The 108,627-nt window shown below is 38.8% G+C and overlaps 2 protein-coding genes across 8 annotated transcripts; one reads left to right on the forward strand and one right to left on the reverse strand.

Annotated features, from left to right (window-relative positions):
- Positions 1-1,067: 1,067 nt before the first annotated feature.
- On the reverse strand, positions 1,068-7,688 carry LOC124304747 (procathepsin L). Its single transcript, XM_046763362.1, has 5 exons — positions 7,493-7,688; positions 4,967-5,143; positions 3,529-3,891; positions 1,707-1,867; positions 1,068-1,563 (listed from the first exon to the last, which is right to left on the reverse strand). The coding sequence occupies exons 1-5, from the start codon at positions 7,628-7,630 to the stop codon at positions 1,368-1,370; spliced, it is 1,035 nt and encodes a 344-aa protein (XP_046619318.1). The 5' UTR covers positions 7,631-7,688; the 3' UTR covers positions 1,068-1,367.
- A 2,425-nt stretch (positions 7,689-10,113) lies between these two features.
- LOC124304737 (microphthalmia-associated transcription factor) lies at positions 10,114-72,203 on the forward strand. Of its 7 annotated transcripts, none has more exons than XM_046763331.1 (8): positions 10,114-10,459; positions 10,763-11,070; positions 31,886-32,087; positions 38,563-38,946; positions 56,827-57,016; positions 60,331-60,406; positions 62,246-62,537; positions 66,932-72,203. In XM_046763331.1, exons 2-8 carry the CDS (start codon positions 10,907-10,909, stop codon positions 67,166-67,168), a joined length of 1,545 nt encoding a protein of 514 aa, XP_046619287.1. In that variant the 5' UTR covers positions 10,114-10,459; positions 10,763-10,906; the 3' UTR covers positions 67,169-72,203. The 7 variants fall into 7 exon arrangements, with proteins under 7 accessions (XP_046619287.1, XP_046619288.1, XP_046619286.1 ...); XM_046763332.1 differs by having other exon boundaries at positions 10,114-10,299; XM_046763329.1 differs by lacking the exons at positions 10,114-10,459; positions 10,763-11,070 and adding an exon at positions 18,751-19,196 and having other exon boundaries at positions 56,827-56,875; positions 56,960-57,016.
- Positions 72,204-108,627: the final 36,424 nt, after the last annotated feature.

The raw sequence follows: 108,627 nt of genomic DNA on the forward strand, positions 1-108,627 counted from the left end.
GTTTCCAATGTTAGATTTTCAAAATTGTTGGTGGTGGATCCATTACAGTGGTTGAAATTTAAAAAAAAAAAAACATATTTTCCTGTAACGTAATTATACCTGAAGGCTATCAAATCGTTAATCACGAATCTAAATTTGTAGTTCGAAATTAGAATTGGATATTATTATTATTCCTATTATTATTACTTTTTGTTAACTTTGAATTTGCAGTGTAAAAACGGAAAATTCGAAAGCTAGCTCATGGCCAGCCTATAAATAAAGGCACTTGTTTTTTTTTTCAAAGCTTCTCTGCAATTGTTGACAGTTTTTTAAAAATATTATCACCCAATTGCCCAAAATATGTTCATTTTTTCCCCAGTAGAAAGTTAATGATTGGCTTCTAGGCACGATTGTTGAAAAAAACGGAGTGCCTTACACATTCGGCAAATCAAGAAACTTTTCATCGAGAAAAAATTGTCAAACTCGATTTCTTCTAAACAAGATGATTTCAAGTAAAACCGACGAACCGATTGTCATGAAATTTGCCCACGGTACTGTTTTTACCCTGAAGATGCACGCGCGAGCTTTTCAACCCGATCCCACTTCCGGTTCAAAAACAGCGGAAACAGAGGTGAGTTTTTTTTTTTTTTTTTACTTTTTTTATTCAACTCTGTTTGTTTCGTTATTTTTGCGAAAGAAAAAGCGAAGCGACGTTTTACCCTCGATTTCAACGATCGTATTGAAGTTTGCCTAAGCTCGAAGCGTGGCAATTTAATGTCTCGTCATCGGAATTCGAGAGCTGAGATGAACTTAGTGCGATAAGTGTCGAGTTGACCCCGATGTCTTGATATATCAATTAATGTATTACGGAACTCGAGTGCAAACCAACACGCGTTTGTATTACACATAGTATATGCTTATTTTAGATACATTATAACGTATGCCGTTTCTTGAAATGCGTTCAAAGCAGCGCATCCGGAAGTACGCCCAACGTAATAAATTAAATGAATAACAATCTTGTAAACAAGTAATATATACACGCACACACGTGTATAAGATGACCGCAATGTAACGGTAATGAGGATATATATATTTATTTTCGCTACAGTTTACGACATTGGATGTACAAAGATAAATGTATAATCCGACAATTTCGAAAATCCGTTTCGACGTTAATTTTTCGCTTTTTAATCTATCGGAGACTGCAGGCTACCTTGGGAATTGTATATATATGTATATATATGCGTATAAAAATTGATTGGTGTATAAATAGTAAAAGTAGGCAGAAAAAAAAAAAAATAAAAAATACGAAAGCCGATGCGAATTTTTCGGTATTCGACGAATGAAACGTTTGTTTTTTTTTTTTCTTTTTTTTTTTTTACCAGCGATCACACTTTGGCGTAGGCAGCGTAGTTCGCTACTCCGCAACGATTTTTGTGCCTGGCAAGTTTCATGTATCCATTATCGCCCCAATTGTCACCCCACCAGTTTTTCAGTATCCAATAAGTGGGCGTGTAACCGACCAACAGCATCGCGTGGTTAACCACGTCCGAACTGCATCCCGGGTCGTCGTAAACTCCTCGGCTATTGGATTCGTTGGCGAGGGTTGAAAAAACAAAACGAACGTGAATAAAATTCCTGCAGTCATTGTTGGGGGGTTGCAAAAAAAAAAATGAAATGAAAAAAAAAACAAAAAAAAACAAAAAAAATTGAAATTCCTCACTCACTGGTAGAGCTGAAAGGTTTTCGGACTCGCGTTAATGGAAGCTGCTATCGGCCCGATAGTTGCCACAGCGTATTCCATCGCGTGCTCATCACGAGCCGGAAGTATCGCCCAGGCTGTGATGTTCACCACGCTGTCGTCTCTTACGAATTTGCAATATCCTTGCTGTAATTTGTCGTGTGATCAGTTATTAAGGGGACAACTCTGTAAGTTGGTTGTTACCGACCGAGTAAAACGTCGCTTGTTGCCGACCGGGTAAAACGTCACTTGTTACCGACCGAGCAATATGTCACTTGTTTCGTCGCGTTATTCAATCAAAAAATTGAATATCGCTGATAATTTCCATACAAATATCGAAAATTTCCCCCCCCCCCCCCCCGTCAGCCGAGAATAACGCCGGAAAATTGTTTTACTGCAATTAATGGTAATTCAAGACATTTTTCGACATTATACAAATATAAATATTCAGTGTTGCACGACTCAGTATCGCACTGGTTACGATACGAACGATGCGTAAAATCTGACGTTTTACTCGGTCGGTAAAAACTGCCCAAATGGAATATTAGACAAGTTATTTACGAATATTGACACAGTCTTGTAGTTGGTGACATTTTGTTACAGCTTCAGCGTACTTCGACCTTTATCCTAGACTAAGCGTTCAAATTTTGGACGTTTTTTTCACCGTGTCCTCATTTCTAATCATAGACGTGATACTCAATGTGAAACACGCGTTGCGCAATTTTCTACGAGTGATTGTTAACGATTGAAGTTTGGACACCGTGCCATTCGCGTTTTTCTATTTCTTTTATCTTTTACCAAAGTTACAGGGTTCCTCTCAGCGAAAGATAACCCGCAGTTTAACATTTAATTGTGCGCCACATTATACGCGAGCTATTGATACTGATAGCCTGTGACTTTACTACACTTATTAATGTTTACAAAAAGTTTTATGAAAACATTATAATACGAGGGAAATCGTCGTCGTCGTCGTCGTTGTTTATCTATCGAAAGTCAAGCAGGCTTCAAGGGCGTGATCACTGATTGTAATTTTACGGGATATGCTCTCATTTCTTTTCTTTTCTTTTTTCTTTTTTTAAATTGGTGTCTACAACAACTTGAATATGACCTTCTATTCAAACTTTTCGTAGGCATACTTTTACAAATCATAAAAATTACGTTCCAATCAATCGATCAACTCTCTTTCTCTCTCTCTCTAACTTCTACTATTCCCCAAAGTTGATCTCGATTTTACAGAAATCAGTTCCACAGGGCAAGTGTTCTAAAAAATGTGTTCTACAGACTCGTTTTAACAGAAAGAAACTCGTGATTCCCATCAAAAATAATCCCGCATCAATTATTCTTCAGGAAAGCTGTTCTTCGGAATATTTTCTCCATCGAAAATTTTTCTACACAAATTTTTTGATAGAATAGCTTTCTCGTTTCACACATCCAACAAAAAAACAAATTCAACAGAGACAAACTAAAATGTGCGAAATCGACAGTTAAACGTATGATTTTGACGATTCGATGATTGCTCCGAATTGTTCTGGTTGTGTCAAACAAAATCTTGAGGAAAATATTCTGTGGATAAATTTTCTGCAGAACAATTTTCCTGTAGAAAAATAATTCGTGCAGGATCATTCCTGAATTGAATCTCAATTTTCTTTGCGCAGAAAAATATCGTATGTTATTTTTTAAACTCCAGTTACAAGCGCCAGTCCTGCGAACGGGTAATTTTCATTACCTCTTCGAGTTTTCTACTCTGTAAAAAGTGATTTCCGTAGAACTCTCTGATATCTGCTATGTTATCGACGATCCAAACTCACCTGCGCGGTATAGGGATAGTTTTTCTCCGGCATGAGACCCTTGGCTTTCTCCAAGTACCTCATCGTGTTCCTCAGGGAACCGCCCGAGCAGCCAAGGTTCCCAACGGAAGTGCTGCAGTCTATAATCTGTTGTGTACTTAGGGGTATCAGCATTCCCGTTTCCTTGAATATTTGACCCTGGATGCTAGTCACAACGGAATACGCGTAGCAGCTTCCGCAGTCCTCTTGATTTTCCGCTGCCGTTTCGAATCCCTTTTCCCGCCAATCGAGACTCGGGGGAATTTGACGTCCGCTTTGCCTGATCGAATTCACCAGTTCGTCGTTTTCGGATAAACGGCGTCTTCTGCTACGAACAAGCTTGACCTGATCACGAAATACGCGGGCGTTAGTACTTTTTTTTTTTTTTTGTTTTTTGTTTTTTTTTGCGTTGCTTTTTCAATCGTCTTTAATCTCGTTACCGGATCACTTCATCCGGAATTAACTTGCAACACGCGAGTTCTTTTCCTCAAACGATAAAAAAAACTCAATCGGTCGGTCATACGGTTTGACGATGAAGTTTTTTTTTTTTTTTTTTTTTTTTTGTCCATGCAAAAATCTATTTCGGTAGTAGGATAATTTAAATGTTATCTATTTCAACGCGGGAACGTCATGCATCATTCGCGTGTTTGTTTTCCAGAATTTTCTTCCACACCTTTTGTCGCTCGGACGTTGGACTGAGAAAAATTTCATTCGTCGCAGTGACTAGAAAAATTGAGTAAAACAGTTATCGTTAAAAAAAAAAAAAAAACTGTTCGAATGTTGTCGGAATTGGAAAAAACGAGCTACGCCTAACCATTTTGCTTTATCGTCGATTCTTTTTTGGTAATTGTAAAGAAAAATCAGTTTCTGAGTGTTGGTCTAGTTTTTTAGTTAAACAAGGCTTTAACGTCAATTTATCGTTCCACAAGCGTTAAATTTTCGTAACAGTTGCAAGAAAATATATTAGCAGTGATCGTGATGAGAAAGAATAGCAACGGATACCAGACTTTCCGGTAACAGCTGGAAAACTAATTTTCATTTTCTGCCTGGAACTATATTTTTCGATTTTGGTAAGAAATGAAAATAGTTAAGGACCGAGCGGTAACCGGAACGTAAAAATTTCTCTAGGTGTACTTTTTCCAACCGAAGTTTGATCGGAAAATTTATCAATCGATGAAAACGTTTCGCAAATATTTACATGATCATTGGAGCGATGTATAACAGCTTTTGTACGAGAAAAATTGCGGCCCGTTCATTTTTTCAGTATATCGACGATACTCGCAGCAGTAACGAGCTTCGATTAATCGTCTGTTACCGGTTAAATTGAATTTTGAATTTGAAACGCACGAATTCGAATTTCTTTGAGGAGAAAAAGGTTAACTCGATATAGGACAGTTGAAGCAATAAATTTATGGTTTACCATTTTCAATATATACTCCGGTGTGCTGAGGTCGGCAAAGTGGTTGTCACGCAAGGTGTAACTGTGGTGACCAGCTGCTGCTAGGAGGTTATGTTCGTAGATTTTTATCAGATTCTCTTCCCAAGCGAGTCTTCGCATGGCTTCCTTGGTCGTTGAGTAATTCTTTTTGTAAGACAACTGCGGAGCGGATACATGAAAGAATCGAATTACGTTACACTGAGGACAAAATTTCAGTCGACACGGTTAGCGAAAGATTTTGGAAAAATGGTCGTCGTTAATGTTGTCACGGTTCAGTGTTGCCAACACTCTGAATTCTCCGTATTAAAAATTTTATTTCAATTCAGCGCGCGAATATTTGCCTAAAAATAATTATCTTATTTGTGTGTATTAAATGAACATCTGTAATAGAATTTGGATCTAATTATTACTTTATAATACGTGGTAATATAACATTGACATTGGACGTCAATATACAGCTAATAAAATCGAGTAAAAAAGAAAAAAACAGATAAACTTTACTGTTATTAGAACATGAATATCTATTACTGATATAAGTTGTAACAATAAATAATTTTTTTTTTTTTATTTACCATTAAGTAAAAACTTGGAATTAAAATCTTTGAATAGTAATTATTAAATCGCTTAGTAATATTTCAATATTTGACTAATTCAATACTTCAATAATTGACTATTTTAATACCTCAATATTTGACTAATTCAATATTTACTTCTCATGCTGTCATCTGACGATTAAGGAATTAAAATGTGTAAAAACTGATGACCAACGATACCACTGACAAAATCTACTAACTACTAAAAGTGAATTTTTACTACCGTCCCAGAATAAAAACAACCAGATTTAGTGGAAAAACTACCGAGTTGGCAACACTGTTACGGTTCAAGGGGGCGCCCTGGTCGATTTCGACGCTGACGTATATATCTCGAAATGTCAAAGACCGCGTATCTAAAACACGAAAATTACCCATTCTCTACACGATTCTGAACAAAAACATTGCGATACATTTTCATTTGACGCCGAAATAAAAAAATTACACGAATTTTACGAATTTACTATTTATACGATTTCGTAAAATTCGTGCCATTTCTTTATTTCTGCGTCAAATGAAAATTCATTTGAGTGTTTTTGTTCGGAATTGTGTACAGAATGGGGCTGTTGAGTCCTTTTTTGCTTATACATCAGTATCGAAATCGATCAGGGTACACATTTAAGTATCGTTAAAGTTACAACAAAAAAAAAAAAAAAACAAAAAAACAAAGTCGATTCGATCAAGTTATCGCAAAAGTTGTAAAAAAAAAGTACACGTATTAGACTTTTTCTGTTCGTAGGTATAAAATTCATTGTTATTTTTTAATAAGAACTATAACTTTCTTGGTTATGGTAACGAAGGAAAATGTCTTAAAGACCGTGTAGTGAGAACGACAACTGGAAAATTTCTATCGGTACGGTTTTTCTGAAAAAAAAACGAAAAAAAAAAAAAAACAGAAAAGCCATTGTTTCAAATGCCAGTTGAATAATGCTCAATCATTTTACACAGCAGTTGAAATTTAACGCTTCTGATCATTCGCCTATCGGGGTTCTTCGAATTTTGCGGAACTTCTCGTCGGAATTAACCGGTCACAACCAGTTTTCATAGATTGGGACCCCCTCGCGTCACGCAGGCTCAGCAAGGAACTATGCAAGAGCTGTCAAACGTGTAATAATATTTTTCGATGTCACCATCTTTCCCCTCTCTACGCAAAGCGATAAGGATTACTCTTATTCAGCGACGTATCATCCTCATCACGATCATCATCATCATCATCATCATCATCAACATCATCGTCGCCCGTCGACACGTGTCGCGCGTGCTAATTTTTGTTATCTTAAGGTTTTTTTTTTTTCTCTTCGTCTTCTCGGTCTTCTTTCTTTTTTCCTCGATTACCCCGAATAAGTGCTTATTGCGTGAGATTTTATACGTTCCGTTCGTTATACGCGACAAAAAAATTAAAAAAAAAAAAAACAGAGCTTGTCAAAGTAATTGATGTATAATTATTTTTCAAAATTGATTGAGTAAAACGTGGCTAGTTTGTGACATTTTTTATTTTTTTTTCAGTCCTATCCGATCCTACCCACCGGTAGAATCGCATAACGGTCACTGGATTGGCTTGAAATTTACCTCAATTGTGATTGTTTTACCTTAAGAACGAGTTCTGAAAATCTAAGAAAAAAAAAAAATTGAAAAAAGTATCTAGGTATTGTTTAAAGTTGACAGAAAAACCTGTCTCAGTTTACCTAACCAAAATTCATTGTGTAAACGTTTTGAAACACTGTCAAAGTTATAGAAAGTATCTAAAATGTTGGCCAAAAAGGTATTTGTTTTGTACGAAGAATGAAGCCACGATGATTACTTTCAGTATTTAAAGATTCTAGGCGAAGTTTGAACAATTTTATCGGGGTGAAATTCGCCAAGAATGATCGATTTGGGTTAAATCTATTCTTGACTATCAATATTTATACAAACTCACTTTGTATTTCTCCCAATAATCGTCGAGCTTTTCAGACACTTCTTTTGGCAAACCGGTTCCATTTCCGGTTTTCGCGATGCTGAAAACAATCGAGACGATAAAAAATAACCCACAATTTGATAACTTCATTATACGCATGGATGAATGTTCCGCTAATGTAAGTCGAGGTGGACTGATCGTGCTATATAACTGATACTTGTCACTCTCACTGTTCGTAGGTGAGTTTCATTTTACTCTTTTTTTTTTCTTTTCTTTTCTCTTCCATTTCACCTCTGTCAGCACATACCGCGATCGTTGTTGTAATACCTGTACACGTCGTTTGGTAGAATATATATATATATATTACATGCAAGGGGGTCAAGCATTTTGTTAATTTGTTAAAGCCTCCCCCTCCACTCGTACAAGTTGCGTCGATGATTAAAAATCTTTCGAAGCTTGACAAAGACGAATATATTAACCGTGATTTTGCCCAGATTATCGCAAAATACGAGATTTGTTTTGATTTTTCCGCAATATTGTAATCGGCGGTATTTTTGCAGGTTACTAAAAGTTGGGGGATTAAATGAAAAATAAAAATCTACGTCGATCTTAGTTTCGTCTATAACTGCGAACCCCAATGAAACAACATTCTTCTTATGTGATAAAAACGAATCTGTGGAAATTCGAATAAGATAAGCTAAGATCGCATAAATTTGGAAAAATATTTTACTTTTATTAGAATGTTGAATATGTTCAAACTCTTGTGATTTTAATCCGATTATAATGTTTGTAAGATTGGCTTGTCTCATCGTACAGAGATCTTGAGATATCGCTGGAAATGAATTGGGGTAAATCATGCGGTTACTATACGTTCCTAGATTAGTTTTTAGGTTTTTACCACAGGCGAAAAATGCAGTTACGCAATACTTACGAATAAAAGGAAAATTAATTTTTTTTAGCTGTAAACAGAAAATATAGTTTGCGTTACTACATTTTTTATTTTTTTTTTTGCAACCATTGCAATAATTTGACGCTGTCGCGTAAATAGTAAATCAATGTTATTTGGCTGAAAAAAAATGTGGCTGAAACTAAACTGATAGATTTTTATGTTGCAACTATAATATACGCTAAATAATCGATAGTACGAAATTTTATTGCAATCCAATAACCTTTGACCGAACGATGAGGCAACAATATACAAACGGGTTTATACAAACGATCATACATATTTTACTATAATTGTCTATTAGAGTGTCCCAAAAAAACCGACTATTTTTTTTTTTCAAAGAACATTGAAAAATCGTCAGAGTATCTCTAGAAAATGACCCTGTGAAAATATAAGCTCTTAATATTAATATTTAGAGGTGGCGATTTGTAATTTTCTATTTCCCATTTAAATAACATGGGAGAATTTTTTTTTGAACTTTGGAATTTTGTGATGGGATAACGAGCTACTTCATAAGTATGACAAAATCAGGTCTTATAGGAAATTTGATGCTCTACAAAAAAGGTCTGATTGACATTTTGCGTAAATCCAGCCGTTTCAAAAATATCGAGCCTCAAACTTCGGACTGTTTAAAATTATGCTTTTTTTTTTCGTAAATACAACAAAAATTAATTTATATGTATTATATGTAATTAATATTTTTATTAATAATTTCGGATCTGCATTCCGTCAAATATATGCATATATTTATTGTTCAGTTGATAATTCTGGGTTTATAATACATATAAATTAATTTTTGTTGTATTTACGAAAAAAAAAGCATAATTTTAAACAGTCCGAAGTTTGAGGCTCGATATTTTTGAAACGGCTGGATTTACGCAAAATGTCAATCAGACCTTTTTTGTAGAGCATCAAATTTCCTATAAGACCTGATTTTGTCATACTTATGAAGTAGCTCGTTATCCCATCACAAAATTCCAAAGTTCAAAAAAAAATTCTCCCATGTTATTTAAATGGGAAATAGAAAATTACAAATCGCCACCTCTAAATATTAATATTAAGAGCTTATATTTTCACAGGGTCATTTTCTAGAGATACTCTGACGATTTTTCAATGTTCTTTGAAAAAAAAAAAAATAGTCGGTTTTTTTGGGACACTCTATTGTCTATACTAACTCTACGAGATGAAAACTTTCCTCGAGTGATTTTTCAAAACGTATAAAAACAATTCTGTATTCTGAATGCAACAATCGTAAAACATTTTCTCAAGCCGACGACGATGATGATACGCTAGCCTTTTTCCTATTCAAATTATCTCGCATTTATTTCCATCACATAGCAGTAACGTGTCGTTGAATCTACGGCAATGAAAAAACATTGCCGTAGATTTTTCCACGACGATTATCACCTACTTTTTAAACTTTCGACTAATTCGTAACCCTCGAGTTTGTTCCCAAGCGTTGCGGTGCGCTGCGCCGTTTGAAACAATCCGCAAAGCAAGCTTCGTCATTGCTCCGTCCGATGGCGCCACGGATCCATTTGAAACAGAGAAGCCTCAATCCGCGGAGGCGTCAAATACTCTTTGACGTATGTTCGCCTATCCGGTAGCTATCGCCCTCCTCCTCCACCTCCACCTCCCTCCCCCCCCTCACCATTTTCAGTACCTCTCATCGGCGCTCGTTGAGTAGCGCCGAGAGTAGAGAACTAGTTGTGGAAAATCTTACTGGTGCAATGGCGCGCATCTCGCGGCGGCGTCTGGTCGCGTTTGTTACGTGCGCCGTGTTGCAGTAAGCTAAACGGATGTGTCGCGTGGCCCCTTTGCCGAAGGTGGTGGAGACGCGGTATCAACGTTAAAAACGAGATCAGGAGGGCACCGACAAACGGTCATCGAACGTTTACGAGAAAAAACAATTTAAAAAAAAAAATTTAAAAAAAGAAAAAAAAAAAAACACTCCGACCAACGCCGGGGGAACGAACATTATACAAGAACGCGATATATATTCGAACGGCTTTCTTTAGTCCAACGACAGAAAGTGTTTCAACGTTCGTTGTTGTTTCTTTTTTTTTTTTTTTTTTTTGTTTTCTTTTGTTTTGTATTTTCGCTCTTCCATTTCAAAGAAACTTTTTACACACGGAATTTGTTTCGGTTATTTTTATTTTCCCCTAGTTTTTTTTTAAGATTTATAGTTTTTTAACCCTGCCGTTATCGGTACATCGTTTCGTCGGCGAGAGAACTTGATTTCCAGTGTTCGGAATCGTTCGACATGTTATTCATACGTTATGTATATGTATGAAATATATGCCGCGACTGTAACGAAGATCAGTTGTGTGATTGTGAGATTACAGTGAGTGCTTGCAGAGATTTTTAAAGTTGGAACAGACCGGACATCTTTGGAACGATTTGGATACGCGTTCTTGTAACGTTCTTCTATTGTAAAATCGCGTGTATTCTTGATAACGAATTATCTAAATTAAGAAGTTTGAATCATCATGGATGAGTCGGGGATTGATATGGGATACGATCTGGCAGCTCTTGGTAACGAGGATTTCGAACTTGAGTACAACAATGATTTCGAACAAGCTTTGTCGATGCTCTCCTCGTCTCAGGATTTCATGTATTACGAACTCAAGAGTCGAGCACCGGACACTGGCAGGTGGGTTCTTTAACGTCCCAATCGTATCTCTTCGGTTATCCGAGGATCTCTTTAATCTTCTTTCTTCAATGCTTCGTTTTTACACGGTATCTATAGCGTGGTTATTGTCGACACTGATGTTTAACCGGTTCTTTATCCCGGGGCAAAACTGAACGCGCCACTTGCGATATTCATGATCTATGATATCGTTGATAGATCGATCGTTGATCCAAACTATTCCTTTTCCTGCTCCTTGTATTTGAATCAAGGTCGATGCAAATGGTTGTTGATTTTTTTTTTCACTACCTTCGTTACCCTCGTTGGCCAACCTCTGACCTCGCCGTTTCGCGAATTTGTTCTTGTGTTGTTCTAACGGAAGGAAGAGAGGGGGAAGCAGTGGAAAAAAAATTTATCGAAAGTCAACCTCGACCTGGGACAGTCTCTAACTGGACCGCTTGATATCGACGATCATTACATAGTGCTTTTTTATCGTTGTATTATTAACACTGCGAGCAACGATATTGTTTGGGATTTAAAGAAGGATCGTACAATAATTTAGAACGATCTAAATTTAATTGCTCCTAATTGTTTTCTAAATTTGGAGAAAGTCGGGAACGAATTTATGGACACGCAACATCGTTTTCATCTTCGTAGCAGTATAATTTCACGGAACGTTTAGTTATCGTTCAAGAGATAGATTGAAAAGAAAATAAGTAAATGGAAGATAAGTTTTTCAGCAATAAACAAAAGATGTTGAACGTAATCGTACAACGAAGTAAATTTCCGGTTTATACAGGTGTAATTAATAGTGAACTTTTCGTGAACAATCTTCAAGTAGACAGACAGACGGATGCACAAATCTGCTTCCACTTGTTGTTAGACAATCCTTCGGTAGGTATAAGAGATGGTATTTATCAATCCTTTTCGTTCCGTCGAGCATATCGCACAGGTTACTCAATTACTTGTTCAAGCGTGAAAACAGAGTTTACAGACATATTATTCTATATTGACGTCTGACGAGTGTTTTCAACGACCGCTGCAGTCCCGAGTCGAACACTTGTTCAAACATATTCCGTTTTATTCCTACACCTACGCCGTCTCTCTTCATCTCAATCTCCATCTGTATCTCTCACTCTCTCACTCTCTCTCTCTCACTCTCACTCTTGGGATTCGGTATATTATATACTCTCGGCACATGCACGTATGTATGTAATATTTTTTTACAACTGATTGCGAGTGATCAGACGGCGAATCAACCAACCAATTAAGTCTCATTGAACGATGATGATGATACACGCTATGTACACAGCGTGCGCTCGTTCGGTGTATTTAAAGCTTTCGCAAAGATGTAGCAAATTTTCAAAGCTCTGTTAGAATATTTTATCTCGTATTAGAATTGATCTGTAAAATAGGGAGAGAGGATATCATTTTTCACGCTTATCGGTCGTTTTTCTCGTCGCAAAGTCTACAGACATCGATCGTATGTAACGGTTGTCATTTGATGTTTGGAGAAGCCGAGTTATTAACACCTTCGTATGAATCTGTCAATTAACAACATCGCCTTGCCATTTTTATCGTTGGTTTCGTTGCTATACGTTTCAACAATTCAAAAGTCATACTTTCCCGCCCTTTTCTTTCCCTTTTCTCAATGGCCAGTTACAGACTACATGCAATGCTCTCCATTTGCCAGTCGAGGTTTTTAGACTGATTATTGACACAAATTTTATCGCTCGATACTCTTTGACCATTTACTACCAGTACTCTTGTCCTGTGATCCTAAACATGTTAAAGGATCGTCTAAAGCGAGTCTCGCTGGAATTGCGGAGACAGTTCCGAAATCAGTATTCATTGATAATAACTCTATCAGCGCAAAGTCGTGCTGGATTTTTGTTGGAATTCTCGAGTTCGCTCTTGGGAAGAGAACAATATCGCGCAACGCGTTTGCACGGACATGTTAGAGGTGAACTTTCTAATCGAGGCAACGTTGCCGAAACTCCGGTACCTACACACAATCGCTTTTCATCTTGTTGTGCATGTGGTACCCATCATAGTGAAACAGTTTGGATCTCGTCTTGTATGCATGGATCTTTGGTATATGGGTATAGTATATTAATTAAACTTGCTCAGTTCCATTACATGTGGATACTGTGATAACCCAGACGGTCGAACCGTTTCTCATCACTTATCGAACATAGCTACAAGACGTTGTAGTTTTTTCACATCGGTGTTCATCGATCGTCGAGATGAAAATTTGATGGTACATGTTTTTTTGTGTCAGAATTAAATCATCGACGGTGTTTTTCATTTTCTCCCAACTTGGGTTTAATGGATGTCAAAACTCTGTTACGGGGAATATTGGAAGTACGTTTCAGCCAACTGCAAAGTTTTTATTTCTATCAAATCGACGCAGAGTCGTCGTTTTTTCTTTGTTACAACGCCGAACAATCTGTGCTACCGTAACGAGGACAATTGATACACACTTGTTCTGACCGCAACATGATTTCTATTTATTGATAAACGTACAGTAACCGCACTTGGTTGGAATTTCGCATTACCAGTTCAATTGTGTAATAACGTTAGGTTACCGATCATTTTTTTTTTGTGTGTGAAAAGTTCATTGTCAATCTCTTCGATACCAAACGATGTAAAATATTACAAAATATCTTCATGGTAGTTTGAAATTACGAAAATGAACTGCAGTTTCGATCATTTCATTTTCTCGGACCATTGAACGACTGTTCCTTATTAGTCTAAAGTCGGTAACTTTACCGCGATGATTCAAGTTTCGTAAAAAATTCTACTTCCGCAATTTCATTCAACGTCTGAAATCGCGTTACATGACAATAAAGTAAAACATATTATTCATACTCTGAGAAACTTGACTACTTCAAAGTCACTGTATAATTACTAAGTAGTCCAATTTTTCATCGGAATTTTTCATTGCGTCAAAGCAACCGACAATTCAGCCTCGTTATTATTTAGTCGATGCAGTTTTCCTGCGCTCGGCTACGAACCCTTTTATAAAATGAAAATTGGATTACACGTGAAAATGGAAGCCACGCGGGGGGGGGGGGGGGGGGGGGATGGATGACGATGAAACAAATAAGTGGGAAAGTCGGTATTTCCTCAGCTCAATTTCTCAGACCAAACGTGGGGGTTTCATTCTCGGGATTCTTCTCCCTGCCGGTTTGTATCCGTCAAAGCCTGGTCCGTTTGGGGATTAAAACGTTCCTCCAATAAGCCAGTGAATATCGCTCCGGTTTCGCCGGCGAATGTCGTCACGCTTGCAAGCCTCCATCCTCTATCTCGGCACCTCGGGTTAAACTCTGCAGCCTCTCGGTATCTATCTTTATTACACGGATCTGTATATCTATACATGTGTGTTCGGCGCGTGTCGTCACATATACAGCCGAACATGCGGCGGTGTACGGAACGCGACCCAGTGGAATATTACCGTCCCTTGGTGTTTCTGACGTAACACCGGCTGTTTATACTAGCACGACGTGTATTTGTTCAACTCGTATTCCGCCCCGCGATATCCCGTTGTTACAGCAATTAACGACCGAATTACGTTAGCCAGTCGAGTCCTGTTGCGGTTTTTTTTTTTTTTTTTTTTTTTTTTTTTTTTTTTTTTTTTTTTTATCATCTTACCGAACCATCGATCTTTCCTCATAATCAATGTCTCCGAAGATCTTTTACTCAATTTTTCGGGTCACGTACCGCGGAAGGAAAAAACGTAACCCCCCCCCCTTGTAGGATCACTTTGTTATCCGTATCTCCGTCTGTGGAGATTTTTTTTTTTTTATTTTTTTCTTATCAGGAACGGGTAGATGTACCAAGTTGAAATTAATGACAAATACCGAGGTCTACGGTCCCTTGGCGGTGTATAAAATTTAAGCTTTTGAGTCGACGCAATCGAAAGATGCGGTCGTTTGTATCGCATATTTTTATACTCGAAAATTCACTCGTTATGAAATTTGGGGAGAAGCGAGGTTTCGCAGCGCAAGTAGGTAGAGAAAAAAAGTTCGAAAATAGTTGATTCGTAGTTGTATCACGTACAAAAAAAAAAAAAAAATAATCAAGTTTGAGCGGAATTCTCGTGCCACTTGTCCAATTTTTTTTTTTTTCTTTTAATTATACAACGTTGGCGTGTCTTACGCGTTTTTTCATGCGTGTCTTCCGTGCACAAAGTACTTGTTTCTGTGACGGTCGAGTTAGCCTGCAAATGCGCATGCGCGGAGTACCGAAAAGAGTACATTTAAGTCCTAGGTGTCGACGCGCATGCGCCGTAGCGAACAAATCCGACATTACGCAACTCTAACCGCGATTTCGTTGGTTGGTGAAAAAACTCGCAACGGATAATCTTGTTGTATAAAGAATCGCTTGCAACAAGGAGGCAACGATCTTATCGTCTCCCGGATTTGCAATATTCGTCTATCTACGACTGATAACTTGAAAACTTAGAAAATATTCCATCCAATTGTGTATTTCTTTTTTTTTTTCTTTTTTTTTGCACAAAATCGAGAACGATGTCAACTCGTGTCGGATTCACCTGCTTTTTTCTACGGCGGTTGTTCCAGTGTTATAATTAAACAACGGCGAAAGAAAGTCGCTCCCGAGATTGTTTATACGTAACGATTTTCCAACGTGTGTCATTCGCCGGCCGCGAAGGATAACCTAATCGCAAAGAGCAAAGTGCATGCAAACCGCGCATTGTTCAATATAGCCGGGTTCAATAAAGACTCAGCGAGTGATACACTCAGCGCTCTGGTTCGTTTTTATCTAAAAAGGAAACGACGGTTCTTCTTTTTATTTCTCCCTTTCTCACCCTCTCTCTCTCTCTCTCACTCACTCTCTCTCTCTCTCTCTTTCTCGCTCTTTCTCTCTCTTTCTATTCAAACCGCAATATAAATAGACGGAGTGTAATTTGTGCGAAAGCACGAGAGAACTCAGCGGCAGTTTGCCTGATTGCTTACGCAGAGAAAATCTTCGTTGTTATTGTTACGAGAGAAACGCGGTGGCGGAATAATGTCGCTTCGAATTTCAATTATCGGATGTATGTAATAATATATACGATCGATTCGATTTTTTTTTTTTCTTTCCTCAACGTCAAATTCATTCGATACCAAGATTTATCAGGTGAAATCTCAGGCGGAGACGAAGGATATTTCGTTAGGCCACACACGCGTGGATCTCTTATTATTATAGACATACGCTTAACGTCAACGTCTCAAATGTGGGTGGTGAAAAAAAGCTTTTAAGATATTGTTTGTTCTCGTGTCAGTTTTAAACGTCACGTTGAAGATGATTTGACCAATTTATCAAACGGAATGTATATGTAAATCTGTATTATTATAGCTACCAGATTATACCACTGGGAATTCCTTGACGTAGGATGTGAATATTTCAAATCTGACATATGGGAATTGAAACATTCATTAATTTTTTTACCGATCCAGTTTTCAAGATTTCAAACTTATCACGCTGTGAGGATTTTAAAAGATTTCATTAAAAATTTCAAGATACTTGTTTCGCAAATTTTTATTGGATTTTTTACTTGGTATATAGTTTGAAAAAAATTCCCGCGGTTTCAATGATTTCGTAGAATATTGCTCATTTCATAGTCCGATTCCGGAGGGTTTCTAACTGTTTTGATAAGATTTAAAATGGATTTGACAAGTTTCCTCAATAGATTTCAATTGTGTCTTCAAAAGATTTTTGCAAGTGCCGATTGAAATGATTTTTTTGAACTTTGTTTCGAAACACTTCATACGCGACTTGACGGAACGTGATTTGGGATTTGAAAATATTTTGAAGTTTTTAATGATTCTGGGACCAACCTCGATGACTTTCACGAAAGGTGGCCGACCTTTTTTATGAGATGAATTATTCGGTATTCGCGTTTATCAAACTAAATCGCTGATGATAATTTATGTGTATGCGTATAAACTAAATCGAGAATAGCAATTTTATAGCTGTGTTGCGCTTGAAGAATGAGGGTAATACGAGTGGTAGTGATATTTCTCTTTCCCGCAAATTTACGAAGCTATGATTATGCAACGAAGTTAGCTGTTTACCCATTTTGGGTATACGTACCTACATCATTTTTTTTTATGGGGTCGAAGCTTCCAACGTTAACGTAACGATGCACCGTCAAGGAAAATTGTTATTCCTGTAGAATTTTAGGGTGGTATGAAATCCGGTAAACCGTAATAAAGCGAAACGTGTATTATATATTTAAAAACTCAACACCTTCAAACCGATTGCGAATTTGTGAGTTGACGATTTTTTTCTTAGACGGTTCATTACGTCAACCTTACTAACTTTAATCTCATTCACTTTATCTTATCTCTGATTGACGCGAAATTTGGAAATGGACGGTTTTTGACGTCGCTGATTACGAATTTGAAATCAAATTTCAGAAATACAGCTTAGTCGACTTTTTCTTTTCGTTTCTTGTAATTTTTAAATTTTAAGTCCAAACACGTGATCAATGTTATGAAAAAAATCTTTAGGTATCAAGTTTCATCAGAATCGAGTAATTTCTTATGGTTTTTTTCAACCATCGTCTGAAACTCTGCAGACTTTTTAAGCTCAAATTCAAGATCAACGACTTCGAAAATCCCTGGATTACAAATATCGAGTCAATCGCAGGTAATAAAAATCCGTGCTTCGCCCCAAATGGAATACGTATAATCATCTTTGTTGCATGATATTAGCTTCGTCAATGTGCGCTACTACAGAGCAACATCACTTACACTCAACCACTTTAACCCTTCGAGAACACTTCTGTCAAATCCTGTTCTCAAATTTCGATTTCACCACTATTTTACCCAAATTTCTTTCAAATTTTTGCCCAATCAACGTAAAAATTGTTAAAACGTCAACTCTTGTCACGAAACTTCTTTCTTTCCGGAACTCTTTTCAATGATTTAATATTTCTGAAGCGGCGTTTAAACTACGGGGATCGATTCTACAATATTCGAGGAATATCTAAGAATTCTTTCAAGCTCATGGGAATAAAGTAGTTCTGAAATGCTAGACCGTGAAAAAAAGCACAGGACCTCACAGACCCAGAGCGTGTACTCGATGATCGAAAAAATAGTTGCGTACTTGAGAGGTTAATTTACAACTAGAACTCGGCGAGTTACGCTATCATCACCTTGTGTAGGTATATTGAATCCTGACCAACGGTTATCGACGTAAGATGATTTTGAAAATTTAAAGACGGCAGGTGCCGTTGTCGCGCCGACGGGAAGTAATAGCGGAAAGAGATAGACAGAGAGACAGAGAGACAGCGAGAGAGAGAGAGAGAAGGGGGGGGGGCGCAAGTCGAGAATAGAAAATTACGCTGTCAAGAATCGGAGATCGCTTTGAGTAGCGGCGCTGCCGGCGTGTTGGTTTTTCGGCACACACGTGGGCTTCGTTAAAGATTACGAGGCGTGTTCGAAGGTGTTTGCGGCGAGCGCGCAACGAATGTTGGCACAATATAGGTAGACGTTCGACGAGATGCGTCAGGCCTTTTCGTCGGACGTAGTAGCAACGGGGCTCGAGGAGACGTACGTCGCTCGTCTCGTGGTTTTTTTTGTTGTTTTTTTTTTTTTGTTTTTAATAGCCGTTTTTCCGCGTTTGTGGACCAAATTTCATACGGTACAGACGTGAAGAGGGGGATATTAGAGACGAAGGGGGGTAACGGAGGGGGAGAGATAAAAAAATAAATCACACCCCTATGCGGGACGGCGGTGGTGGTTCACCGTCGTCATTATGCAGATCGACGAGGCGTCGCGTCAGATCGGCGAATTTGAGGAGCTCGTTGCCAGACTCGATCGAATGAACGACTCGGCTCTATCCGGTCAGAAGCGAATCACTGCTCAGGTAACGGAGAATTCGTTCGGTGGCGCTGCGGTCGGCGGTTCGTGTCCGCCATTCGAAAATTGTCGACATCGGTATGCCGCGGAAAATTTCCGGGCAAGGAGTCAGGGGAACTACGAAGACGTCGGAAAAACTACGAGGGTCATGGTTCATCTCGGCATCGACGACGATCTTCGAATGATACTTGAAATGGATCCGTCTATCGTTGATCACCCTGCTTTACCGACCGATGGTAACGCCAACGCCATCTTGCGGGACACGACGCCGCACGGCTGGTAGTAACCTACATGCATATATCTACATACCGGACTACTATCGTCGTATTAACCAAATCCTATAATGTTCGTTAGTTTGTCAAATTTTTTTTTTTTTTCTGCATCGTTCTATTTTGTTTTTGACTGGGTGATGATTTTATTGAAAAACTTCGAGGTTTGCAACGTTGTTCGATTATTGACCCGTTGTAATCTCGGGCGCACAGTTTGAAAGTTGAAAACTTGACGAAACTAAGTGACGTTCCGAGGATTTGGCTCCCGTCAATCAAGTCGAATTTTATTTGAACGATCCTTTTTTTTTTCTGCATCGAACAAAATTACGCGATTTAAAAAACGCAGATTAGTTGATTTCGCCGATAAATGAATCGATGCCTGCTAATCGTAGCCAGGACATTCGTTTTTGTTACAAAAAAATGCTTCCTTCGTTTTAGAATTAGTAGTCAACGCTTTTGGCAACAAAATTGTATAACTAGTCTTTTTTTTTTCCTTCAACTTCCGGCTTATTACTAACTTTCAAGCTTCTCACCCATCCCCCATCTCATATTCAAATTATCCTCTTTAATTTGCCGAAAGGTAAAGATCTACAGTCAAGCATCCAGGTTACAGTAACGCTTGTTCGCCTCAAAGCGACGGTTTACATTATACGAGCTGCTTGCTCTCTTTCTTGTCCAACTGAAATATCAATCTATTTTCATTCTCCTAACGCGAATCGTTTATGAAGGAACGGGATTGCGAAACGTTCAGATATTTGGTGAAATCGAGTTAGAGGGAGACGGAAAAACGAGGGGGGGGGATTACTTTCATCAAAATTATGTCCGTGCCATTTACCCCCAACAAAAACGGATTGGCCGGATCGTATACTTTGCACTTTGTATATTTTTCTTGCAGCCGAACTGCGAGGCGATCAAACGTCTATTACGAATGCCTCGAGCTATCCGCACAGTTCTAAATGGACTCTGAAATATTGTACAGTCTTTATTGCTCGAATATCGTTTACTTGCAAATCTGTATTCTTCTTTGGTAAAATTTATTTATTTTTGGGCTGATTTCAATTTTCTGAAACAGTTGAACAGATTGTGCAAAACTTGTACTCAAATTTCTAGGATACATTCATTGGCCTGAAATTTGGAGCCTGTGAAATCTAGTTTCATCCAACATGCCTCTTTTCGTTCAGGTTATTGTCGATTGTATCGGCAGTTTGACGAATGATGAAATTCCGTGACAAATTAAACCTGTGGCGTATACATAGTTTTGAATATTAATTTTTATTGTTCTCTGATGAATTTTTAATGATAGGGTCTCATAGATTCGAACCTGAAGAGGTATATTATTGTAATTTAAATCAATGCTACTTGATCTACCGTAAACGAAGAACCGAGGAAGATCCATGTTGGATGAAACTATACATCAGGAGCTCCACAATTCGGGCCAAAAAGACCCTAGAAGTTTTAATTTCTTGTTAGAGTTGCTTCTCCGTTTTTAACGCGTCAGGCAGACATGTTTGTATTAATATTTTTTTATTTTTCATTTTCGCTCTTACAACGGTACTCGTTACGCGTCTGGTAGTCTGATGACCGATGTAACGTTTAATACAAGATATAAGAAGAAAAACAAAAGACCCGTAAAGAGATTTTTCAGTATCTACCCGCCGGACGTGTGTTTTGAAAATTTATATCGCCAATTACTGCACTAGAACGCGCATTATTCTTTGGCAGGCTTGCCGAAGCTTGCTTTCTTCTCTCGCCTCTCCTCAACCCGAACGCAGCACGTAGAGCTGTTATTAGAGGTTATGATTTACGACGAGGATGCCGTTAGTTGGGGTTACGAAGATTCTATTTTTGAATGAAAACACTCTTCCTGGGTGATTTTTATTCTTATCTATTTTTCTTTACATTATATTCTTTTCCTATTCACTAACCCCAACCCTTTTCAATAAGGTCAGATGTATTTTAGGTTATGATTCGGCTGCGCACGTGTCGTATCGTAGAATTTACCTATTGTCACAGATGCATGTATAAGTTTGCTCGACTCTGTATCCCGCAGTTTATGTTTCGATCATCGTATCATCGTTTTCGCAGTCGGATTGAGAGATACCTCTCAATATTTTATATGACGTCAGGGAATTGATCACTGGTAAAAACTGGTTAATACCGACCGCGAGTCGTTCACTTAATGCACATGAACGTACCTCGTTATACTGCATGTATATAGTTATTATTCGACCAAAGAGAATTCGGCGTGTTGTTAAATCGCAGTTCGATCGATTATCACGATAATATATTCATCGACTCTTCTCACTGTCAGCATTTCTGTCTGGAATCATTATAGATCTTTATCTAATTTTATCAGCCTATACGCGTCGGTAAGGATCTGAAATGTTTGCAAGCCAGTCGTTTCGTTCTGGGAAATGAGAACCGCTGTTACGCTTGTCCCCCATTGGCCAGTGTCGCATGACGTCATCGAACTATCTTTCACTGTTTTCACTTACAAACTGTATCCTCGATATTTGAATCAGGTATTTATTCCCATTGGAACGGTGTAAATTACGTACGAATTTGCTTCCCGCGGTTAAACCGATCGTGTTATGTAAAATAACAAGATTTACGCAAAGTTTATATTGTTGGCAAAATTGAAAAAGATTTTCTTATATTCGTTAATTTACAGGCCTTAACCTTGAAGGTTTCAATAGCGACGCGAAGTTCAATTAAATTAGAATATGGAGCCGTGCCAGATGAACGAATGTCTTCTAACCTAACCTAATCCAACCTAACCTAACCTAACCTGACCCAACGTTACCCGACCATAATCTGCGACGAATCGGTGCACGGAAATTAGTTTCGCTTCGGATTTCGTTTGAGTCATTTTTTGACAGCTGGCTAAAGTATAAGCGTTTAACCGCAGGCCAGCCGATCGCTTATAGATAGTACCGCGAAACTGCTACCTGACGAAAATAACCTGCGGTTTGCGGGTATTTTTATACTATAAACTCCACGACCAAAAACCACCGGACTATATATATATATATGTGTATATATAAATATAAATATATACAAGCAGCTGACTTGATAAAGACTTTGATTGTCATCAGTCTTGGGTGTAAAAAGGAAATATCTAATTATTGGTTTGAAATACTTTCGGATAAGTTATAGGTCAATTTTTTCCTACTTTTGAAAAGAATTTTTCACCCCATTTGTTTTTCACCGATAATTTTTGTACAAATCAAACCCGTCGATCAATTGTTCACAGTTCAGTAACAAATTGCTCGAGTTTCGTTGTAATTTTCCAACGGAAATGAACTATACGGTCAAGATGTATATATATATAAACGTTGAATCATTAAGTTGCGATTTTCATACTGCATGGAATTTCCGTCTATTTGAAATGGAAATGAAGACACTTCTCATCGGATGATTTATAACAGTCTTTCTCAGAACCGGTTGACTACAGTATATAACGTTACAATTTTCATCTGTCTTAACTGCGCGTTTCTGTTTCTTCTCATTTCAATGTAAAATGCATGCGGTTAGTCTCTGCAGGTTTTTTACCGAACGGCTTAAACGACCGGTGAAAATATCGATACGAGGAAGAATAGGCGTGCAAATAAATCCCGAGAATCTTATGTTGGAACTACTCGATTGGAACGTGCTTGAAATTTTATTGCAGCTTGATTTGACCTTTCTCTTTAAATTTTTATATTTTTTCCTGACAGAAAAAAAAAAAAAAAAAAAAAAAAAAACAAATAAATAAATAAACGAAGCAAATATCGAAACGAATTAGAACAAAGTTCTAAACCGCGCTGAAGTTTCACTGAAAAATTTTCAATCCCCGGTATTTGGATAGCTGTGTTGATTTGTCTTTCACATCTTGTCGATGCTGAAAGAATAATGTGGAAAAAAAGGCTTATTATCGAGTTGAAAATTCGAACACTTGGCTGACGGAAGGGTGGTGGTTGGGTTATATGTCTCGTCGTTTCGTTAATGAGATAGATGCGATTGTAAAAATAAACTAAACCCTGACATTTGACAATAAGCTCTGCGTGTTTTCCGCCTCCGTCCCGCGATTTTTTGCTGCTTCGTTACCTGCGAGAATAGTTTCATATATATATATATATATATATATATATATATTAGACTGGGCCAAAAAAATGGACTATTTTTTTTTTTGAAAAATATATTGAGAATATCATTCAGTATGGCAAAAAAAAAATTTCATGAAATTTTAAGCCCTTAATATTAACTTTAAGAATTAATCGAGAAATTATATCAATTTATTAAGCTTAATTACTCGGAAACGGCTTGTCTGACAAAAATCTATAATCTGACCTTTTTTGGTAAGGAATTTAAATTTATAAAGGCATAAGTGAACATAAATTTTTTCACTTCAATATTTCGACAGTTCTGACGTAAAACATCAAATTATTACTAAAAATCAAAAATAGCGATGATAGACTTCTTAAAGTTAATATTAAGGGGTTAGGTGGGTTTCAAAATTTCAAAAAATCGAATTTTTTTTTTTTTGCTTATCTTATAATTGAATATGTTGAGAATATTCCTTTAAAATTTTAAAACGATCCGAGTCATATTCTAAGAGATATAGCCTTTGGATGTTTTACCCATCAGGCTATAACCGAGCGTGACGCAGGTATATGGAGGCAGATATATCGAGGCAGCTGCTTAACTATTGTTTGTTTATTTTTGTGATGCGAATACTAGGCTTAGGACTTGCCGGATGTAAAAAATTCTGTGGTTTGATGGATATAAGTTCCTCATTCTTGAATGCATCAACGTACAATTTTTATGTTGATAAAATACATGAGTGCGTCATAACTGTTGCCGAATCAATTTTGTTGTCTGCTGCAAATCAAGAAAAAAAATTAACGTGTGATGAAAATAATGTTGAAGATACGACAGATGTTACCGTGTCAGGTGATGGCACGTGGAAAAACATGGATTTGCATCATTATACGGTGTAAGTACGATTATTTACATGTTTTTTGAATGTAAATCTTCAATCGCGTTTTTCTCGAAACTACATTTTTGAAATCGGTAGTCATGATTTCTCGAAAACTTATGAACCGATCTCTTTCAAATTTTGCACACTTCTTCAAAATAACATTATCTCGTACTTGAACGAAGGAATTTTTTTTTTTTTCTATTCCAAGTAATTTTTCAAGGCCATGAAGGGTGCAAATTTTACTCAAAATAAGGGTTTTTTGTTTTCAACGCCGCCAAAAATGTAATTTTTTTTTTTTTTTTTTTTCCTTCGTCCAAGTACGAGTTTTAAACATCTACTAACAGAAAATTTTTGGTTTTTGCATTTCAGATGAATCTGTCATGAGTTATCCTGACTACGCCGAGAGAACTTTTTTTTGAGGGGTCACAGCAGACGACGTGTCCACGCCTTAATTTTCAATATTTTTCAATGAAAATTTCACAAACTACTTATAAAATATGTATCTTTTATGTGTTAAGTTGATGGAATGAAATATTCTGTTGATTAAGTAAAAAAAAATTCATAAAAATGTACCTATTTTGAGCTTTTGAAACCCACCTAACCCCTTAAGGGATTAAATTTCATGAAATTTTTTTTTTTGTCATACCGAATGATATTCTCAATATATTTTTCAAAAAAAACAGTCAATTTTTTTTGGCCCAGTCTAATATATATATATGTATGTGTATATTGTATACACATATATTCATAGAATAATAACGGCTATGAATAATCTCCTTCCCTATTTTTCCTCATCTTCGCTTCGTTATTACCGATGCTTTATTTCGTATATATATATATATATATATGAGAACCACTGTTACGCTTGTCCTCCATTGGCCAGTGTCACATGACGTCATCGAACTATCTTTTATTGAAAATTCTAACAATTCTTCGGCATCTGTGACACGTTGAGGAAATAAAATCAAATTGTTCCCATTCGAATGTGGTCGACGGAAATAATAATAATAACAACAACAGTAACAACAACAATAATAATAATAATGGGGGAAAAAAAAAAAGACTCTCCCTCGTCGTTTTTTGGAAAATAATATTTCGCATTAAACTTGTTCTCCGAACACCCGGCGTGTCGTTGTTTCCGTTTATCGTCCATGCATACGTAAAATGCCACCTGGATTTTTTCGTTGAAATGACTGCGGGCAATTTGGAATACGCGCTGCATTCACGCTGCTGCAGCATGCTGCGAACGTCATTACGCGACGTTACACGCAGCATATATTATGCGTACGCGGTGTTATGAATAGAGCGAGTGGAAGAAATTTATTTATTTTTTTTTATATTATATATCTTCCAGCGGCATTTAAACGGGATAATTCGTTTCCCCCACCCTGAGAAAGACGCGATTGCCGATTTTTTCGGCAATTTAAAAAAAAATATTTTTCCGTCTCTTCTTCTCTTCACTTACCCACGTTTTTTATCTCATTTTTTCACCTCACAATTTATATAAGAGTATTATGTATATATATATATATATATCTATGTATATATAACGCCGAGTGTGTTATTGTTGAAATAAGTATTTCTATTTTTTACGTTTGAGAATTTTTGGAGAATCTCCAAACCTTGACGGCGCGCTTATCGAGAGATTGAAGATTTTTTTTTCTTTCATTCCTCCGTTTATATTCGGCGAGAAACGTGAAAACGTGAAAACGTTTCCACGTTTGATTATTGTTAAATAATCTGTACTTTCAGTGACAAGTGTCCGATACCGAATCATCTGTTCATTTTTGCTGTTATGGAATCCTGAAATTGGAAATTTGAAAGGGTTAGAGGAAAAAAAAAGAGTGAAGGCATTTTTTTTTTTCAAATCTCAATCAGGAAAGATGGTTTTTCTTTATTATTCATGTACGTACAAATTCGTGAAAATTGGATGGAAAAAAGAATGAAGTATTTAGAGTCGATTGGAATGTGTGAAAGAAATGTTGAAACATTTTTTCGAATATTCGCAACTGCTACGCATAATTTTATACATATATATATAAAATATATATATATATATATATATATATATTATAATTATTATCCGCAGTATCTACGTACGTGGCGAATTTAAGAAAGCGCTAAAATTATCGTTGAAAGAAAGAAAGAAAGAAAGAAAAGAATTCAACCTTGAATTATTTCGTTCGTTGCAATTCTTTGTGCATGACTGTAATAATTTTATGCTCTCATCGATTTGCAATGCAAATTTTCGCACGCCTCTCGTAGCTTTTTTTTTCCTTGTTCTTTTCACCAATACTTTGAGTCACTCTTTATCGAGCCAAGTCAACTTTTATAACAAAATAGTATTCTATGGTTTTTCGGGTCGCTGATTACGAGACTGAAATTAGATTTTGACAATTCAACGTGGTGGACGAAAATTCGAAATTTGATGGAAATTTCAAAACCTGATTTCAGATTCGTAATCAGCGGCATCAAACATTTACAATTCATGTAAAACGTGGTTGTATATGTGTAAATTGGAGATTTTCTCGGAAACGAATTATTCCTTTAATTTTCACAATTTTTTTTTTTTTTTTTTTTTTTCAGTCAATTTGTTTCCACCGATAATAATTTTCATCGTATCGCAATAATCACTCTCGGGTATCGAAAATCTGTTGGTAAATTATTGAAAATAGCCACAAAAAAAAAAAAAGAAAACGCCGCTAAAATAAATATGTTTAAAAATGTTAAGGAATACTTTTCCGGATCGCACAAATAGTTGAATCGAAATTCGTGATTTCCTCGAGGCGATTAAACAAAAATATCGAAATAAAAACGTGCGAAATGATTGAGAATAATTGCGAAAAACAAAAACGTACGTCAATTAATTTGCAAACGAGAATCAATTTGATTTTGGGAGAAAATTTACAATGAAGAACCCAAAAAAAAAAATAAAAAAAAAAAGGCATCACGTTTAGAATTTTTCGTGCATCCAAGATATTGAGTCGAAGAATATGTGATGCAATCGGTGATAATTACACACACAGTACGTTTGTTTATAAAAACATATATCGCCCGCGCTGCTATTGTATAATTTTTAATTGTTGAGAAGAAGAGAAGATTTGAAGAAAAATTAAAAAACGTCACAACCGCTCACCGCGTAATAATTTCTGCCTCTAATTTGTATGCAAATGCTTGAAATAGTTACACGCCTGTATATTTTTCTTGAAAGGGATACAACAAAGTTTTTTTTTCTTTTTTTTTCTTTTTTTCTTTTTTTTTTTTTATTCGCAAATTGCATTGCGCAAAGACTTCGAAACTGAAATACCTGACAATAGCGGTGCGTTAAAATTTTGCCGAACGATGAAAACGCATTACGGAGATAAAAGTGAAACATAGAACGAAGAATGTGTTACGCAGAGGTATCCAATTGTTTAATTAGGTATAGGTTTGATTCTTGGGAAAGACGACGAAAATTTTGTCTCTATCGTATCCTCCGTATCCATTTTTTTTTTTCTCGTTTAGAAACGTTCGAAAATTAACGGGAAACGGATGCAGCGATTTAATTGTACGCTCGTACTTTATTAATATCAACGAAAAGTTACCTTGCGTAAAATACATGCGGGTAGAAAATTAATGGAAATACCTGGCTGGATAGAAAAATATTCTTAATTAAAGTAACAACGACGAAAGGTTGATGATAATTTGAAAATACTAACGAGACGTAACTGATATATATATATATATATATATATATCATGCAGACTTTTATTTAATTGCTTGCCGCACATTAAAACTGTTCCTTATACACGCGGTAATAAATCTAATCTACGTTTTACACTTATCGTTGCACGATATTCGCATACACACATACACACACAGTCACACACACACACATATATATATATATATATATGTCTGTATCAATCTTTTTATTAGCATACAACACATATGTATATAATTATAAAACGGTTTGAAAGGAATGTCTGTCGAAGAAAATGAAAACACTTGGAGCAATCTGAGTTTTTAGAACTTTGTTATTTATAGCTTGAATAATATTTTAGAATCGTGCTACATTTTTGTGCGACGTGCCGCCATTTTTTTATTAATTTCAATGAAACGAAATTCTGATATATTCGGGAGATTATGTATAATAAAGCCCTAAGAATTGGGATGTTCCGAGTGTGTTCGTTTTCTTTGAAAAAGAAGAAAGAAGTAATAAAAAAACCTAAAAACAGGCATAATTTCAAACCGTTCAAGTTAAATTCGTCCAATGAAAGAAGAAAAGAAAAAAAGAAAGATGAAGAAAAATTTGCGGTGCGAACGTTTTTTCCGTTTTGGTTTTTTTTTTCTTTTCAGTTTTTTTTTTCAGTTTTTTTTTTCACCAAAGATCTTGCGGTTTTTCGTTTGTTTTTCTATTCCTGAATGATCCCTCGACTCGATGTGCCGTCGTGACGCGTCGTTGAGAGAGAGAGAAAGAGAGAGAGAGAGAGAGAGAGAAAAAACCCCTCCAAAAAAAAAAAAAAAAAACAACGACAGTACTTTCAATCAATCGGTCATTTTATAAAGGCGGTTATCTCACAATAAATGTATTATCTAAGAATCGCAAGTATTTTTCCGACACTCGCCGGTCTCGTTATTCGAGTGACGATAGTCGTAATAACAATAATAACAATAATAATAATAATTGTTATTATTACAACCGCTGAGTTTGGAACAGGTTTCGTTTGTGGCAGGGTTAAATAATTGCAAGAGCAACGGATAACGAGTTTTGTTCTTCTTTGTTGAAAATTTTTATCCGATGCTTTTACACACGAGATGGAAGAGGTTACCAACGGGAAAAAAAAATCATCAGTATGTGAAAATTTGGGTGAATCGAGTGTCGGTAATAATGTACGACAAAAAGGTCGACGAGATACTCTGTTTAATGTAGAGAGCGCGGTGTGTTTTAATTATACATTTCGACAATAACCATGCGATTTGAAAATTCATTTATTTTAAATCCGATTTTTTTTTTTTTTTTTTTTTTTTTTTATTATCTCACCCGCTAAATTTTGATGCAAAAAATTCATCCTCTTCCTATCAGCGTGTGTTATATTAAAAAAAAAAAAAGAAGAGGAAAGAAGAGAAATGAAAAAAATTAACAGTCTCGCCGTATTTGGTAATCGCGTCTCAGATTTAAGTCTTGGAATATAATTATGATGCAGATTGGTTGATTCATACTCTACGCACTGTTGCGGTTATACGTTTAATAATGTATAATATTATGACGTACCCGGCGACATGCAAGATAAGATATATAAAGTTGACGGTTGAGTCCCTGCAAACTGATATTCCGGCATCGTTTTTTTTTTTTTTAATACTTTATCGTTCCTTTTGTTTGACATCATCGTTAGATGCCCGTTGTTTTTATTGCAATTATTATTATTATCTTCAATATTATTTTCTCAATAACGTAAATTAACCAAATAATTTACAACGCGTGTATGTTATACGTTGAACATTATACAACGCGATTAGACAGCCGGCATCATGCTTTTATATTATAAACGTAGACGTTATCAGAAATTATAATACGCGTTCGGACGAGAGATTTGAAGATGCGAAGGAAAAAAAATGTTACGTTCGAAGAGTTGAAAATAGAGGTAACTTTTCTGTGTATACTTGAACATCCCATGTAAGGAAAATACGTCGGTTGAAATTTTCAAACATTTTACCATTTATTCCGATTTTTGTTTGTACAAATTTTTATATCTCTTTATATTATTCTTGTTTCCCTTTACTTTTTTTTTTAGTCATCATTTTTGTTTTTTTCTTCCGTCACCTTGTCGCTACGAAACTCGCAAGTTATTGCTACGCCCGTTTAGAATAAAATTCGTTTAAGCGCCGACACTTTTAATCCCGGTATTTGATCAATTTTCACTTATTAACGACGAAACGATTCGCGCATTATTTATCGTCGGCATTACGGTATTTTTACGTACCGTAAGTAAGTGACGCGAGGAAAAGACAATGATTTCCGATTTCGGCTCAAACGATCCGACGCATCGAGGCAATTTAACAATGCCTTGAAAATAATATTTCAACAATTACGGAGAACATTTTTCTCTTTATCTTTATAATCTCTCTCTCTCTCTCTCTCTCTCTCTCTCTCTCTCTCTCTCTCTCTCTCTCTCTCTCGAGATTTGTCTTTCGGCTTCTTCGACTTTTCGTCCTTGTTCTCCTTTTCTTTTTTTTCTTCTTCTGCTCCTTATCTGCTCGACGCGCGCGACTTTATTGTATTATGCTTGATGTACATATAATGCAGGTATGTATTGTATACCTCTGCAGTCGAGAATAGCTTGTTAATTGAAAGCAGAAATATTTATGTATGTAAAAGAAACGCGCGAATTCTCTGCACATTTTTTTACATGCATATGGGTATGTATAATTTATGTACCTGCAAGGATTCTCCGCGATATTGCGTGTTGCAGGCCGTAATCTATTTTTAGGAGAGAGACAGGTGGAGAGAGAGAGAGAGAGAGAGAGAGAGAGAGAGAGACATTTGTCTTGCTTTTCCGCTGTATTGAAATATTAACGTTTTATTTTAATACTGCATATTATCGTTTGTACATATAATCGATAGAAAAAAATGTAATTCCTTTCTTTTCTTATTTGTTTTTTTTTTTCAAATTCTTCTACTCCTTTCGATTCCATACTTGAACGGCCATTTTGAATTGAAACCGGCCGATGTTTGTTCGTTTTATTTAAGCCTCATCTTCCCCCTTCTCGTTAGCAGTTCAACACTGACCGGTACGGTGTATAGTATAGTAAATTTTTTTTTCTACCGCTTTTTTTTTTTTTTCATCAAGAATATTTTACTCGTTGCGCGAAATCGCGAAAGCAGTTCCCTCGGCCTCGAGAATCAATGTATAATTGATTATTTCAGGTCGTTGATATGTAATGATATATATATATATATATTGTCAATTGTTAAACGCTAGGAGAAATTTGCATTTTTTTTTTCGATTTCACTCTTTTCACGCGGTATTGAAAAATATAAGATCATACTTATTCAGAGGCTGAGTATCGCTGTCACAGATTTATCTCAGACTTATTCACCTGTTATGTGATCTGAAACGTTTCCATTACTTTTGCCCCGTGACTAGAAATACACTTGAATATACTCGGTCAAATATTACCGTGTGTGTCTGTATATATATACGATAAATTGTCGTCTTATCTGAATCTCCGACTCAACACTGGAATTTAACATTTATTATACCCTAAATCGACGGCCAATCTTCACATCTTGGATACAGTTCGCAATATTCCTAATACCGCTAATTGTTTTTACTTAGAGACAGTCGTTGAGCAGGTTTATTGAAAAAAAAAAAAAAAAAAAAAATTCAAGTTCGAGTTTGAATTTCCCGCCGAAAAATTTCAACCAATCTTCACATCTTGGATACAGTTCGCAATATTCCTAATACCGCTAATTGTTTTTACTTAGAGACAGTCGTTGAGTAGGTTTATTTAAAAAAAAAAAAAAAAAATTCAAGTTCGAGTTTGAATTTCCCGCCGAAAAATTTCAACCAATCTTCACATCTTGGATACAGTTCGCAATATTCCTAATACCGCTAATTGTTTTTACTTAGAGACAGTCGTTGAGTAGGTTTATTTAAAAAAAAAAAAAAAAAATTCAAGTTCGAGTTTGAATTTCCCGCCGAAAAATTTCAACCCTCTACTTAAACGCCATCTTTATTTCTCCCGTATCATTTCAGCCCTCCAACGTTTAAAACTGCCACACCAACTTCTCGGACACAACTCAGGTTACAGCTGATGAGGGAACAGCTGCAGGAACAAGAGAGACGGGAGGCGGAACATCAGCAAAGATTTTCCAGGCCGGTAGCAGCAGCTCCGAGACCCGTTCCGCCGACCCCGCTTTCAACCATCGGCGTTGACGTGCCTCCGCAAGTGTTGCAGGTAAAAAAAGATTATCGACGATTAGAAGGAGAAATTTAAAAATTTTTATTTTACTTTGACGAATTTTTCGCTCGGAAAACATTTTGCGAAGAGAATGTTTTGTTTTTATTAAATTTTACTCTTCGAATAACCTCGCGAAAGTATCGAAGCGATTGAATCTTAAATCCGATTAGTTCCGAGTTGATTGAGGTCAAAGTTATAAAATAAACCGTTGATCCGTTCTCGACATATTTTATATTTTGTTTTTAATTTCGTTATTCGAATAACTCAAACCACTGTACTGATGATTGAATTCGAAAAATAATCAGTATCAAGTTGAGAAAAACCGTGTCGATCGAGACAAAAATTTTAAACATCCGTTGATCCGTTCTCCAGATATCATTATTGAAATAATTTAAAAAAAATTTTATTATTCGGCGATAGAAATCACTAGACTGATCAGATCCAAAATCTAATCAGTCCCAAGTTAAGAAGAGCCGCGTCGATTGAGACAAAAATCATCGATATCCGTACGTTCAGTCCCGAGATATCTTCGACACAAGATCGATCACAGAGGTAAATGTCCATCTCGAAATGCTCGGTTGTGATTTTCTAATCTCTGTACATCGAAACGTTTAGATGTAGTAGTGAAAGTTGAACTATTTTCCTTTTCACTGTTATAATTCTTGTTCAGAAAGAACAGAAAAGCGGAGATTCGTTTTCAGTATTTAAATTCCATCTCGATTTTCCCGCCAATTTCGTAATCCGAATAAATCCGGCCGGGAAATTGAGATGCTGATAAAATCCGACCGTTAATCGTTCGTCTTCTAGTCCAACCAACTTCTCCAACTCGACGTTTTTCCACGGGATCTTTTTTACCATCGCAAAACGATTTCGCAAGTTGCGAAACGCGCGAACGTGTTGAAAAAAAAAAAAAATGAAAGCGAATCACGCGTTTGCCGCGCTTTTTGTCCCACCCTTACCGACCGGCCACATCCACGTGTCTTCATCTTATTTCTCCCGGTCGCCCAGAGATGGCGGAAGCATCTCGAACGTCGTTCAACTCGCGTCTCTCCCTCCGTTTCATCTTCTTGCATCGCGGTTATCGGCCGGATTCGTGATAATCCTCACCCGGTAACTCGAGTTTGTAGGCTTGGAACTTTTTCATGGAATACCGCCTCTCGCACACCGCGGCATTATTAACGGAACGCAGGTAATATTTGTGCACGGTAACACAAACCATTCGATTCCGTATATATACGGGAAATTACATGGGAAACCATTACGAATTTTGTTTCGTTACAAGTTCTTTTCTTTTCTTTTTTTTTTTTTATCGCATTGCTTGATTCGATATCATTAAAATAACGCTAAAAATGTTTTTAAAAAAAGTTTACAACTTCGTTCCAGCTTCTTCGTGGAATTTTTTTTCCCCGTCGTGAACTAATGTTTGGTACTCGTTCTAGCGAGAGAGAGAAAAAAAAACATTTTATCGTCCTAACGCGAAACAGTCTAATATACATACCTGTACATACATAAAATAAAAATATACATATATATATATATATATATATATATATATATATATATATATATATATATATATATATTCATGCGGTGGCCTTGTTTTTGTAATAAATGAAAAAATCGCGGTGAATCAGGCTGCAGTTGGAAATGCCACGGAATAACCGTTGTTTACCGAACAGCTACATAATGCGGGGTCGATTATTATTGTTTTTTCTTTTTTTTTTTTTTTTCCGTAATTATGTCATTTCGTTTAAAGAGACAAAAAGAGGCGAAACAAAGAACGCGCCTAGCTTCGGGGGCTATGTTCCATTTTTAGCGCACCGTTCGTTCGGTTCTCGTAAGAAAAAAAATCGTATACATTCAGTGCAATTTTACATTTCGGATGGAACGTGAGATGGATAATATGTTGATGATATTTAATCCGCATTGAGAAACTCTGAATTTCAACTCGAGTAATTCGTTTCGACATTGTTTATTCTTCGGAAAAAAATATACACATCCGTATTTATATCGTTTACGGATTTTAGTCAATTTTTTATAAGATTCCAATTTCTTCACGCGATCGTCCATATTTTTTCCTACAAGATCAATGTGTTTTTTTTTTTTTTTTTTTTTTTTAAACTCAGTCGAGAGAATATGTTGTACAATTATTCGAACGAAGAAGCGAAAAAAGTGGCGAAGAGAGAAGGAATGAAAAAAAGAAAAAGAAAAAACAACAAAAAAAAAAAAAACACGCGCACGCACGCGGTTTGATCCGATTGAAAAACCCTCGAGGCAGTTGATTTTTCCTCTCTGTGCTCGTGAAAATTAAATTTTTGCAACTTTTTTACAGAACGTGTAAAGGTCTGAGGCTTCTTTTTGTTTTTTTTTTTTTATTTTTCATTTTTTTTTTTTATTTCGCAAATCAAACTCTCTGAATATCTACCGATTTCCAATATCGGAACGAATCGTGTAAATAATTTGGCGCGAATTCGATTCGAACATTGTTTTTATTCTTTTCTTTCTTTTTTTTCTTTTTTCTTTTTTTTTTCCTCTTATTTTCTTCGAAAAAATTGACACACAGTTCGTTTGAAGTTTGACAAGAGCGCGTACGCATAAGTATCTACACAATTCTTTCCGTGACTTTTTTTTTTCTTTATTTCACGAACGATTCGAGAGTCGATTGACATAATTGTACCGACATTCACAAGTCATCTGCGATGTCGTAGAAGCCTGTATTATACCATAACGGTTAACCGTGGAAAATATCGTGGCATTGTGTCAACCATTTAAATTCAATTTTACACGCATGATCGAATGAAAAATAGGCCGAGATAATTATTTACAGCGCACAAATATTCCTTTCATGTATTATACTTCGCTGTGTCTGTGTATGTATGCTATTATATTCGATACTCTTGTTCTATCTCGTAAATGTCTTCCCGTATACTCAGTTGTAGTTTTTCCTGTTTTTGTTTCACACAAATTACCTTTAACTTGGGCCTTTGCACATCACGTATTCAAACATTCCACGTACTTTTATATATACATGTATATGTTTTATCGATAATTTATTTTATCTTTAGGATATTTTTACTTATTTCGTTTTTTTTTTTTTTTTCTCAAACTTTCGAAATTTCGACGCACGTATAATACGTCCGCACGTAGATTTTATCATTAATCAGTATTCTTTCCAGTCGGTTTTAATCATTATATAATATTTTAATCTTATTTGCGTGCGTACCAATGTACGTAAAGATATGCGTTAATTGCACGAGGAAAGAAAAAAAAGAAAAAACTTATCTGAGAAAATGGAAACGAACCTTATATCGGTTTTGATAAACTTTCGTCGGTATCATCGATCGGTGCGTGTTAAAAATAACACAAAACAAATAACGTTGAGTACTGTACACGATTTTTAATTATCAGATCACTCGCGATTAGTTTATACCTGAATATAATTGTACAGATATACTATTATATGCGTTATCTTGTAAATAGTAATAATTGTCACATTGTCGCCAATCATTAGAAATTATACGCATGTAATGGAGGGGGGGGGGTTTAAGCTTGGACGGTTGTCATTAAAAAAAAAAAAAATATATATCCAGAATTAAATTAAATCAAGTTTGCTATTAGTCCGTTTTTGATGTGTTATTACATTGAATATACGACGATTTGGAAATGTCTTGATTCCTTCAGTTTTACAATATTAGGTACTATCCTTTACTCTACGCACAAAATGCGAATTTTTTTTCTTTTTTTTTCTCAATTCCATGCTTCTTGTTCTGCATTTTTGACGATAATTTCGATTTTAGATCGCAGATCGAGGTGACAAGGAACTACATTTATAACAATAAAACGTGCTGTCGTTAATGATAAAATAATTTCGGTGTTCTTGGATCGTACACGCGTATACATGTGTATATACCTATGTACCGATAATGTAACGTTGTAAATGATCGCGTCGAGTGCAAAGATAATTACAGCCGCGAGTACGCGTTGCGACGTTATTCATCTACCTGCGTCATCACCGAGGGTTGTGCGTAATTTCCTCGATTTCAATAACGAATGTGTGTAATTTTTACATTACCCTTTTTGTTTACATGCGTAAGCGTCGTCCATTTTCACGACTTTCCGTTACTTTGTTTTTTTCATACTTCTTCCTTATTTATTTTTTAAGCTTCTCGTTGATTTTCCAAATTATTCGACTCGAATAGTACGAGTATTTACATGTATGTATGCACGTGCGTGTATTATTCTATACGAATATATGTATGTATGTAACACATTGTCCAAGGCCACGGGTATGAGCAAGCAATCACAGCCGTTGTCAAAACGGTTATAATTAATTAACGATCAATGTCTGTAACTCGCGATCCGCGTTGATCGATCGATTATAAACGGTGAGAAAGTATTTGCCGATTTTAAAAGTTATAATAAATAATTAATTACATTTATACCCGTGTATCAGGCTCGATGTAAAAATAGACGGTGTTAATAACGAAAGTATGTTAAGCAAAGATGAAATTATTCCCAAATGTAGCTGCTTGTCGTTAATTGTAATATACATTTTTACTTCCGCGTATCGTTATCGTCGTTATTTCTATGTGACAGCTGTGTTGACACGATCTCACTCTATTCCTCTCCATTTTCAAATACAATCGTAATGAGAAGGAGAAAATTTAAAAAAGAAAAAAATCATAAAACAAGTTGAATTTAATGAAATAAAATATGTCTGCTTGACGTGGGTGTAGAGAACGATTTGTGTATTAATGTTTCTGTAGTTTCAAAAAATTGTCATTATTATAAATAATTTCAGAACATTGATGCATCCATTCGTTTATGCCAAAATAACGTGCCTTTTGGATGTAGGGAATTACCTCCGATTATCAATTTTTTATCCGACGATATTTCGATAACAAATGAACAGATTTTCGTCATCTTGTAGGTCTGAGTTGACGCGATTCTTCATATTTGATAACTGATTATATTTTATTACAAAATCGGTCTGATTATTTCTTAGTTATATGCCTATCGAAGAATCTTTCTTCACGCCGACGCGCAGCGGGCACTCAAATTCGAAACTTTTTTTTTAACTACAGAGAAATTTGAATCGGCTTTCACGTACGCGTATATCTTGCGAAAATGAATGCTATAACCAAATTTCAACTCATTCGGACCATTATTCACCGAGATCTTGCTAATTATAACTCTAAATATGGAAAAATCATCAGAGCGACGCAGTTGTCTAATTCATACATCTTAGAATCAATTTTTTTTGTACTGTGTCTGTACTATACGAAGTACTACAAATTCTGTGCACTATATTTCACCCTCTCCAGGTACGGACTCAAATTCGAAACTTTTCTACCTACAGAGATATTCGAACTAGCTTTCACTTACGCGTATAATTTACGAAAATGAATGCTATATCCAAATTTCAACTCATTCGGATCATTATTCAACGAGATCTTGCTAATTATAACTCTAAATATGGAAAAATCGTCATCGCGACACAGTTGTCTAATTCGTACATCTTAGAATTTAATTTCGCTGTACTGTTTCTATATTATACAAAGCACGACAAATTCTTTGCGCTTAATTCGGCACTACATTTCACCCTCTCTAGGTACGGACTCAAATTCGAAACTTTTCTACCTACAGAGATATTCGAACTAGCTTTCACTTACGCGTATAATTTACGAAAATGAATGCTATATCCAAATTTCAACTCATTCGGATCATTATTCAACGAGATCTTGCTAATTATACCTCTAAATATGGAAAAATCGTCATCGCGACACAGTTGTCTAATTCGTACATCTTAGAATATAATTTCGCTGTACTGTTTCTATATTATACAAAGCACGACAAATTCTGTGCGCTTATTTCGGCACTACATTTCACCCTCTCCAGGTACGGACTCAAATTCGAAATTTTTCTACTTACAGAGATATTCGAACTAGCTTTCACTTACGCGTATAACTTACAAAAATGAATGCTATATCCAAATTTCAACTCATTCGGATCATTATTCAACGAGATCTTGCTAATTATACCTCTAAATATGGAAAAATCGTCATCGCGACACAGTTGTCTAATTCGTACATCTTAGAATATAATTTCGCTGTACTGTTTCTATATTATACAACGCACGACAAATTCTGTGCGCTTAATTCGGCACTACATTTCACCCTCTCCAGGTACGGACTCAAATTCGAAACTTTTCTACCTACAGAGATATTCGAACTAGCTTTCACTTACGCGTATAACTTACAAAAATGAATGCTATATCCAAATTTCAACTCATTCGGATCATTATTCAACGAGATCTTGCTAATTATACCTCTAAATATGGAAAAATCGTCATCGCGACACAGTTGTCTAATTCGTACATCTTAGAATATAATTTCGCTGTACTGTTTCTATATTATACAAAGCACGACAAATTCTGTGCGCTTATTTCGACTCTATATTTCTCGCTCTTCAGGTACGGACGTTGCTTGAGAACCCGACACGCTACCACGTCGTCCAGAAGCAGAAGAACCAAGTCCGGCAGTTCCTCCACGAGTCCTTCAGGGGCGGCGATTCCGACGCATCCGAAATACCGACGAGCCAGGGCAGCGAGGGCGGTGGGTGCGTCACACCCCTCGACACGGGGCCCCCTCCTCAGCATGCCATCGCCCCCATAGCCGCCCCCATGGTGCACAGCGCCCCCCCTCACAACCCGCCGAAGCCACAGCATCCCCATATCGCCTCCTACCCCAGAGGACCCGCTCTCCTCCCTCAGGGGCACGCCGATGCCGTTAGTCCCGATATCGGCACTGGCGCCATGTCACCCGGACTTTCGAGCGTCGCTACGAGCAACTCGGAGGTGAGTCAATTTCTCTTGTTGCACATTTTTTGAGAATTATTGCTGGGCTCCCGTTCGAACTTTCAACCAGGAAAGTCTGGAACAGTCGGGAATTTGATTTTTTTTAACCTTGATGAATTATGGTGCGTTGGGGAATTTTTTTTCTCAATTTTGAGAAAACTTGAACATCGACGTTTGGAACCAGAAACTTTTTTTTTTTTTATATCGTTACAAATACTCTTACCGTAGTTTAGCTAGATTATACCCCACAGTGTAATTTTTATCACGCGTACATTCAGTTTCGATTAAGAACGTTGTTTTTTTCGGAGACATCAGTGAGGTAAAAAATGCTTGAAAACAAATGGAATATAATTTTTAGCGATAGGTTACACTTTTTCTTAATCATTTTTTTTCTCATTCAGCCATTTTAATTTTTCATAAACACGAAAGCGATTAGGAATATGACTATTTTGGGGTGGGGGTTGAAAATTGGGAGTGATGGAAAAATTTGATTGGTATAGAATTTATGGTATTTAAATCAAAGGCGAGAAAATATGTTTCATATAGAAATTTGAAATACAGGAAGATGAAGTCTATAGAAAAGTCAAAATATTATAGAAAGTTGGAAATATTTTTGAAATCGCGAGAAATCTGGCGGATCTATGTTTCGGTTTCTCGCGTTTCTCGTATCTAAACGGTTCGTCCTACGATTCCGGATTGAAAAAAAAAACTCGATTTTCGGAAAAGAAAAAAAATTGGCACTTGCGAATCACATTGCCTTTATATTGTTTATCACTCACGTTTATCCGTTGCATGGATTCGATTTCCTTCAGTCCTGAGTGGCTGGGATTGACAATTGTGAAATTACAACCGAAAAACGTAGCCGCAGCAGGAACAAAATGGACGAAGGAAATAAATTGAAAAAATATATATATATTATAGGTATGTCACGACGACGGCCTTCGACGCCCGGGTTACGACGTGTGTATAGAATACGTGAGAATTGGTACGGTTTCCAGGCAACCTGATTCGTCTTCGGACACACACGTATTTCTTGTACGGTACACGAAGCTCTTCGGATGAGGAACACGAAATTACACACACGCACGCACGCATGTATATATATATATATATATGCACGTACAAGAAAGAAGCGTTACCGAAACGAGATCTTTTTTAACAACGAGACGTTAATCATTCCTTGGGTGAAGAGGAAATTCTAATTACATTCTCAAACAGTGTATAGTAAATAGTGTAACGAAAATTCGTCGCCACTTGACGCGTGGACAGAAATTTAAGTCAAACACACAATGATGATGATGATGGCAATGATGATCGTGTAGCCACGATTCGCGTGTCCGTGAAGGTTTGAACAGTCATGCAGAGCAATTTGTTTTTTCGATGTCGATTTCAAACTTGCTATAATACACTAATTAACTCTCCGCATTAACGTAAAATTAGAATCCACGAGGTAGTGGAAAAATTATAATTAGGTTGAAGTACAATTAGCGTTCCTTTTTCTTTTCTTTTCTTTTTTTTTTTTTGTTGCTGTTTCGCGAATGCATGTTCATAAAACGAAACGACGTAATTGGGGTCGCTCTCAAATCCTTGACCAATATTGTTAATAATCATCCAACGGAGCGTATCATGTATTTTCGGAGTGAGATATATTTGCGGTAAAATCGCACCCTTGTGCACACACGTTAACTGTCGATATTAATATTGAGCCAATAACCGTTCAGCACCTTCGATAATTGAGACGGTATAGCGAAACACCAGTTTCCATTCTCGGCTGTTGAACGCGAAATGAGACTAGGGGGCGTATCGTATACGTCAGGCATTAATCAGCAGTTTCGTATAATTTTCGGTAATTGATAATTGAAAGTCGACGATGATTATGGTCATAAAACGAACGAATGCATTTAACGACGATACGATACTTTTTCCTGTTAGATTTCATGTCAGGAAATTCCTCGTTCGATTTTAATCATCAATTTTCCCAAACTTGGATAGTCTCATAAACAGAGAGTAAATTTTAGATAAAGAATATCTACGCCACGCGGGTCAAAAATCCATTCATCGATATATCATGACTGTAACAACATCGAGATATTGTATCCTCTGCACACAACGTTCACGTACACCTCATGTATGTCGATGCGTATTTACTGGATGTTTTAGATGTTTATCGAATGGTATAAGCTCGGCGATTTGATATCTAAATAAACCATGCTCGAGTCTCGAGTAGTATGTAGGCATAAGGGTATGCAAGCAACGGGCCAATCTGTACCTACTCGAAGTTCGCAGTTACATCAAGCTCTGTACACACACACACACACACACTGGTAGCGGGCGCTGCTCTCTCTCTCTCTGTTTCTGCAGATAGATCGTCTGGCTACAAGAAACTCCTCTTACCACTAAATGCTCAGAGTTTCGAGTATTCGGCTTGATTTATCTTGCCGACTAACCAAACACCCTCGTTAGGGTTAGGTCATGTCAGAATAGTCAAAAAACTTGCCGAGTATCGACGACGTAATCCCTGTCCTCACCTCAACGCGCATTCAAATTCGAAACTTTTTTACCCATCGAGATATTCGAACCAGCTTTCGCGTGCACTTACATCTTGTGAAAACAAATGTTATATCCAAATTTCAACTCATTCGGACCATTATTCGCTCAGATTTTGCCATTTATGCTTCTAAATATGGAAAAATCGTCATTGGGACACAATTGCTTAATTCACACATCTTAGAATCAAAGTTAACCGTGTTGCTTCTATTACACGAAGTACAACTACATGTATTTCATTCGCTCGTACCGTGCACTGTATTTCGGCTTCTTTAGGTGCGGTTTTGTTAATTTTTTCTTTTTCACGAAGGTTAGGTTAGGCCGCGTGATCGGGAAATGCCGAAAAAGAGTTTTAAATGCCCTTCGGTTTAATGGAAACGTTTGATCGTACTTGTATAACGTTAATCAGCGAGTGGAGGAGGATTGCACGATTAGCGCGTTACGTTAATTGAACAGTGCGTGATGCAGCTGCACACGGATGTGTTTATCGCCACGGCAGCGAGACCGGCACGGGTTGTAATAAACTTTTGAACCTTTCACACGACCCTAATGATCATCTTGTAACGGGAGGATCCTGAGCCGGTAGTTAGGCCAGGACCGAGGCTCGTTTTATGCCTAGTCGGAATTGGGAGTCAATTAGTTTATTGTAGCTCGTTACGTCGTTCTTCTTATTCGTGTTCTTATACGTCTTCTACTTTTTCTTCTTCTTCTTCTTCTTCTTCATGACTTACGTGAGTCGTCTCGATCCACTTCAGCCCCCTTCCAATCTCTGCAGCTTTATATGTATGGGGCATTCCATGAAATCTCGATCAAGATTCTACGTCAATGTCTTTTCAAGTTATGAAATCTCCATCTTCCAATAGGTGTCAAAAAATTTTGGTATATTTCATACGATTTTTCTCAATTTTTTTGAAACCTTTCATATCGAGGGTCTTTGTTTAGAGCTTTTAAATCATACTTCGGATACGCTGGGTCGAAAAATTTTGTAAAATATTAGGATTGAGTTTTTCGTCATGTACTTTAATCGTGATATATATATCGTTTAAATTCACATGAAAATAATCGTAAGCCGTTGTCGTTTGAATTGAACAACGTTCGAATGATTAAAAATTAGCCTGTGAGAATTAGAGACCGTAGACTAAATTTGTTAATTTAATACATCGAGGGCAAGGAGGAAAGTGAAGCGTATTATATCATTCAACCATCACGTGGAATTATAGGTATATGTACCTGTAGGTATAATATATATGCGGGGAATCCAGCGCGTAATATTTCAATCGAAAACTTCACGCCACTCTTTTCAGAATGGAACATTTACAACGGGATTTTGTTATTTATCTCATACTATAACCTTAAATTTATCTACCTCGCAGGTATTTATGGCCAATTATTAGATTTCGTCGTTTAATAGCTTGAACGTGAAGGTCGACTCGTTTTATAGATTGCTACTACAGGAATATTGTTGGTAATGTGATTTGAAGAATTTATTATAAAATTCTCTTCGTCAGAAATTCTTCACCTACGTTTATTGTTATTATTATGTTATTATTGCGCTAGGAAATACGTTTTTTTCTCTCTTCAATAAATCGTCACGACTATGATGACGTCCTCTTGATCCTCGACGTCCAGGAATATCAGACCAGAATTGAATAACCGGGTATTCCCCGCATCTATATATTGACCCGCTGAGTCGTTAGACTTCCTCCTCCTCCCCCCCCCCCCCCCCCCCCTTATTTAAAAGATGCGGGTCCGTTCTTCTCAATCACTTCGTATAGTTTAAACTTTTTCAATTTACTCGTGAGAAAAAAAAAAAAAGACAGAATTCTACATCTTTGCTGCAAAAAGTACGGCAAACATCTTTCATTTTCTCCAGTAATATTGAATCTGTGTCTCTAAAAAAAAATGTCTCCAAATCATCCCGCTGCACAGACATGGAATATAGAATATCGATTTACGGATTTGAAATTCGAACGATTCGAAAACCGACCAAACGACCGTTCGATTTTTGGGACGTTTTCTAACGGTCGCTCGAACCGACAGTCTTATTCGCTAATTTGTCGATTTAACCTCTCAAATATGAGTTTCTAACCTCTCAAATATGAAAATTGTAACATAACCGGCGATATTTTAATTTTTTTTTTTCCGGGAAATGAAATTACTTCATCGTTCGTTGACAATTTTTATACAGGCATACTCTTGCGTAGTACGAGTTACAAAAATTGATTTGTAATTTTATTACAACGTGGGCGATATAATTTATTCGTCGTACGGCGCAGGACGAAGTGTGGATTTTAAAGGTTTGCAATGCAAACTAGCGTTCCGTAAAGTCTAATAATGAATAATCAATATCGCGGTCAAAACTATAGTGACAACAATAATAACAATAATAATAGTAATAATAATAATTTGTTTCGGGCCACGCACGAACCGCGTACATCTTTAATAATGATATAATTTCTCTTTTTATTTTTCACATATCACCGATGTTAATTAGAGAAATTTTCATTGTCACCGAATTGGCAACGGCTCAAGTCATTCGACAAACGTAACGTCGTGGTTGATTGTGGGTCGCTGTATATATAAGCGTCTGGAGAGCGTTCGCTAGAGTTTTTACATACGCACCATACGTACATATATGTACAATGTAGTACAGCGTAATCTGCGTGTTTCATTGTATACAATATGACATTATGTACGTATGTTTGTATATGTAACGTATATTATGTACAATCGTCATACATCAATCTGATTTAGTACAGCGGGAGATTAACGCGTCTTTGATACGTAAAATAAATTGTTTTATCAGTGTTTCGATGCTTTCATAAACTCGGGATTTATTGCCTTATTTTATACCGTACATCTATTATTTTTTTTTTTTTTTTAACAAATATTACATTTTTTATATGTATATCGAGACCTTTAATTGTTATCCATATTTCTTAGCGTCCATCGTATAATGTCGTCGGATATTAGAAAAATTTTTTTCGATCCTTTGGGTTTTTTTTTTCTTTCTTACTCTCTCTTACTTCAATTAAATTCGTTTCGCCATGATATTATCGCTAGTATAATTTGCGAAAGTATTTTTATTGAACGGTTGTAAATTATATCATTGACCGTGTCTCGCTTACGAATTATCCAGAGTATAGAAAGTATAGCGTGAATAGTATATAATCAACAAAAGACAATGTTTCTATGTATGTTTGGATGTTTTCTTTTTTTCTATTTTTTCATTTTCGTTTCATTGAAATGAGAAATTGCAAAGATACTCGCGTATCAAAAATCACATCGTGAATAAAAGTGAGATGGCTTTTTTCAAGCTTTTCTTTTTTCAACTTTATTCAGAAGGCATGTATGTGTATAGAAATATAAGCAGTGAAGCGTAGTATAGAAGGACAATATATCGAGTCGGATATAAATCAAAATTCTTATAATTGTGAAGGAGAAAAAAATATGTCTCGAAATATCAAATATATTTCATCCCTAACTGATAGTCGAGTATTTTTACACCGCAACTAGAGTTTTATAACAAGGTTATTATTGAATTATTAATGAACTGTACAAACTGTATAAACAGTAATTTATACAATTGCGCGGTGAAAGAATATTTGACTGAACACTCGGGAATAAAATACAATATAATATATAAACACGCAAAGAAAAAAAAAAAAATTCCTTCATTTTTGAGGCAGTCTAATATATACACATAAATTTTATGGCAATTTTTTTTTTTTATCAACGATGAGAAATACCTGTTTATTTATTACTTCTTTTTTATCTGTACTAAATTTTTTTTGTACCTAATACCAGGCAAATCATTAAGAAGGGGGGGAGGGGGTTTCAGCAAGAACTGAAGGATTAACCCATAGGACGATGAATAAGTTATTTCCATTAAACTTAACGGATGTATATACGTATATTGTATATATATATATATATATGATACGATGCTGCATACTGAAAATTTTCTGTGAAACTAGCTGCTCAACGCCCAAAGAATAGGCAGCAAAGACTACATTTTGTGTATTGCTATGTGTACTAGAGACGTATTTTTGGTTGCCTATCAACGGGCGTTGAGCGATTACAAGTTTCACAGAAATCTTGTATATTAATATCATTCTGCGTTTACAAGGAAAGAAAAAAAAAACAACAAACAAAAAAACCATGCCAGACTAATCGTAAGCTCATATAGGTATAATAATTACACTTAATGGAATCCCGTCATATGCATGTATATAACGTATAACAACAACAAAAACAACAACAACGAAGAGAGTAAGATAGAGCGAAGTGAGAGTGAGAGGAAATGATAGGTTATACTCTCGTATCCAGCGACGTATAGTTGGGAGCGTAACAAGCAATTGTTAAACTCTGACTATGCAGCAGCAAAGTGTGTTGCATGGAAGTAGGTATTATACGTAGGCTTCTACACGTAGTTTCGAGTCTTTCGAAGTGTGTGGGGGTGGCCGGTGCGTTATGTAAGAGGCCTTCCCCCTCCTCATCCTGCTCTCTTCAAACCTTGAGTCCCCGGCGTGACGGGAGTCAACGTTGTCGCCGATGCTAGATAGTACGAGCATGCGACTAGCACCGTTTGCCTCGGTAGCTCGCCTGCAGATCGCGGTTTTTCACTGGACTCTCTTCTCTATCCTTATCTCTATCCTCGTCCCACCGTGTCTCCGTCTAACTCTATCCCCAGCCTCTGTGCGCACAACCACCACCGCAACTCGACGCCCGTGGAGTTACGCCCCCCGTTATTCCTCGTTTTCAAACTCAAATTCCCGCCGCCGTCGCTGCCGCTGACGCGAAGTATCCGTCGGTTTTCGTTTGTTTCAAGCGACTCGTGAATAGTTTGATCTTAGCTGTGAACCTTGTTGTTGTTGTTGTTGTTGTTGTTGTTGTTTTTGTTGTTACTTCGTCGTGACAAGAGACAATTTGATTATTTATTTTTTTTCTTGTGGAACGTAAGTTTTTGTTTCATCGAATCAGCATCGACGGTGAAGTGTGTGTGTTTGATTTTGAAAATAATAAGATTCACAGTACCCTTTATCGGTTTTTACCAGTTTTTTTTTTTTTTTTTTTTCCTTTTTGTTTGCTTGCTTTCCTTATCTTGGTGATTCTTAAACCGAACTAAAACTGTTTCGATAGTCGGTCGAACCTCCGATAATTCGGGGTTCTCGATTTGGAGACTCAGAAGTTGACATAAAGTGATAACGAGAAAGTTTGCCTCGGATTGTTTCATGTTCGTGGAATATCCGGTTTTGTGAGGATACAAGTACATGTGTGATTAATACGTAACCAGGAAGTGTTTTTATCGGAAAAGTTTGGTAGCACGTGTTGCGTCATTTAAAAATTACCAGTCATCGTCGTTCGTCATTGTTTTTACCGTCTGTCGTTTTTCCTCTTCGTCAATTAATCGTGATGAAATATTTCAACGATTGTTCCGCGCCACGTTTATCGAACGATATTTGAACCGTTTAAAAACTACTTTCTACTACTTTAGCAACGTGCTGAGAAAACGATAACATAAAAGGAAACTTTGTATGCGAAATCGAAGCGTCGGATATTTGATATTTCCGTTTATACACTGTTGAATCGTCCGACTGGTTGGTGGAAAGAAGAAAATCTCACCTAATTGTGTTTTCACGATTTTTAACGCACAGCAGAACACGACTCGAATCAACGATGAGAGTTGTTCAGCCGCGATGACATGATGCAAGCAATAACAGCGCGCCGCTCGGTATTACCAATAAGAAAATATGACGGGTGAGCTGTGTTTGCGTGCATTGTGCGAGTAGAGAGGACAAAATAGCTGAAGCTAAAAAGTAAGAGCCCGCGATACTTGGACGGAATTTATTTAAACGAATAAAAAGTGTGTGTGATTTCGGCTGTTGGTTGGGTTCAAGCTTTTGTTTTTCTATCAGTCTTGCCAATCTGGTACTTGGTGAAAACAAGGAACGACATTATCGTTCGCTCTAGAAATGAGCGTAAGAGCAACACGTGAAGTTTAACGTAACGTGCTATTATATCGTGGAATGGGTTTTCGTGATTCGTCATAAATTCTCGGTGTTTATCCTCGTCCTGGAAGTTTTATAGGGCAGAGGATAGCAGAAATGCCGGTCTTCAATATTATCGCTCGGCGTTGCAAGGTGAGTTTCTTCAACGTCATTCATCTCAATTCCATTCTTCGTTACCTGTTGTTCGTTTTTTTTTTTTCTTTTTTTTTTTTTCTTCCTCCCACTTCTCCCGTACCGCACATTTATGCTATACGTATATATACAGACGCGATTTTACCAGTTGAGCCTACAAACTTCCCAGAAACAACGATGCACACTTTTGCTAGACAAGGTGCGCGATTATGTCTGTAACCACACTGTTTGCCGAAGAGGCAATAATAATATATTTTTCACAATTTAATTTCCGGGGAATCATGCAGCGTCATTTGTATAATAACACGATGTCTGAGAGACGGGAGTGGAGGATATGAACGTAAAAGTAGAGGATGAAAGTGAGGGAGGAGAAGAAGAATAAGAAGAAAACGCATCCTAACCAAGTTTGTCCTCGTAGAGATTCTCCCCGTATAAACGAAAGTAAAACAACTTTCAAAGTATTATAACACGTCACAAAGTTCTTGATGAATCGGCGCCGTTTAATGCCTCGGTATCTCGTGTAGTAAAAACGCGCGCGGTGTGTCGTAACAACGTCAATTGTCTCGGTGATTGATAAGACAAACTAGGATGGAAGGGGAGGGTTTGGCTTATGGCTCTTCTCTATTAGTATAGCACCTATTACAAAGTTGTCCCTGAATTTTATACGATATCATACCTTTTACATCGACAGACTTCACTTCCGTGCCTCTGAATATCACGATTTTCACCAATGAAATGGATGCACTCGACTCTCGTTTATGAACCAATCATTATGCCGCAAGGATGATTGCCAATCGCGGCAATGGTCATCCGTGGAAATTGTCAGTAAGGTTACGCCGTCATGGAATTACCGCTAAAACTCACTAGGGAATTACCTTTGCATACTCGTATAGGGAAATCGGTTATTTTTATCATGCGGAAATCATTTATTCACAGCTGTGTATTATCGAGATTTGCCGCAGACATTTAAGTGAAGGAAATCGTGACAGGTTCGTGAAAATTACACAAATTTTTCGTCTCACTTCACACACCTGTGTAATATTTGAAAGCGATTCTCTGAATCACGTTCCGTGTTACTTTACTTTTCATTTTTTTGTGAGTTTACATTGAGTCTGACAGTTTTACCGGAAGGATCAATGTAAAATTACAGAATGAAAGTAGAATAACTTTGGTATGGTTCAGACGCAGTCGGTTCGAGATTTTATACTGGTGTTTAAAATAAAAGTGTGAGGAAAATTTTTTATAATTTTGATAGCTCTAACACGCCTGTACATAAACACTTTTAGAAAAGGTTTTGTAATTAAAACTTTTGAAGTGATTGGATCCTGGTGTTTTAATCCGATTCCAACGTATTTGGGTTTATTCCATTTGCCGTATAGATCTCAACAAATGGTTTGAAAATTTTTAAAAACTAGTCAATAGTTGTATGTGGATGGAATGAAAATAGCTTTGCGTAATTACGGTGCAAAAGATGTTCGTCAATGATCGAATCAGCACGTTACAGTACTTATAATTGTGCCGTAATTTCAGATTTCTTCAATATTTTTCAGACAATTTGTAGAGATCCGGTCAGCCGGCGAAATGATCCTAGAAACGGTAGAATCTGATCAAAAATACCAGAGCTTGTTCGCTTTGAGCATTATAATGACAAAACCTTTTCCCAAGTCGTTGATATCTCATCTTATGTTGTTCGAATTTGATCAGTCACGTTTCTGTTACATTGCATAGGAACGTTGATTCATTCGTGTTTGTTGGTAACGGTGACGGTAACCTCGTTGAAGATTTTTTAAACGGTTTTTTTTTTCTATTTTAGCTAACTTTTAATTCAAACGAAGTCCGGCCGATTCCTAAATCCATCCATTCATTCGTTTATTCTTTCAAAGTCGCAACACACGCTGGACTTTCCGTCGACGCGATCTAATCGGACAGACAGTTCAGCGGATTTGATTTCGGTCAATTTTCGATACTCAGGCGACGTTGAACCACGAAAGAGTTTTTTTTTCTCACAATTGGTTGCATTGGAAATTCACCCTAGAAACGGCTTCCATGTTGCATTGGCTAAGTGCGCGGTAACCGGGAGGCAGGTCAGCCAACCTGATTCAAACAGTATGTAATATCGATTTCCGGGACTTGGAGAGCATTAGAACCTTGAAATCCTCCGGTACAAAGCGGATCGAATCTCTGTTCAATGCAATTATCATCGTACAGTTTGCCCACAATAGGTGCTTTTAAATCTCCGGTATTAGAACCGATCGTTTGTTACTTATTTTTACTTTACGTAGGTTACCGGATCTCCTGTAATTCTTCGACATTTTTTTTCGCCAAGCAATTCTTAGTTGTCCAGAATTTCGACCCGTGAAAACTTCGATTTCGTATCGTGAATTGCATTTCCATTCCGTCTGCCGAACGAAATATTCGCTGTAAAATTTTCGCCACACATTTACTACGTCAAAAATCATCGGTGTATTGTACATAATGCGCATGCGCTACAATCCGAGAGCAACTGTTTGCCAGGGCTGCCAACCGTTGTGAATTTAGACGACATTTCGCCGCGATGCACGTAACCTAAAAATTATTTTTACAGTTTTCTTTAATTCACAATTCACAGAAATTAATCCGTCTATATTCGAATAAGACGAGCTAAGGTATAAACAATACTAGAAAAGGTTTGGTGATTAGAACGTTAGTTGTGCTCAATTCACAACCGTAGAAATTTTTTAGGTTAGAGACAGTTGGTCACCCTGGCAAACAGTTGCTCTCGGATTGCGGCGCGCGCGTTATAAATTTTAACGTACGTTAGGAATTGCGTGTTCAGTAATTGGGTTAGAAAAAGAAGAAAGAAAAAAGAAGAGGAAGAGAAAAAACCATGTTGAATGAATTTTTTTCTCCCCACTTCCCCATTTCCCCATTTTGTTTTTCGACTTTTCGAGGAATAGCATATCATGTACTGCACGTGTATACGTGGCATCAAAATTCATCTTAGGTACTGTAAATTTTTTTAAAACAAAAGTCGTCTCCTTGCGACTATACTTTTCGGTTTGTTATTTTTGACGCTGTAACGTTTCTGCGATCTCTAATCGTTCGACACACAAACAACGAAAGACACGCGCGATCGTTAATGATCGTTGTTACACACAGCGGTGAAATTATTATCTGCTCTAGCCTTGATTTATCTTGGCCTTGATATCGCGCCTTCTCTCTGAATCACATTTCGACAACGCGACGTATCGCGTCTCAACGTTTACTCACCTTATGTTTTTCAATACAATTTTAGAAATTGTTTGTCTATGCGACGAGTAACGCGTTTAAACACGTCGTTGTTTGATCGAATTACGGAATTGCAGATTCGCGTCACGGTTTTGCAGATTTAAGTTACTCGCGTCGCGTTTCGAACGTCGTATGTAATGATAAAATTAAAGAGTTTCTCCTGTGCATCTATTATCCTTACTTAATGTATGCACGCGAACAGACCTGATAAATTTTACCGTCATTTTCCACCTTTTTAGCCCAATCGCAAAAAGTGAAGACCAAAAAAAAAAAAAAAAAAAAAATTAAAGCCTTGAAGTGTGCGAATAGAAATAAACATAGAAGTGCGTCAGAATCCTCTGGATAAATTTTTTTTCATTAATTTTGTCAATTTTTCTTCACCATCATGTCTCGATGTTTAAAGTCGTTCTTTCAAATTCGTTCGGTGATCGGGTTTATCGGTACTTCCAGTAAAAGTCTACATGTTTTTTTTTTTTTGTTTATCTTATTTTTTTTTTTTTGATGCACGATTCGTGCGCAACAAGTGTATGCTGTATATATATATATACGGATGTTACAATATTTCCCGTTTTTAAACGTGTGAAAAGCATGTGCGGGCACAATGTTGAGACATGTGTGACCCAGTATCGAAATAACAGGCGTATGGATGAAAGAGAATTAACACGCACGTAAGTTAATCGAGGTGGAGAACAAAGCGGGTTGGATGTACGTATGAAAACGGTTAAAATTGAAGGGCCGAATTATACGCGAATTTGATATTTTAATAACAATGATATGAGAATGTATTATTACAGTTATTATGGACAATTACACGTGAATGGAAATAAGGTGTTCAACAGTTCGTAAGCCGCAATAAACGTATTTTTAAATGTCGCTATCAATTAGGGGCTTCATATTGTTTATAGTTTGATTTTCAATCAGGGAAAAGGATTACGATTCATTGACGCGTGAAGTTGGGGAATATTTTTGACGATTTTCAGGCAGCCGGAATGTTTTTTACATTAAATCTAGGTTTTGTTGCAGAATGAAAAAGTATGAGTCATTTCACGTCAAATTAGCGGCACATGTACATCACCGCTTTTGATTCTGATCATTTTTTAGTTCGATGTTCCTACGAACCAAAATGTGTCTCGGAAATTTTTTCACATTTATTTCAACCGTTGGCGAAATTTATCGCAAAATCGCAAAAACCGATTACGGGGACGCCATTTTTTAAATGAAAAAAAAAAAAAAAAAAGAAAGAAAAATTCACACCGATTCTATGATTCAACACACTGTAATGGGATCTTAATATTTACTATTTTTTTCACCCGTGATTTTACTTTTCCACGTTGGAATTGTTTTTGGATTTTTATTTCTTATACGCCTCGATACATACAGATTGCGGAATAACATTACTTTCATGATTCCGTGATCTGTTTGGATCGGGGAATAGAAAAAAAAAAACACAACCTTCAATTCCGGACACGAAAAACTGAAAATTTTGCTAGAGAAATAGTAAATATTGAGTTTCCATTATCACGTGGTGCTTGAAAATCACATTTCGAATGATAGAATCTGTGTGAATTTGTTCGGATTTAAAAATAATGACGTCATCGGAATCGGTTTTTGATTTTTATTTATTTTTTTTTTTGCAAATTTCACAGTTAGCCAAAAAAATCTCTAGAAAATTCCCAGACCTTTTTGGATCTGTGGGAACATCGCACGATAATTTGATTAAAATCAAAGTGGGTGAGGTACATGGGCTGCTAATTTGACGTGGAATGCCCTATATATATATATATATATATAGCTACTTATCGTATTACTTTTTGAATATCGCAACGTCGTCCCTAATTATCGTCAGTATGCGACAATAGATTTTGTAACGAGGGGTCGAAAACCCGAATTGAATTCAAATATCTCGATTATTTATAAACATTTAAATTTATTTTCAAATCGATCTTTTTTTTAAATTCTCAGAAACTGTATTTTCTATTCCATACGTTTCAACACCGAGCCAACCACGATGAACCGATTTTTTCCATTCGTTTTTTTTTTTCCCAGAACTTTCAATTTTTATGCGAACTTAAAACACGAGTTGAACGTTGTAAAAATTCCCGAAAAATTCTCAAAAACTTCTATTCTCCACTCAGAACAGAGCGGTTTTTGTCCAATTCTTTTTTTTTTCTTTTCATCGACTTCGCAATGAAACCGGTCTAGAAATGTTCCAAGTAAAAAGTTGAAGTTCCGAGAATTGTTTTGGGAATTTTTTAAAACATTTAAACAACGCTTTAGTCGATCAAAACATCGAAAGTGATAATAAAATACATGTATCAATTGAACAGTATCGTATAATAATGTTCTCATCGTGTTGTTTCGAGCTTGTTCTTAATCTTCATCTTCCTTTCCGTAGAATTCGCGCCTATCAAATCCCACTCCGTTATTTTTCAAACGGGACTATTATAAATACCCGCAGTACGGCAGGCTGATACGGCCGGGGATCCTTATCGTCGTAACTTCATACTTGTTGCAATAATTACTTCTCGGTAACCTCACACAAACACCGAGACAGAAACCGTGAATGCGATATTTTTATCTCCGGTTGTATTTCGCGTCGCGCGCAACTTGTTTGAAATTTTTTCTTCTACTTTTTTTTTTTTCCACCTTTCGCTTCCCTGTTTTACGCGATTTGACCCAATTCTGTTCTCACCTTCGTATTCCTAAATTTTAATTTCATCCTCCTCTTTAAAGAATTATATTTGAAAAAAAAAAAAAAAAAAAAAACTTGCCAATCTTATACAGTCAATAAATCGGTGAGTTTTCTACGAAATTGTTGCGTTCGTTGAAAATTTTCGTACATATTTCTTTGAGGTTTGGATTTGAACAATTTCAAGCCAATTTTAACTGAGCTTGATTGAGAATAATATCGTTCTCGTTTCGTATAATTGGTAGAAATTTTTCCTGCAAAATTTATATATTCCTGCAAATTATACACGGCTTGTCTCTATCGTTGGAATTACATGAGAATGTGGTATGCGGTTAAACAAGGCCTTGATATCAAATTATCGCCTTGGTATATTTGTTTTTTATTTTTTATTTTTTTCTTGAAAAAAGTCCGGAACTGTGATATTTTTGGGTTTGTGGTTTAAAAAAAAACAAAAAAAAAAAAAAAAAAGAGATCGCGAGCGATTGCAAAATAATTGCAACTGAACATTTTTCTCGGTCAATTAAAGTGTTTTGAGTTTTTACTTACTTTTGAAAATAATTGTCTGTAAGAGTATATAATTCAACGTTCAACGTTGAGTCATTCAAACTTTGTTAGAAATCGACGAGCGCAGCACACGTTTCACTCGCAATTGGTAATTACTATTATTTCAAACTACTCATTACGATAGCCGGAGGTGAGTGTTGATACACACCCTCGTACCTGAAAATCGTGCCGCGGCCATCGTCTCGTTAATTCTGCAGGAAAGTTTAAACGAGCGGCTGCAGTTGTTACACCCTCTGTATAATTATTTTCACGATATATGTGTAATCTCGAAGATTCAGATCGCGTGAGTTGCACAAAATATCGTAGCTACACTCTCTCGATTGTTATTTAATCGCTTATTTTTCTCTTAACGGATCGTATTGCGGGTTGTTTCCTTTATTTTTATTCAAATTTCCCGCCTAATTATCAAAACTCTTTACGCATACTCGCCTACGTTGTTGATTCGAAACTGATTGCTAGATGCGGAGGATGATTTTATCGCGTCTCTATTCACTTCTCACCTTCTCCGTATTCGACATTTAATTCAATTTACACGTTGTGTAACGAGGAATTAAAACTTGCGCGAATAAGACTCGCGAAAAGTTTAATCGGCGATATTTCCGCTCAGGGATTATCGGGCAATGCTTTTCTATTTCTGTCTTAAACTTGTCGCAAACATTTTCAAACTACCGCGATCGTAATGAAAATACTAAATTTTTGAATTTCGCGGGTTAATCGAGCGCGCGCGCGCGGTTCTTTTGAATCGGAAACACGAACGAACGAAAATTATACAAAATTTTAAATGTATTCTGATTTCGCGCGAGACTGACTCGTAAAGATTTTGTGTTTTTTTTTTTTCTTCCTTCACTGGTTTACTTATCTTTACGACCAGATGAAAATAAGCTTCAAGTATAGCGCAATTGTCAGGATTTGTGCTCGTATCCGAGCACAAAGCAGTTAGCCATTATATTCTTTACGTAATAATCTTTTACGTAAAGGCAATCGCGTCTACTTCGCAAGACTAATTTATTGCAGAAGTTTTATATATCTATATATCTATATCTATATATACATATATATGTGCATGTGTACGCATAGCTGGTGTATATAATAGCGTGTTGCAGGTATTAAATACATGTGAAACGATCGAAATTGAAGGTTGGCAAATCTTGTTCTCTGTCTCGGTGGAAATGATCGTTGATTTTGGTAAACGTATAAATGTTGTTGTAATTGAGCTGAAATAATATGATATTCAACCAACATCCTGTGTTTTCTGTACACGTAGAACAATTATTAACACGGAATTGATCGTTTAACTATCGGGCAAATTTTGTTCTGTCCGTTATTTTAAACACCGAGCAAATGAAAAGAGGGCAGCATTTTTTTTTTTTCCTTATAAAATCTCTGGACATTATACACGTATATTTATACACGATATTCGATGTCAGTTTCAAGCGATTAGCGAAGCCGAAGACGAAATTATCATCAAATCTTGAACGAAATTGCACCAGTTTGATTATTATTTTACATTTGAATACGAATGACATATTTTATTTATGGTGAAATCTTACTTTTATATTTACGTGCCGTACGAAAAAATGATTTTAAGCGATTATCGAAGTTTTATTCAACTTCAATTCGCTCGGAATTTTCAAATCTTTTTTGTTCTGCAATTTCTTTTTTCTCCCCTCTGCGCGTTTTACGTTTCGCGCAGTGTGTGACGTATGAATTTTTTTTTTTGTCAACATTCAGGTATGGCAAAATAGTTTTTGGCACAACCACCACCACCGTCACCGCAAAAATAAGAATAACAACGACAAGAACTTGTAAATACAATGTATCATAAATAGTGGGCAGATTGGAGAGGGAGAAGGGGAAAAAATAAATAAAATAACGATCGTCGGATATCTTTTTAAATGTCAATAATACGGAGATACGGAGATCATACGTGCATGCATTACATGCAGTATGAAGTATACTTATAAGTGATGATCGGATCGGTAGATAGACAGACAGATGGATTAACAGTCGGACGTATTTATTATTATATAAATATTGATAATACGACGTCGCGGAAATGAGTTGCAGAAAATTGAATGAAAACGATAAACTCAAAAACTTTGCTAGGTTTCGAAAATTTAACCTACAGAGATACTTTCAAGCGTTTGACAATTTTTTTTTTTTTTTTTTTTAAACAATGCGGCATATTGTTTAACGGATTGAGAGTGAATTCTATAGTTGTGGTTATTACACCGAATTGCCCTTGAATATTTTTACTCCATCGTCATAACCGGAAGACTATTATTGTTCTGAGTAGAAAATAAAAACGAATTTTTTTATTTGGAGTAATGGAACAGATTTAAAGTTGGCGGTAACCGGAGAAAATGATGGTATAAGAAAATTATAATAACGCTAAATAGTTCCTGGTGCTGAATTTTCTCTTTAGCAATGTTAGAAACGATATTTTTACACAGTAATTATTGCAACGATGGTAAATTTACTGGAATTTTTTTTGACAACGATAAATTGTAACGAATGAAAAATTTTCGCAGCGCGTCGACGCGTTTCGATACGTATTTATATTTTTATTGCAGACTTGATAATATTGGCTCGATTCGATATTAGATATCGTTTCTTTCTTCTTTTTTTTTTTTTTCCTCTTTTTTTACCTTCTCCATCTTATTGTTTCAGGCGGAGGATTTGCTGGACGATATTCTCTCATTTGAGACCGGCACTTTAGGTGATGGACTAAAAGACAGCCAATCTGGAAGTTTGTCAAGCTTACCAGATCTTCAAATAAAACCAGAACCGCTTCTTCTTACAGACGCTGAAATCCATGCCTTGGCCAAGGACAGACAGAAGAAAGACAACCACAATATGAGTGAGTAATTAAACTATGATGAAAAATTATCGTGCGTCGATCATGGTGAAAAAACGAATTTTGAAAAAAAAAAAAAAAAAACAAACAAACAAGAAAAACACTCGACGCAAACGTAAATTCTCCATTCGACCGAATTTCATTCGAAATAAATGAAATGACAAAACGTTGATACTATTTTTAATTATTATTATTATTATTATTATTATTATTATTATTATTATTATTATTATTATTATTATTACCACAACTATCGTCGGTATTTGATTATAAATAAAAGCATATTGATAGTTTTTTTTTTTTTTTTCTCAATCCAGCTGCGGCAATAAAAATATTTCCTACTCGCGATTAACGCCAGATAAGAGAGAGACAGAGAGAGAGAGAGAGAGAGAGAGAGAGAGAGAGAAAGAAAGAGAACGAGGTTTCATTTATAAAAAATTCTGTGACTTGGTTTCTTGAGTGGGGGCGTAAAAAGAAAAAAAAAAAAAAAAAAGACAACAAAATAAATAAATTTGATTTAATAAAGCATAAATCTACGGAGATATTTGCACTGACATTTTATACGCGACAAAACTTGTTCCAGCTATCTTGAGATATTCTCTCTCTCTGTCTCTCTCTCTCTCTCTCTCTCTCTCTCTCTCTCTTTCTCTCTCTCTCTCTCTGTCTCTCTTTCTCCCTCTCCGTCGAGTGGTTTGAAACAAATATTTGCACTCTCGGCCCAACGTTCATTCGTCGAGAGGCGAAGCGACGCAACGCAACGCGACAATCGCTCTAAATTTCTAGTGTTACGACGCGGTGACGTCACGCCGCGTTAGCTAAATAACGTATTTTCATTGAAATCATGTTTGTATAATTTATGTAACGCGCTGCATACACTTTTATCTGATATCTGCGACCCGGTGCTGCAGGTGATTACCGAACCGTGACAAGACGCTGAGCGACATTTATTTTTTTTTATTTTTTTTTTTTGGCCCACTTTTCACGATCACGTTTAATACATGTATATATATATATATACTAGCAGCCCATCCCGGCTTCGCACGGGCATATAATAATATTAAGTAATAATATAAATGTTATTTTTCTAGAAACTCACTATAAACATTGTGTATTTTCTTTTATTATATTATTATATGCCCGTGCGAAGCCGGGATGGGTTGCTAGTTATGCTGTTAAAATGTAGCTTATATGACACGTTCGTAGATTTACCATAGCAGCGCCATCTATTGATTACTTACTCAACCCAGTCGAAAGGTATCGACATCTGTTAGAATCATTCGGAGTTAACAGATAATTGTGACTGTCAAATAATAACAGACAAATAATTAGCAATATATTATAATTGCGACTATAATTTGAGATTTAAACTATCCTATCTCTCAAGTTGGATCGAACTGCACATGGTGTGCGTATTTTATTATAATCGGTTAAGTGGTTTAGGAGTCCATTGAGGACAAACATCGTGACACGAGATTTATATATATTAAGATTTCTTTTATTATATTATTATATGCCCGTGCGAAGCCGGGATGGGTTGCTAGTTATGCTGTTAAAATGTAGCTTATATGACACGTTCGTAGATTTACCATAGCAGCGCCATCTATTGATTACTTACTCAACCCAGTCGAAAGGTATCGACATCTGTTAGAATCATTCGGAGTTAACAGATAATTGTGACTGTCAAATAATAACAGACAAATAATTAGCAATATATTATAATTGCGACTATAATTTGAGATTTAAACTATCCTATCTCTCAAGTTGGATCGAACTGCACATGGTGTGCGTATTTTATTATAATCGGTTAAGTGGTTTAGGAGTCCATTGAGGACAAACATCGTGACACGAGATTTATATATATTAAGATATATATATATATATATATATATATATATTGCTATATATGCGCATGTATTTGTACGCACGTGTATAGAAACCTGTAATATGCAGGCCGAAGAAAGGAATTTGCGAATCCAGTTTATAAAGACACGGAGCATGATGTGTAGAAAGATTCGAAAACGAATAAGAAAACAACTTTCGGGTGTTTTTTTTCAATCCCCGATTATTCACGGCAATTCTTTGATTTGTCAATTACGTTTGGTTGGTCGGTTATTGAGTCGTCGACCTTTTTTTTCAAAATTTATCAATCGAGACAACGATGCTTAAAAGTTTGTAATCGTTCCGATTTGATCGTGAGTTTTTTTTTTTTTTTTTTCTCTCTTACCTCTTGCTCTTGGAATGAAAGTACAAGGAAGGAGAACAAATCGTTTTAACATTTCGGTTTTGAGTTGGTGCAATTTTTGTTTTTTTTTCTTTTCTTTTTTTTTTTTTATACTCAGGAACCGAAACGACGACTTCTCAAAGCTTGCAATCAATTTGATTCGATGAAATTTTTTTTTTTCTCCTCACTTATTTTCGAGTACACGCGCGAGGGAGTGGAATAAATTGTATGACATTTTGGACAATCGATTGTTATTGATAATATAGTTATGTAACGGCGTTTTAACACGCGTATGCATGTATGTCAAAACGTACGTTGGAATCGTGCACGGCATGAGAGAAAAGAGGATGATCAGGTTTGTATTGCTTTGCGGCATAAATACTCAAAATGACACAATCTAATCTGGATATATACGATATATATCCAGAAATTAATTCCACCTGTCTTCATTCGTATATTCGATCGTTAAATACAACGTGTGATTTATCTATTTTTCAAATCAAAATGTTCAGCCTTGATCAATAATAGAAAAGGTTGAAGAAAAAAAGGCACCGCGATGATACACGGAACTCTTTCTTTTTTTTTTTTTAAATTATTTTTTATAACATATACCGGTAAAATTTTCCGAAATAATCAATCCGTCAAATCGATTGTAATACTTCAACTGTTCTTAAATCGTCTGTCAATACCTTGCGTACCGACATTTGTCATCGACCTTAATTGTTTATTATCTAAGCGCATGTTTCGTAAATAATCCCCCCCCCCCCCCCACCCTCCCCCCATTTCGTTATCGCGCGTGTCTCTTAAATTTTTCATCACCGACAATAATCTTCGGTATTTTTTATTTTTTAATCATTTTTGTTCGTATTTTTGAGGTTAATTAATTATTAATAATTGAAATTAATCAAATAAATGCAGAGTAAAACTGTTGCTGCAGCTTAGAGTCGGGTTGGATGTGATACGTTGATGGAGAAAAAAAGAAAAAAAAAGGAACGTGGTCGATTACATTTATCAGCGAGACGCAGTCGGCAGTCGGTCCAACCCTTTTGATGATCGATGATCAATCGTCGTACTTAAATACTTACGTATGTTTCAGTCGAGCGTCGGAGAAGATTCAACATCAACGATAGGATAAAAGAGCTTGGAACACTGTTGCCAAAAACTAACGATCCGTAAGTATGACAAGTTTTTCGAATTTAAGATGAGGTAAATTTTTCATAGGGTTCAGATGGGTTTGAATATTTGAGGTGAAAAATTGACACGCGTTACGATATTAAGTTTAGTCTACGTTCTTCTTTGGTTCAGGCACAGTAAGTGACGGCATCCATAAGTGAGCGGCCTCAGTTAGGTTTGGTTTATTTTCACCGAACGAAAGAATTTTACCCGCGGTCGTTTGTTAAGGACGTAGAAACAAAGATCCGTGACAAATTAGCAAATGCATATAATGTACCTAATTGCGTTGCAAAATCGAAGATAGAAGGACGAAACGTCGAAACGTTCGGCGGAGGTAAAAACTGTTTCTTACACTCTGGTATGTAAAATTGAAAGCAAATAAAGACAGCAAACATCTTCACTAGTCGACCCGGCATCCCAAATTTGTTGTTTGCATGTATGGACACACACCTCTAGTTTTCTCTGATATTTTCCACGGTCAAGAGTGTCTTGTAAAGTACGTTCAATTAGTACGAGTCTTTGATTAAGAGTTGCTTGAAAGAAAACTCGTTGTATTCAACGTCATCCGTATTATATTTATATATAGTTTAGTTTGGGTGGCTCTTGTTGTTAGACGCGAATTTTCTCTCGAAATCATTATTACTCGTTTGGTGTAAAAGTGAACTTTTCAAAACGTCACTTCTAACGTACGTAGTTCGATAATTTTTCAATTCCCGTCTCCGATCAATTAACACACGCGTCGTACCTTGAATTATGTTTGTTACCACGTGAGAATTCAGAGAGAGAGAGAGAGAGAGAGAGAGAGTTTGATTTTTTTCCATTTAAAATAAAAAGTACTCGTTGTAAACACTCGGGTTCTTATATTACATACGAAACACGATCGCTGTAGGCCAAGTGTAAGGTATGAGAAGATCCGTGGTACATTTTGTACCCTGTGAATGTAAAGGTACGCGTTAATGGTTTTTTTGAAAGGTGAAACAGTTCGCCGAGTCAGCCGAATGTATAATATTGTATTAGTTGTAATGCAACTTCACACTTTTTAAAGTGGTGATAATAATACAAGGCAACTGCGACACTAAAGCCTTGAGTAAATATGACACAGATAACTTACGGCTGGCTGCTACTATTCTCGTTGCGTTAGAAGTCTGTGATTCTTAAACGGCTGACTGAGTCGTTCGTCACTTACGTTCGTTTATTGCATTATATTAGCCGCCGCTTTGTCTTTGCTTGTAGTTTCACTTGGTGGCGGACAGGCCATTCGTTTTGCTTTGACTGGTACTTTCGGTTTGCGATCGTGTCGAAACTGCGTTGAGAGAAAAATTAGCAAACCAGGTCAATTTCTCGAGGAAATTTTTTTAAAAGTCGGAAGGCTCTCGTTATTATTTGTGACGAAGATATTTCGAACTTGCCGAACGCCAACAAAAAATCGTCTTTTTCGAACAGTCAGGGAACTACGATGATTTTCATTGAAAAGAGAGGACGAACGAAAGTAGGAACGTAATAACTATCTTGTATTTATCTCTTGGAAAAATGCTGCGCTGATGTAAGACGCTGTCGAATCGTAGCGTTCTAAAATAAGGTAATTATAACGATCGGGGTACAGCTGAAATTAGTAAAAAACTTCTCGATGTACTTTTTATTAAAAATCAATCTAGCGGGGAAAAAAAATTTGAACATTTCTATTGTTTGTTTGTAAATATGTTCTGATTTGCATGTGAGAATAACTGAAACGATGCCTGCTGAAAATGGAGATTGGTGTGTGTTTAAAGTGTTGAAACAAACGTAAATCTAACGTGCTAACGACACTGTTTTTTTTTTCTTTACATTTTGCGTCGCAGGTACTACGAAATCGTCCGAGACGTCAGACCGAACAAAGGTACGATATTAAAATCGTCGGTGGAATACATAAAGTTATTGAAGAACGAGTTGACGAGGATGAAGCAGAGCGAGGTGAGGCATAAACAGCTCGAAAATCAAAATAGGAGGTTGTTGCTACGCGTTCAGGAACTGGAACTTCAGGCAAAGTCCCACGGGCTTCCTGTATCGGAGTTTAACTGGCCCTCAACTTCGGCCACCGTGCTCAACACATACCTCAAAAACAAACCCGAGCAACGGAAGGTACGCATATCGGCAATATTATATTTTGTACATTGTACAGAGACGAAACGGTGAAGAGCGCTACCGACTGCGCATGCGCAAGATAATCGAATTCTATTGGCCGGCGAGATCGTACCGCGGCCATTTTCTCGTCCGTGACGCAGGGGTGCCAACTTACTCGAAACGGGGCGCGAGATGCAACGAACTCTTTCGCGTAAAGTGGCGAATCGGAATTATCTTCTTACGGTGACTCGTAGCAGTCGTCGGTTGTCATAATCTGGAAAACCCGGAATTGTCAGGGGATTTTCAATTTGGTCATGGAAAAAATTGAAGATATCAGTTTTCCGTCATTGGGAATTAGAAATGATTTTTCGAGATAACAAGTTGACTTTTTTTCGTTCGGATAAATTGGATTAAACTGACTGAATATCTTTGAACCATCGCGCAAGTAATTAATTTGCGCAATTCGCATCATATCTCCAGGTGGAGTTTTAACACAACGGTGGGTTTGATTGTAACGCGTACATATACTTTCTGGCGCAGTAATTTGTGCATTTGCATGTTTGCGCTCGCTGATGGATCATTTTTATTTCTTTTCTTTTACGTAACATAACGTAACGTAATCTAACGTAACGTACGCCGAGCACGTTATGTCAGAAACACATCTGTACACTTTTATGTATAATGTACTTTATGTACAGAGATGTATGTGTATGCAGGTACTTACGTACAATACAACCCGTCTCTGAATACTCGTTGCATCTTCATAAGATATGTGGCAAGATACGGTCTTGATGCATTATCAAAGCTGCGAAATTACGTATCAAGTGTTAACTTTGTTTTACGATTGTTATTATTCGTAATACGTACGTACGCGTATGCGTATTCCATTTTATCATATATGTATATAGATGACGTCGTTAACGGAACTTTAATATTCTCGTCATGCACAAACAGAGACGTGAGTTTCACTTTTGTAATTCTACAGGCACCCCGGTAACGGTATAACCAGTATATGTACTGTGCGGATAAACAGTCACGTCGTAATTGTTCTCTTTTGAGGAGCTCAATTTTTTGGATTCACGATAAAAGAGAAAACACCTTGCGACGTGACCGAGGATTCAGAATTTCCGAAATTTATGTTAGTTTACCGATCATTGGCAATTTTTTATTACACTTATCTGTGTAAAAATTATTTTCGTGACAGAATGTAAAATTTGCTACAGTAGGACCTAGATTGTTCAAATTAATTGGGACCGAACCTAGTTCGGATAATCAAAAGTCGGACAACCGAAACGCCATTCTTATCTTAGGGTATAGTGATATACAATACAAACTTAGATCGACAAACAGTCTGTATTAAACATCTAAATACATATCGAATCTCTTTCAAACACCGAACGCGTATTTTAATACTTTGATTTTATATAATCGTCTATTGTCAATTGACGAACGGCTGCTTCACGTGTTTTACCGAGGAACAGTGTATATTTCGCATCAAAAATGTAGATTTTGAGCTGACGTTCGGATAACTGAGTATTGGGATAAATGGAGTCATGGTTCGTGAAATCAAGGTTCGGATCATTAAGATTCTACTGTAAATTTATCGCACTGATTCTTTGAATTGACCAACGGCAAAATTTGCGAACTTACGATAGATCATTCTGTTTTATCGACGTAGGCTGCGGCCGGTAATACGAGAAACGTGAAAGTGTTAGATTTCCGTTTCTGCAACCCTTGTTCAATGCTGCAGTAATAACGGTTGAAAATCTCCGTCGCCGAATTACCGACCATTCGATCAATCTAGATATATGTCGGTAAAACAGAATGATCGAGTAGCGAAAAACGTGTGTCCGCGTACATTCGAAATCTGTAATCAACGGGATTGTTCTTTCTCGCTGTGGGATCGCCTAAATTTTCTACTCAATTAATAGATACTGACTTTGAAAATTGTCCTGAATGAAATTCCTCACCAGCGCCCAATTGCCTGTTAAAAAATTGTCCGTTATTTTTACACGAGCGCCCCTCCTTTTTATTTTTTAATTGCAATTAATTTGACCAATTTTGCGTTTCAAAGAGCCGTGGAAACAACCGAATATTAATCAATATTCGCGTACAGTCGTACGGCAATACTCTCGTACAGTCGACCATTTCTGACGCAAATATAAATGTATTTATTTATTCAATGAAGGGTAGGTACTGTTTTCAAGCCCAGGTTCCGCGCAACGAAGCGCGAGTGTATGCACGAAACGTTGACGCTTGCATCAACATTCTTCTTCGATTCAATTACAATAGAAATTGCCATTTGTATCGTTGAAAAACTCATGGAAGTAAACACAAAAAAAAAAAAAAACAAAAAAGTTTCACGACAAAAGCTTTCTCTCTCTTTTTTCCTCCCCCCCCCCCCCCCCCCCCCTTTATTCTTCCTGTGAATAAATGTGTTTGGTCAGTTTCACCGTATACAATATGTTCCATAACGATTCAAAAGTCCAACTGTTGCCAAATTGTATTGAACGAAAGAAAACGAAAGAAAAGCAGCAAAAACAAGTATAAAAAAAAAAAATACAGAAATAAATAAATGATATTGAATCGGATTTTCGAATCGTGTGGAAACTTTTTAGAATCTCTTGTTGAATGGGATACGTATCCAGTGTTTTTTCACCGCGCATTTTAAAGTGGACTCGAGTAGTTTGTTGATTGACAGACAGTCGTGTCGTCGCACGTGTTTGAGATCGAGGTGTAGATACAGAAAGCCGACAAGCAAGTACGGCGCCTATCGATCACGATCATTGGGAATAAAAAATTTTCGATAACAATATAAACACTGTATTATACACACACATATATATATATATATATATATATATAGCGAATCGTAAACCATTGAGAGAATTTCGCGCAACTGCTCAAACTCTTCGTACAAGTCGTTAAACTCCAAGGATTGTAAACACCGACATCTGTTATTGCAATTGAGTAACGTAATTAAGTCTAATTACCAAAGCGTGATAATAATTGTGGGAGATTGAAAAAAAACCATGGGGATATTTTTACTTTTTTTATATTGCTAATTACGCGAGAAAAATTGTTCATTCGACTGCTCGCGTTGTTATGAATGAGAAAATCTTGGCACGGAGTGAAAAAGTAGGAGATAAAAATTGTTACCGAGACGAATAACAAAGAGAAATCTTATCTTTTCCGAATTCACGAGTTTCCAATGTTGTTTAGCATAAGAAAATTGTAAAAAATTCGTTAAAACTTGGTCACTTTCGTATCAATTTTTTTCAAGGTTCAAACGTTTAAGCTCTTTCCCAATGCCCTTGGAGTTATATTACGTACATGGACACACAATTACGTTGAATCTTCGTTGATTCCCCGCAACACGAGCTACCACTAGTGCCTTGTTATACTCAACTGCTGCTTTATTTACAATAAAAAATAATATCATAAACAAAGAATTGTTAACGCATGCAGCATCGGATGAGATTTCAGTTTTAGCCAAATTGTACGTTGCACAAATGTATTCTAATGAAATATACATATTTCCCACCTACGAACTCGGGGAAATCCGTTTATCCCACTATTTTACGTGTTTCTATGTACAATATACATGTGGCAGCGCCAACTCTGCTGGTTAAGCTCCTAGATTCACACATTCGGCAAATGTTTTCAATTATTTCTCACAAACTAAAGCTGACTGTGCACTTCTGGACAGTGTATGCGTGAACTTTGCCAAGTTTTATACACACGTACGGCACGTGTCCGATACCTTTCGCTGTCCGAATAATGGTTTTACCATAATAAATAAATAGAAATAATTAAACAAATAAATAAATGAATAAGTACTGAAATCTTTGCTGAATAATCGACATTTTCGTCAACGCAATTGTGTGCAGCGCTATTTCGCTGCAATAATAAATTGTGTCATTTTTACAAGCTCTCGAATAATTGTCCCTTACAATTTTTCTTATTCACGAATGGAAATGGTTGATGAGAATTCGATACGAACTAGGATCGGTGCCGATAAAGCTGCCCTTTTTCAATCCGCAATTCATATCATTGTTGCACAAGTTAATTAAACATTTATACACGTGTTTTATAAGCACAAATTTGACCTTTTCCGAGTTTTGTTTTCATCCGAAAAACTTCAACGTTCACACCCCTATCATTGATTTTCCTATCATCACATTTTGGATGAGTTTTTTTTTTTTTTTTTTTATCCCGATTATTGTTGGGCCTTGCAAAAAGGGCCTTATGTAAACACGTTTTTTGTCCCTCTTTGCTATGGAACATTTTCTTGGAGAAACGAAAAGACGGGGTTAAAAAATGCAAAATAAAAGAAAAGAAAACGGAATGAGAGGTAACGCGTATTAGCCGTGCACATGCGACTGTTTAACATTGAGTGATTTTCATTCAAATATTATTGACAGATTCCAGATGTGGTTGGGGAAACATCGACGCTAAGCATTTCCCAGCTTGAGGATTTGATGGAGGATGACACCGGCGGTCCCGTCCACGGCGGTGATCCGATGCTATCTTCGCCGCATCTGCCTCCCCTGAGTCCGCCGGCATCGGCATGCCATCATCCCCTGCCGGACGAAGACACCCTCGGCAGTCTCGCCCCGACAACGTCGAACTCGTCGACGGACATGGACATCGTCGCGTAGCCAGCGAATTTTTTTTTTTTTTGAAAATTTCGTACAACCACGTTTACAAAAAAAAAAAAAAAAAAAAAAAAATGCTGCCTGTGGAAACGCGAAACGAGAGATGAAAGAGCAACGAAACAAAGAAAAACCAGTCACGGTTCGAAGATGATCAAGAACTAATACTTAGGTACTCTAAGCGCGGGAAGAGAAGAAGTGAGTCTGCCCGTGTATGTACCGCGTCTTTCGAAAATGCAATCGTAAATTATATCCCAGTGCGGTTTTCCTCCATGTCTCTCTCTAACTCTCACTCTCTCTCTCGTTCTCTCGCTCTCTGTTTTACTTTGACGGATTCCGGTATGAAACTGGTGAACTCTCGAAACCGAATAGAAAGAGAGAGAGAGGGAGAGAGAGATAGAGAGAGAGAGAGAGAGAGGCGGGGGTCAACCATCGATTTATATGCAAGTTATACACGCCCGAAGAATACGTCGGGATGACGTCTGACCCTCTGCCCTTTCGGAAAGTGTAGACGTGATACTGGGACTCGCGAGACCAACTTCCGAAGGAAGAGGCCGCGAAGTTCCGCCCCTCCAAAAAGTTCTCTTGAAAAGAAAATGGAATGGCTCTAAGCGAGGTAAGATTGGGTTAGGGAAAGAGGAGGTCGTGCCTCCCCCCTCCGCCCATACCTGGAGATCATGAACTTTTTCGATGCCGAATCGCACGGTACGGTTACAACCTTAAGGCGGAATTACGTACATGTGTGCGTCTGTGTGTGTATATATATATATATATAGAGAGAGAAAGAAAGAGTGAATTTCTAACTAGCGCATGGTCCGTCGTCTGCTAAAATTTAACGCGCACGCGCCACGATCCGAAAGCAACTGTTTGCCGGGATGATCAACTGTGACTAACCTAAAAAAATTCTTTGAATTGAGCACAGCTGCCGTCGACAAGAGTGAAAAATTTTTAAGGTTACACGCATCACGGTAAAGTCTCATCTGAATTCATGACGGTTTGTCACCGTGGAAAACAGCCGCACTCGGATTGTAACACGTGCGCATTAAATTTTAACAGACGGCGGACCATGCAGTCGTTAGGAATTCACTCTGTATATCATACATATTATATGTATAAACAAGGACGATGCGATGCGCGTCAATTATATTTATTTATTATCTTCCTCGCGGTTATAAGGCCGACGCTTACCGGTGGTTGTTTTGAAAAACTTTCAACTTCAGAGCTCTCAACGAATGTCAGTGACAATTTTTAGAAATTTTGTCGTACGAAAATCATTCTGCAGCTCCTTTGCCGGTCTTGTAACGAGGCTTGAAAGTTACCGAATCCTTTAATACGCCCACCAGTGCGTGTATGACGTTAATTATGTTATATCGATTCTGAGCTTCTTTGACGTTTTGCAACATATAGGCAATATCGGGATTATATACTCGCCAAATCTTAATTGTTTCGCTCAAAGTATTATACGACGTTCACAGTTTCTTTCTTTCTTTCTTCTTTTTCCTTCCTCGTGTTTTCTTTTTTCTTTATCTCCCTTTTTCAAACGGCATTTCTCTTCAATACTTAATCGTAATTGCCCACGCTCATCTGCGTGCCTTTCATTTCGTCTCCAGCAATCGCTATGCGCAAATATTTTATAATACGTATATAGTAGTGCCTTTATTTATTAATACAAGAGATACATTTTATACGTACGTAGAGTATGATGGTTAAAGATCGTCACTTTGATCAATATTGAAACTGATTTTCTCGCCAGACGCGAGCTGGGAAGCGAAAAGGCAAAGAAGTCGAAACGAAACGAAGTTAAACTTGGAAGAAAACAAACGAGGTGTTACCATAGTTGTCTTAGATTATTACTTTTATTATCGTCGTCGTTATTTTTATGGGTATGATTATTATTGTTATCATCATCATCATCATCATTATTATTATTATTATTATTATTATTACTTTACCGAAGGCTGATGACGCTAGATTATAAAATTGAGATGTGCTTGCTTTTCATAGAAATTTAATGAACTATCTAGACGTAATTTTTTTTTTTTTTTTTTTTATCACGTGCGTATTGTTTCGCGCTTCTGTGTTTCTCCGCTCTGTATCGTAGGAACGCTCGGGCGTGGTCAGAGAAATCAGAGAACGGGAGAAAATGAATCACGGGATAATTTGGAGGCGATCAACAAGTTTTGTCAAATTTCGAGTTTTTCATGGTTCGTTTTTTTTTTATCAAAAATATTTTAAAATTAACCGTTCTTCGCTTTATTGATTTTTACGATACTTAACGAGACAACGTCCACATCGATGATACCTTTATCGAAATCTTGCGAACGTAGTCTTTAGACGCATAATCCGTTAAAGTTTCAACGAGTTTCAAGTACATCGTGCAAGGGTGAGTGTCTGTGTGTGTGTGTGTGTGTGTGTGTGTGTGTGTCTGTCTACGCGCGAGCTTATGACTTTCAATTATTTTGCTAAAGTTTTTGCGAAAGCTGGAGATTGAGATCAATGGAGTTTTGGCAGTAGCGATGTACACACCTATCACCGTTAGAAAGATTTTTAACTGAACGCAACGTACAAGCAGGTTCACTTTGTGTTTGAATTATTTTTTTTCACATTTATCGCACAGTAAGTATGACACAAATTATTGTAATTTTAACACTTCATTTGTACTTTATACTATTTTTTTTTCCCTTCGCTCAGTGATACATTAAAAAATGGTTGAATTAAACAAAAAAATTTTGGTCGATCTGCTGGACCTATTTGTTCGTTTATATTCCCTTAATTTATAGCTTAGTTAGTCGGGAGTTTTGAATGAAAAGTTTTTCTCGCGACCGCTTAATCGCGATCTTCTGTAAAATCTAACCGTCGCGAGAGAAGAACCGATCCTCGGGATAAGGTTCAGACTTCGATTCTACAGTATTGTTAAAAAATTCGTACGTTCTTTTATACTTTCACCATCGTTTCTCTTCAATCGCATTATCGTTGCGTTTGTTGTACCTGTGATTGCAAAAAATAGAAGCCCGCCATTACGAGCGGTTGAAACCCAATGAAAGCCGATTGTGAAATTGGTTAAGTGGATGATGTTTCTTTCGTTTCTTTTCGCCAAGTTTCGCTCTACAGCCTCGGCAAAGACGTTGATGTAGACATACGCGGATCTCTTTAGTAGTCGGTGAAGCAGTCCGTGATAAATAGATTTATTACAACCTATTTCGGCTACGCGTCAACAGCAATGGCCGTGGGTTGCACATATATATACATATAGTTGTCAGTTTTCTCTTTTTAATAAAACATTCACGTATCGCACACACGTATGTTCATTTATACCAATCCGTCTATCCGCCTACCCCGTACATGCTTGTCTCCGTTTAGAGACACAGAGACACCGTTGCATATCTGTAGTAATAAATTAATAAGGCACACGCATTCGCCGCTTGCTGTTTCCCCTCTCATTTGCCGACACCCATCGTTATGCCTTTCCCCCCCACCCCGTAATAATTCGTTCGCGTCGGGCATGTTTGCACAGGTAGCTGCAACATTACTCGGTCGTCGACCCTCCCTCTCGCACACCCCTCTCGCACACGCGTGTTTATTATACAATTTTTAAAAGCAACCTTTTAGCGAGTGCTTCGTTATATTTTTTCCCCTATTTTTTTTTTTTTCTTTATTTTTTTATTTGTTTTTTTGCCTTTTTCTCTACCCCGGCTTCTTTTTGCAAGTCCAAACTCGGGGAGATTATGTTTCCTTACACGTTTTTTTTTTTCTACCCCTTTTTCATTTATACGTTGAACATATTCGCCCGCGGTCGCGCCTCTGTACCGTGAAAATATTGAAATTTTATAACAAGGAAATAATTAAAAACACGGAAAATCAGTAATCGGATTGATAATGGCGTTTTCCTTTCTTTCATTGAAGAGTGAAACGTGGCACGCGATACACAGACGTGTTTACGAATAAATTTCACCGGCTGAATTCCCAGCTATCAGGCTTTTGTAGGAGGTCGTATTGCTACTCAACTATTCTTGCCGTCGTTCCGTTTCCCGCGACACAGCGAATTATGATTTACGAATTACGATGATTAGCGTACAGTCGAAATAAAATCGCAAGCGCGCTGCGCACGCGCGGCCATTTTGATATTTCATCCGCGCCTCACACTTCACGCCAGACCATTCATACATTCTTTTCGAGAATCGATCTCTCTCGTCAAGCATATTCTTACACTTTCGACGGACTATCGATCGTATTATTGTTAGGTTTAATCGTCAATAGGCTGACGCTAAATAAATATGTGTAAACGTGAGGGGTGATTTTTTTCAATTATACCTCTCGCGTATAAATAAAGAAGAAAGATGCAAAGAAACTTATTGTTAGAAGAATGTTAACGTTACTTGCGGTATCTTGTACATAAATGTAAACGTATATTCAACCAGTTGTAAAAATGCGAGTGAATAGTAGAAACGTGTAAATAGTATGTATATATGTATATACACACGTATATATATATATATATATATATATATATATATATATAGCTGCATGTATGCCGTGCACGTTGAAATATAGTAGAGACGTATTTTTTGAAAATTTTTACTCCAGTGCCGCGACCTGCAATTATATCTTTAGTCAGGTATATACGTGCAGCGTATGTATATAGCTCAATTATTCTCGTTATTTTTACGGTTGTACTTCGCTCTGCGACCTGCACGGTTGTGTGTACGTTATATACACGCATACACGCATACACATACGTTGTCACACCGAGCGCACGTGCCTACATTATATACATATGTAAATAGTATTGTAGCAAATTATTATTTTAAATTGTACACGACCAAGGTGTATGCGTGTATATTATATACATACATATATGTATACCCGTACGCGTAACACACTCGCGAATCCGCGGAGGAAATACGGGCACTCGTGTGTAGTGCGGAATTATATTTGGAAGAAAAGATTAAATAAAAGAAATTAAAAAAAAAAAAAAAAAAAAAATCGTTGTACCGCCGAGAGTTGGAGGCTCACAGGGAACGGTGACGTGAACAAATAAAATGTAAGGGTGAAAAAAAGAGTGAAAAATGTGTACACAGAGGGTGAAAAGTCGGAGCGTTAAAGTTTCACAGTTTAATTGATGAAAATTATTTCTGACAAATAAGATAAGTTACAATTACTTGAGGTTAAAACTAAACTAAATTATTAAAAAAAAAATAAAAAAAAATAGCCAAATTAGAACAATTCTTGCAATGCATTACCGTACCAGTGCCGATGTAATTGTTCTGTTGTTATCATTGTCTAGCATTATTATTGCAGTTTGTTTTATGTACATAGGCTATATTACATATAGTATATATATATATATATATAATGTTATAGAAAGAAATGAAGAGTATACGAACACTAGAATATGCATGTATGTATACATGTATACAGACACACGTATACAATAATATATCTGCAAGATTGTTTCACGAATATCGTACAATTTTAGGTGCGATCTGATACCAGTAGAATGATACTGTATATACATATATATATTGTTACATAGTTTGATTTCAGTCATTTATTTCACCTTCCAAAAAAAACCTAACTATTCGTCTCCAAAGTACGGAAGCGAGAAGAGAAATAAAAAATCAAAAATGTATAGTATCGTATTTCTATTTACGAACAGACTGTTTCCGTGTAAGTCTTGGACGAAAATATTTTTTTAAATTTAAAATCGAACATTCCGATAGACCTTTAAGCAAAATCTTGGTGTATATTAATACGGGAAGAGGATCCGCCTGCGGGGGATGCGAATGAACGAACGAATGAGGAAAATGAAATGAAATGAAATGAAATGAAAGGAAATGCATGTATAGTGGAGGTATTGATGTACAACCATTGTCTCTACAGGCGCAGCAGGAACGAGTCTATAGAATCGTTGGTACATACCTAACTGCATTGTGCCAACAACGCGAGACGAGGAGCGAAAACGCGTATTCAAGAATTCAATTACGTATAAGTTTCTTTTTTTTTCTTTTTTTTTTTGTTTTTGGTTTTCTTTGCCTTTTTTTTCTCCTGTTCTCCTCCACTCTTATTTTTTTATTCTTTCTCAGTTTCTTTCCGTCAATGAATCCTCTTAATTAGACAATTTACGAACAGAGCCGGCATAGAATGAGGTAATTAAGAAAATTGCGCGAACCGTTGGTGCCGGAAAATGAGGGACAATAATGATGTTCGAATTCCGGTAGTACCGAAAGAAAAAAAAAAAAAAAAAAGGAAAGGAAAAAAAAAATTTCGTTTTCGCGTATTCATACGTTCGGTCATTTTTTGTTCAGACGAAAAGTTATAAATATACGCGATAAAGCGACAACGCGATCGAATTTACCGTATAAATGTGCACATATGTATACATATATTTGTGTATGTATAAATACGGAATTATCTCTGATTTCATTAATCCATGTAACCGTTTCTCATTAATCTTTTAACGATCGATACACGACCGTCGCTTGCTGCACGACTACTCTACACAGCTGTTGTATCGATAGGTACGTATGTGTGGAATTTTTTTTTTTAAAACCCGCGCGGCTTCATTCGCAGATTTGCTTGATACGCGTTTATAGGTGGTAGAATTTTTGATCGTTTCACGTGAGCCGTGAACTCGGAACGTCAAAACTGATGAAATGAAATGAAGTTGAAGCAGCTCGTCTTCTCATTACTGGCGAAAGAATTTGAAATTTGTTTGAAAATTATTTGAGCGATTGCATAACCGTTCTTTTGTTGCGAAAGTTTTTTTTTCAATTTGTTGCCGTTTATACCAGACGTTCGTTAACAATTTTTTCTTATTCCTCGCAATAACCGTTAAAAATGGAGTTTCGCCTAGAAGATGAAAATCTAGAGGGTGTTGATATAGTCATTTTTTCATTACACAAATCACTTTTACTATATTTTTGTATAACTATCGCGATACTTGATACGATGATGGTAAAATAATTAAAGTCAAGTGAAAAAATTTCGTCATTCGATGGAAAAGGTTTGACGTTGAAACGAAGAAAAAATTTCGTATATCCAACTTATAATCGTACCGAATAGTTTTATTCACTAAATTTTCTAATTCTTGTAATTGCAACAATACTCTGACCGTTATTGCAACAGTATTCATTATTATAACTTCCTAGCAGCTATGACGGATGAAATTTTCCTTAATATGAGAACATCCTGACCCTTCCCTTGTTTTGCGAATCCGTCATCGTCTCGATTCGCCATTATAGCTTCGTGACGCATCTGGACCTGACGTTCCTGCGATGTTTTCGTCGGAGGAAAGGAGTGAAGAATAAAGAAGTAAAACTGAAAAAATATCACGCTTGCACGCGTATAAAATTATGGGGGTGGGGGGAAAAACCACCCGTTGAGCTTTCGAGACTCTTTGGCGTTGTGAAAAGCCCCAGCTGCATACCTTCATGATAAACATACGCGTTGCCGGTTCTCGTGTTGCTGAATTAACGGCACCTTGCAACATCTCTTCCTATAATGTACGACCCTCTCTCTATCTCTCCTTTCTCCTCCTCTCTTCCCCTTTCTATTCTTCGGGAAAAGTTATTACGCCCACATTTCGTGTACCTGTAGCTCAGTTGCTCAAGTTTTTAACGGACTTACAACACCGACGGTGGTAGGAAATTTGTTTTAACATTGTTGCGAGATTAATTTCAACCACTGGACGTCAAATGCGTTACTATAAAACATCGCCACCGTGGCAAACAGACATTTTCTTTTTTTTTTTTTTTCACTCGGAGTGGAAAAATTACGAATCCTGTGAAACGAAATCATCAAGTTTCCTTTCCGTTGCGGGTGAAAATACGCTCGGCAATATTATCAACAATTTTTTCTCTGGTAAACATTTTCGGCAATTCTTCTGGAAAATAGTCTTTCGATTACTGTACGGGTACTTGTCTAATTTTTTTTAATAAACGCCGCGGCCTTTTGACGGCTCCTAGCTTATTATTACGCTGTCAACACGGTGTTCGATACTGATCACGTCCACTTATTGTTGACGGTAAAAACCGATAACCCGAGTCTGCTATACCGGTAGAACTGATTAACTGTTCTCAAGTCACATCCACTTTTGAAATAAAAAAATCCACTCGAGTTTTTCTTTCGACGCTATCTTGACTCGCGGACAAATCCAACCTCTCGAAGTTAATCCCGTATATGACCATACGTCTGAAGATAGTGTCAACCGGTTTCAAAAGTTTTCGAACACGCGTTACACGACGGATAACCACTCTCGAGACAGAGAGATCGCATGACAGGAAAATGTAGTCTAGATCCGAGTGACGGTTGCTCGAAGCATTCGCCTTTATTTACGCAAAACTGTCGTCTAATATTTATTATAATTGTTATTACTCGAATAGCAGGCAATGTATTGTACATTTTGCAGGTAGACGCAACCGGACAGTTCCCTTTGTTTGTTAATAATTGCAAACGATTATGCAGAGGCGAGCGTCTAAAAGTGTAATAAGAAAGACCCCGAGAGGAAATGACGCGGGGAAGAGGGCCCAATGGGGGGTGGACCACCCTCCGAGACAGGTACCCAAAGGTGTGTGCGCACCACACGGCGAGAGGGAAATACAGGAGCGATGAGATCTCGCCCTATTTTCACCGTGGAACACCTTCCGACTACGCCATCTCTCCCTGCGTATAATGGATCGCTTCAATTTACTCGTCGACGTTCGCCTGACACCCGCTGCGCGTTGCTCAGCCCTGGCCTTCGTCGTTCAGGATCGAGAAAAATTTTTCCAGAAAAACGAGGGGAAACGCCAAGCGAACACCCAAGATTTCATTACAGGGAATCGCTGCGTTATCGCGCACCTAGCCGCATTCGTCAAATTGTAGAATTCGATTCTCAGCACAGCTGGGGTTTCGGGCACCTCACGTGTGATCTCTCATTCTCGCCAATTTCGTGCAGCGGAAACGCTGCGTGATACCGGACTCCCTGCGTCAGATTTTTTTTTTTCCAAGGTTTCGGAGATTTTATCCGAGGGGATTTTAACAAGCTATTAAACGATTCAACAGCCTTTTATTACCTCCGGACTGACTTGAGTGTATTTGTTTCAGGTTCGTCCGCACTTTTGGGACTTGGAGACTCACCGAAACGATTGGGCATGACAACTCGTGTCGAAAGAGAGATTCTGGTTCATGGTACAAACGGTTCGAATGATCGGACCAGGAAGACTAGACCAAGTCGAAAAGGATACGCGAACTTCGTCATCGGAGTCAGGGTGTCTAATGACCTGAAAAAACGTGAAAATTCTTGAAACTTACGAAATTCAATGCGACCCATGAAATGTCATGAAATTTTATTTTTAGGCTAACTGTGAACTCAGATTTCAGCAATATACGGAATATTGATACTCGCTTACACGTTTTTTGAGTTTAATTCAGAGTCTTTTGTGTAGACAGATCGAATTTAAAGAAAACGTGATTTTTTTTCTTCCTATGTATACTTGGGGACAACGAATCTGAGACGGATCAGTTTTTAGACTAGACAGTTATGTTGGCAACACAGGGAAACCTACAGCGCCACAGTCGGCCGAACGCGAAACAAACTAACTAAGGTTAGATTCGACGGTCATGGGTTATGTTACGTTTATTGAGATTGAGTTTGTTTCGCGCTCGGCCGACTGTGGCGCTGTAGATTTCCCTGTGTTGCCAACATAAGTGTCCAGTGTAAAAAATTAACTCTCTCAAATTCATTATCCCCAAGTGTACACGGAACATATTGCTGAATATTTATTGCCCGTATTGCCAAGGTGATGTACAAGTGCAAGAAATCTAGATGTTAGCGTCAAGTTGCTTGCTATACTCTAAATATTTGTAAAATCACATTTGAAAACTTTTTTAACGTTGCAGTGGATCGTCAAAAAAGGTCGCGAAACGAAGGATTTTACTTTGTTCCTGAAAAACCTTAAACATCACGATATCCTGGACGCCGAAACGAGTACGCCACCCTGTCAGAGGGTCAGTATCGTTATCCGAAAGCTTGAAAAGTTCCGATTTCATACCTCAGCGTGGTTCTTTTTTCCAGTAACGCTGCGGGACTGGATAGGGGATGTAAGTGCCGTAATGAAAAGCAAGGTCGGAGGCCTTGGTTAGACGTGATTTACGTTGGGGCCGTGAAGATCGTCAGTGATTACAACAGCCCCGAAAGCCCTGCAGAGTTATCAGTCAAGAGCCGTGCCGACGTAGTAAGCATGAAGTTTCGTTTATTTCGAATCGAAGATACCGATCGAGGCGGAGACCATTCTGGGTCATCCTCGTAAAACCCTTTGGACGGATCCAATGGCCGCGATGTCTGCGTCCCGTAGACCGGTATCAGGGTATATATGCGGGTATGCAATCTGGTAAATTTGTAACGAACGCAACTGTATCTCTCCGGGGGTTCTTTTATAGCTGCAGGGCTCTTTGTGCTCACTCTACAAAGCAAAGTTCGAAGAAAACGCGTCTTCTCGTCGAAAACTTTTCCTACTAAATTCGGCAAATCGTTACATACAACGAGCCTTAAAAACCAGCAACTCGGCTCTGTCTGCTAAAAATACTTCCGACGTTGAGCGCGTGACTTTTGCTTGGTTCCGTCACGCCGGTTTGGAGAAATCGTTTTATTATCAGACGAGCATCGGCGCTAATTGTTGATTAACAATATCGCAGAATTTCTCTTCCAGGTATCTGCAGGGTTCATTCTGAAGATGTTTTTCGCCGAATGAACCAAGGCAGGAAGACGTCCCGGTACGGAGGAGGGTGAAAGTTGGCGGGCGGAATATGGTCGACGTCATATTACACTCGTTTACCCGAGGCTCCCCCTTTTTCGATGTGACCCGAGTCTGCCCTGCAGCCCGGCCGTGGCCTCGTCCGCTGACGAAAACAAACGACTTGACTCTATCACACGGACTACACCGTTGTGATGTGTCAATTAAGGAGGGGAATCACCCTCTACTTTCTGCCCAGTTTTCGTTTCCACCCCGGCGGCGCGGCGTCGGATGAAACGAAAAAAGATGGAGAGAAAGAGAGACGGGGAGTCCCATTTTCTGAGAGGTGGTTCACGGCGTTGAGAGCATCCATCATATAACTCGTGATTGGACTAGGATCCTTGCTCGTCTAACGAGGATCGGCGTCAAACGTTTCGGTGTAAAATTGTGAACTTGATGTATGCATGTAACGTGAGAAAGAAAAGAGGCAACATCTTACAGTGGCGATGAAAATTTGTCGTTATCGATATTGGAAATCTTTGATTGGTTTCAAACTCCGTACCTTATATCTATAGACAGAGAGTTTCGATATTCTCGAAAATTTCAATTATCTCTCTAATCTTACCGTCTAGGCTCCTTCGTACTCTCCGCTTCTCTCTTCGTTACTTAGTGCGGTAACATTTATCATCATCAAGAAACCAGTTGGAAAATTCGTGTTATTATACATTGAAATTTATGATGGTGTGTGCAGGTCTCTCCATTCTGTCTCTCTCTCTCTCTCTCTCTCTCTCTCCCTCGCTCTGTGCTTCATCGTTCCGAGCATGATTTATTCGGATAAGTTTTCTCTCTCTTTTTATGCATTGATCAACTAATATTGTTTATCCAAGAATTTATCAAAATACGAGTCGGTCGTGACGCTTTTCTTTTCTTTTTTTTCTTTTTTTTTTTTGCTCGTATAATCAGCGCATCGGAATCGCGGTATCGAAGGAGAGAAAGCGCAGAGATCAACCGAGGATAAATGGAATCCTGCGCATTGTGATCAAGACAATTCTATTCCACGGGGGGGTTGATGAGGGCTGAGAGTGGCTGAGAGATAGCTGATGTATTCCGCGGCATTGAAACTCCCGGAGAATAAAGTCTGGATTCCAACGTCGAGTTGAGTACGCAACAAGATTCCGAGCTTGCAGCTCAGTAACCGCGTTACCCTGACCCGGCGTCTTTTGTCCTTTTTACGTTCAAATCGCGGGCTCTCTCTCTTTCTCTCTCTTACTCTCTCCCTCTGTACTTCCTTGCGCGCACCTGAAGGGTCTTGAAACAAATGAGGTGAATATTGATTTTCAGATAGAGAAAGATGCGCTGCCGAGTTCCGTTGCGTCTTGTCGATATTGTACCGCTGGGGGGTATCCACTAAAATTTTTTTTTGTTGCTTTTTTTATTTTTTTTTGTTTCTCTTGCTAAAACGCGATCAGAGACCGGCAAGATGCGAGGGCTTATAACGCATGGATTGTTCTCAAGGAAGGACTTACCGCAGATACTGAATAATCTAGGGTACGTTTATTTCTCTTTTTATCATAAGGTCTAGGCGGCACTTCGCCACGGCAGTAAGTAATGATTAATTCAGTTAAAGTTTTTCAAATTTATTCATCCCCTTCTTCTTTCAAGGTGCAGCAGGCTCCCGGTAACCCGAAGAGGGGGGGGGGGGGGGGGGGGGCTAGAAAAAGAGATGAAGACAAAACTCTTTTGACAGACTTAAGAGGAGCCCGACGCGGTCTCTGATGGCGACACTGTTCGCTATGGTGTGGCACAGATCGCTCGAGGATTTGTGAGGACAAGGCCCTACTTATTCCGAGGCACGAACTGGTTGAATAAATTTCTAGGATTAACTCTACATCAAGTATACATTACGGACATTGATTCAGAACCCGAGGGTGGTGGTCTGTCGCACTTTCGCGCGTGGGTATATTGTTCGGGGGAAGGGTTTCGAGGACATTTAAATATCGAACGTTCTTTTCTTTCCAAAGTTATGCTTCGAGCACTTGAGCGAACGCCGACATGCACCTTGCTTCCGATGCCGGATTTAATATATTCCGTCAAAATGCGCTGCGCATGCACTTGGAGGGGTGAAGGAGGGAATGCGATATTTTTACTTTCAAATTTTCAACACAATTTACTCGGCCCTTGTCGGAAAATTCACGCTGTGGTAGGCAACTCGGTACAACAACACACCTGCGTTATTCCGTTGGGCAAGTGAGTTTCAAGATATCTGCACAGTCGCATGATGTATGTTACATGTGAATGGATCATTTCGAATTAAGGATATATTTTGTTTTGCTGGAATAATCGTTATTTAAAGAACCTATAGCAAGTATACTCATTCGAATTTCTTCGCGGAATCAGCTAAAATAGTCGCATAGTGCGGTTTAACGGTTGGACTGGTTTCATTGTAATGTTGCGCGTGGTGTCAGGAAATTTAGGAGCTCCATCAAGAAATAATCGAGCTAAAGGAAGTTTAGTAACACTAGAATTCTGAAGGATTTTTCTTGCGGAAAAAACCAAGATCTCGACGATGTTTCAACGAAAAAAAAAATGATGACAATAGTAACGTCCTAATTTGAAATAGTCTCATGCGAGATACTTTCCGAACACTTGGACGGCAGTCAAAGCGATGCACTGGGCTGGATTCGTTCGAGAATTATTCGAGGTTAGAACGGAATGCGGCCGATCCGGATCGGCCGTAACGGAGTCGGTGCCGAGGATTCTTTCCTGCGACGGGGTATAACCATCAATCCGGTGTATATAGACCGCTCCAAGTCGGAGAGTCTTGGCAACCGTGAACCTCGACGCGGTAGTATATTGGATGAACACTGGGAATTTACTCCGGCGTGTAATAAAATTGTCGTTAATATGACAAATGCGGTTCAGATAGGAATCTCGGTAGGGCCACTTTCCGCTAATAGATCCTTGCGGGGTGGTTGTATGCCGTAGTTATTTAATGGGAGGATCAGTCGGCTCCCACTCTATTTATTAACATTACCGTGTCATTGTGTATCCATTAGCGGTGGTCATTAACGCAGCCATCCGCGTCGTTGCTGCACTCTGAGCTAGATCCCTGCAACCTTCTTTCAGGAAACACACACCAAACTCCGGGGAGTTCTGATGTAGTTAAGACACGGACGGAGAGGGACTCTACCCGGTGCATTTTATTCCATGTACTTAGGCGCCAACCCCTCATGAGCAAGGCTATCGGGAGACGCTGCCTTTTTATTGATCGAGCTAATAGCCGATGAAGGGTGGGCTCCATTTACCTCACCTCTTGGAAAATCCTAGGTCAAATTTCACTGATATTATGCCACCAGCTTAGCTCGACGTAATTGCGATTCTTTATACGCGTGCACTTGAATTTTCACTTTTGCAAATCCTGTCGAGTTAGCCTGAATCGTATATTACTCCTCGCGAGATGACGCTGGTATATTGGAAACGAGGGTATATCAAACGGTAGTACGGGTAAGTTTACTCGAGTGAAAAATTGCAAGTTCAAAGCGAACTGAGGTATTCAATTACACAGAAGGAACGTCAATGGCTGACGATCATTGCGCCGATCGGTGCATTAAATATTACGTTGGGTTTTGATTCCTTTGAAAATGATATACGAAAGCGCAGTTGCAGGTTGCAATTAGTAAAAAGCCGGCGGTTATTTGGTACCATTTTCAAGGTTTAACGAGACTGCTACACTTGACTTTCTTTTAATGATGCACGTGCATTCTTTATCCTCGCCCAGTTTACCGGCGTGCACCCCGAATCGACCGTTTTTCATTTTCCTTAGACTACCGAGTGGCCACTCGCATTTTTATGGTTATTAAACTTTGACGTATCGCGCGCCGATTAATGTTGGAAAAAAAAGGAAAGAAAATTGCAGGCAAAAGTGGAGGACATCTTTTAATGACGTTCCCATGACATCGAGCGAACATTTTTCCGCATCCACCCAAATCTAGTTGTCCGTTCTCACGATGAAACTTTGGGGCCGTACAGTCGGTCCCAGTGCACTTTAAAATTCCTTCTCCCGCACGGTGAAGATAAATTTGCTGTTACCAAGCCTGGAAAGAGTTTGCTCGGAAAACATCAACGAACTGAAATGTCGAAACATGCAAAGCCACTTTACCCTTGTACCTCCGGCACACACGAGCCAACGGTAGCTCTTACGGTTGCCACGCCGTCTTACACGGGCAATGGAAGAGGAAGCTGAGAAACATCGCCTTGTATGGCTGTATACGCATGGCGTAACCGCCACAAGCTAACCTGCCCCATAAGTGGTTTTGCATATTTAATAGTCATGTTGAGTGGCTTCTCGGTGTACTGTATCCATGGGGATGGTACCTTATATACCTTGCCAAACAGTGCGGTATGTCAGAGGTTGTTGTTAAGGTCAAACTGAAGTGGAAACACCAAACAGAGCGCACAGCATATTGGCAATCCCCGAGTCAGTTCATTTGTTAAAATCCTATCTTCTCGTCTGGGACAACAAAGGTCTTAAGGGTCCGCCGGTGTTATAACGCGATGTACGAACGGCGTGACGACTTTGGAGAGTTCGCAGCAGGACTCGACATCGACTAAGCGAGGCGCAATGCCGCAGTGGCAGGAGCTGATTCATTCCTTGAGTAACTGCAGCCAAGGTGGCTCGGTTCAAGATACCGCCCAGCAGGCTGACGGGGTTGTGAAGTTAGTGCTGACATTAAAACCGCGAAATGGACTTAACGACTAATGGCGTGTCGGTGGCTGCGGTCGTCTTAATCCCCGGACCGCCTCCCCGTCCCCCAGCACCCCGGATCTCTGTTTTAGCATCGTCAGACATAGGCGTCGTCCCTTCCTCAATCTACCAACGATGGCACTACCCTTTGCCGGGATTCGATGCTAAGCTCCGCGACAATGATGCCGTGACGTTGCCGGAGTCTGGTGACGTCCCTTGAACAATGCCCGTCCCAGGATGTGCACTGTGATGTTCATTACCGAATCTGCGGTCTTGGGTCCCGTCCTCTCGTGGTTTGACAGACACTCCGCGATCAATCCTGCTGTCATGTTTTTTCCTTTAAACTACAGTCAACAAAGGGAGAGAGGGAAGATGCGGTTGAAATTTTTATCGATACATAATTATTACGTCGAGTTGTGTGCACAGTGCATTCTAATTCCATCCATTTATTCAACTCTGTATCTCCGATGCAATAATCCGACTTTTCTGAACACGGTAAATTTTTTTCTGTAGCCAAAGTGACTGGTGCGAATGCTTTACGCAACGAAATTAAAGTGCTTTCCGACGATGGTTTGCCGCGTAATGCTGATAAAACATTCTGCAGTGCATCAGAGTCTAGGTAAGAAAATATTATTTGGAATTCGTCATCGACTAACATATTCGGAAATGAAACAAAATTGAGTTAATTATGTGGAGGAGTGCTTCTTGAAGGAAACCGGAGCTTTTTCTTAAATAGATATTCAGTCATCGAATGAATAATAGAGCTTTCTACCGACAGTACGTCGTTCGCACTATCGTGACGTAATGAAACGGATTAGCAGCTGCTGTAGGTGTGATCATGATACGTTTACCCATTCAAACTGTCAGAGTCACATCTTTTAGGATATTATTGAAGTTACCAAACCGATTGTTAGATTGACTCCGATTCGGAAGTACTTAATGTGTCTTGAACCGAATGAAACCGGCTCTCTTATTCATCATGTTCGTCTCTTTCACTCATACTCTCTTTTCATTGCTAAAACGGGGGTATAATATTTAATGAAACCCAGAAACCGAAGAGGGTAAAACAGTTGCGGAGGTCCAGCTACTCAGACGACTTGAAAGACGTCAAAGCGCACACTATCCGGATTAGAAACTCAGCTTGAGTTAAGGTACCGCCATACTCTATTCCTGATGTCGACCAATTAATGGCGCCGTAAAGCGGTGTTGATTTTTATTCGAACCATACGTTAAATTTCACAACATCATGATATCACGTGGGGCATAAAATGAAAACATTCGTCATGTATGCGGTCCCCAAGCAAGTGCCGTGAAAAGAGGGATGAAGAGCCGGGCTGAGACGAAGGTGCAACTTCGTATACCAACCGCACCTTTTCCCATGATCGTTTTTACCATAACTCATCCGGGAGCACCAAATATAAACGCACGCGCGATTCATGAAAATTTGTGGTAGCAAAATATCGCTCCCTAAATAATATCCCAAAATATATACCCATTTGTGCGGTACCCAGCGACGCAGACAGCAATCAATGTCTTGACAACAATGCTCGTACACCCCACCGCCCCTCAGACCTTCAATAAATATCTTTGACCACAATATAGACGCATTGATATCAATGGGCGACGGTTACCATACATCACCGTTGGACCGTCGGTCGTTTATATGTTTGACGTACAGGTGAATAGACACAAGATCCGTTTTCATATTCGAGACAAATTTCTAAAAAAAAAAAAAAAAATGGAGGCAAGAAAAACACTTACAACATTGAAATGTACAGTGTTTTTTATTTGTATACAGAAATCTTGGCTCGAGTTTATAGTTTTTCAGTTGTTATTCAGTTATATGGGATCATAAAGTATTAAATATTCCAGGGATCTTGAATTATACCAACAATTATACCTATTTACAATATACATATATCCAGTATATCGACACTCACTTGACTCTGAGTAAAATTACGGAAAAATATTGGAAATTAAGAAAATTACAATCGTGATACAAATTGCGAATAACTCAACCCCCTTACAGCAGGAACCACTTGGGGTAAGTAAAAAAAAAAAAGAAGAAATAGGAGGTAAGGAAGAAAATCCAGGATCGAGTGGCACGTTCTTGGAATGAAAAATAGACGGGGAACGAGTCGGTAGTGAAGAATGCGAGAGGATCGATAGGATTTAAGGCGATGTGCAAATTTGCAGAAATCTCATTTCGTTCTTCGGATATTGCGACGCCTCGGAGACAGGACAGATATACGAACAGACGGGCCGACAAACCGACCGACAAGCATGTACGGACATATACAGAGAGACGGATAGACGGGTGGATGGATGGATAGACAGACAGACGGACGGATGGGCGTGGAGTCAAGCGAATTTGCCATCGACGCGTGCTATCCGTGCGCGTTTTTGTGTATAAAAAGAAGGCCTATTTCCGGTGGATATATTGAATTGCTGGGAAATACCCGAAGCAGATAAGTAAAGAAATGAAGACGTCATACTCGGCTCCTAGAGACCGTTCCGGACCCCTCAGCACCGCCGAAAATCTCCGAATTTCCGGCCCTCCAAGAATACCTTTTACCTCCTTTTACTCCGTCTCTGATGTTTACTCGGGGTTGATGGATATTCGTCCCAGTCCTTGATTTCCATGTTTGCATCTTTTCAACTCTAGTTTTTTCACCCTCGTATACGTCTTCTCTTCTTTGAGAACGTCTTGATGAAACGCCCCAGATCGAAGTCGAAATTAAGACTGTACCGTGCGTCACCACTAGCTCAATGGCATGCGGACTTTCCTCAAAAAAAAAAACAGAAACATAACAAGGAGAAGATGACCGATGAAAGAGCTTTTTTCAGAACCAAGGGGATCATTTTTCGCGTACTTACGGCTATCAATGGGGAATGTTTTAACGGATCGTGTTCCTCGGAGATGAAGACCTTGGCAGTAGCATGTAGCATTCAACATGGTGAAACGTGTTGGAAATCGATCTACGACGTGTATAGAGGAGACACAAAATAGCGGACCGATCTCGAGTCCGCTTTCAGTTTATAATCGGATTACTCGAACCAATTAAATAAACTTAGCGAGTACTTGTAACGAAACAAAGTATCAGCGGCTCGGATCTCCTCAACTTTCTATTTAGCTCTCGGGTTGAATCCTCCCCTAGTCAGATGGTACCTAAATCGCCCGCCCTCGTGGCAACATTTCTCTTCCAACCCTTGCCTCGCCGCGTCTTGAGATGTCTTGCCAATTCATATCTGTAGCCGTTTAAGTGTCGTTCCTAATACCTCTCGAGAGGCATAAGGATATACCACGATGATCAAACCACGCCGACGTAAAGTGGGGTAATTATATTCAACCCTCTTGCCATTCGCTAGACTCTTTGTGTCATCTGATTCGAGTTCCCGAGTATAATATGTACACAACAAAGACACCGGATGATTACTTTGTTGTCGAGTAATTAACACACGGATGTATCAAATCGTCTCATTCGCGTATAAATTAACGATGCTATGAGAAGTGCACTGAGCTCTATTCCAAAAGAGACAGCCTCTGTGTTTTTCAATCGCCGGGACGTAAGACACTCTCTGGTCCTCTTTTCGACAGTCATGCCCCGTATAAAGAACCTCATAGATGTAAAAGGGTGGCCACACGCTAGGAAAGTCTGGAAAACCTGGAATTGGCAGGAGATTTTCAATTTGGTCATGGTAAAAAGTGAAAATATCAGTTTTCTATCACAGGAATTCGGACCGGATATAGAGTTCATAAGGTGAACGATTTAGGTTTTAACGTAGTAAGTTAATAGAGCTGGGAAAATGTGAGGGAAAACCTGGAAATGTCACTGAATTGTTTTTCTCAAAAATTTGTTACGACCCTGGGTGAGTTTTGTTCCCATGAAAGTGATGGGTATGGTACGGTTTATGAGAAAGAACAGAGACAGGGATACTTGCATGAAGTTCTTGCACCTTTATCAATCGTTCGTTGAGACGTTGACGCGATGTTTACGTCTTCGCTTACTTTAGTCGAAAGTTTGAAATCCCGGGTGCGATTCCTGAGTGAGGTGGTGGAGGAATCTTCGACCGAGTTGCTCCGTCTGCGAACCCCTTTTATTAGCCCTCCTCGACCTCGCGGCACGAGCACCTCTCTCCTTTTCCCCTCGCTCTACCGCTCTCGGTGTAACCAAATCCTGATTTATATCAGCGACACACGTCGTGCCGTATCATAATGTATAAATCACTGCAAATTGCACACCTTATATACTATTAAATTCGGAGGCTTCTGTGGTGTTGGGTAACATTGCAGGTATACCCATTCCGTCGAAGCGTCCATGGAGGGAAAATTCTAACCCTTGCATGCGTGAGGCGGCGGTAGTTGTTGGATGTACGTTATACGCATTTGGCAAATGAAATTTCACTGCAGTTTCCTCCCCTTCGGTTGTTTGTAATGCTTCATCCAAGTGAATCCGTTACGGCAAAAGGAATGCCCAAAAGTGTTGTGAAATTCAATTTGGGTTCAGGATGGCTGAAGTTCGGCTAGCAAGTGACGGCGGAAGAATCGGAAGAGATAAAAGCGTATAACTTTAATGTTTTCCCGGGAAATGGGAAACTCGCGATGGGCTTAATACTCGACTACACGTCACACAATACCCGGTTTAAATGATGAATGAATTCAGCTCAACTCTGCACGACAAGTTACAATTGAGTACGACAATGACATGTCGTTAATTTGTCTGGTGATTAGTGTTCCCTCGGTGTTGTGAAATATTTAGAGAATTTAAACCGCTTCGATGAAAGGATGAAAGCAAAAAGTTATAAAGAATTACAGAAGTACGATAAATTAGAAAGCGTGCCTTCAAGATGTACGAGTTCCATTCGGAGATATCGGTAACTCATAAAAGTGAGGAAACGTGTGAGAAACTAGTTTAATAATCGTAAGTAAAGTTTGTTCTTTGTTCGTTTGTTACTTTTTTTCCTCCATAGAAAAAGCCCATAAGGAGCAACAGTATGTAAAGAAAAGGAGTAGAGAAGGTGCGACGTGGCGGGGGTGGCGGCACCGTTATCATGCCGCGAGAACCGTAATTCAGAAACCACTTTGAAGGTCGTGGGAAAACTTTGGAGGATATCCGAGACCCTGGTTGGGCTCCACCAGGGAAACCCATTGGCACGGCTGTGTCTCGGGCATAACTCTGTGGACTGAATTAAGGGTAAATATGTAACATCCATACTCGGTTTGTGGCTAATTACAATAGCCAGACCAGAGCAGTTAGGAATGTACAATTAGCGTCTGTAATAAAGACCGCACGGTTTTACGTATAGTGAAGTATAATTTACATACGGAATTGGAGCGTAAGTCGTCTTTGATGACCGACCTACCGGATAAGAGAAGCTTTCCAAAGACCCGACTTTCAACGATCTGCCAAGAAATCGGAAACGCGGCTACCAGTATTGGTCGAAATCGTGCGAAAATCAGCAGGACAGGCTGTGATGGAGGCCTTTGTTGACCGCTGACGTGATTCGGGAGGCAATCCCCGTTTAATAAAGTTTCGGGTTGCGCAGGTTCACATGCCGAGGTTGACGTGTAAGCGGACACAGGATGATGGGAATACCGCAGACAATGCGACGGTTTGAAACGGGTCCCTCTCTATCTGATCACCCGATTTACGGTTTGATAAATAACGATCATTACATCGTCGAACTGAGCCGAAACTGGAAATGACCATAGCAATTCCGTCCGATACTGCGGAGGGCTCAACAGTTATCATTGCATTTGGTTTATCGCCCGTTTCATCGAGGACGGAAAGAGGGCGGAACTCGGTGATCGAACGAGGGATTCTTTCTCCTTTTTTTTTCGTCTCCTAAACTTGGAAAATTCCCTTTGCCAATGGCTCCGGACTGATTCCCTGCAGCCTGGGAAAACGGAGGCTGAACACATTATTTTTAAACAGCGTTTAGAGAACTGTTGAACTTGGTTCGCTGAACCGAATTGTTTGGCGAAGCGATGGTCGAACCTCTCTCATCGGCGAGTATTTTACTCTCGTTATTCAAGTTCCGACTAGCATTAAAATGCTATCGGTTGAATGGCTCGAAGCGTCGCCCGGATGACGACGAGTATCCGACTACTCAAATATAGTAAGAAGTTTAACCGTCATAAAATAGTTCAATATTTTTTCACCGAAGTTTCTGGTTGAAACGTAGTAATTTTAAGTGAACATTTCCACGAATGATAGCAAACACGTTTTGTTCGAAAGCGAAAGTGCTAATCACCGGGAACAACCGCGATGCACAACGAAGATTGGTCGTGAGAAAAAGAGCGAGAGACGCGGCGGAAAAGAGAAGAATCACTGCAGTATCGCCCTGCGCCAGATTCAATTATTCAATTACCCTTTTAATCAATACTCAATTGAGCCGAGTAGTGTGTGTATATAACTCGTCGGAGGGGCCGAAAATTAGCAGCAACAGGATCGATTGGCCGGTCGAATAGCGGATTCGGAAATGATTTTCAACGGTGGCCCGAAGAGACACGGATAACCGAATATTCTACACCGCGGAGAATAATTGCTGGGCAAGGAATTGAGTGGAGGTTCAAAACGGTCGCAGCGGTTTCCCGGCGCCGATTGGGCGCTCGAATATTATCGTTTTTGACGCTGCCGATCGCCAGGCGTGCGTCACTCGGTCCGCAGGTCGTTTGACCGCCATCAAACGAACGAGTATCAGATTAGGTATAAATTCCGTGATACTTCGATGGGGGGGAGGAGGAGGAGGAGGAGCAGGGGAGCACCGCTGATTTCCCCCATAATTACGAGGTTAACTGGGGATAAGCGGTCGCTAATCTACGTTATGAACTTTTGGTGGCAGCGGTGGGATTTTACTCCCCAAGTAGGACCATCTACGGTCACGGCAATTAATTTAATTACTATCGAAGGTTAATTTACGCTTCGGTTACGATTGGCTCGGGACGCTGTTTTTCCACCCTCCTTGTATCGGGGCGATCTTATCCCGCGGGCCGAACCTCTGTCATTGAAAATTGACGGCCCACTCCGGGTATCGAGAAAACACTGGCAAAAAAATTCCCTCTGCTCTTTGTTCTCGACGCGGTATCTTGCCCTCTGATAGGCAAAAGTGTCCCAAGTTTTTTTTCACCGATATTCCCAAGATGTACACAAATCAAAAGGAGAACGACGAATCGAGCCAAGTCTTGCAGACGGTAAAGTTTTTTTTTCATTTTTCCAATACGATTTTCGACTCTGCAGGCGCCGATAATATCGAAAAGTCCGAAAGCTTCGGTCGACGGATTTTTGCTGCACGGGACCATAAACCTACCGATTATTGCCGTTTCACTTAACGTTCGAAAGAGAGAATTTTCGACTCTAAAATCCCCGGGTGACAGGTTCAATTTACCGTAGGTTGATTAACGATTTTCCAGTGCATACAAAAGTTCCCGCGCAGTATGTCGTTAACGCTTGTCAACATAATATACAACATTGAATCTATGACGTAGGGTGGGGATCGCGGGGTTTTGGCGCGCGGCAAACGCTAATTAAATAGGCAATTGTGTCAACTGAAGCACGGGCTGCAAAATGCAGGCAGTCTAATGAAAAACGGAAAATCTATGAACGTGAAAATTCACAGTCGCGTGTATACGAATCGCCAGACAGCGGCTTACCGAGAAACTGCGAAACTAAAACGGAGCAAATAAAATTCGATAAACGAAACTTTTCGGATCCCTATATACAGCTGTTCTACTTTCTTCTTTTTTTCCTCCATTTTTTTTTTCCCCCCAATTAATCAACTGCACAGTTAGCGAAAGAACAATTGTCGCTGGATGAAAACAGGCTTGTGCCACAATTAGGGCTTCTGCCAATGACAGGAAAAAGGATAAGAAAGAAGACGAGAAGCAAAAAATAATCGAGGGAAAAAAAAATATCGATGCGTCGAGACAATCGTTTCAGCCTCTCTCGCCTTCGGTTCGTATACTGCAACCGATCAATGGCGTTCGGTCTGGAATCTCGTGACTTTTCATTGTCGCAACGCAAATCTGCACGACGTACTTTAGTCAAGCATTGTTCTCGAAGCTCGTTATGACGTGTTGATGAAACCCTCCAATTTTCTCTGCGCAGGTTCACAAGGATCCAGTGCTCTTCGCCCTTTTGTGACAGTCTCCCATTTTTACCCCCTCATCCTCTCTATCTCTCTCTCTCTGTTATTGTGTATACGGCCTCCCGACAAGCCGCGACGTGCACTCCATTTTTCACTCACGCAGGGCAAATTACGTAACACGAAAAGCCGCATTTCCCAAAATCACCGCTACCGGCATTCGCGGCTCGCGAGGTTCATTGTCGCTTTAAACTGCTTTAGTGAAGCCAATGTCAGGTTTTTGCCGGTCGTCACATCCGGCCGATAACGCTACAGTGACTGCACCTAATTCGGGATCGGCAAGCTCACGGTTCGGGTTCATTAAGCGTAAAACCACGATATCGTTAACGTGTACGTAATTGAAAGATTTTATGTACACATGGTAAAAAGTTCGCTTTGGCGACACGTCAGTGAATTTTCAAACTTTCTTTTTTAAAGAACATGAAATTTGAATAATCGGTCAAGTTTCTTCGTGTCTCTTTTGATTGGTTATTGTATTCAGCCTCATGATAGATAATGGTTCAAATCATGCTCTAAGATTGGTGTTGTTTAAAAAAACAAAAAAACTTATTGCGTTACATGTTACACCATCTTCTTCCATACAATTAGAGAACAAAAGTAATTGGCATCCAATTTACAGTCTGATGATCGATCGTCAAACTTGTGCCATTTATTTGCAAAAGTGTTAAAAAAAATTTGACACGATGCCAAAAAATTTCAAAATATAGTATTAAAACTATTTCAGAAACTAATTTTTTCTACACGTCACCAAACTTTCAGTAGGTTCCAAATTCATCGCCAAAGTACCGTAAAATGCAAATCAGTGGTATTGTTTTATGGTTAATCATCAGATTGAGGATTGAATTACAACTTTTACATTCAATACTGGCAGAATCGATATGAGAAATTATTTTGAATGTTTATGACCATTTCAAAGGAAAATGGCATTTCTTAAGAGGATTTGAACGAATGAACCTGCGGTGTTTTTTCACCTGACTCCCCTTTTTCACAACGGAACACATTCAACGCCCAATTTTGTGTACTATTTATACGTTCGTCTGAACGAGAGATTGGGAATTTATGGAGTGATGAAACCTCTGTGTAAAAACTTTTCCTTACAACATTCTGAAACAATATTTATATTATATGAAAAGGTGCTTTCTGCAGGGTTCTGTGTAAAAATACGACTCTGATTTATCCACAAAGAAACTCGACGTCTTTTCTATCTTCAATTGTCAAATTCCTTAACGGATATGTCACATGCAAAGAGTCATTATGTTCTTTTTTTCTTCTATCTTGGCGGGGTTAAAAATGTAGAAAAATTAGAAAATAGAAAAATAACGAAATGGAATTCGCAAAGAGGCGAAAATCTGTTTTATAAAATGATAACATACTCTCAGAAAGGCAAAGTAAAGGAATTGAAAATAGTCCATCGATTCCATGCATTGGCTTTTTATACCCTGACCTTTTCTACGTTTCGAGTTTTCTACAAATTTTCGCATCTTTGAAGATATTATTTTGCGACCTTTCGATCTTCTAGTCCTTCTAGATTCTTATCCTCGCCGTTTTTTCTACTTTTATTTTACAATTTTTTTTCTATTTCATTCTCAAGACTCGAACGCACGTCCGCAGTTCGCGAAAGAGAGTGTAAATTTCCTCGATTGTGTAAAATTTATGAAATCTGAATATATGTAAATGGGGATATAGGGCAGATTGAGTGCTCACACGGGTTAGTTTATGGGGGTGGGAAAAGGAGCGGGAAAATACCGTAAATCGATTGCCGGATCAGAAATTCAGGAGGATTATATGTTTGGTGCTACAGACCCGCGCGCCTTGCGTAACATGCGACCGTTGATATACTCGCTTATATAAATGATAGGCAGGATATGCGTAGATGCGGTTACACCCGAATGATAAATATCAGGATGACAAGGCGTTTCCGTTTACACTCTACCACCCGCGATATTGCGAAACGCGCGGAGAGTTGAAATTCTCCTATACCCAAGTGGGTACGGAATAACTGAATAGTTCGGTGAACGTGTCGAGCGAAAAAATTTTCACGGGAATAGGACTTTCTTTGCATCGGAATTTTCATTGAACTTTTTAAGATTTTTAAGGTTCCGCGTAACTTTCAATCCATGCTAAAATAGCACATTATGAAACAAGGGAATAATCGACTCTTGTTCCTCTGTTACATAGCAGGGAATAATAGGACTTTATTCCCGACACAACTCTGGCCACATTATCGACTTGAAAGTGTTTTCCTTTTATGTGTAAGTGTGATCTTTCGGTCTGGAAACTGTATTATTATTGAGAGTTTGTAATAATACAGTGAGATGTAGTTCAAAATGCGAAAGAAAGAGAGAAAATTACAAAAACTGAAAAATTCATTTGCGGGAATTATAATCATGTTTCCGGCTAACGCGAGAGCAAAACGTGCTACTTCTGTCCTACGGACGTGGGAAAAAAGTAAAAAGAGAATAATGTACCGCTTTCGTCCCGCTTTTCAGATAAAAAAGTGAACATTTTGTTTGAGTCGTGAATAAACGTAATATGATATTATGTCAGGCGTAGAGGTTTCGTTCAGAATGCTAATGCGGTTGACAAATCTTTAGCGTAGACATCCAAGAAATTTCCGTTTTTTTTTTTTTTTGTCTTACTTTTGCTAAAAAAAAGATCAAAACGAGAAACAGTCCAAGGAAGATTTGCAACAAAGTTTGGGATGAGTATTTTAAATATTTTCCGTGTAAGTTTAAATTATCTGCATTTTTGCGAAATTATCATTGAAAATATATATATGAAAATTCCAATTATTAGATTATTAACGTGCGGCGGATATCTCCGAGTAGTTACTAATTACCACACTTTGAGCGTGGAGAGATGTTCGGCCGGAGATAAAAGGCAATTATTTCATTACGACACTGCTGGACGAATCCGACGGACTGCGACATTAACCGAGCCTAATTTTATCCGCCATATACTATACATATATGTATATATATATATATCGAAAAGATAGGTAACAAATTCAAGATATTGTCCTGGAGAGAACGTGCGCGGTTCCGGGGAACAACAACGATGTCGAGAATTTCCGATTCGAGTCGAATTCCCCGACCCAATGATTTCAGTATTATTGTAGAAAATACGTCGCCTCCGTATATGTAATGTATATTATATTTATAAACCTACGAGATGTCGGTGAGGAATTTTCCCAGTGAAACAAGATTTCCGAGAAATATCATAAGAAAACATCTTGTTGTTACCAAGGACAAAAATAGTATTAGTATAAGTACACGGGGTTCTTTTCCCAGAGACGATTATTCTCGGTATAACGCATCAACTTTTTTCGAAAATTCGCTGTCTAATAAGGTTTTGTTGAATTCTTATCGCTAGCTTTTGTGGTGTCAAGGTCGTCCGAATTTCTTGTATTTTATTTTTCCTTTGTTTATTCCATTTTTTAGAGACGAAACGAACATGGTCGTTTGGCCACTTTCGCGAAACGCTCGGTATATCGAATTTGGGGGAAAACCGCGATGATTTATTCAGACCAGGTAGTCGAGCATATGAAGTTCTTCCGCGCGAAGGAGCTGCCCTCGTACCTTGACATGTAAGGGTATCAAGCGTCGTAATTCTTGGCTCAGAACAGCCCGTTTTGCGCCCTTCGCGGATGGATCAGCGGAGCCACGTGACCCGGCCATTGAAAGTTCGCGGATCCGAACCGCATTAAGGCTCCTGAAGTTTACATATGAATAAAGTACGCGACGAACATTAACATTCTTTTGGGCCGGAGGACCCGCTCGTGGCAGATCCTTCTTTGCTCCGCGGACGCCTTTCTTCTCTCCTCTCCTCTCCTCTCCTCTTCATCTCCTCTCCTCTCGCATAGAACCAAGCAGCATCCCCTCCCGCCCTGAAGTCCAAAGAGAGGAAGAAATAAGAAAACACTTATGGATACGCCCTGGGAAGTACCATCTTCGTTCCTTTCTCTTCCCTCTGCACATCTCTTCCTTCTCCCCCATCTCTGTATAATTTATACGTTACATTTACTTTGCGTTATTCATTCGGATTCAAGTACGCGTATAAACATCACACACGGCATCCCGCCGATCTACCTTGCGGTATTCGCAACTTGTCAATGTAGTTACCCGTCTTCTCAATGTGTCTGTGCACATCCACAAGCTAGACTGTCCAAAATTAAAAACTGTACTTTGACCCTAGTGCGCAGTAAGACCAAAATTTACCTTGTCCGATTGCTAGTTCCTACCAAAAAGTCAAATGTTTCATGACAACGATTCCCGGTTCACTGGAATTGTCTTGTAACTATAAGAACTGTAACTTTTCTCAGTGAAGATACGCCGGTTCCCAAGAGGCGAAGACCATCCAGTTGCTGGGGTCGGAGAGCCGAGACTCGTGTCATTTATTAGTGGACACGGGTTCGGCTTGGTGCTAATCCTCGGCATACTGTCGGGGAATCTGTCTCGTCTTCACCCCTTGAGACACTCGGAGGCCTGTACAGATGCAATATAACAAACCGTTCTATCGATAATACGGTGCCTGTTTCGAACCACCCTTTGATATCAAATTTGCTTGAAGATTTCTCGTACATTTCTGCACGTGGACCTTCTCCCGTCTGTAAGCATTCCTGGACATTGCGCACGTCTCGTTGAACTGCGGATGTCTCGGTGCGGACCGCGTCGATTAAATGATCACGAGAATCCATTGTCCGAGAGCATCGTCGTGTACGGATCGCTTCACCCCTTTGAACAAAAACACGAAATTGTAGAGGGTGTCTGGGTGCAAGTTTTCTAACCGAGCATTCAGTGCCGGCACTGACTTGTGGCCTCGCAATTCGAAGCCAATTGTGATTGCTACGCAGCAACGTTTAGTCGGGAATAACAGGTCTGCAGAGCTGAGGTGTAATTTGGAGAAGCTGCGAAGCGACCGGATTGATTGCGTATATACCGAGAGGAAACGGTGAGACTTATCAGACCGAGTGACCGACAACGCATGCGCAAAATAATTGACTTGCATTGGCTGGCGGGATCGTGCCGCAGCAATATGTTCGTCTGCAAGCCAGGAGTGCCAACTTTACCCAAACCGAGGTGTGACATGTCAAACTTTCCCGCGACGAGTAACGAATTGAAATTACAATCGTTGTCATCAGTCACGGGTCAGTTGACAGTAAAACTTCACCGAGCCTTTCTAAATTCTGCATCAACTGTTTGAGATCTATCTAACCTAAAAGAATTCACGCCACATTACGTAAGCTTTGTGAACTGGGATTGACAGCTGTGGCTTAGGGTGGCCAGCCTGCGTGAGAACCTGACAAATTCCGCGCATGCGCAATCGGCAACTCAATCTGGCACGCTTTACTGTTTCCTCCCATACGGATGTCCCACGTCTCGCAGAGAGATAGACCAAAGAGAGTGAAGAAAAGTGACGCTCGGCGGTTGGTATTAATGTCCTGAAAGATCCGTGTATGGGTACCTACGGACGCTTTTCCATTCCTTGGAGCGGTTCAATCACGTTTGATTCGTTCCGATTTTTGCCCAGAGCACTTTTACCCGTTGCAATCATGCGGCGACTGTGAGGCCGCGAAATTGATTTCCGGTTGATTAGTTTCCCGGAAGTCGCCTAGCTCCGTCGACAACATATTCCATGTTTGTTAAAATCGAAGCCATGGCATTTTTCTCTCTGCACTATTATTTGTTATTTTCCCAGTGAACTAACAGTTACCGAAGTCGTTTGCTTCTCACAATCAGCGAAGAGTATGATTTTTTCTAACAACATTCGATGATCTAAATAATTTTGGTGCATCGCATTTGAAGGTCTTGATCAGCAGACTAAACGGTAATCCATACGGCGTTTTGCTGAAAAATTCATTCGAATTCGGAATGACGAAATCGTCTGAACTAACGGATAAATTCGGTCCCCCATCGAGCTTTTCACGCTGCATTAAGAAGATAATATTTCAGACTCACATTGCTACTTCAAAGCAGATATTCGATTCAGATTTCACTCCGCAAGGTCTATCAAGATTTACCCCTGTTTTTCTTTTTCTTCTTCTCTTCGGGTTTTCCTCACAAATCGTCGAACACGATCACATTTCACATCTCTCAAGCTGACACACCCTTTTTCAATTACTTTTCCTCCCTTGCGATCTGGGTGGGTAGTAAAAATTGAGAAATGACGGAGGCTCGAAAAGTTTCGAAAGAAATAAATTTCTAACCGTGAGACAAAAAAAAAAAAAAAATAATAATAATTTTGCGTTCACCGAGGTCAGTGCCGCAGAAGCTGATTCTTCAAAGGGGGGTCGGCGGGAAATTGTAACCAGGTTACCTTGAATCCTCTCTTTGTCCCGCGACTCAGGGCTGAAAAGCATCCGAGTTGAAAAATCACCGTCGGAAGCGTATTCGGATTGAGGAGGGGGATGGAGGGATGGGGGGGTGGTTAAGTTCGGGTAGGAATCCATCCGCGGAGCGTCGTCAAACTAATCAGGAAAGCTTTTCCAATCCTGTCCAGATTTGAAAGATTACCGGAGGGCTTCTTCCCCGGATGCAAACGCAGGTGGGACAGGCGATGCGGCGGAGCACCGATCTCATATCGTGATATCGTATCTCGGCGCTACTGATGTGCTCGCCCACCTTTCAACCAGACACCGCGACACCCTCTGTGTCCCACCTGAGGCGTCGCGTCTCTTGCAGGCGTTACGGATCAAACGATGGGTGTGGGTGCGCCTGCCTTCCGCCTTCCCTGCTACACTCATCTGAAAAGTTTGCTCATCCCCGCCGGTTGGGTGTTCCGCGCCCATGCCACGGTGCAGAGAGTCCGTCTGAACTTTCGGAATTGTAAGCCTCCCTTACCCTACCATACCCTGCCCCACCTTTCCCTCCGCCATCGTTTGCTATCTGCAAAAACGTACCGGGAAGTACGACTTTGCAATTGAAATGCGGGGAAACTTTTCACCGAAATGAATTTTCCCGCTATTCCAGGACCAAATGCCTTTTAGTACCTACTCTGCTTTGGTCTCGAATCCTTGTCCCGTGACTTTCTAATGTCGTCGGTCACGCTTGTCTCTTCATATCGTAACACTTCGAGTCTCAGTTCTCTGCGGTTCATACTCTCAACGTTTCTTTTACTTTAAGGATTAACCATCCCCCTTAATATTTCTGCATCTGGACTTTTAATCGTTTGATCGGCGGTAACGTGCGAACTACGACTCTGAGAGAAAAATGTTCAATGTGTTTTTAACACGTTAGTGAATTCTCTAGATGCGCATTTGTTTAAAAAAAAATAAAAAATTCCAACTCGATTTAAAGAGTTCTGTTTTGCTTTGTTAACGTATTCAAACGGTTGTTTAAATTCCATTTTTTTTTTCTATTTTCACAACATTTATCGGAACATTTTTGTTTCTTGTTTCATTTTCGTCGATCCCAAACTGAAATTTTTCGATTTTGGGATTTTTTGAAAGAATATCAATCGAAAAAAAGTATTACAGGCTTTAACCTCACTTTCTTACGATGTAAAAAATCATTGTATCTGGATGTAGAATTTATGACAAAAAAAAATTAAAAATTAAAAAATAATGGGCATTCAGAGAATTGAAAGAGGAACATAAATGCTCATTATTTCTCCTAGAGTTATAGTTTAAGGTGTATTGCGATCCAAACACTTCCAAAAATCGACCAAAAGTAAATTTATAAATAGTTGTAACCGGAGTCGATAAAATAGATACGTGTGAGTTATAACTTTATTATGACGTAAAAGTTTTTGAACGCGAGTCAGACAATTTGTGGCAATCTAGTCAGTGAACGAAATGCACCCGAAACCATTTAAATTGGACCCATAAGACTAGAGTCGAAGCATTTTAAACGTTTTTATTAAAATTATGTACTCTTGAATTGTTGATATCTTAGCTTCTGATATTCACTTTCATTCATATTCGTATGAGACCCTTTCAGTATGAGATTTAGAAGCGTTGGTATACGAAACGTGCGAGTATGTAATCCGAGATAGCTGGGTTCACCTGAGGTGTAATAACGTCTTATTTCGTTCACCTTTTTCATCATCTGCTTCGCTTTCTGCTGTGAATATCGTTGACAAATCGGGTAGGATATCCTATGGACGAAATTCTGTCTATAAGAACGATACGAGATCTTGTCCCGTGTCCAAAAACCTGTGATGGAATTTGCAAGGTCCCTCATTGATTTTATCATGATCTTTGAACCCTCGAGTCAAGTCAACACTTTCATTTCTGGGTGTCAATTTTGGATTTTCTGCTTCAAGTATTATCACACATTAATCAGCTTTCAAGCCCTCAAATCGATCACGGACTAATTATGATCGGCTAAACGACGATGAAAGTGTGCACAGGGGTCATAAACAAAAAATCGATGCCTCGATAATTCGAGTTCTGGTAAATTTCATGACTTGAAATTGCAGATTTCCATCTTTCAACGGATAACTTGATGTGCTTTTATATTCGTGGACAAGATTAATGGAGCACTCGACGTGGAGAATAATTGAACGATTTTTAACAACGAATAAATAAGAAATTAGATTTATAACTCGATGATTTCAAATACCGATCGGCAAAAGTCACGGTTATCGGAAGAGCGAGTGTTTCGGAGTGAGCCGAGAGGAGAACGAACGGGTTGAGTGATTTAAAATATCAATAATTCTTGGCCAACCCTCGTTTCCCCCAGCTCACTTGGATTCATTAAAGCCGTTTTCTTTAATTGGAATGAATTACGCAATACCGGTAAAGCGTGCACAATTGTCCACAATGAATTCCCGCAGACGCAAGTGCTTCACCGGCCGGTGATGGTGCGGCGTTTGAATAATTCCTCAATTAGGAAGGGATTAAAATTGAATTTCGATCTCGTTCAGTGAAAATAATTGATCACGTCTCTCAGCGGCGCGTGTTATGGAAGCGAGTACAGTTCTTTCTTGCTTTTTTTTTTTTCCCTTTCTACTTTTAACTGGGCCTGTTTTTTTTTTTTATTTCCATCCTCCCACCCTGGACTTTTTTCTCGTATTAACGTAATTGAAGAGTTTTGATTAGCGGTTTGAATAGAAAAAAAAAAAGAACGACTTATGCAAGAAGTTTCTCTTCCGCTTTTTGTATTATTTCAACGTTTTTTCCCTTCCTTTCTTTCATTCTTTCTCACGGTCCTTTAGCTTTTTCTTCCCTTACCCCTCACCCCCGCAACACCCCGACTCTATTTTACCCGAAAAGTGGACTTAACGGCTTTACCAGAGTAAAAGGAGCGAAGGGACGAAAGATGTTATGTAAAAAAGGCAGCTTCCTGCAGGATATAATTTAAGCCCGTTTGAAAATCCCTTCCCATCGGAAATCGCAAGGTTGTCTTCATCACGCGCTGGATCCGGGACGTATAACTTTAGAGCACAGCATAGTGATTTATTCGGTCCTTCCGTCGCGGTGAAAATTCGGTTTCGGCCACTCAAAGTCATGATTTTCAAAAAAAGCTTCCGCGCCTTTTTCCTCGCAACTTTATTTATTTATTTTTTATCGTAATCCAGACCGACTCGCCCGAAATGAGAAAGCCAGCGGGAACCGCGCTGCGTTTCAACATATTATAGTTATTAATTTTAATTGGAGTTGTTTTCAAGTTTTTTCCCCTCTAATTATACATGTCACCAGAGTGGCTTGATCGCGCGATAGCAAACGTAGGTTCAACGTTTGTCAGGTTCAACCCTGCGGCTTTCCAAGGGTTCTCAAATTCAGTTGGCACCTATGTGCATGTAACTATCAGAACGCGTCGACATTCGGCTGTAACAACCGATGTTGCCAGAAACAAAAAATAACTAGGAACAAACGTAACAGTAAGAACAACAATAATCGTAATTGTAACGGCGGCGTGCAGCCAGTTGCCTCTCATCTTCGTAGTTGGGAATAGCATTTTTATATCGAGAGGAAACAGTAAAAGTTATCAGGCTGAGTGACCGACTGTTGAGGAAGCAGGGGAAAAGAACGATCATTTGACGCCTGTGAGTGCTGCTGCAGGAGAGTTATTAATTAGGGAAGGAAAAAGGTGAATAATAAGAGATACTTGAATGTCATTATTTTAAGCTTCCCTCGTGAATCTGTGCTATGTGCATTATTGTACACAAGCGACGTTGTCTTTCCACTCCATTATTATCATCATCACTCTTTTCAATAAATTGAAAGTCCACAAAACGTTGCAAGATTCTTGGTCTACATTTGTACTCCAATCAATGTGAAGTCTCAACAAATAATCTCTTGCTGAACTAATATAATGTGAAGTTATAAGTTGTCGCAGTACTCTTGCAGTGTTTCAATCTGTGACGCGTGCGCCCTGCTCTCATTGTTATTCGAACATCACGATGTTGTACTTTATCTTTCTCGAGGTATGACTTTCATACTGGAATTTTCTTCTAACTTATGATTCTCCTCTTTCCAGTTCATTATTGTAGAGACTGCGCTTTGTGCATAATCTTTTCCTTACCGGCGTTCAAACGATGCTCCGAAGCATTTACTTCAAAGACAACGTCGTCTTGCCAATTCCTCAACACTCGGTGATTCGTTGACCACGAACAAAGGTCACCTGCTTATATAGCACGAACTGTGTTCCGTATCCGGATCTTTTGTCACGTGAACTATTAAAATTTTCAAATTGTGCAATCAATTATCACTGGATTGAAGAGAGGAAGATTAGACGAATCTCCATGTATCACAGGCTTTATATTTTTAACCAAGGAAACAACCACAAAATTTTTATCAGAATCCATGATCCAAAGGTTTGATTACAGTCTCCTTCTATCAATACAGATCAGTGTTGAAGCGGAACTTCCCTTGCGGAATAGTCACTGCAGGATGATCTAGTGAATGATACGAGGGACTATTCACTTGATAATCGCTTAGGAATCTTTACTGGTTTCAAAGTAGTGTACAGTGTTGAAGGATATGTCGAGTGCCACTGATTTCCAAGTGATTTCCCATGTTGAAGGATAATTTTGTTTCAGATAATTGTCAACTGAGTTCTAAACGGTCAAAGTCATTCGATATCTCACTGATTTCCAAGTGGCTTTCAATTTCAAAGAACAGCTCGACTGCAGCTGTCACTGATTTCAAACGTATACCTTGAATGTATAGCCCCTCGGAAAGCTGTAGGAATAATATATCTCTTCGATGAATAAAAAATGAATGACGCCTGTTCTTTTCCCACTTCAGTTTCAGCTCTTATCTGCCTCTCTCCTCCTGTCACACGTTTGCCGTCGTTTTTGTAATAACCAGTGCAGCAGCAGTAACAGTAGCGGTAGCAGCACGGCATCGCAAGGGGTGGAGAAAAAAAGTGGAAGAAACCTCGTCGGAAGGAAGCTAGCGATATAGCCCCGGCAGTAAAGAATCCCGCTACACGGACGTCGCTTCTGGTTGGTGTATCCCGGTACGGGGATTCCCTCTTTCCTGATGGCGTGTATAGCCGTGGGTCCCAAGGCTATAGCCACGCGTCGTTCTGCACGTCGGAGGATAGCATCAAATCAAGCCTCGGTTGCCGTCGGCCGCCGCTACAATTCCGTATCCTGACACACTCGACGTAGGAAGAGGGGGATGGAGGATGAATACAAACACGTGGAAGCAGCAGAGGCGAGGAGATGGAACCTAAGCGGCATGCATACCGTATCGCAGGGAGACACCGACACGATCGCGAAGTGTCTGCTTGTGCGCTAAGCCATCCCGAGGATCTCGGAGTTGCGGAAAGAGGTGGAGAGAGAGAGAGAGAGGCGAAGAACAGCGCATGTACCGCGACAACAGCTGGCCGTTTAATGCTAATAACAAAAAGTTGGTACCCGGGTGACGGCAAACTTGCAGGTGCCACTGAACCGGTAATGAAATAGATTAATCAGAGTCCAGTTAGTTAGGTTAGGTTAGGTTAGGTTAGGCGGTGCGTGGTTGCCTATTAGACTGTTCCGAATTAGGAGAATATACATTTTTTCATTCTAGCTGATAGAAGGTCTGATTTCTAAAAATCACGTGTTGCGGCGCAAAAAATTCTTTGTAGATATAAAACGAAATATCGGAAGACTCCGTTCGTATAATCCTGTTCGGTTGTGAGTCTGATCGATATGAGTAAAGTGGTTTCCGAAATATTAACTGTCAAAGATGACGAAAAAATTTAACCTTTTTCTTCTTAGTAGACTCCGAACGATTGATTCGCATATAGCAACTTGACGTCGCGATTCTGATAGAATGGCTGCGCGGATCTTCTCGAAATTTTAAACGTGGGAATGTTCCGTAGAATTCTCAACCTCGGTTGATTTTAAAGTGAATCCGAGCCCTTACTAGGACGATAAGAATTGTCAAAATCTCGAAGTGCTAGCAATGGTCGCCCAAGGTTCTCAGTGATGATAATAATAATAATAAAGTGAATAAGAAAAAACTAAAGACTGACGATTACATAGACGTTGAGTTACCGCAATCAACAACTTGCCCAATAAAAAATGTTCATTATTTGGTCAAATTCCGCTATGAAACTGGAATCAGAATACTTTTCTACACGTTATCAAAATTGGAAAGAGTGATCACGTGGTACGAGGCACTACTTAAACTAACCTAAAAATCTCAATACTTCGGGCTGATTTTCAGTCTAGCAAATATTGCCGCTTATAACTTGTTCCGATATATTGAAAAAACATATTCCCATAATCTAAAACAGTCTAGTATGTATACGCCGATGGATTTACGGCATTTGTACACGGAGGAAGAGGTAGAGAGAATCTGTGGGGCGAAGTTCAAGTGCCAGGCGGCCTGACGGCTGCCGAGCTGCCGCGACAATGAAGATAAAACGATCAAATGTACTTCCTGAAACGTCTCTGTCCGTTCTCCAGCAGCGACAACGAATCAGGGAACCGACCGAAGAATGAATTCGAACGATGAGACCGTTCCGAAGATTTATCACGGTAATTTCGCGGAGCAGCTGAACGAAATGGGATATCGACGCCGCACCATCTAACCTCGAAAACTAAGTTAGGTGCGCCTAGATCGGTTGGATTTTTCAAAATACCGGCTAACCGAATTTCGGACTGAAGCGGAAAAATCGTTTCCCCCCTTTCTTCTCCTCTATTTTCTCACCCTGTGGTCGATCCAAACGTGGACATGAGAGTTAACCATACTGGAAGTCAAGTGAAGTTGATCTAATCAAGTTGGATTATTCTGAATTGATCAAGTCCCGATTCCGGTTCACTGGAACTCGGGATTCGTTAATGGACCGAAGTCAGTATCAATTACCGTCGGGTTGATGGCAGGAAGGAAGAGACTGGAAGAGTCGAGAGAAAAAAGGTAAAAAGCACACCATGCACTGTTTAATCTTCTCGCGGCACCTAGCCGGGCAATTACTCGCCGAGTTAATTATTTAATTGCGTCAGAAGTTACACTGATGATGCAGAGAAGAGATAGCTCAGGGCGTTCGAGAAGTTTGCGAAGAGTTGGTTATACAGGTGCGGTGTGATAGCGAGACTTGACAAAGATATCTCTGAAAGAAGAGAACGACTCCCGCTACCACTTGAAGGAAGGTCGCCGATTGTTCTTCGGCGCTCTCTCTCTCTCTCTCTCTCTCTCTCTTTCTCTTTCTCTTTCTCTCGCCCCTTCTTTCTCTCGGAGAAAGTCTCTGTTGCCAATCAAAGCGGTGCAATTTTATCGAGCCAATACCCTTGAAAGAAGAATCACTGAACCCTTTTTGTAAACAGTGGAAGACAGAGAAAACGAGCCAGGAAGAAAAGGGGAAAGGCGGACTGCTGAATATTTCATTCCTCAGTTCACGGACGACTGTCGTCTTTAAGCGAAAAGGTATATCGTATTAATATCATTTATAAATTCATTAGGTACTCGCTTACTGCGATTTGTTTAACCCTAACTCGTTCGCGCCCCTCAAAGCACGCGGAGCAGACGTCGCGTGGTCTCTCCCTTTCTCGCCTATCATCTTCCTTCAGCATCACGCGAGGTGACGGCGGCGAAATTCTGGGAAATTAAACAGTAGTATCATTAATACTGATTTATGACCTGTTCCACTGGTTAACTTCCCCCGCTATTCCCTGTAATGGTGAAAATTAATCCAACAGTGATTTTCCCCGCTCAGTCGTCGGTTATCGATACTTGGAACGCGGCTTCTCTAAGGTGAAAAGGAACACGTACCGTATAAGGTGCAAGAGAGGGGAAAGAAACCGGGTGCTATATACCATTGGAATTATCATAAAAGAAGAAGTTAGAAGTGTAAAGGTAAAAGAAGAAGAAGACGAACGGCCGACCTGCTTGTCCTTGGATTGTCCTGGGATCGGGAGCCGAACGTCTTGAAAATCCCAGCACTAAAAAGAAGAAGGGGAGTATAACCGATAGGAGGATTTACCCTTTGATGTTCCACATCCTCGGATATCCATCCGAGGTGTTTCAAACTCCGGGTGTTCATGGCGTATTTTGGTCACGTAGAGAGAGAGAGAGAGAAAGAGAGAGAGAGAGAGACCCACCCTGTGAAGGCCATAGACACTGGGTGCATCCCCTCGACACGAACATCTAAAATCTCGGGCGTTGACAATCGTTGCGTTCCACTGCTTCTCCGTCTTTTCTGAATTCCCTCTTTTCCCTCTGCTTCTAATTCTTCTAATTTTTTTTCTCCGTTCATTCTTTTTTTTTTTCTTTTTTCTTCGGCCGAGACCTGACCGAATGACGTCCGGAAACCAATGAACGGCAAACGAGAACCGATGTTATGGCCTGTAGGTTCGCGAGGACGGTGATTCCTGCGTTTTTCCTACCTTGACGAAATTCCAAAATCAAAGCGGAAGGTAACGCCGCGGAAAATCCGTATCCCCTCTATCCTCGACCCCCTCAATCCGTTGCTATTTTCGCTAACAGGTGACACACCCCGGACCAAATCACAGCGGTGCATTTTCAGGCACGAACGCACAGCGCGGAGTGTGTCATAGATTTTACGGCTGATGGAATACCCAAAGGATGAGGCGAAAAAAAAAGCTCGTTTTCAACTTCGGAGCACGTTTTCAAGCTTTTTTCATACCGGCGTTCTTCGTGTTGTACACTGACTCGTACGGATGCTCAACTTAGATGTCAGCTTTGAATGATTCGATCGTAATTGATGAGAGAAAAAAATAATAATACTTTCCAAACACCGGCACCTAAACTTGTCGACTTTATAATTCGGTATTCATTTTGCGGAAAGGAAAGGGAATTGGTGCCAGTATAATTATTTCTTCTGCGTGAAGAAAAGTAAGTGAGTGAAGGGTACATTAATACGACTTGGCAGAAGTGGATGACGGAGTTTTTAAAGGTGTACTTACTCACACGATCCGCATATGTCAAGTAAAGGAGCGTTTCCGCGTAACAAAGCTAAACCACGACTCTGCATTGCGTCGTTCAAGTAATATACATATGTATAATATTTAGCGTTAATTTTGAAAAGTGCGAAGCGGGGGAGGCGTGTGAATTCACTCACGGCGCACAATTGGCGTGAAAGAACTGTGTCAAGGAGGGGGTTTGTTTAAAAGATGAAACAGCTGCTGAGCGTTTGAACTTTAACAGAGGGGAACGAAGAAGCAAGGTGGAGAATTCGGGACTGAAACGTATAACAGGGGTATGTATATACCTACGTATGTATGTATATAAATGTACGCTATATACGTGAAGGTACAACGCAGACAAAGAAAAAACGGTTTTGCGCAGAGGAATCTAGGAGTGAAATCTGGAAAGCTTACGCCATTCCGAAATGGCGAGCCCGGTTGAGAGGGGGGCTGGAGCGTTATAGCGGGGGTGCGATGCCGGGGGTTGGGGGTGAATTTCTCGTCGAGTCGGAATAATCATTAACATAAAGGGAAACTTTTTCATTTCGAAGAAAGGATGTGTAGGTAGGTAGGTGGTTGGTGGGTTGGTTGGTTGGTTGGTTGGCGGGGCAGCCTTCCTTCGCAACGTCGCGGCGCTGAGCGCCGGATTAACCAGAAGCGTTCAACTTTGCATTTTACAGTTTCTGCCCGCTAGATAACACGGCCGCCTTACCTCGCTTCGCAACGCTTCGCTTCCTGGCAGTGAGACAGGAGTTATACCTCAGAGGATTCACCACTTTCGCACAAATAGTTCCTTGGTGAAGGACACGAAGTGGATCTCTCTTGATACGTCATATCCAAGGCACTGAGATACGTTTTAAATTCATCTGAAACGCCTCGTTTCGTCCAATCTTTGGGTTGTCGGTATAGCTAGAGATGCATGCCGGGGAAAAAAATAAATAAAAAAAATTGTATAAAAAATGTAACTGCGTTCATGCATCGGTGAAAATAGCTATTGGAAAATCGTACGTGCATACGAAATACGTAGTGGAAGAGATTCATCTCCATATTGGCGAGGAGCGGGAGGTGAACTGGGTTCGAAAAAGAAAATGAAAAGAAAGGAAAAACGGAAGAAACCAACGAACGAGGGAAAAATAGTCGGAAAGTGCATCCTATAAAGGAAGCTTGTCGGAATAATTCGACGTGCCCTGCATCTTGACCTTCGCGCCGATCGATATCCACTAGCTCTTAAAATATCAAACCCTCCAGCCGATTCTTCATCCCTTAACGTTCGTTCGTTGGATCCTCTGATTCCGGGATCCGTACACGAACGGTAATTGCTATTTCATTTCTTGTGCAATTAATGGTTCTGCGGCAAGAATCACCGCGCTGCAGAGTGTGCCAGGCAACATTGCAGAGGAGGAAGGTTGAAGGTGAGTAGTCAGGTGATACCGCGGGTGAAAAAAGGGAAATAGGAATAAAAGTAAAGGCGAGAGAAATAAAAGTACCGAGTGTGAGTAGCAATTCCGCACGGTATCACGTGCTGCAAAAGACAATAAAAGAAAAGGACTTCTTTGCCCGGTTTCAGTGACAGGGATGACAAAGAAGTACAAAAGGAAGAAAAGGAAAAGGGACCAAGGATGGAAGATCGCCTCACACAACTCCCGCCGTCACTGCAGCAACACCAAACCGTGTCACCCATCCTGCCCCGGAAGACAAAGCGCCATACATTTTACAAAACTGCCTCAAGCAAATAAGCTTTACAAATGTGCTATTATCACGAGGAGAAGAATAAGAAGAATAAGAGGAGATGGAGGAGGAGAAGAAAACAAAACAAAACTGACAAGTCTTCGCGCTTCTTTTTTATTCATTTATATTTAGACGCCACCGCTGCAGCCCTTTCAGACCTTCATCGTGGTTCCGGGTGGTTTGATTCCTTGCGCTGGAGCAAAGCGCGCTCTCTCTCTCTCTCTCCCTCTTTTTCTCTTCTTCTCTTCATCGATCCGGTGGACTCAAAGACGCGACGCGTCGTGTCGGTTCATTCGCCCCTCGGTGTCGTTTCGGTATTTATTCGCGGCTCAAAGAGCCAGGGGTCAAGGTCAAAACGGATGGTCCAGTGTCACAGAAATGTTTTTTCCACCTCTTTTCTTCTTATTCTTCATTAACTTCTCACTTTTCTCACTAGAATTTCTTCTTCTTATTTCCTTCTCGGTTACACCAAACGCATGTAACGTTGAAGGAAGACGTGTGAGTATTACCGAGAAATACGTCGTGCACATCGCAACAAACACAGAAGCATACATTCTCAGATTGTTTCTGGGAGCTTCTCGTTTCTCAAAGTGACTCGAGTTTCTCGTATCATTTAACGCCGCTGGTTACCTACCGGCCCATCCTGCAGCCGGAAACAAAGGTGTTGTGTGAAAGTTGTGACAAGACGTTGGTCTATTCTTTTTCTTCTCCTTCTCCGCTTCGTGTTCTTCTTATACCTTGGACCCGTTTAAAGCCGCTTATCGTTCCTCCCCCTCCTTTTCCTTTGTTCTCAATCTCTTCCGTTTTCACCTCCGCAGACGTTCCATGTAAAT

The sequence above is a fragment of the Neodiprion virginianus genome, chromosome 5, assembly GCF_021901495.1.
Source record: "Neodiprion virginianus isolate iyNeoVirg1 chromosome 5, iyNeoVirg1.1, whole genome shotgun sequence".
Classification (NCBI taxonomy): domain Eukaryota; kingdom Metazoa; phylum Arthropoda; class Insecta; order Hymenoptera; family Diprionidae; genus Neodiprion; species Neodiprion virginianus.

Coding starts and splice junctions, on each gene's coding strand:
- LOC124304747 (XM_046763362.1), bottom strand. CDS start 7,630: ATGCGTATAATGAAGTTATCAAATTGTGGGTTATTTTTTATCGTCTCG. Junction 5,144..7,492: donor ATTATTGGGAGAAATACAAA/GTGAGTTTGTAT, acceptor TCCGCTCCGCAG/TTGTCTTACAAAAAGAATTA. Junction 3,892..4,966: donor CGGAGTATATATTGAAAATG/GTAAACCATAAA, acceptor TTTCGTGATCAG/GTCAAGCTTGTTCGTAGCAG.
- LOC124304737 (XM_046763327.1), top strand. CDS start 18,814: ATGCAGATCGACGAGGCGTCGCGTCAGATCGGCGAATTTGAGGAGCTC. Junction 60,407..62,245: donor TTGCCAAAAACTAACGATCC/GTAAGTATGACA, acceptor TTTGCGTCGCAG/GTACTACGAAATCGTCCGAG. Junction 62,538..66,931: donor AACGGAAGGTACGCATATCG/GCAATATTATAT, acceptor TATTATTGACAG/ATTCCAGATGTGGTTGGGGA.